Below are 128,388 nucleotides of genomic sequence, written 5' to 3' on the forward strand. Positions count from 1 at the left end.
AAGCATGTACACACACACACACACACACATCCCCCATTCACTTCAGCAAGATAGGCTGATACAAAAAGTCTAGTGCTGATTAAGATAATGCCCATTGAAAGACTTTGTGTAACAAACAAGCTATGTAATGTACTGAAAGTGAAAACCGTGTGCTAAAAGGAAGGAACTGACCTGGATACAGCCAAAACTGAACACTTGCTCTGTATCAATGGGCAGTCATGGGTGGTCTCTATACTCGACTCAGGGCTGGACTTATGATTTCCCACCATAGCAATCATACAGCGTTTCTGAAACATTATAACAACACTGTCTCAACATTAAGTGTTGAACGAGACGTGTTAGCTTGCTCTGTACGGGTTTGGCGACGGTGCCACAAACTTCCATGCGTTTCCCTCAGGCTTGGGGCCACTGTCACATACACAACTTGCTATAGAGCATTGGTATATACATACATACACAGCGGTACATACTGAAGAGGAATGGGATGATGGGCAGAGGGGGGACATAGATGAGGGTGGGGGATGGGATTTGTGCCACATTAGGCTAAAACAGGATCTGGCTGATTGCCTGAGAAACTGACCGATTGTTTGATAAATAGATCAATTGATTGGTGAGCTTTTGAAAGATGCACTCTTTATATTGATTGATTGGTGTATTGACAGACTCATTTATTGTGTGGGTGATTGATTGGTTGGTTGATTGACAGCTATAGTCTTTGCTGGTGGAGCGATTGATATATACAGTATATCCAATAAGTGTTTGATTGATTAATTGATTATTGATTGAGTGATGAAGAGAGGCAGAGGAGTGTACAGTGTTTGAGCAGCAGAAGGAGGAGTGTAGTCCGTGTTCGTGTCGTTGTGGTTAGTCGGTCCGGTCCTCACAGGCCGAAGTCAAAGGTCAGGTCAGACTTGCCCATCTTCTGTCTATACACAGTGTCAAACTTGTCATTCATAGACACGGTGAAGATGTCCTTCCACAGTCCAACGCGACCTGACAGAAGAAAGATTTACATGATCATATATCACTTATGTTTTAGTTATGAATGAGATGAATGGCCAAGAGGGATTGCCAGTAGTCAATATGAATGTTATTATTTTGAAACCTTCTTTATTGCATATTGATCAGCTCATACGCTATCTATGCTTCCTTATGACTCTCAACCATGTACAGTCAGGTCCATAATTGTTGGCACCCTTGATAAAATTGAGCAAAAAAGACTGTATAAAATAAATAATACAAATACTGAGCTATATTGTATGCTCAAAAAAAATTGGGAAATTGGGAAGTTATATTATTACAATTGCTCAGAGAAAGACAATCTGTTTAACAAGTCATATTTTGCAAAATAGCCCCATAACATCAAATATGTTTTACAGTAGGTAAGCAAATCAAATCTAAATTAAAATCAAAAATAATATTTAATTTGTCACATGCTTTGTAAACAACAGGTGTATACTAACAGTGAAATGCTTACTTACTGGCATTTCCCAACAACACAGAGAGAAAATAGAAACGTAATAGAAAGATAATAACACAAGGAATAAATACACAATGAATAACGATAACTTTGCTATATACACGGGGTACCAGTACCGGGTCGATGTGCAGGGGTAAGAAGTCTGGCCCTCCTGTAGCTCAGTTGGTAGAGCATGGTGCTTGTAACGCCAGGGTTGTGGGTTTGATTCCCACGGGGGGCCAGTATGAAAAATGTATGCACTCACTAACTGTAAGTCGCTCTGGATAAGAGTGTCTGCTAAATGACTAAACATTTTTTTAAAGTCATTGGCTAGAGTCTCTGACAATTTTTAGGGCCTTCCTCTGACACCGGTAGAGAGGTCCTGAATGGCAGGGCGCTCAGCCCCAGTGATGTACTGGGCCATAACGCACTACCCTCTTTAGCGCCTTGCGGAGGATCTGAGGGCCCATGCCAAATATTTTCAGCCTCCTGAGGTGGAAGAGGCATTGTCGTGCCTTCTTCACAACTGTGTTGGTGGTGTGGACCTTGTTAATTCCTTAGTGATGTGGACACCAAGGAACTTGAACCTCTCGAACCCGCTCCACTACAGCCCCTTCGATGTGGATAGGGTCGTGCTCGTCCCTCCATTTTGTGGAGTCCACGATCAGCTCCTTTGTCTTGCTGGCGCTGAGGGAAAGGTTGTTATCGTGGCACCACACTGCCAGGTCACTGACCTCCTCCCTATAGGCTGTCTCATCGTCATTGGTGATCAGGCCTACCACCGTCGTGTAATTAGTAAACTTAATGATGGTGTTGGAATCGTACGTGGCCACACAATCTTGGGTGAACAGAGAGTGCACCCCTGAGGGGCTCCCATGTTGAGGGTCAGCGTGGCAGAAGTGTTGTTGCCAACCCTCACCACCTGGGGGCAGCCCATCAGGCAGTCCAGGATCCAGTTGCAGAGGGAGGTGTTCAGTCCCAGGGTCCTGAGCTTAGTGATGAGCTTGGAGGGCACTATGGTGTTGAACTCTGAGCTGTAGTCAATGAACAACATTCTCACATAGGTGTTCCTCTTATCCAGGTGGGAGAGAGCAGTGTGGAGTGCAATAGAGATTGCGTCATCTGTGGATCTGTTGGGGCGTTATGCGAATGGGAGTGGGTCCAGGGTGTCAGGGATGATGGTGTTGATGTGAGCCATGACCAGCATTTCATTGCTACAGATGTGAGTGCTATGGGGCGATAGCCATTTAGACATGTTACCTTGGCGTTCTTGGGCACAAGGACTATGGTGGTCTGCATATAGGTATTACAGACAGGGTCAGGGAGAGGTTGAAAATGTCTAAAGACACTTGCCAGCTGATCAGCGCATGCTCCGAGTACGCGTCCTGGTAATCCATCTGGCCCCACGTCCTTGTGAATGTTAACCTGTTTAAAGGTCTTACTCACATCGGCAACGGAGTGCGACATCACACAGTCATCTGGAACAGCTGTTGCTCTCATGCATGGTTCAGTGTTGCTTGCCTTGAAGCGAGCACAGAAGGCATTTAGCTTGTTTGATATGCTTGCGTCACTAGGCAGCTTGTGGCTGGGTTTCCCTTTGTAATTGTGATAGTTTGCAAGCCCTGCCACATCCGAGCAGAGTCAGAGCCAGCGTAATAGGATTGGATCTTAGTCCTGTATTGACGCTTTTCCTGTTTGATAGCTCGTCGGTGGTCGTAGCGGGATTTCTTATAAGCGTCTGTATTTGTGTCCCGCTCCTTGAAAGCGGCAGCTCTAGCCTTTAGCTCAGTGCGGATGTTGCCTGTAATCCATGGCTTCTGGTTGGGATATGTACGTACGGTCACTGTGGGGGCGGCGTCATCAATGTACTTATTAATGAAGCCACTGATGTGGTAAACTCCTCAATGTTATCGCTATCCACTGCAGCGCCATCTCATACATCTAGGTATGGGGTTATTTTCTGCTTTGCATCCTTATTTCGGCGCCAAACCCACCATTGGCTCTATTTTCATGTCATCTGACCATAGCACCGGTTCCAATCCAAGTGCCAATGCAGTTTTAGCAAATTCCAGGAATTTACATTTGTTGGATAACATGAAACTAGAGCTCTTTAGCCACACACACCAGTGGTGGGATGGCGTCTAAATAAGTATGCAAAGCAGAAAATAACCCCATACCTAGATGTAAAATGTGGTGGTGGATCTTTGATGTTATGGGGATATTTTGCTTCCACTGGTCCTGGGGCCCTTGTTAATGTCAACGGCATCATGAACTTTAACCAGTACCAGGACATTTCTGCCAAAAACCTGGGTGCCTCTGCCAGGAGGCTGAAACTTGGCCGCAAGTGGATCTTCCAGCAAGACAATAACACCAAGGACACATCAAAATCCACATTGACCACAAAATCAACATTTTTCAATGGCCAAATCAGTCTCCGGATTTGAACCCCATTGAAAATCTGTGGCTTGGATTGAGGAGGGCAGTCCATAAACGCAGACAAAGTACATCAAGGATCTGGATAGATTCTGTATGGAGGAATGGTCTAAGATTACTCCCAATGTGTCCTCCAATCTCATAAAACATTTTAGAAAAAGGCTCAGTGCCGTTATCCTCGCAAGGTGAGGTATCGAAAGGTATTGAAAACAGGAGTGCCAATCATTTTGACCCATATCTTTTTGAGAGAAAAAAATATGACATGTTAAACAAAATCTCTTTCTCTGAGCAATTGTATTAACATAAAATAATATAATTTCCCCAATTTTTTAAGCATACAATATAGCTCAGTATTTGTATAATTGATTTTATACAGTCTTTTTTCCTCATCTATCAAGGGTGCCAATAATTTTGGGCCTGACTGTATGTTTATGTATGTATGCCTATGTCTAGAGATATGGACTCACCTGTCCTCCAGTATGTAGGATAGGAATGTATAGGAATGTGTGTTTATGGCCCTATTAGCTCGTAGCTGTGTGTTAGACCAGCACAGGTCAGAGACTAGGGTCCATGCACTAAAAGAAACAGAACATGGAGAAAACAAGACAAATCTGACAACAAATCATAAGAAAACATAACAAAAATCTCCAATGATCAACATGAAAAATGAAATCATAATGATATTAAAACAACATTCATAAATCATAATGCAAGAAAAAGTACAAATGTGAACGGATTTCAAAACTAAACAGTAAGGTGCAGCCCCTTGTGCCAGAAATCACTGAGCTGTATTTACTATGTTTAACCACAGGGAGGCATTGCAGAACAAAAATAGGAGTGAATGGAAATAGCCTTAATCAATGGTCCATAGTGAGATATTCCCTACTCCTTTGAAGGTTTATGTTTCTGCTGGGGTATGTACATCTGATTCAAGATCTGTGGTTTGCTTCTGGATAACTACTCTCTCACTCAGTCAATAGGCCTACAATAAAGCTCTTGTTACTCTCTGCCCCTAACAGATCAAGGATCAGCCTTCCACAACCCAGTGCTAACCTTCACCATTATGAGCCAAACAACTAAACTGGCCCTGGATCATTGCTTAAAGATATAGACTACACACAAACACATATTATATAATTGTTCTACATAGCCTACATACAAATCTGGTCTAAGTTGACTCATCCTCAGCCAGCCGAGACATACACTCCCCCAGGGTTAGCAGAGATATAAAGCCATATGAACATATTCTATATGCTTTGAAGATTGTGAGTGCGTCCGTGTGCATACACCAGTGTACACATTCCAGCCTACTGTATTTTGGTGTACGGCTGATGAGCACACATTCCATTCTGGGATCCTCTTTATTTGGCTCTCTCTGTCATTCTCTCACTCCCTCTCTGTCCCCCTCTTCTATCTGAGTATGCCATATCAAGCACTGCAAGCATGCTTGTGTCTTGGCTTGTGAGTGTCTAATAATAGCCTAAACAATGTATATGATACAAGCAGCAAAGCCATGAATGGGGCTAGTGGGAGTCTGGTCATATCAGATTAGTAAATACAGTACACCAAGTTTGTTTGTTTGTTTGTTTGTGTAAAGGTTGGAGTTGGCATACGTTAGGTTACGTTTGTTTGTTTGTTTGTTTGTTTGTTTGTTTGTTTGTTTGTGTAAAGGTTGGAGTTGGCATACGTTAGGTTACGTTTGTTTGTTTGTGTAAAGGTTGGAGTTGGCATACGTTTGTTTGTTTGTTTGTTTGTTTAAAGGTTGGAGTTGGCATACGTTAGGTTACGTTTGTTTGTTTGTTTGTTTGTTTGTTTGTGTAAAGGTTGGAGTTGGCATACGTTCGGTTTCGTTTGTTTGTTTGTTTGTTTGTTTGTGTAAAGGTTGGAGTTGGCATACGTTAGGTTACGTTTGTTTGTTTGTTTGTTTGTGTAAAGGTTGGAGTTGGCATACGTTAGGTTACGTTTGTTTGTTTGTTTGTTTGTGTAAAGGTTGGAGTTGGCATACATTTGTTTGTTTGTTTGTGTAAAGGTTGGAGTTGGCATACGTTAGGTTACGTTTGTTTGTTTGTTTGTTTGTGTAAAGGTTGGAGTTGGCATACATTTGTTTGTTTGTTTGTTTGTTTGTTTGTGTAAAGGTTGGAGTTGGCATACGTTTGTTTGTTTGTTTGTTTAAAGGTTGGAGTTGGCATACGTTAGGTTACTGTCCCTTTTCGCACACAGCCTTGACCCCTTCCATTTACTTTACGGCACAAAGCAATCAATGCTTCAGTAACCCTACAGATCTCTTTACTTATTCAACTCTGTCATCGGGAGATATTCAGAAATCTCTGTCTTCCTCCATAACTATCATTCCTTGGCTATCTTCTCTGTCTACCCCTCACTTCTGTCTCCATTCCTCCTTATCTTCCTTTCCTCTATCCCTCTCTTTCTCTTCCTCTCTCTCTACCTCTGTCCTTCCCTTTCCCTCCCTCCCTCCCTCCCTCCCTCCCTCCCTCCCTCCCCCATCCCTCCCCCCTCTCTCCGTCCTGCAGATGGAGAGGGCCTCACCCCTGCAGATGGAGAGGGCCTCTGAGTTGCTGCACTGCTCTATGAGCTGGTTGCAGCTCTCCACCATGGTCTCCAGCTGGACCTTGTCACACGAGACACCCAGGAACCTCGCCAGCTGCCCCACCAACGTCCCCAGGTCCTGGAGAGAGAGAGGGGGGGGGGGAGCAGGAGAGGAGAAGAGAAGAGAAGAGAAGAGAAGAGAAGAGAAGAGAAGAGAAGAGAAGAGAAGAGAGAGAGAGAGAGAGAGAGAGAGAGAGAGAGAGAGAGAGAGAGAGAGAGAGAGAGAGAGAGAGAGGAGAGGGAAATGAGTCAACAGAAATTCATATAAAAAAGTAATTATATTTAGTCACCTCCAAAATGATTGGCATTTTACATGCGTGTTACCACATTTTTACACCCCAGTGAAACAGGAAGCCATGGAAGGCCACAATACAGTTCCTTAAAGGGGCAATCAGCAGTTGCTACATCCATTTTTGGACTTCTGAATTCATAATATGTACCCATTGATAATTCAAGAATATAACTTATAAATGCCTCATGAGTTTAGTTCAACTGTCGTACCCCATCAGAAACCAATATATAAACTTGTTTTACTCCGTTTGTAAACAAAGAAAATGTATACAAACACTATATAGCTTCGAAACATGATTAAAACTATAATTTTGATATCATGGATGGTCAGTCCTTGCATCCATAGCTTTGTCTATGAATTTGAGAGTGGTTCCATTTCTCCAGCCCCATCCCTCAGCTTTTTACCAAAACTAGAGGCGGGGAAACCGCTTTGTTATTGTTTCTACTGTTGATTGCGCTTTAAGCTGAGACTACATTTAAAAAGTTGAATGTTAATGCAGATTTATAAAAAATATATATCTTTAGGGGTGCCAATAATTTTGACACATACGTATCTATTTGAGAAAACATATTATTACTTGTTAAACAGAATCTATTTCTCTGAGCAATATAAAATAATAAAAATGTTGTATAAAACATTTCAATATTTTTGGAGTATACAATATAGCTCAGTACTTGTATTATTTATTTTATACAGTCTTTTTTGCTCATCTTTATCAAGGGTGCCAATAATTTAGGAGGTGACTGTACCAAATGATCTCTTCTTATCACTCCCAAATGACCTATGAGCTAGAATCTGATAACGTCTTAATAATAGGGAGTATAGGGCGGGTTGCATTACTTTCTATTCTATACACAACCCAGGCACACCACTGTGACAAGTTAGTTGGGCTGTATTTATAGGGGGGAGTGGGGTAAGTTGAGCCAAAATATAACAAAAATATAAGGCATTATCGCTGGGATATGAGGTAACAGTGTTAAAAAAGTACAAAGTGTTTGTTAGGTGTTAAGCCTGTGTTAAAATATGCTTAAAATGACTAAAAGACAAAAGCGATTGTGTTGAATTTTGTTTGGGAAATAAAGATAGACATGCTTTTAAAAAGGAAGTGGTAATATTTCAATCAGGACAGACATTTGTAGGCGGCTTAACATATCCTCTCCCACCCCGGGTATTGTCACACCCTGGCTCTGGGACTCTATATGTTGAGCCAGGGTGTGTTCATTCGATGTGTTCTGTTTCTTTGTTTGGGTGTTCTAGGTTGTCTGTTTCTATGTTTGCCTGTGTGACTCCCAATCAGAGGCAACGAGTGTCAGCTGTCGGCTGGTTGTCTCTGATTGGGAGCCATATTTAATCTGTATGTTTTCCCTTGGGTGTTGTGGGTTATTGTTCCGTGTCGGTATTGTTAACCGTGGACTTCACGAGTCGTGTTTTGTTAGTACTTTAATTAAATAAAGTCATGTTTGTTTCACACGCTGCGCCTTGGTCTACTCACTCCTACGACGATCGTGACAGAAAAACCCACCAAACCAGGACCAAGCAGCGTGTCCAGGAACACACGCAGGAGGTAACGCTGGTGGATGTCCTCCTCGGCTGGGGGCAGATTACGAAGGAGGAGGCCGTCCGGTACCGGAGGGCGATGAAGGGGGAGACCCAGGCAGGAGAGGAGCAGCGGCGTCAGCAGTGCCATCGTCGGACGGACGAGAGGCACCCCCAAGAATTTTTTAGGGGGGGGCACACGGCATGGGCGACTGGGCAGCAGGAGGCTGCCACAGGGCGAAATAGGAGACGAGGAGAGAAGGCCACCGGGTTACGGGAGCCATTGGCGAGAGGAGGGAAGGAAGTTGTAGAGGCACGGCGAGAGGTACTGAGGTGTATTGCCAGTCCGGTCCGGCCCGTTCCTGATCCCCGTTTAAGGCCAGTGGTGTGTGTTCCCAGTACGGTCCGGCCTGTTCCTGCTCCACGCACCAAGCCTACGGTGTGCGTCGCCAGCCCTGTCCGGCCTGTCCCTGCTCCACGCACCAAGCCTACGGTGTGCGTCGCCAGCCCTGTCCGGCCTGTCCCTGCTCCACACACCAAGCCTACGGTGTGCGTCGCCAGCCCTGTCCGGCCTGTCCCTGCTCCACGCACCAAGCCTACGGTGTGCGTCGACAGCCCAGCCCGGCCTGTCCCTGCTCCACGCACCAAGCCTACGGTGTGCGTCGCCAGCCCTGTCCGGCCTGTCCCTGCTCCACGCACCAAGCCTACGGTGTGCGTCGCCAGCCCTGTCCGGCCTGTCCCTGCTCCACGCACCAAGCCTACGGTGTGCGTCGACAGCCCAGCCCGGCCTGTCCCTGCTCCACGCACCAAGCCTACGGTGTGCGTCGACAGCCCAGCCCGGCCTGTCCCTGCTCCACGCACCAAGCCTACGGTGTGCGTCGCCAGCCCTGTCCGGCCTGTTCCTGCTCCACGCACCAAGCCTACGGTGTGCGTCGCCAGCCCTGTCCGGCCTGTCCCTGCTCCACGCACCAAGCCTACGGTGTGCGTCGACAGCCCAGCCCGGCCTGTCCCTGCTCCACGCACCAAGCCTACGGTGTGCGTCGCCAGCCAGCCCGGCCTGTCCCTGCTCCACGCACCAAGCCTACGGTGTGCGTCGTCAGCCTGGTCCAGCCCGTTCCTGCCACTCGCACCAAGCCAGGGGTGCGAGTCGTCAGCCTGGTCCAGCCCGTTTCCTGCCACTCGCACCAAGCCAGGGGTGCGAGTCGTCAGCCTGGTCCAGCCTGTTCCTGCCACTCGCACCAAGCCAGGGGTGCGAGTCGTCAGCCTGGTTCAGCCCGTTCCTGCTACTCGCACCAAGCCCGGGGTACGAGTCGTCAGCCTGGTAAGGCCCGTCGCTGCTCCACGCACCAAGCCTAGGGTGCGAGTCGTCAGTCCGGCACAACCCGTGCCTGGGTCAACGGTGCCAATTCAGGTACCGCTCAACTGCTCCACTAAGGAGCTGAAGCCTACCGCCCCTGCTACGTCCAGTCCAGCTCCAGCCAGCGGGGCCAGACCGGACCAGGGGCGCTATGGGGGGTTTGTTGGAGGGTGGTGGTCAAGGCCGGAGGCAGAACCACCGCCGAGGAGGTATGCCTGCCCAGCCCTCCCCTGTTTTGCTTTAGTTGAGGGGGGGGTACTGTCACACCCTGGCTCTGGGACTCTATATGTTGAGCCAGGGTGTGTTCATTCGATGTGTTCTGTTTCTTTGTTTGGGTGTTCTAGGTTGTCTGTTTCTATGTTTGTCTGTGTGACTCCCAATCAGAGGCAACGAGTGTCAGCTGTCGGCTGGTTGTCTCTGATTGGGAGCCATATTTAATCTGTATGTTTTCCCTTGGGTGTTGTGGGTTTTTGTTCCGTGTCGGTATTGTTAACCGTGGACTTCACGAGTCGTGTTTTGTTAGTACTTTAATTAAATAAAGTCATGTTTGTTTCACACGCTGCGCCTTGGTCTACTCACTCCTACGACGATCGTGACAGGTATGAGGTAAGTTGAGCCAAGAGACTACTTTTTTTGGACAAGCTATGTTTTCAAAACTGTAATGTTTACATGTATTCTGATTTATATCCAGGGATACACAAAATCCTGAAATCTATGTAGAAATCTTTGTTAGAAAGAATACTATATTTCCCTTGACGGAGTGATGCTGAATGTAAAAAGTGGCTCAACTTACTCCACTCTCCCGTACATCTTAGACAGAGTGGGGGGTTGAACTCTGATTCAGAACATCTGATTATGTCATCTAAGACACGTGTACAGATCCTTCTATGCATTATCTAGCGGTTATACATTGGAGTTTCATTTCCTTGCAATAAAGAGGCTGAATTTATGTTTGCCTATGTGGAAGGGGATAAACTGACCACAGTTCCTTTTTCTTTCTATAGAAACAGATGTTGTCTGTCACTTATATAAGACACTTGCTCAGCAAATACCCTTGACATACATGTTACAGTTTTTCTCAATCGTGTACAAGTCATTTTTGGATCTGTGTTGAAACATATCGACAGCAGAACAGCAATGATCAAATGCTCAAATACATTTACAGAACTTCTGATCATTTTCTTGCCTTAGTACCTGACTTGCATATCTTAGACCAACTTTTGTCATCAGCGAATACAAAAGTCACTGTTAAGTGTTTTGTTCATAGAATATAACACATTGTTTTCGTTAGAAGCACACAATGTGCTTATTTATTTATTTTTTATCAGGAATAATATTTGTGTATGACATTGTTTGGTGTACTATGCATAAAAGGAGAGTAATAGCCCATCATTTTTCACCTTTGGATAGTTGTACTCCCAATTTTGATCATCATGATTTATTGACTGCAAAGAAAATGTATTGATCTAACTTGATTTTTAATAGACAGACTAACTTTCTGTTTTGTCTGCTTGGACTCAATAGATAAGTATGGTTGCGTTAATCATTTTGTAGGCAGTCGTGTTCTTTTGATCAATCTGAAATTTGTACAGTATAATATCGTTTTGATTAATGTATTTATGCTTTGAGAAGGCAACTACATTTTGAAAACCATTTACTGTTTTGCAAAAGGCCACAGAGTTCTCTCTCTTTTGAACTTTATTTTGGAAATCGACAACATTGTTCCAAAACAAATGCTTGTACGCGATTGAGAAAAACTGTAACCTGTTTACTTTCCAAGAAAGGTAGGCTTCATGAGCTACTTGCCCCCAACAGTGTCAATGCTGTAAATATGTTGTAACAGTGATATTCACTTTGAGTGATTGTGAATAAGATCACGTCTTGGAAGGCTTGCTAGTGTATATACTGTATAAATATTCATGTTTGCAAATGATCCCTAATAAGAACATGCTGTATGTCTGTGCGTGTGTTGTGTGTGTGTGTATGCGAGCATGAGAGAATGCATGTGAGTGTGTGTGTGTTTCTGTGCAATGCAGCCTTGAAGGGACCTTTGGAACAGCAAACAACACTATTGATTTGTCCTTCATTCTGCCCCAGTGAGAGTACAGTTACAGTTATGTTCCATAGACCGGAACTCTGGTTACCACGTAGCTCTGAGGGTGGTACGATTATCATAGGGGTTAGGTGGTATGGGTAAAGTTAGAGTGACATTGGTTTGGGATAGGATAGAGCAGGACCACCCAAAGTAGGGCCAAACTTGGCCTGCTAGAGGCTTCCAGAATTATCTTATGTATAATGGTGGGATTTTGCAACTCACTACTCACTGCACCATACCCACATTTTTGGGCACCTCTAGGATAGAGGGTGGAGGTTCTGGTAAGGTTTGGTGTTAGTTAGATCTATGGTAGATATTAGATATAGACGGGTGATGGAGGGAGAGAGAGAGAGGGAGGAAGGGAGGGAAAGCAGTTTTTTACCTTGTACATGTCTTCATATTTCAGGAAGAGGACGTTTGAGTCCATGCGATGCTCCCAGAACTCCTGCACATGCTCAAACCAGGAGCCATATCCCACTATGAGACAGAGAGAAAAAGGAGGGGGGAGAGAGAGAGAGGTGGAGAGAGTTTAGTGAGTTTCCCCAGGTGACTAGGCTTTCTCTTCCCTCTTCACGCAACCTGGCCTGATCAATTACTTATTGACTAAATACTGCCAGTTCTCCCTGTTAGCTACCCATTCCTCATAGTCCCAATTAAGAAAGGTAGTCCAGTGTTGACAGAGGACACATGTTGAATAGTGACACCCCCTGCACACCGGGGCGGGTGAACCCTGAACTCTGACACTCACGCTTGTCATTCATGAAGCGTCTGCAGAACTCCTGGAAGGTTCCGCGGTAGCTCATGGTCCTGAGGGAGCGGTGGAACTGGTAGTAAGACACCACAAGATCTTTAGGGTTCCTCGCCATGTAGATCACCTACAGGAGAACCACATAGAACCACATGGACAATTAGGATTGAATACATGGAAACATTATACAAACATTATACAAACTAATTGAAGTGTACTCTAACCTTGGACTCTCCATTATGCATGGCTGTAGGCAGGAAGCGGTAGGGCAGGTGGCTTTTGATCAGACGAGGAGACGTCAATTCCTGGGAAAACATAGAGGAAACGTCATCACAACATTGGGAACAGAGACGGTATAAAACAAGAAGCAGAAAAACACCTAATCCATGTGGTGGGCTGAGTGTTTTGGTTACCTTTACATGTCTGTTTTACAAGCAAGTATGTCAGGTTCAGGAAGTAGTAATACTCAGTGCTGTAGGCCTACCTGTATGATCTCTAGACCAGACTGAGGGTACTCCAGAACAGTAGTAATACTCTGTGCTGTAGGCCTACCTGTATGATCTCTAGACCTGACTGAGGGCACTCCAGAACAGTAGTAATACTCAGTGCTGTAGGCCTACCTGTATGATCTCTAGACCAGACTGAGGGTACTCCAGAACAGTAGTAATACTCTGTGCTGTAGGCCTACCTGTATGATCTCTAGACCTGACTGAGGGCACTCCAGAACAGTAGTAATACTCAGTGCTGTAGGCCTACCTGTATGATCTCTAGACCAGACTGAGGGTACTCCAGAACAGTAGTAATACTCTGTGCTGTAGGCCTACCTGTATGATCTCTAGGCCAGGCTGAGGGTACTCCAGAACAGTAGTAATAATCTGTGCTGTAGGCCTACCTGTATGATCTCTAGACCAGACTGAGGGTACTCCAGAACAGTAGTAATACTCAGTGCTGTAGGCCTACCTGTATGATCTCTAGACCAGACTGATGGTACACCAGAACAGTAGTAATACTCAGTGCTGTAGGCCTACCTGTATGAACTCTAGACCAGGCTGAGGGTACTCCAGAACAGTAGTAATACTCAGTCCTGTAGGCCTACCTATATGATCTCTAGGCCAGGCTGAGGGTACTCCAGAACAGTAGTAATACTCTGTGCTGTAGGCCTACCTGTATGATCTCTAGACCAGACTGAGGGTACTCCAGAACAGTAGTAATACTCTGTGCTGTAGGCCTACCTGTATGATCTCTAGACCAGGCTGAGGGTAATCCAGAACAGTAGTAATACTCAGTGCTGTAGGCCTGCTTGTATGATCTCTAGACCAAACTGAGGGTACTCCAGAACAGTAGTAATACTCAGTGCTGTAAGCCTACCTGTATGATCTCTAGGCCAGGCTGAGGGAACTCCAGAACAGTAGTAATACTCAGTGCTGTAGGCCTACCTGTATGATCTCTAGACCAGACTGAGGGTACTCCAGAACAGTAGTAATACTCAGTGCTGTAGGCCTACCTGTATGATCTCTAGACCAGACTGAGGGTACTCCAGAACAGTAGTAATACTCAGTGCTGTAGGCCTACCTGTATGATCTCTAGGCCAGGCTGAGGGTACTCCAGAACAGTAGTAATACTCAGTGCTGTAGGCCTACCTCTATGATCTCTAGGCCAGGCTGAGGGTACTCCAGAACAGTAGTAATACTCAGTGCTGTAGGCCTACCTGTATGATCTCTAGCCCAGGCTGAGGGTACTCCAGAACAGGAAGCTGCTCATCAATGTTCATCAGACCAATCTCATCTGGGTCCGCCCCCTGACTCACCAGATACACCACCTCCTGAAGGAGACTGGTACCTGGGAGAGGGAGAGAGAAAGGTAGAAAGGAGAAAGAGAGAATCAAGAGGAAAGTGTAAATGGGTAGTTGTTTGTTAAAATGTAAAATTACACCAATGAGGGACATAGTCACAGCCCAAACTACACCATTATACTGCTATGTTTAGCAAACATTTACCAACATCACACCCCAAATGATCTACACTGAACAAAAGGTTAGTGAGTAACAGTTCATAAAAGGAAATCTGTCAATTGAAATAAATAAATTAGACCCTACTCTATGGATTTCTCGACTGGGAATAAAGATATGCATCTGTTGCTCACAGATACCTTTAAAAAAAAAGTAGGGGCATGGATCAGAAAACCAGTCAGTATCTGGTGTGTGACCACCATTTGCCTCATGCAGCGCAACACATCTTCGCATAGAGTTGATCAGGCTGTTGATTGTGGCCTGTGGAATGTTGTCCCACTCCTCTTCCATGGCTGTGCGAAGTTGCTGGATATTGGCGGGAACTAGAACACGCTGTCGTACACGTCAATCTAGAGCATCCCAAACATGCTCAATGGGTAACATGTCTGGTGAGTATGCAGGCCATCGATGAACTGGGACATTTTCAGCTTCCAGGAATTGTGTACAGATCCTGCGATTGTGAGGCAGGTTTGACATACTGCCAAATTCTCTAAAACGACGTTGGAGGCAGTTTATGGTAGAGAAATTAACATTAAATTATCTGGCAACAGCTCTGGTGGACATTCCTGCAGTCAGCATGCCAATTGCACGCTCCCTCAAAACTTGAGACATCTGTGGCATTGTGTTGTGTGACAGAACTGCACATTTTAGAGTGGCCTTTTATTGGCCCCAGCACAAGGTGCACCTGTGTAATGATCATGCTGTTTACTCAGCTTCTTAATATGCCACCCCTGTCAGGTGGATGGATTATCTTGCCAAAGGAGAAATGCTCACTAACAGGGATGTAAATTTGTGCACAAAATGAGAGAAATAAGCTTTTTGTGCGTATGGAAAATGTTTTTATTTTTTCATACTAGCCCCCCGTGGGAATCGAACCCACAACCCTGGCGTTGCAAACGCCATGCTCTACCAACTGTGCTACATCCCTGCCGGCCATTCCCTCCCCTACCATGCCTTGTAGATGTATTATTGTTTATGATTATTCCAGTAATGTAAAGTACTTAAGTAAAAATACTTAAAAGTATACTTAAGTAGTTTTTTGGGTATCTGTACTTTACCTTACTATTTATATTTTTGACTACTTTATACTTTTATTTCACTATATTCCTAAAGAAAATTATGTACTTTTTACTCCATACATTTTCCCTGACACCCAAAAGTACTTTTTACATTTTGAATGCTTAGCAGGACAGGAAAATGGTCTAATTCACACACTTATCAAGAGAACATCCCTGGTCACCCCTACTGCCTGTGATCTGGCGGACTCACTAAACACATGCTTCGTTTGTAAATTATGTCTGAGGGTTGGCGCGTGCCCCTGGCTATCCGTAAATTGACAATGCAAATAGTCCGGATAGCCATGATTAGCTGTTCAGGATTCTTATGGCTTGGGGGTAGAAGCTGTTAAGAAGCCTTTTGGACCTAGACTTGGCGCTCCAGTACCGCTTGCTGTGCGGTAGCAGAGAGAACAGTCTATGACTAGGGTGGCTGGAGTCTTTGACAATTTTGAGGGCCTTCCTCTGACACCGCCTGGTATAGAGGTCCTGGATGGCATGAATATTGGCCCCAGTGATGTACTGGGCCGTACGCACTACCCTCTGTTGTGTCTTGTGGTCGGAGGCCGAGCAGTAGCCAAACCAGGCAGTGATGCAACCAGTCAGGATGCTCTCAATTGTGCAGCTGTATAACTTTTTGAGGATCTGAGGACCATTGCCAAATCTTTTCAGTCTCTTGAGGGGAAATAGGCTTTGTCGTGCCCTCTTCACGACTGTCTTGGTGTGTTTGGACCATGATAGTTTACATAAGTATTTTATATTTCATAAATGTGCAAACATTTCTATAAACCTGTTTTCGCTTTGTCATTATGGGGTATTGTGTGTAGATAGCTGAGGATTGTTTTTTATTTAATCAATTTTAGAATAAGGCTGTAACGTAACAAAATGTGGAAAAAGTCAAGGGGTCTGAATACTTTCCGAAGGCACTGTAAGTATATTTTAGCAATTACATTTACTTTTGATACTTAAGTATATTTAAAACCAAATACTTTTAGACTTTTACTCAAGTAGAATTTTACTGGGCGACTTTCACTTTTACTTGAGTCATTTTCTATTAAGGTATCTTTACTTTTACTCAAGTATGACAATTGGGTACTTTTTCCCACCTCTGGTTTAATCATATTTAGGTAATTGAAAGGCCCTTCTATTTTGGCAATAGAAAGTAAGAGAGTGTTTGTTGTCATATTTGTTGTAGGGGACTGAGCCACAAGTCAGGGACCAGTTGAGCACAGATGACAGAGACAGAGCCACAGAACAAATAGACGTTATCGACATCAGCACCAGCACAAAGCCAAATCAACCACATCCCAAGTTTATTGTAATCCAGAAGCGAGCTGACACTTGGGTTGGGTGGTTTCCAGATTTTTCATATCATCATACTGCCCTTCTCTCTATTCCAGGATTTACAGTATTACTAGTTTAGTACACAAACTAATCTTTTTTACACAAAAAAAACGTAAAAAATACCATTGGGCATCTGTTACCAGAATTCTAACAAAATTAGCACAAGTAAAAGCGAATTTCCATGGAGGCTGCTAGCTAAGTATGCTAATGAGCACAAACAAAAATAAACAAATTGCAAAGACAGGGAATCCAGCTCATAAAGTTATACATATATAGGTAGGAGATACCGAATGTCATTTTTGGTGAGTTTGGACATTTACAAGTGAATGTGAACGAGAGACATTGTGCAAATGAACAAAGTTTTGATGCATGCTTGTCTGCTCTGAAGCAGCATGTGTACAGGCTGTGTCTGTCTGGAATCGCTAGGGCAACGGGCCTGCCTGCTCTGCTCAGAGAAGATGGGGGAGGAGCAGACGCCGAGAACAGAGAAGAAAAAACGCAAGGAAATCAAAATAGCAGTGGCAGCTGTACAGATAACTCATCCAAAGGGCTTTGACTTAAAAATGCCAGAAAGCTTAAACAATATGATGCCCCATCACCTTATTAATTCAGTAACTTACTTAGATAACTAGCAAGTTAAATTTAGGGGTCGCATTAACACAGAATTCTTCATTTTTCACAGCAGGAAAAAAAGATACAACTCGTAATATCTTGCTGCGTTTTGTAAATGCAGATCTAAAATGCTTCTTATTGTAATTTCTGCTCGGCATTAGACTAATTTTGTGCTTCAGTTGCACTTCTCCACTCAGATGTGGTCCTCTGTAGCTCAGCTGGTAGAGCACGGCGCTTGTAACGCTAAGGTAGTGGGTTCGATCCCCGGGACCACCCATACACAAAAAAAAATGTATGCACGCATGACTGTAAGTCGCTTTGGATAAAAGCGTCTGCTAAATGGCATATTATTATTATAGATGAGAATTCAGGAACGGGCATTCTATCAGCAGACAGTGCGCTGACTGATGTGTAGCAACTTTTCTCTGTACTTTTCTCAGGTAAAATTCAACTCTTAGCAAAACTCTTAGCAAAACATTAGGAAATGTATATGGCTACATTATGTCTATGATAAACATTAGAAATGATGGCCGTGCATTGTTTTTGCAAAAAATACCTTGGTTTTCCATTGTAAGCCTTGATAAGTTCCTTTCCTGAGGATGGCTCACCCCTCACAGTTCTGGGGGACTTCAACCTCCCTACGTCTACCTTTGACTCATTTCTCTCTGCCTCCTTCTTTCCACTCCTCTCCTCTTTTGACCTCACCCTCTCACCATCCCCCCCTACTCACAAGGCAGGCAATACGCTTGACCTCATCTTTACTAGATGCTGTTCTTCTACTAATCTCACTGCAACTCCCCTCCATGTCTCCGACCACTACTTTGTATCCTTTTCTCTCTCGCTCTCCTCCAACACTACTCACTCTGCCCCTACACAGATGGTAATGCGCCGTCGCAACCTTCGCTCTCTCTCTCCCGCTACTCTCTCCTCTTCCATCCTATCATCTCTTCCCTCTGCTCAATCCTTCTCCCTCCAATCTCCTGATTCTGCCTCCTCAACCCTCCTCTCCTCCCTTTCTGCATCCTTTGACTCTCTATGTCCCCTATCCTCCCGGCCGGCTCGGTCCTCCCCTCCAGCTCCGTAGCTTGATGACTCATTGCGAGCTCACAGAACAGGGCTCCGGGCAGCAGAGCGGAAATGGAGGAAAACTAGACACCCTGCGGACCTGGCATCTTTTCACTCCCTCCTCTCTACATTTTCTTCATCTGTTTCTGCTGCTAAGGCCACTTTCTACCACTCTAAATTCCAAGCATCTGCCTCTAACCCTAGGAAGCTCTTTGCCACCTTCTCCTCCCTGCTGAATCCTCCTCCCCCCCTCCTCCCTCTATGTGGATGACTTCGTCAACCATTTTGAAAAGAAGGTTGACGACATCCGATCCTCGTTTGTTAAGTCAAATGACACTGCTGGTCCTGCTCACACTGCCCTACCCTATGCTTTGACTTCTTTCTCCCCTCTCTCTCCAGATACAATCTTGCGACTTGTGACGGCCGGCCGCCCAACAACCTGCCCGCTTGACCCTATCCCCTCCTCTCTTCTCCAGACCATCTCCGGTGACCTTCTCCTTTACCTCACCTCGCTGATCAACTCATCCTTGACCGCTGGCTATGTCCCTTCCGTCTTCAAGAGAGCGAGAGTTGCACCCCTTCTCAAAAAACCAACACTCGATCCCTCCGATGTCAACAACTACAGACCAGTATCCCTTCTTTCTTTTCTCTCCAAAACTATTGAGCGTGCCGTCTTTAGCCAACTCTCTTGCTATCTCTCTCAGAATGACCTTCTTGATCCAAACCAGTCAGGTTTCAAGACTGGTCATTCAACTGAGACTGCTCTTCTCTGTGTCACGGAGGCTCTCCGCACTGCTAAAGCTAACTCTCTCTCCTCTGCTCTTGTCCTTCTAGACCTGTCTGCTGCCTTTGATACTGTGAACCATCAGATCCTCCTCTCCACCCTCTCCGAGCTGGTCATCTCTGGCGCGGCTCACTCTTGGATTGCGTCCTACCTGACCGGTCGCTCCAACCAAGTGGCGTGGCGAGAAGCTGTCTCCGCACCACGCGCTCTCACCACTGGTGTCCCCCAGGGCTCAGTTCTAGGCCCTCTCCTATTCTCGCTATACACCAAGTCACTTGGCTCTGTCATATCCTCACATGGCCTCTCCTTTCATTGCTACGCAGACGACACACAACTAATCTTCTCCTTTCCCCCTTCTGATAACCAGGTGGCGAATCGCATCTCTGCATGTCTGGCAGACATATCAGTATGGATGACGGATCACCACCTCAAGCTGAACCTTGGCAAGACGGAGCTGCTCTTCCTCCCGGGGAAGGACTGCCCGTTCCATGATCTCGCCATCACGGTTGACAACTCCGTTGTGTCCTCCTCCCAGAGTGCGAAGAGCCTTGGCGTGACCCTGGACAACACCCTGTCGTTCTCCGCTAACATCAAGGCGGTGACCCAATCCTGTAGGTTCATGCTCTACAACATTCGGAGAGTACGACCCTGCCTTACGCAGGAAGCGGCACAGGTCCTAATCCAGGCACTTGTCATCTCCCGTCTGGATTACTGCAACTCGCTGTTGGCTGGGCTCCCTGCCTGTGCCATTAAACCGCTACAACTCATCCAGAATGCCGCAGCCCGTCTGGTGTTCAACCTTCCCAAGTTCTCTCACGTCACCCCGCTCCTCCGCACACTCCACTGGCTTCCAGTTGAAGCGCGCATCTGCTACAAGACCATGGTGCTTGCCTACGGAGCTGTGAGGGGAACGGCACCTCCGTACCTTCAGGCTCTGATCAGTCCCTACACCCAAACGAGGGCATTGCGTTCATCCACCTCTGGCCTGCTGGCTCCCCTACCTCTGCGGAAGCACAGTTCCCGCTCAGCCCAGTGAAAACTGTTCGCTGCTCTGGCACCCCAATGGTGGAACAAGCTCCCTCACGACGCCAGGACAGCGGAGTCACTGACCACCTTCCGGAGACATTTGAAACCCCACCTCTTTAAGGAATACCTGGGATAGGATAAAGTAATCCTTCTACCCCCCCTCCCTTACCCCCCCCCCAAAAAAATAAAAAAATAAATAATAATCTTTGTAAAGTGGTTATCCCACTGGCTATAAGGTGAATGCACCAATTTGTAAGTCGCTCTGGATAAGAGTGTCTGCTAAATGACGTAAATGTAAATGTAAATGTAAGCTCATTTACTTGTGTGGCTGCCAGCCAAATAGCGTTGCACTTCTGTTGTCATCTGATGAAAATGAAGCTATTTTCTGCTGAATGTGTTGCACTAATGTATTTTCTGTGAAGGAAAACTATAGTTGCACGTCCTTGATCACTCTGTTGAAGCAAAGAAACACTGTTGACCTTCAATATAAAACGCCACCCCTGTCAATACACAGCTGGACTCACTTGCTCCCACTTTCACCCATTGTGCTATTTACAAACAAACACGTGACTGACTCAACCATTCTGGGGAACTATGATAAAAAATATAAGCTTCATAATGTAAAATAATGTGACAGGTGAAATGAAGAACGTGATCTGCTTTATCTCCTAACGTATTGCACAAGTTGACTGCAGTTATTTACTTAAAAAGTACCTATAAATATAAACATTCATTGAAAAACTTCAAAGAAATAGTTTAGATGGTATTGACGGTATTGAAAAACCACCCAGTGGCTAATTCCAAATACCCCGGTATACGGCATATATACGGTATACTGCCTAAGCCTACTGTCCACTTGTGTACAATGTCTTTACCAACTGCATATTTTACCAGGACTTGGAAAATGTATCTGACATTTATTTTCACCAAAAGCTTTGTGGACATCGGGGAATTGCACATCACCCGCCATTCTCTTTGATGGGCCCGAACCTGTTGCAACATGGACATGATTGAGGAGGATTCGTGGCTAGGTGCGCTTGCACGTGGAAGGACTGTGCTCTCCTTGGTTTACCACATTGGGATGGAGATGCCTACTCTAAGAGGCAGAGCTTTCCCAGCTACTGTTTGTGTGAGTGACTTTGACCCTATGAAAGTGGAACAGAAGGAGGCCTTGGGGATACAGCAGCGACCGTGGGACTGCTGTGTGCATGCGGACCGCACATGGTACTGCGAGAACATCCTCTTGGACTTCGGTGGTTTGAAGAAACAGAAAATACTTTTGGAGTTAACATGAAAATAGAAATAATGAATGAATGTGAAAAGGTGGACTGAATGTTGCTTTTAAACATATTTGCATTGGAATGTTCTGTCAATGGCATTTTGTTATAGGAAGAAAATAAAAACGTGCATATTTGATAGACTCAGTTAACGTTAACTGTGTCCAGGATTTTTGTTTTGCATAAAATGTATCTCGGCAATATACTATTCAAGTATTGAATTCTATTATAAGTAGGCCCATAGTTACATACAGTGTATTTTATGTTAGAGAAACTTGGACGTTTCTTAGTGGGAGGGGACGTATGTAAGGATAGGATTGGATGTTCATCATTGATTAGTAATGCCTGACCTGTCTATAAATTCCTTTCTGTCACATGAACTGATTGAGATGGTGGTTGCTTCTGGAGAATAATGACACGTTTTACATAGCTCCTGTATGCTGCCTCTGTCTAGTCTTAACTTTCCTATAGTTGACGTTCCACTCTACAAACCCTGTAAATGGCGTGTTAGGGATGGATCAACATTTACATAATGGTTACCTGGAGGAAAATGGGGGAGGGTCATGCTTTTCCAATTTCAGTCAAGGGGAGGGTTTAGTCTTTTTTAAATCTAGTCCAGGGTAGGGTCACGTAATTTTTAATTGATGAAATTTCAATATTTCTGTGTTTTAGAATGAGTTGCTTATTAGGCTATATATCGATGTGTGCCCAATGCCGCCCTTCATCTCTGATTCTCTGCTGGGCGGGCAACATCAAGTGCTCCTATAGGCTATTTAGTGTGGTCTCAATCAAATGATCCATAGCCTATAGGCTACGAAGTGCATGCTCGGAGAAGCATAGAGCAAAGTTATATTTCTAAGATACACTATATATACAAAAGTATGTGGACACCCCTTCAAATTAGTGGATTTGGCTATTTCAACCACACCTGTTGCTGACATGTGTATAAAATCGAGCACAGTGCCATGCAATCTCCATAAACAAACATTGGCAGTAGAATGGCCTTACTGAAGAGCTCAGTGACTTTCAACGTGGCTCCCGTCATAGGATGCCACCTTTCCAACATGTTCTGACCTGCTAGAGCTGCCCCGGTCAACTGTAAGTGCTGTTATTGTGAAGTGGAAATGTCTAGGAGCAACAACGGCTCAGCCGCGAAGTGGTATGCCACACAAGCTCACAAAACAGGACCGCCGAGTGCTGAAGCGCGTAGCGCGTACAAATCGTCTGTCCTCGGTTACAACACTCACTACTGAGTTTCAAACTGCCTCTGGAAGCAACATCAGCACAAGAACTGTTCATCGGGAGCTTCATGAAATGGGTTTCCATGGCCGAGCAGCCACACACAAGCTTAAGATCACCATGCGCAATGCCAAGCGTCAGCTGGAGTGGTGTAAAGCTCGCCGCCATTGGACTCTGGAGGAGTGGAAACGCGTTCTCTGGAGTGATGAATCATGCTTCACCATCTGGCAGTCCAACTGACGAATCTGGGTTTGGCGGATGCTAAGAGAACGCTACCTGCCCGAATGCATAGTGCCAACTGTAAAGTTTGATGGAGAAGGAATAATGGTCTGGGGCAGTTTTTCATGGTTCGGGCTAGGCCCCTTAGTTCCAGTGAAGTGAAATCTTAATGCTACAGCATACAATGACATTCTAGACGAGTCTGTGCTTCCAACTTTGAGGCAACAGTTTGGGGAAGGCCCTTTCCTGTTTCAGCATGACAATGCCCTTGTGAACAAAGCGAGGTCCATACAGAAATAGTTTGTCGAGATTGGTGTGGAAGAACTTGACTGGCCTGCACAGAGCCCTGACCTCAACCCCATCGAACACCTTTGAGATTAATTGGAACGCCGACTGCGAGCCAGGCCTAATCGCCCAACATCAGTGCCCAACCTAACTAATGCTCTTGTGGCTGAATGGAAGCAAGTCCCCTCAGCAATGTTCCAACATCTAGTTGAAAGCCTTCCCAGAAGAGAGGAAGCTGTTATAGCAGCAAAGGGAGGACCAACTCCATATTAATGCCCATGATTTTGGAATGAGATGTTTGACAAGCAGGTGTCCACATACTTTTGGTCATGTAGTGTATATAATACACCACTGACCTGCCAAGGGAAATAGTCCTCGGGCTGATTAGCTACTAGGGTAGGGTAGACTGACAAATGGACAAGAATTGCATGACATTTTTATAAAAGGCTATTTTTTCTCGGACCTGCAAAAACAATGGTAGATTCACGCATTGCTTTTACTATAAAGGAGATCTTTCCACCCACGGTGGTCTGTGAACCCAAAACCTTCTGGCCCGCAGCTCTGTGCTCTATCAAAATTCCTGTGTTGCCATGTAATGCTTACAAGATGAAGAGCAATTACTAAAACTGCATATCTAAGACTCTGGTCTGTCCAAGAAGTGAGGGTAAACGGTAGACATGTTCTCTGCTATCCACTTCATTTTAATTATTATTTGGGTTTTTTCAAGCATTCAGGGAGGGTATAGGTAATATATTTAGCTTAAGGGAGGGCCAGCCATTTGCATTTCAGAGAGGACTGATTTTATCCATTCACTCCCTTACAGTAATAATATTGTAGGGAACAACAGCACTGATCACTGACTGCCAGCCTGCATCTGTTTCCAGGCCTAGAGAGCACAACAACCTATACTGCTCCCACCTCTCCTCTTCTCTCCTTCTCTCCTCTCACTCCTGCAATCATACTTTACTCGTGCAGATGCATATATAGGCACTGCTGGAATCCTGTGTGGACAGAGAGGAAGAGACATTAAAGGAATAATTGCTATATACAGTATGTCTCTGAAAGATTTGACTCCCACAATGAACTTGAGGGAAGATGGATATTTACGCCCACCGAGTCACGTGACCAGGAGGACCCACCCGTGCCGAGAGTTCTGCTCCAGCACAGGTTGTCAACACACAAGTGCGTCACGCGCAAGTACGGCGCGTCAGCCCGGTCCGCAGCAGCACAGCACTGCGCAAAGCAAGCTGGTTCTGACAGAAAGGGACGGATGTAAACATTAACCAGAGGCCTGACAATACAATACATTGTCTGTGTATCCGCCGAAAACAAATGTCAACAGCGAATGGATGCGAAGTGCGCAGGCGTTTAACGCAACTCGAAGGTTCCCATTTGATAAGTTATTCATTTCAGCAGCACATAACTCAGAATTAAAAGTCCTTCAATGAGCTGCCATGACTGCCACGAAATCAGACTGTTATCTATTTGTGAATGTTCCTGATACAGCCAGTATTTAGCCTGCTGCAGGCTATGTTTGGAGAGAGGTAAACATTGACGCCCTTCCTTATAGGCCAGTGCATCTCACAATGTTTAGATGCAACTCTGAACACAATGCAAGGATAAACTCATAAGGATTCAACTGGAGACGTTTGCGTTTATTACACACGACACGATAAGACGAAAGAAATGTAAAGCAACTATAGACCTACACCTAATAACGTGCATCCTCAAGCCTACAGCATGCTGCATCTCAGGGTACTGAACTAACGTATTGCATAGCAACAACACATGTCAATATTGTTTACCTGACTTGGGATACGTGACAATCCATATGTCGCTACTTCTGAGGGAGAAGTTCGCGATCTCCTCCATCTTTCCTCTGCAGAAGGGTGGAAGTCGCACTCCATCAAACTCGAAGTATTTGCTCTCAAACTCTATCGGGGTGCTTGGCGTGTCTGCTTCGCTCTCTGCCATCCTCGAAAATATATTTACAATCAATTAAAAGGTTATAACTAAATTTGTTTTGATAGCGATAATATGTCTCCTCTTGAGTCGGGATATTTGGCTTGGCTAGGACGTGATATCCGCGAGCGAAGTACGCCTTGACCTTCAGCCAATCACCTCGTAGCAAAGTGATGTAATGCGATGCGCTCATATGATGCGCGCGCCTTCTCCTCAGCATCAGCACCAGTTCGCTGTTGCGGGCCACGCGCGTGCTCACTAGTCTTTGTAGCCGGAAGACGAATGCTTTCAATCGTAGGCTGCATTAAGCATTGATGATGGTGCAGGTAGGCCTGTTGTTGTTCTTGGAATTTAAAATCAACAGATTACGTTTTCCAATTCTACGTGAATGGCATTCTTCAGTAGCCCATGGAATCGTTCTTGTTTGATCCGGGTGTTAGACTGCTGTGAAATGCCGCAAAACGCTGCCAAGCCATCCGCGCTTCAGTCGTCTCCTGAATTTTTCTGAGCGAATACACAACACTTTACGGTATCGCGAGTTTTCTGGTAGGAGAGCTGAGTCGGATGCACAGATAGAGACAAATCATACCAAGCAAACTTAGGGCATTGAAGCACACTTATTCAATCTTCCATAATAAAAATGATAACAAATCATTTATTTCATTTTCGGGCCTTATCAAAAAATGACTTTGATATCGCCCCGTGTAGCTCAGTTGGTAGAGCATTGCACTTGCAACGCCAGGGTTGTGGGTTCGATTCCCACGGGGGGCCAGTATGAAAAAATTAAAATAAATGTATGCACTCATTAACTGTAAGTCGCTCTGGATACGAGCGTCTGCTAAATGACTAAAATGTAAATATCACGAATAGAGCAATAGGCTGCAGTAGCCTACCTGGGGTGCTGTTTACCAAATGGTAAATTGTGAAAGCAAGATGTGTTTACAGCAATTATGTACTACAGTTAAAGTCGGAAGTTTACATACACTTTAGCCAAATACATTTAAACTCCGTTTTTCACAATTCCTGACATTTAATCCTAGTAAAAAAATCCCTGTCTTAGGTCAGTTAGGATCACCACTTTATTTTAAGGAAGGTAAATGTCAGAATGATAGTAGAGAGAATTATTTATTTCAGCTTTTAATTCTTTCATCACATTCCCAGTGGGTCAGAAGTTTACATACACTCAATTAGTATTTGGTAGCATTGCCTTTAAATTGTTTAACTTGGGTCAAACGTTTCGGGTAGCCTTCCACAAGCTTCCCACAATAAGTTGGGTGAATTTTGGCCCATTCCTCCTGACAGAGCTGGTGTAACTGAGTCAGGTTTGTAGGCCTCCTTGCTCACACACGCTTTTTCAGTTCTGCCCACACATTTTCTATAGGATTGAGGTCAGGGCTTTGTGATGGCCACTCCAATACCTTGACTTTGTTGTCCTTAAGCCATTTTGCCACAGCTTTGGAAGTATGCTTGGTGTCATTGTCCATATAGAAGACCCATTTGCGACCAAGCTTTAACTTCCTGTCTGATGTCTTGAGATGTTGCTTCAATATATCCACATAATTTTCCTTCCTCATGATGCCATCTATTTTGTGAAGTGCACCAGTCCCTCCTGCAGCAAAGCACCCCCACAGCATGATGCTGCCACCCCTGTGCTTCACAGTTGGGATGGTGTTCTTCAGTTTGCAAGGACCCCCTTTTTCCTCCAGACATAACGATGGTCATTATGGCCAAACAGTTCTATTTTTGTTTAATCAGACCAGAGGACATTTCTCCAAAAAGTACGATCTTTGTCCCCATGTGCAGTTGCAACCGTAGTCTGGATTTTTATGGAGGTTTTGGAGCAGTGGCTTCTTCCTTGCTGAGCGGCCTTTCAGGTTATGTCGATATAGGACTCGTTTTACTGTGGGTATAGATACTTTTGTACCTGTTTACTCCAGCATCTTCATAAGGTCCTTTGCTGTTGTTCTGGGATTGATTTGGACTTTTCGCATCAAAGTACGTTCATCTCTAGGAGACAGAATGCGTCTCCTTCCTGAGCGGTATGACGGCTGCATGGTCCCATGGTGTTTATACTTGCGTACTATTGTTTGTACAGATGAATGTGGTACCTTCAGGCGTTTGGAAATTGCTCCCAAGGATGAACCAGACTTGTGGAGGTCTACAATTTTTTTTCTGAGGTTTTGGCTGATTTCTTTTGATTTCCCCATGATGTCAAGCAAAGAGGCACTGAGTTTGAAGGTAGCCCTTGAAATACATCCACACAGGGGCGGTGTGTTCATTATGGCGATATGGGCGACGCACTGCCAAACGGGAAAAGGAAGGGATTTTTTTCTAATCAATTATATCACGGCAACAGTAGTTATCAGTGTTCTAATCTAGACGTCTGATCTGCCACTAAATGTCCAATCAGGCTAAAGTCGTGCTTCAAATGCCCCGCCCCCCTTTTGGGGCGATTTCAGTCAGGTTGAAAATCGCCCCAGAAGTCTCTCATAGACTCTCATGTAAAACTTTTTTTTTTCAAATATCAGAGCTTTCAATACAATCTCTATGGGTTTCTGAGGGCTTGCACTTACGCGCTTTCGTCATACGTAACATAACCATGAACGTAACTAAGAAAAGAGCGGGTAGCAGCGTCAATCAATTCACGTACTACTATCAAGATGGCTAACGTTCAGTGCAACTCGATTGTCTCTTTGAAAGAAGTTCACATCAAAGACCATTCAAAACGAGCTACTGGAGTGTATGCTAGCGGTCATGAGGGAACATATTGTGGAGGAGGTGAAGTCGGCGAACTTCGTAGCTATCCAAGCTGACGAGACCACGGACGTTTCTACACAGACACAGCTGGTGCTTGTGCTGAGGTACATAGATAGCAACCACAAAGTGCAGGAGCGCTTTTTTGAGTTCCTTCCCATCTCGGAATCAACCTCAGTCTCAATCGCCAGTGTGCTTTTGGAGAGACTGAACGGTATTTTTGCCGACGACGAGAAAGTCAAACTGTGGTGCACTGGCACTGTACCAGGTTCTCATGAGCTACAACCTCCAGGAGACGTTCTCTGAGACTGTGACTCTGTTGAACATCCTCATAACTACTCCAATGACAACAGCTGAAGCTGAGAGATGTTTCTCAACTTTGACACGAGTTAAGACATTCCTGCGAAATTCAATGGGCCAGGAACGTCTTAATGCACTGGCCATGCTTTCCATGGAGAGGGAACTAGTCCTCAGCATGCCTGATTTCAATGAGAAAGTCATTGACCGCTTTGCTGCATTGAAAGAGAGAAGAGAACAGTTTCAGTACAAGTAATGTAGCCTCTCTCTCTCTTTGTCCCTCCCTGTCTGTCTCTTTAACACACACACGCCCAAATCAGTTCACAGTTGATGTTGTTTAAAATAGTTATTTTTCATTTTTAAAAAAGTAAAAAAAATAAAAATAATCTGTTCATGTTCATTTTTACAAATCTATACAATTGGCCAGAATATGGTTGTTCATATTTACAAATCTATACAATTGGCCAGAATATGGTTGTTCATTTTTACAAAGCCATACAGATAGCTGTGTTTACCTTTTCTAGAAATTATTTTCAAATTCTGTTTTCAGGCAAAATGTCTATCACTGTTCATTTTCACAAATATATACAAGAGGGCAGAATATGGAAGTCTATAAAAATGTCTTATTACCAATAACTTGCATCAATGTTTTCAGTAGCCTCTATCAAAAGCTCCTGCTTGCTTGTTGTGAATTATGCTCAGGTGCACATATTTCCAATTCAACCATGAGGCAAAAAATGTGGTAAAAGCTCTTGTTGATCCTGCAATCTGAACAAATACCAAGATGCTGTATTTTCAGCTGATATTTCATTTGTTTATGGAAATGCATATTGTTTATGCAGTGTTGAGGAATGTGAAAGAACACCCTTGATTATTTTTACTGTGATAACTTATTTTGCTTTTGTAAGCCAACACTTTTGAGATCAGTCAATAAATGCTTCTGGCATTGACTTATATGCTGCCCCTGTCTTCATGTTGTTGCTGGACATATCTTTTTGAAAATGTGTGTAGGTCACCTAAATCATCAGAAAAATTGCCCCCCCTGAGAATTTTTTCAGGAGCCGCCACTGCATCCACAGGTACACCTAAAATTGACTCAAATGATGTCAAGTAGCCTAAAGCCATGATATCATTTTCTGGAGTTTTCCAAGCTGTTTAAAGGCACAGTTAACTTAGTGTATGTACACTTCTGACCCACTGGAATTGTGATACAGTGAATTATAAGTGAAATAATCTGTCTGTAAACAATTGTTGTAAAAATTACTTGTGTCATGCACAAAGTAGATGTCCTAAACGACTTGCCAAAACTATAGTTTGTTAACAATACATTTGTGGAGTGGTTGAAAAACGAGTTTTAATGACTCCAACCTAAGTGCATGTAAACTTCCGACTTCAACTGTATATAAACCCTGGATTGCTGATGCGATGTATTGGCCAACAAGAGGCTTTGAAGCCACCGGTCGGCTATGTTGGAACTCCCCAGAAGGAGCAGTCCTCATAGGAATGAATGGAATTCTACAGTTATTGAAATAAAATGTTTCAAGGAAAAAAATACATGTATTTAAGTTTTTTGTTGTTGTAGTGGGGACAGTAACATATGAACTTTCTAAACATTATACTTTAAGGAAACGTTTTGTATATATTCAGTGAGGAAAAAATTATTTGATCCCCTGCTGATTTTGTACGTTTGCCCACTGACAAAGAAATGATCAGTCTATAATTTTAATGGTAGGATTATTTGAACAGTGAGAGAAAGAATAACAACAACAAAATCCAGAAAAATGCATGTCAAAAATGTTATAAATTGATTTGCATTTTAATGAGGGAAATAAGTATTTGACCCCTCTGCAAAACATGACTTAGTACTTGGTGGCAAAACCCTTGTTGGCAATCACAGAGGTCAGACGTTTCTTGTAGTTGGCCACCAGGTTTGCACACATCTCAGGAGGGATTTTGTCCCACTCCTCTTTGCAGATCTTCTCCAAGTCATTACGTTTTCGAGGCTGATGTTTGGCAACTCGAACCTTCAGCTCCCTCCACAGATTTTCTATGGGATTAAGGTCTGGAAACTGGCTAGGCCACTCCAGACCTTAATGTGCCTCTTCTTGAGCCACTCCTTTGTTGCCTTGGCCGTGTGTTTTGGGTCATTGTCATGCTGGAATACCCATCCACAACCCATTTTCAATGCCCTGGCTGAGGGAAGGAGGTTCTCACCCAAGATTTGACGGTACATGGCCCCGTCCATCGTCCCTTTGATGCAGTGAAGTTGTCCTGTCCCCTTAGCAGAAAAACACCCCCAAAGCATAATGTTTCCACCTCCATGTTTGACGGTGGGGATGGTGTTCTTGGGTCATAGGCAGCATTCCTCCTCCTCCAAACACGGTGAGTTGAGTTGATGCCAAAGAGCTCCATTTTGGTCTCATCTGACCACAACACTTTCACCCAGTTCTCCTCTGAATCATTCAGATGTTCATTGGCAAACTTCAGACGGGCATGTATATGTGCTTTCTTGAGCAGGGGGACCTTGCGGGCGCTGCAGGATTTCAGTCCTTCACGGCGTAGTGTGTTACCAATTGTTTTCTTGGTGACTATGGTCCCAGCTGCCTTGAGATCATTGACAAGATCCTCCCCTGTAGTTCTGGGCTGATTCCTCACTGTTCTCATGAACATTACAACTCCACGAGGTGAGATTGCAACTCCAGGCCGAGGGAGATTGACAGTTATTTTGTGTTTCTTCCATTTGCGAATAATCGCACCAACTGTTGTCACCTTCTCACCAAGCTGCTTGGCAATGGTCTTGTAGCCCATTCCAGCCTTGTGTAGGTCTACAATTTTGTCCCTGACATCCTTGGAGAACTCTTTGGTCTTGGCCATGGTGGAGAGTTTGATTTGATTGATTGATTGCTTCTGTGGACAGGTGTCTTTTATACAGGTAATAAACTGAGATTAGGAGCTCCTAATCTCAGTTTGTTACCTGTATAAAAGACACCTGGGAGCCAGAAACCTTTCTGATTGAGAGGGGGTCAAATACTTATTTCCCTGATTAAAATGCAAATCAATTGATACCATTTTTGTACATGCGTTTTTCTGGATTTTTTTGTTGTTATTCTGTCTCTCACTGTTCAATTAAACCTACCATTAAAATTATAGACTGATCATTTCTTTGTCAGTGGGCAAACGTACAAAATCAGCAGGGGATCAAATACTTTTTTCCCTCACTGTATATATATATTGATAAACTGGGTCATTCGAGCCCTGAATGCTGATTGGCTGAAAGCCATTGTATATCAGACCATATACCATGGGTATGACCATTTTTTTTTTACTGTTCTAATTATGTTGGTAACCAGTTTATAATAGCAATAAGGCACCTCTGGGTTTGTGGTATATGGCCAATATACCACATCTAAGGACTGTTCTTACGCACGACGCAACACGGAGTGCCTGGATACAGCCGTTAGCCGTGGTATATTGGCCATATACAACAGGTGTGCCTTGTTAAAAGTCAATTTGTGAAATTTAGAAGATAGCCCTATTTGGTAAAAGACCAAGTCCATATTATGGCAAGAACAGCTAAAATAAGCAAAGAGAAACAATAGTTCATCATTACTTTAAGACATGAAGGTCAGTCAATACGGTCTCAAAAACCATTTAGCCCAGAGTTACCTCTGCTACAGAGGATAAATTCATTAGAGTTACCACCCTCAGCATTCTGCAGCGATACGCCATCCCATTTGGTTTGGGCTTAGTGGGACTATCATTTGTTTTTCAAGAGGACAATGACCCAACACACCTCCAGGCTGTGTAAGGGCTATTTTACCAAGAAGGAGAGTGATGGAGTGCTGCATCAGATGACCTGGCCTCCACAATCCCCCGACCTCAACCCAATTGAGATGGTTTGGGATGAGTCAGACGGCAGAGTGAAGGAAAATCAGCCAACAAGTGCTCAGCATATGTGGGAACTCCTTCAAGACTGTTGGAAAAGCATTGCAGGTGAAGCTGGTTGAGAGAATGACAAGAGTGTGCAAAGCTGTCATAAGAAGAATCACAAATATAAAATATGTTTTGATTTTTTAAACACTTTTTTGGTTACTACATGATTCCAAATATGTTATTTCATAGTGTCTACAATGTAGAAAATAGTACATATAAAGAAAAACCCTTGAATGAGTAGGTGTGTCCAAACTTTTGACTGGTTCTGTATATTTTGTGTGTTTAGCTCACATTATATAATTTAAAAGTATGCATTAAGGTGTCTGTAATAGGATAAATGTGGCAAATACATATGTAAATGTCTTTCTTATAATATGTTTATTTTATTTTCCCACACCAGATACAAACATACACATACGAACAACAACTTCCAGACGCACACAAACAACGACTACATCTCATCTGCCCAGACCTGCATGCTCACACCCCCATCCCTATTGGCTGTATTATTGTTTACCACAGGGCCTTATATTGTCCCAATTCGTTTTTCTCTGTTGCCCATGCTATTTAAATAATAAATCATTCGATTTCTCCATTGTGTTGATGATCGCGGATTGATTGATTTCCAAGTTTTTAGTATACGTTTTTCAAGATGAGTGATGAGAAGAGAATTGTCCAGCCCATTGGGTATCTCACTACACCCCATATGCCATGACTTGAAATATGCAGAGACAGACAAATTAAAAGTAAATTAATGTAATACGTCTGACAGCCAACTTTCTAACTCCGCCCATAACTTTTCGACTTTATAGCATTCCCAGAAAGCTATTGATCTACTAGTGGCACACATCTGACAAAATGTTTACCATTCATTTTTACTGTGTTAAAATTCAAATCTTTACTGTGTTTTACAGTGTTAAAATGTATTTAGAATCCCTCAAAGTTCACTGTAATATACAGTCGTGGTCAAAAGTTTTGAGAATGACACAAGTATTGGTCTTCACAAAGTTCGCTGCTTCAGTGTTATGAGATATTTTTTATTTCAAGCACCACCCTCCTTTTAAAGCTTCCAGTCTGTTATTCTAACTCAATCAGCATGACAGAGTGATCTCCAGCCTTGTCCTCGTCAACACTCTCACCTGTGTTAACGAGAGAATCACTGACATGATGGCAGCTGGTCCTTTTGTGGCAGGGCTGAAATGCAGTGGAAATGTTTTTGGGGGATTAAGTTCATTTTCATGGCAAAGAGGGACTTTGCAATTAATTGCAATTCATCTGATCACTCTTCATGACATTCCGGAGCCATTTTGCCTGTGGAAAACTTGAGTTATATGCAAAACTGCTACAGTAAGTGTAGGCCTATCTTTTTTTATTTGAAGGATTCTGTCTCGCTGATAAAAGATAAGGGCCATATGTTTCGAAAGCCGTATCACAAGCGATGATTATTGACGTTTCTAAACGTTAAAACACAGTGTCGGGATTGTAGTTCACATGAGGCAGTCATGGAGGAAGCTAATGGCTTTGAACTGTAGGGAGGAGGCAGAATGCTGCCTAGAGTTTTCGAGCTAGATACGGGAGTAGCCTAGTCTACAATAACTTTATTGGATATGCTGTTGTTATTTCACTGATAAATACAATTGTAAATGAAAATATCCATATTTGGTGATACAGCACAGAACTTTCCCCAACCCCAAGGCATTTTATTATTTTACTGTGTTGATGTTGAAAATATACACACTTGGTGAAACAGGGTTTATTTTATATTGAAATAGGCCTACATCATGAAAGGCTACGGCACAGAACATGAACATTGAATGCCTTGTATGCTACATTTTCACAGCACAGAACTTCCCCCAACCCTCTACCACTACAACAAGACAATAGCATAGGGCAGGCTATAACATTCTCCCGCTTCACACCTCCACTTTCACTGAGCCAAATGGGGAAGGGTAGTTCATTTAGTGAAAAGAAGTATGAATGTTGTTAATGAAGGATTTTCTGCTTTTGAAATGTGGCAATATTTTTACAATGTTGCCACATTGAATTGATTTTTCTTTTAGTCAAGAAGATAAGATGAGCCAGACCAACCAACCACCCCCACTGAGGTGGATCAGAGATGGCAACCTCCTCCTTACCAGGTGGATGGACACTACAGTACTACTCTGTACACCACAAGACTAAGAGATGGTACAGGACCCTGTTTTTCAATTTCATTGACATTGCTGTGACCAACTGCTACATCATGTACAAGGAACTCTGCCTATAAACAGTATATTAGTTGGGGCTTTCCCTGTGCAATACAAATGAAGGTCAGTAGATGGGAACCTAGTCCCACTAATGCGTGTGGAGTCACTGGGGTGACCCTCTGTGACATTAGGAAGGCTTTCACCTGTGGCAAAACATTTGAGGGACAGACATGACAATTCTATGTAATTGGGCTTTTTGTTCTGTTGAAAGACGGATGTGGACAGTAGTCCAAAAAATTTACACTGACCAAAAAAAAAAAATGCAACATGCAACAATTTCAAAGATTTTACTGAGTTACAGTTCATATAAGGAAATCAGTAAATTGAAATAAATTAATTAGGCCCTAATCTATGGATTTCACATGACTGGCAATACAGATATGCATCTGTTGGTCACAGATACAGTGAGGGAAAAAAGTATTTGATCCCCTGCTGATTTTGTACGTTTGCCCACTGACAAAGAAATGATCAGTCTATAATTTTAATGGTAGGTTTATTTGAATAGTGAGAGACAGAATAACAACAAAAAAATCCAGAAAAACGCATGTCAAAAATGTTATAAATTGATTTGCATTTCATTGAGGGAAATAAGTATTTGACCCCCTCTCAATCAGAAAGATTTCTGGCTCCCAGGTATCTTTTATACAGGTAATGAGCTGAGATTAGGAGCACACTCTTAAAGGGAGTGCTCCTAATCTCAGCTTGTTACCTGTATAAAAGACACATGTCCACAGAAGCAATCAATCAATCAGATTCCAAACTCTCCACCATGGCCAAGACCAAAGAGCTCTCCAAGGATGTAAGGGACAAGATTGTAGACCTACACAAGGCTGGAATGGGCTACAAGACCATCGCCAAGCAGCTTGGTGAGAAGGTGACAACAGTTGGTGCGACTATTCGCAAATGGAAGAAACACAAAAGAACTGTCAATCTCCCTCGGCCTGGGGCTCCATGCAAGATCTCACCTCGTGGAGTTGCAATGATCATGAGAATGGTGAGGAATCAGCCTAGAACTACACGGGAGGATCTTGTCAATGATCTCAAGGCAGCTAGGACCATAGTCACCAAGAAAACAATTGGTAACGCACTACGCCGTGAAGGACTGAAATCCTGCAGTGCCCGCAAGGTCCCCCTGCTCAAGAAAGCACATATACAGGCCCGTCTGAAGTTTTCCAATGAACATCTGAATGATTCAGAGGAGAACTGGGTGAAAGTGTTGTGGTCAGATGAGACCAAAATGGAGCTCTTTGGCATCAACTCAACTCGCCGTGTTTGGAGGAGGAGGAATGCTGCCTATGACCCCAAGAACACCATCCCCACCGTCAAACATGGAGGTGGAAACATTATGCTTTGGGGGTGTTTTTCTGCTAAGGGGACAGGACAACTTCACTGTATCAAAGGGATGATGGACGGGCCATGTACCATCAAATCTTGGGTGAGAACCTCCTTCCCTCAGCCAGGGCATTGAAAATGGGTCGTGGATGGGTATTCCAGCATGACAATGACCCAAAACACACGGCCAAGGCAACAAAGGAGTGGCTCAAGAAGAAGCACATTAAGGTCCTGGAGTGGCCTAGCCAGTCTCCAGACCTTAATCCCATAGAACATCTGTGGAGGGAGCTGAAAGTTCGAGTTGCCAAACGTCAGCCTCGAAACCTTAATGACTTGGAGAAGATCTGCAAAGAGGAGTGGAACAAAATCCCTCCTGAGATGTGTGCAAACCTGGTGGCCAACTACAAGAAACGTCTGACCTCTGTGATTGCCAACAAGGGTTTTGCCACCAAGTACTAAGTCATGTTTTGCAGAGGGGTCAAATACTTATTTCCCTCATTAAAATGCAAAACAATTTATAACATTTTTGACATGCGTTTTTCTGGATTTTTGTTGTTGTTATTCTGTCTCTCACTGTTCAAATAAACCTACCATTAAAATTATAGACTTATCATGTCTTTGTCAGTGGGCAAACATACAAAATCAGCAGGGGATCAAATACTTTTTTCCCTCACTGTATACACCTGTTCTGAAAGGCCCCAGAGTCTGCAACAAGGGGCACCACCAAGCATGTGGCACCGTGAAGACCAAGGAGCTCTCCAAACAGGTCAGGGACAAAGTTGTGTAGAAGTACAGATCAGGGTTGGATTCAAAAAAAATATCTGAAACTTTGAACATCCCACGGATCACCATTAAATTCATTATTAAAAAATGGAAAGAATATGGCACCACAACAAACCTGCCAAGAGATAGCCGCCCACCAAACCTCACGGACCAGGCAAGGAGGGCATTAATCAGAGAGGCAACAAAGAGACCAAAGATAACCCTGAAGGAGCTGCAAAGCTCCACAGCGGAGATTGGAGTATCTCTCCATAGGACCACTTTAAGCCGTACACTCCTTAGAGCTGGGCTTTATAGAAGAGTGGCCAGAAAAAAGCCATTGCTTACAGAAAAAAATAAGCAAACATGTTTGTTGTTCGCCAAAAGGCATGTGGGAGACTCCCCAAACATATGGAAGAAGGTACTCTGGTCAGATGAGACTAAAATTGAGCTTTTTGGCCGTCAAGTAAAACGCTCAGGAAGGAGACGCATTCTGTCTCCTAGAGATGAACGTACTTTGGTGCGAAAAGTGCAAATCAATCCCAGAACAACAGCAAAGGACCTTGTGAAGATGCTGGAGGAAACCATTACAGAAGTATCTATATCCACAGTAAAAAGAGTCCTATATCGACATAACCTGAAAGGCCGCTCAGCAAGGAAGAAGCCACTGCTCCAAAACCGCCATAAAAAAGCCAGACTACGGTTTGCAACTGCACATGGGGACAAAGATCGTACTTTTTGGAGAAATGTCCTCTGGTCTGAAGAAACAAAAATAGAACTGTTTGGCCATAATGACCATCGTTATGTTTGGAGGAAAAAGGGGGTCCTTGCAAACCGAAGAACACCATCCCAGCCGTGAAGCACGGGGGTGGCAGCATCATGCTGTGGGGGTGCTTTGCTGCAGGAGGGACTTGTGCATTTCACAAAATAGATGGCATCATGAGCAAGGAAAATTATGTGGATATATTGAAGCAACATCTCAAGACATCAGTCAGGAAGTTAAAGCTTGGTCGCAAATGGGTCTTCCAAATGGACAATGACCCCAAGCATACTTCCAAAGTTGTGGCAAAATGACTTAAGGACAACAAAGTCAAGGTATTGGAGTGGCCATCACAAAGCCCTGACCTCAATCCTATAGAAAATGTGTGGGCAGAACTGAAAAAGCGTGTGCGAGCAAGGAGGCCTACAAACCTGACTCAGTCACACCAGCTCTGTCAGGGGGAATGGGCCAAAATTCACCCAACTTCTTTTGGAAAGCTTGTGGAAGGCTACCCAAAACGTTTGACCCAAGTTAAACAATTTAAAGGCAATGCTACCAAATACTAATTGAGTGTATGTAAACTTCTGACCCACTGGGAATGTGATGAAATAAATAAAAGCTGAAATAAATAATTCTCTCTACTATCATTCTGACATTTCACATTCTTAAAATAAAGCGGTGATCCTAACTGACCTAAGACAGGGAATTTTTACTAGGATTAAATGTCAGGAATTGTGAAAAACTGAGTTTAAATGTATTTGGCTAAGGTGTATGTAAACTTCCGACTTCAACTGTACATCTTGCTTTCACAACTGAACATTTGCTCAACAGCACCCTCTGCAGCCACACTCTACCCATGATATCAAAGTAATTTTTGATAAGGCGTGAAAATGAAATTAACGATTTGTGTGCTTCAAACTGTTTGCTTGGAATGATTTGTAGCTATGGGCTCTATCTGTGCTAGAGAGCGCTTTCGACCAGAAAGGAAGAGGCGAAGCAAGAGGGATTTGCATTGAACCCCCTTTTGTTTAATTTCTTGCACTGGCTCTATGCACACTCACTGGACTCTACCCCCCCACACACATACTACACACATACATGTACACTACATACTCACACACACAAAACAAACACATTCATATTGACGCCACACACACACTCACACAGACACACGTTCACACTCTTTCCATACGCTGCTGCTACTCTGTTTATTATCTATCCCGATTGCTTAGTCACTTTTACCCCTACCTACATGTACATATTACCTCTTACCTCAACTACCTCGTACCCCTGCACATTGACTCGGTACCGGTTGGTACTCCTTGTATATAGCCTCATTGTTGTTATTTTATTGTGTTACTATTTCCTTTTTTTATTAACTAATTTTTCTTACTTTTTAACTCTGCATTATTGGGAAAGGGCTCGTAAGTAAGCGTTTCACGGTCAAGTATGTGCCTGTTTTATTCGGTGCGTGTGACAAATAACATTTGATTTGATAACTGGGCCCCAAATCTTTGTATGGATTTGTTTTTGATCCGCAAGCGAGGGGTTTTTGTATGGAGTTCATTGAGAGTGTCGAATTTGGTCAACAAAAAAATGAACAGCTTATTTGCTACGTGAGGCTTATTTGTAGTGATGGAAAACAGAGGCTTTTTTAAGGCTTTGGCGCTTTCACAAAATTGTGCCGGAAAACGGTACTCAGAGTTTCATTTTCTGTTCCCAATGCACATTAGTGACATCTGCTGGTCAGCAATAAATAGCAGCAAAAACAATTTTCTCCACTGTTTTAATCAAAACTCCGTGGTGCAGCAGTAAATCGTTGGCTTTAGTAGCCGATAGTCAGTTGGAATACCATATTTGATTCTTACATCATGCTTCCCTTTTTTGCCTTCAAGTTTACTATTTTTCCAAAACTGAATCTATGGCATTATTTAGGATGCTTAAGACAGAATCATATACTATACTAAATAAAACAAATTATTTGAACATTAGTGCAGAAAGTGTGGCTTCAATGAGATTAATGCTGTAGCGTTAAGATTTCCCTTCACTAGAACTAAGGGGCCTAGCCCGAACCATGAAAAACAGCCCCAGACCAATATTCCTCTTCCATCAAACTTTACAGTTGGCACTATGCATTCGGGCAGGTAGCGTTCTCCTGGCATCCGCCAAACCCAGATTCGTCCGTCGGACTGCTAGATGGTGAAGCATGATTCAACACCCCAGAGAACACGTTTCCACTGCTCCAGAGTCCAATGGCGGCTAGCTTTACACCACTCCAGCCGATGCTTGGTGTTGCACATGGTGAACTTAGGCTTGTGTGCTGCCGCTCCGCCATGGAAACCCATTTCATGAAGCTCCCGACTAACAGTTATTGTGCTGACGTTGCTTCCAGAGGCAGTTTGGAACTTGGTAGTGAGTGTTGCAATTGAGGACAGACGATTTTTAAGAGCTACTTGCTTCAGCACTCGGCGGTCCCGTTCTGTGAGCTTGTGTGGCCGACCACTTCGCGGCTGAGCCGTTGTTGCGCTTAGACTTTTCCACTTCACAATAACAGCACTTACAGTTGACCGGGGCAGCTCTAGTAGGGCAGAAATTTGACAAACTGACTTGTTGGAAAGGTGGCATCCTATGACGGTGCCATGTTGAAAGTCACTGAGCTCTTCAGTAAGGCCATTCTACTTCCAATGTTTGTCTATGGAGATTGCATGGCGGTGTGCTCGATTTTATACACCTGTCAGCTACGGGTGCAGCTGAAATAGCCGAATCCACTAATTTGAAGGGGTGTCCACATACTTTTGTATATATAGTGTACATTCATTTCCAATGGAAGCTGCATTTGCCTTGCAGCATTTCATTGCAGAGGCTGTTGCAGTGCGTTCTGTGTGGTGCATAAGTTGGATTTGTCAAAGGCATGCATCAAATTGTATGTGTAGATGGCTTGACAGAAGTGGTAGCAGAAGATGAATGTTGAACTTTTGTTGCACACATATCCCGATTGACACTGTAGTTGTGATCGAGGCGTAAGCAGCTTAATGATTTCGATGCATGCCTCGGAGCTCCGGTATCAAACGTAACACCCCTACTTATTTTATCGAATATAAGTTTAGCAATGAGTAGGTTGTTACGAGTATACTGATATAAGTAGGGCACGTGACATCCCGGCAACTTTGCGAAAGAATACTTTATATCGGAGTTGTGCCTGTTGTTCACACGCTTATCTCATTGGCTAGAATGGTCCGACCTGATCTTGCCGCGCTCAGTTCCTCAACCTGAAAACACGCGATACCGTAAAGTGTTGTGTATTCGCGCACCAAATTCAGGCGGAGCCTGAAGCGCGGCTGGCTTGACTGCGTTTTGCGAGTCTCCGCACACTTGACCGCAGTGAGTGATATAGGTTACTCAAATCGGTTAATAAGGTTCGACTTGTTACATTAACAGGCAGTTGAAACAAATATACAGATTAGAATATAATATACATGAAAAGAATGCATCTCTCTCTCATTTATTTCCAATGCAGAATGTGGGGCGTGGCTCCACCTAAAATAAGACTCTGCCTCGTTATGCCGATTGGCCAGACCTGCCCTGTTCTAGAACCGGGTAGTTCAGCGCTCCCGCGATTCTCGAAACTTGACTGTCAGTCTCTTCGTACATTGCACAGGAGAATTGGACTGACTAGTGTGTGCTATTTTGAGCCGTCCTCTATTCCTATATCTTTCGGAACTGTTGTTGTTGACATTCAACACTGAATTGAACTTGTAGGTCGTCGTTAAAGACTGTCCACCAGGGATGTTCGACCTAACGAAGGAATGGAATCTGTCGTTTGCCGGCTGCGGGTTCCTGGGGATCTATCACATCGGAGTGGCCAGCTGCCTGTTGGAACAAGCGCCTTACCTTATCAAAGGAGCAACCAAGATCTACGGGGCTTCGGCCGGTGCCCTCTCCGCCTCGATGCTCGCCAGCCAAGCATCCATAGGTAGGCTACAGTACCCTACGCTGGCCCTTGATTTCACCGGTCCCTGTCATCAACTGATTGCCTGGATGGGGACTTTTACGCACAAGGAGTACTCCTCTCTTTCATGTGTTTAGGCAACTTTAGATTAGCAGTCAAATTAACTTTCAAGAATAATAACTTGTGGTCTTGACACATGGGGTGAAATTAATTGTACAATGCTGGAAACGTTGCTCCTATGTAATAGATAGGTGATTGTACTGGTGTTATAGGTTGAATTTAGATTGTTAAAATAAGCTACATTTTTGTCATGTTATAAACTGCAAACTATTATGGTCAGAGCCAAAATATCTGCCTGTGTAGAAATATGGTAGCCTACCATTCATTGATCATACCACACTATTGATAGATGCCATGTGAGTCATTTATAGGACTATTGACCTATTGGTCCTCTGGATCAGAGGCCTCCCAATGTTACTGATTGATCTCGCTGACTAGGGGCACACACACAATCACGATTAAGAGCAAATATAACCCTGCATCACATAGAACTGATTTAGAGAGTAGCTCTTAGCTGAGTCTCTGTGTGATACCAGGCCTTTTCACTTTCTCTTAATTTTGAACCCAATAACCTTATAGTCAAGAGACGAAGGAGTAGCCTGCAAGGTTTCTTGGAATCAGTCCATACCTGTCCCAGTTGTATCATGTCTAAATGAGAGAGAGAGAGTTAAAGAGGGTGAGAGATTGAAAGAAAGAGTGAAAGAGGGAGACTTATAGAGTGATTAGTCAATATAGGGTCATGAACCTTTTACCGCGGTGGGCTAAAACGTGTCCACACAGAGCGTTTCTTGGTAGTCTTAAACAAATCTACTTTGAAACAAACGTATACACCTCACACATGGTTATGGACTTACATTGAAGAAGACACCTGTACCATATATGATATAGAGTTGAAATGTATTCAATTTGAGTTTGCATCCCAATATGACACTTTATATACAGTACATCACAGAAGACTGAAATATAACAAAACGCCTAGTTTGTTTATTGATCTGTACACTGAGGTGACTATTCAAAGATGCTCAGCTGGTCAATATCCCCCTCCAGTGATTCCCCAACATCTTGTCAACATGTGCCCTGAAAATCGCGCAGATATCTTCTACCAATCTGACTGTATGTGCTTTTATCCATACCAAGGCTTAGACATCTTTTAGGTGTCAAAAACCTCTCCAAAATGTCAAATTGTGTCAAATCTTTCTACAGCAATTTTATGGACAAAATTACCTTCTTTGATGTAGACAAAAATATATAATGTGTTCATGAGTGTTTGTGTTTAGGCCCGGTGGCCAAAAACCTCTCCAAATACATTTACGGTTTTAGACCTATTCTTCAAAATATCTTACAGATATCTTCCAGGCCCTTTCTCACCCTCGCTCATCATGTTACAAGCTGACAGGCACAGACCATAAAAGCCTCTAGCTCACTCAACTACACCTCCCCCTCTCCAGCATGGGGCAGATAAGGATGTGGCTCCACTGAACTGACCAATCAGCAGTGAGGAGACTTGATAGGCAGTGTACTCTTGTGACCCCTTCAACACCAACTTTTCTATCACCAACAAGTACATCACCCCATCTAATGGAGAGGTGTCAATGGCACAGGTCATGACAGTTCAGCTGTATTGAACATGTAGCTGTACCGAACACAGGCCCACAGCCCATTTGAACTGTTACTGCTTTACTCAATGTTGATGCTATACAGACACTACAAATACAGAGCAAGGGAAATACAGGTAGACTTCGTTCATGCCACAGTAAAGGGGATGTACAGATACCTATAGATGTTTATGTGCATGCAAAGGGGAGCTCTGGTCAGGGACACAGCTGCGGTGAGTAGTAATACTTATTTTTTTGTAATCCGGGGAGAGGTTGCATCACAGAGATTCCTGAAAGGTGAAAAACAATTGTGTAAATGTTTAGTATTTTTGGTCTCTGAATTTAAAAAGCCCTGCATAGCCTAAAGACACTATAAACAGGGGCCCTTGTTGGGACCACAATTGCTTGGCAGCATATTCAGGATTTCTTTCAAAAGCGAGTCAGTAGGCTATAACAATTGAATAAACTAGATATTCAAAATAGTGTTGTGCTTGCATAGGCTATAAAGCGCTAACTCAGCCAGCCAAAAGTACCTGTGGTAGGTGAGGATGGAGGAGAGTGACTGGTGTGGATCAATTGATTCATCCAGGAGAGAGGTTTCATATGAGCAGGGGTTTGAACATCATTCATATTCAATCTCTCCCTATCCCAATCTGCTGTCCCCACTTGCTTCAAGATGTCCATCATTGTTCATGTACCCAAGAAAGCAAAGGTAACTGAACTAAATGACTATCGCCCCATAGCACTGACTTCTGTCATCATGAAGTGCTTTGAGGCTAGTTAAGGATTTTATCACCTCCACCTTACCTGTCACCCTAGACCCACTTCAATTTGCATACCGCACCAACAGATCCACAGACGATGTAATCGCCATCGCACTGCACACTGCCCTATCCCATCTGGACAAGAGGAATACCTATGTAAGAATGCTCTTCATTGACTATAGCTCAGCCTTCAACACCATAGTACCCTCCAAGCGCATCATTAAGCTCGGGGCCCTGGGTCTGAACCCCGCCCTGTGCAACTGGGTCCTGGACTTCCTGACGGGCCGCCCCCCAGGTGGCGAAGGTAGGAAACAACACCTCCACTACGCTGATCCTCAACACATGGGTCCCACAAGGGTGCGTGCTCAGCCCCCTTCTGTACTCCCTGTTCACCCATGACTGCGTGGCCACTCATGCCTCCAACTCAATCATCAAGTTTGCAGATGACAACAGTAGTAGGCCTGATTACCAACAATGACGAGACAGCCTACAGGGAGGAGGTGAGGGCCCTGGCGGAGTGGTGCAGGAAAATAACCTCTCCCTCAACATCAACAAAATTAAGGAGCTGATCATGGACATCAGGAGACAGCAGAGGGAGCACGGCCCTATCCACATCGACGGAGCCGCAGTGGAGAAGGTGAAAAGCTTCAAGGTCCTCTCCATACACATCAGTGACAATCTGAAATGGTCCACCCACACAGACAGTGTAGTCAAGAAGGCGCAACAGTGCCTCTTCAACCTCAGGAGGCTGACGAAATTAGGCTTTTACAGATGCACAATTGAGAGCATCCTGTTGGGCTGTATCACTGTCTGGTACGGCAACTGCACTGCCCGCAACCGCAGGGCTCTCCAGAGCGTGGTGCGGTCTGCCCAACGCATCACTGGGGGCACACTGCCTGCCCTCCAGGACACCTACAGCACCCTATGTTACATGAAGGCCAAAAAGATCATCAAGGACATCAACCACCTGAGCCACGGCCTGTTCACCTCGCTATCATCCAGAAGGCGAGGTCAGTACAGGTGCATCAAAGCTGGGACAGAGAGACTGAAAAACAGCTTCTATCTCAAGGCCATCAGACTGTTAAATAGCCATCACTAGCCGGCTACCACCCGGATACTCAACACTGCACCTTAGAGGCTACTGCCCTATGTACATAGACATGGAATCACTTGTCACTTTAATAATTGAACACTAGTCACTTTAATAATGTTTACATACTGCTTTACTCATTTCATACATATATACTGTATTATACTGTATTATAGTCAATGCCACTCCGACATTGCTCGTCCTAATATTTCTAAATTCCATTATTTTACTTTTAGATTTCTGTGTATTTTTGTAAATTGTTAGATACTACTGCACTGTTGGAGCTAGGAACACAAGCATTTCGCTACACCCGCAATAACATCTGCTAAATATGTGTATGTGACCAATAACATTTGATTTGATTTGAATTATTAAAAAAGCAAAAAAAATGTGTATACGGTGTACACCTTGGTAACGTCCATGAATGTGTGGTAGCGTTAGCATGCCAACTAAGACAGATAACATTACATTTACATTTTAGTCATTTAGCAGACGCTCTTATCCAGAGCGACTTACAGTTAGTGAATACATATTTTTTTATACTGGCCCCCGGTGGGAATCGAACCCACAACCCTGGCGTTGCAAACGCCATGCTCTATCAACTGAGCTACATCCCTGCCGGCCATTCCCTCCCCTACCCTGGACAATGCTGGGCCAATTGTGCACCGCCCATGAGTCTCCCGGTCGCGGCCGGCTGCGACAGAGCCTGGATTCGAACCAGGATCTCTAGTGGCACAGTTAGCACTGCGATGCAGTGCCTTAGACCACTGCGCCACTCAGGAGCCCGACCGGGGCTTGTTGATTACCATCAACAACGTTTCCAATAAAAGATGCACTAAACTGGTTTTGCCATTGAAGAATCCACGTTGAACAGCTGTTGATTTATGACCGTCAGTGGAGGCTGCTGAGGGCAAGACGGCTCATAATAATGGCTGGAACAGAGCTACCATTCCACTGATTCTCTCCAGCCATTACCACGAGCCCATTCTCCCCAATTAAGGTGCCACCAACCTCCTGTGATGAAGAGCAGGTAGCTTAGTGGTTAAGAGCGTTGTGCCAGTAACCGAAAGGTCGCTGGTTCTCATCCCCGAGCCGACTAGGTGAAAAATATGTCGATGTGTCCTTGAGCAAGGCACTTAACCCTAATTGCTCCTGTAAGTCGCTCTGGATAAGAGCGTCTGCTAAATGACTAAAATGTAAATGACTTGGTGTCTGAGGGGAGAGAGGCTGATAAAGATCTCAACTGGTGATTTGGCTGGCTGAGGGCCTGTTTGACATAGAAACTCCAGATTTTAAGTGGGAGTTTTGAAATATGGTTGATGAATTATGAAAATATGAAGAATATTAATAAATAGACGCCAGGGGGCCACTAGAGGGTGCTAAAGCAGGATGAGACAAAATAAAGGACTGGATTGTTGTGAAAATTGGCAGATGAAACATCTAGGTTACCATTCATGATAACAGTTCGTATAGGGTCACTGGCGTAGCACAGATTATGTCACGTATAATTCACTGTATCACAATTCCAGTGGGTCAGATGTTTACATACACTAAGTTGACTGTGCCTTTAAACAGTTTGGAAAATTCCAGAAAATGATCTCATGGCTTTAGAAGCTTCTGATAGGCTAATTGACATCATTTGAGTCAATTGGAGGTGTACCTGTGGATATATTTCAAGGCCTACCTTCAAACTCAGTGCCTCTTTGCTTGGCATCATGGGAAAATCAAAAGAAATCAGCCCAAAAAAATTGGACACCTCCACAAGTCTGGTTCATCCTTGGGAGCAATTTCCAAACACCTGAAGGTACCACGTTCATCTGTACAAACAATAGTACACAAGTATAAACACCATGGGACCACGCAGCCGTCATACCGCTCAGGAAGGAGACGCGTTCTGTCTACCAGAGATTAAGGTACTTTGATGCGAAAAGTGCAAATCAATCCCAGAACAACAGCAAAGGACCTTGTGAAGATGCTGGAGGAAACAGGTACAAAGGTATCTATATCCACAGTAAAACAAGTCCTATATCGACATATAACCTGAAAGGCCGCCAAGCAAGGAAGAAGCCACTGCTCCAAAACCGCCATTAAAAAAGCCAGACTACGGTTTGCAACTGCACATGGGGACAAAGATTGTACTTTTTGGAGAAATGTCCTCTGGTCTGATGAAACAGAAATAGAACTGTTTGGCCATAATGACCATTGTTATGTTTGGAGGAAAAAGGGGGACGCTTGCAAGCCGAAGAACACCATCCCAACCGTGAAGCACGGGGGTGGCAGCATCATTTTGTGGGGGTACTTTGCTGCAGGAGGGACTGGTGCACTTCACAAAATAGATGGCATCATGAGGAAGGAAAATGATGTGGATATATTGAAGCAACATCTCAAGACATCAGTCAGGAAGTTAAAGCTTGGTCGCAAATGGGTCTTCCAAATGGACAATGACCCCCAAGCATACTTCCAAAGTTGTGGCAAAATGGCTTAAGGACATCAAAGTCAAGGAGTGGCCATCACAAAGCCCTGACCTCAATCCTATAGAAAATGTGTGGGCAGAACTGAAAAAGCATGTGCGAGCAAGGAGGCCTACAAACCTGACTCAGTTACACCAGCTCTGTCAGGAGGAATGGGCCAAAATTCACCCAACTTATTGTGGGAAGCTTGTGGAAGGCTACCCAAAACGTTTGACCCAAGTTAAACAATTTAAAGGCAATGCTACCAAATACTAATTGAGTGTATGTAAACTTCTGACCCACTGGGAATGTGATGAAATAAATAAAAGCTGAAATAAATAATTCTCTCTACTATCATTCTGACATTTCACATTCTTAAAATAAAGTGGTGATCCTAACTGACCTAAGACAGGGAATTTTTACTAGGATTAAATGTCAGGAATTGTGAAAAACTGAGTTTAAATGTATTTGGCTAAGGTGTATGTAAACTTCTGACTTCAACTGTATATGAATACGTTATAAGCCATTACATTTTTTTATTTATTACAGGAAATTAGCTTTAAAGCTGCAAAATTCTCTCTCTGCTCCCCATGCACCGAATACAACAAGTGTAGACTTTACTGTGAAGTGCTTACTTACGAGCCCTTTCCCAACAACTAGAGTTAAAAAGTAAGAACATTTGCACGCAAAAAAGGAAATAGGAACACAATAAAATAACGAGGCTATATAAAAGGAATACCTGTACCGAGTCAATGTGCAGGGGTACGAGGTAGGTGAGGTGATTTAGGTAATATGTACATGTAGGTAGGGGTAAAAGTGACTAGGCAATCAGGATAGAAAATAAACAGATAATAAACAGAGTAGCAGCAGCGTGGGAAAGTGTGTCTATGTGTGAGTGTGTGTGCGCATGAGCGTATGTAGTGTGTGTGAGCGTTTGTGTGTGTCTCTGTAGAATGTGTGAATGTGTGGGTGAGTCCAGTGAGTGTGCATAGCAGTGCAAGAGAGTCAGTGCAAAAAAAAGGGGGTCACTAAAATAGTCTGGGTAGCCATTTGATTAACTATTACACTACCTCAGTATTTTCTTATCACCAATATATTTTCTTTATAGGAACTCTGTGTGCATACCAGTCATTAGATCCATTCCATCAAAGTGTAGATAAGATGAACACACATAACTAGCTCAGTACAGGTGCAGAGCAGTAAATAAGTGAAATCAGTGGATAAATGTTTTTTGTGAGCTACGGATCACTGTTTAATTCCCTTGAGAATAAATTTTCCTTTGAACAAAACAATTATCCAATTCCTCCCAATGGAAGGCCCTAACATACTGTCTGTCCGTCCGTCCGTCCCCTCCTCTAGCTAGGTGCTGTGAGGATGTGATCGAGACGGTCAAGGAGGCCCGGAAGCGTAACCTGGGTCCCCTCCACCCCTCATTCAACCCGCTCAAGATCATCAGGTTGGGCCTGGAGCGCGACCTGCCCGCCGATGCACACACACTCGCCTCCGGGAGGCTGTGTGTGTCACTCACTCGCGTGTCTGATGGACAAAATGTCATCGTGTCCGAGTTCAAGTCCAAGGAGGAGCTCATCCAGGTGAGTGTGCCTCACTCAACCCACCTGGGCTGCTATTCACAAAACATAGGAGTACTGATCTTGGATCAGTTTGGGCTTTTAAATCATAATAGATAAGAGGTGGGACCTGATTGTAGATCAGCACTCCTACTATGAAACGCATTGTGAATATGGGCCCTGAACACCGCTGTGCACTTGAGAGTTTTTCCATATCCCATATTTATCCCATACATATCCCATACATATTTGTCCTTTCACCTACTAGCCTTGCCATTGACTGTTTACATAAGTTGTATTTAGTGTAAACTGGGTTGAACTGTGTAACATCTCTTTCTCTGGTGTGTCCACAGGCGCTGCTGTGCAGCTGTTTCATCCCCATATACTGTGGCCTGATCCCCCCATCCTTCCAAGGAGTGGTAAGTGCCCAAGGCCCTAATGCCTCAACTGCTTTCTTATGTTTCCTTGAACACTGTTTCCTTATTTTCTAAGAAGAAGCAGCAGATGTTGGACTTGGTTTATTATGATCTCATCTTTGATGCCTTTATTGCTCAGGTCATAGTCATAAGGACATGACCAAAAGTATGTGGACACCTGCTTGTCGAACATCTCATTCCAAAATCATGGGCTTTAATTTGGAGTTGACCCCCCCTTTGCTGCTATAACAGCCTCCACTCTTCTGGGAAGGCTTTCTACTAGATGTTGAAACATTGCTGAGGGGACTTGCTTCCATTCAGCCACAAGAGCATTAGTGAGGTTGGGCACTGATGTTGGCCGATTAGGCCTGGCTCGCAGTCGGCGTTCCAATTAATCCCAAAGGTGTTCGATGGGGTTGAGGTCAGGGCTCTGTGCAGGCCAGTCAAGTTCTTCTACACCGATCTCGACAAACCATTTCTGTATGGACCTCGCTTTGTGCATGGGGGCATTGTCATGCTGAAACAGGAAAGGGCCTTCCCCAAACTGTTGCCTAAAAGTTGGAAGCACAGAATCGTCTATAATGTCATTGAATGCTGTAGCATTTAGCCTAGCCCAAACCATGAAAAACAGCCTCATACCATTATTCCTCCTCCTTCAAACTTTACAGTTGGCACTATGCATTGGGGCAGGTACCATCTGCCAAACCCAGATTCATCCGTTGGACTGCCAGATGGTGAAGCGTGATTCATCACTCCAGAGAACGGGTTTCCACTGCTCCAGAGTCCAAAGGTGGTGAGCTTTACACCACTCCAGCCGACGCTTGGCATTGCGCATGGTGATCTTAGGCTTGTGTGCGGATGCTCGGCCATGGACGAACAGTTCTTGTGCTGACGTTGCTTCCAGAGGCAGTTTGGAACTCGGTAGTGAGTGTTGCAACCGAGGACAGACCATTTTTACGCACTACGCACTTCAGCACTCGGCGGTCCCGTTCTGTGAGCTTGTGTGGCCTACCACTTTGCGGCTGAGCCGGTGTTGCTCCTAGACGTTTCCACTTCACAATAACAGCATTTACAGTTGACCGGTCAGCTCTAGCAGGGCAGAAATGTGACGAACTGACTTGTTGGGAAGGTGGCGTCCTATGATGGTGCCACATTGAAAGTCACTGAGCTCTTCAGTAAGGCCATTCTAATTCCAATGTTTGTCTATGGAGATTGCATGGCGGTGTGCTCGATTTTATACACTTGTCAGCAACAGGTGTGGCTGAAATAACCAGGGAGTCCAGGGTGGCTCCATTCTAAACTGAGCACAGTTCTCCAAAACATAAACTACCATATAACACTGACCGATTTAGGTATTCTCTCGCTCTCTCTCTCGCTCTCGCTCTCTCTCGCTCTCGCTCTCGCTCTCGCTCTCGCTCGGTTTCATTTAAACTAGATTTCATCACTGGACTACATTCTCGTAACAGTTGGCTTTGACACTCTGAACAAGGAAATATACTACATTCTTTGCCCTCAGCCCTGAACTCTCTTTGCCAACCTCACTGCGAAATTGAGTCTTGATCATGCTTTGGAACTGGCACTGCTATCCTTTTTCCCCCTCAGATGTTCTAAGCGTTTTACACTAGAAAAATATGAATTCATTCACAAATCTGAACTTGAAATGGAGCAACATCGTGTAATTATATAAGACTGGCGTAAAAATTGATAAATTCTCCAAATAGTAATGTCAGATTGTTTGGTCATGAGTTAGCAGTGTGGAGAGGTTGGCTAAGGGGAAATATTGTACTGGCATGCCTAATATGCCCACAAGAGGGGAATGTTTCCTTGAATAAGTCGTATCATATTATATTTCAGTGATAACCGAGTTGGGTTATAAGTTACATGTTGTTTAGCAGAAGATAGGTGGAGGCAATCAACAACAAATATTTATAATATATTTTCCAAATACTATTATTTACTTACTTTCTCATCAAAATACCTATGGGTCTCTGTCAGTGCTTTAATGACCTATGTGGTATATCTATTTCTGTCTCAGGCACGGGGCTGTTGAAAGAGAGCGACCCGGCTCTACATATTTTACTGGTTTGTGACTCACTGACACGGCCCCCTGGTTAGAGGGGAATAAAGCAGCCCAAGCGTTAACACACACAGGAACTTTAAATCACACACAGGACAAGATGTACATGGGTATGGTTCTGTAATGGACAGAAATAGAGAGGTAATGCATATGCTATACAGGAGATAAATACACTGGCCTGAATATATATTTTCAGAGTACGATAGAATGGGATATGGGATAAAACAACAAGGACTGTATCTAATAATGACCTAATACGCATGTATTATATAGTAACACCAGATTAATGACTAGCATGGTGATAACACAGTAAGAATAATGGCAAGGATTGTATATTATACAAATAGTATGCTATTGCACAGCAACACACAAGAGCAAGGACTCATCATTGCATACAATATCAGAAGTAACATAATAACTTGAATGAGAACTACATGGAATGCTGCTACTCTAGCACATACTACAATGATAACAGCGATATCAACTTACTTTGTAGTCACGAATCGTATGCACATATGTTCACCCACACTCACAGACTGGAATAACACAGTTTAGGTATGGCAATATTTACTCCCTTGGCGAGCATGGGTCAGGCTGGCTAGCCAATCAGGGCCTGGAGAGACTGCATGGCTAGAGCTTGCACAGGGTTGAGACACATGGCTATTGTCTGATTGGCTGAAGCCATAAACTGGAGGAGATATCATCTCTCTGGTCGGGGGGTGAAAGGGTGAGGATGGGTGAGAGTCAGACAGCATGGCTCCAGAAAGCAAATAAACAAATGCTCACACAAAACAGTGATATAGCGCCCTTGGCAGGGGGATTCTGTAACAGCTGTATTGATGTGTCTTGCCCCTTAGAGTGAATGCCAGACAAATCTTCTCTAAGTTGATAGCCTTTATAAGCGATGTAGAACAGTCATCTCTGTCAGCCCTGAGACATCTTGACCACAGTATGCCTGGGGTCTTGCTCTGTGGAGAGGCTGTGGTCCTGATGTAAGTAAATAGTCAAACAGGCTTATTTATAATTGAGCATGGGTCCAAAAACACCCAAGTATTCTCACTTTCTCTCTCCCTCCTCCCTCTCTCCCCCCCTCTTCCCTCTCCAGCGTTATGTGGATGGGGGGATCAGTGACAACCTTCCACAGTCAGTGCTGAAGAACACCATCAGCATCTCGCCGTTCTCTGGCGAAAGCGACATCTGTCCCCGGGACACCTCCTTCAACTTCCACGAGCTTCGTCTCAACAACACCTCCATCCGGTTGAACCTGGGCAACATGTACCGCCTCAGCAAGGCCCTGTTCCCCCCAGAACCCAAGGTACACACTTAGCACCTTTTTTTCTATTTAGAACCTTAAAGGGTTCATCGGCTGTCCCCATAGGACTCTTTGAAGATCCATTTTTGGTTCCAAGTAGAACCCTTTTGGGTTCCATGTAGAACCATTTCCACAGAGAGCTGGAACCAATAAGGGTTCTCCTATGGGGAAAGCCGGAAAACCCTTTGCAACCCTTTTTTCTAAGTGCAGGACTCCCGCTATGACTGCTTACCAATGCGTTATTTATGGGTTATGAATGTGTTATGAAGTCCTTATGTAGGCCCTGTTCCCAAAGGTAGGATGGAGGATCAGGATGCTCCTTAGTCCCATTCATTAGATGGGTTGTTTATGACTGCTTGTAAATGCCTTATGTATGGTTATGAATGTGTTATGAAATGTTTGGGTTACGGTATGTAACCCCGGTTCTCTGAAGGAGATGAGGGGGACATCTCACTATGGGACACACCCTCTTCTGCGGGTCATTGGTTGAAACCTTATTCAAATAACGCCTAACAGGCCAATCAGAGCTTTGTTGGTGTATGCACCACGCGTCTATATAACACCCTGCACTGCTCTGGTTTCCTCATTCTAAGAATTACCTCTTACACGAGTCGTGCAAGAGGGGCAATCTGGTGAGATGTCTCCCTCATCTCCTACAGAGAACTGGGGTTACATACCGTAACCCAACGTTTTCTTTCAGTCGACTCCATACGGCTCCCTTGGCCAACAGAGACTGTATCTCGTCTCTGAGGACTCAGGCTGCTTCCCCCTGTGCAGTGGACTTCACTATTCCCATGAAACGCGGGGGGACCCCTGCGAATTGTAGTCTGTACCCCTGGTCTACGGTGCGTAGAACCAAGGGGAGACTGCACATGCACGCCACTGCTCTCTGTGAGGAGCAAGGGAACCCACCTGTCCCCTAGGGGGGCCGGGGAGCCCTGTGACAGTCGCCCCACTGGGGCAACTCTGCATGTGGCAACCTGTCCCGTGGAAGGGACGTGGGCCCTGCCAGGCCTGGTGGCTGGACAAGGACGCCCTTGAGAGGTTGATTGTTTTGCATGGGAACATTCTGAACCATCACCCTCGGCCCGTGGGCCTGGATGTGATGGTAACTCTTTATTTGAGAACTATACTTGGGGAAGAGTAGTGTTGACCCGCCCCAATGGGTCAACAGTTTTTACCCCTTTTTCTACCCAATTTCGTGATATCCAATTGGTAGTTACAGTCTTGTCCCATTGCTACAACTCCCGTACGGACTCGGGAGAGTCAAAGGTCGAGAGCCGTGCACACTGCTCGCTTAATCCAGAAGCCAGCCGCACCAATGTGTCGGAGGAAACACCGTACAACTGGCGACCGAAGTCAGCATGCATACACCCTGCCCACCACAAGGAGTCGTTAGAGCGTGATGGGACATGGATATCCCGGCCGGCCAAACCCTCCCTAACCTGGACGACGCTAGGCCAATTGTGTGCCGCCTCATGGGATCGAACTGTAGTGACGCCTCTAGCACTGCGATGCAGTGCCTTAGACCGCTGCACCACTCGGGAGGCCAGAATTTCCCTCTGTTTTATGTGGTTAAAAAACAACTGCTTATGTCATAGTTAATTATCAGCAATAACATGATTGCTAATCAGTCAATGATATAGTGACAGTTATAACAAAAGCCCTGTATCTTGTATGGTTATATATCTGTTGTTATATGATTAACAAAGTCTCTGTCTTATGGGTATCGTCTCTTTTATATAGGGGCAGTATATTTATTCAATATACCTCTTTCATATGATCCCCTACCTCAATATTTAAGTGTTTTCTTTGACAGGTCATGGCAGAGATATGTGAGAGTGGCTACAAGGACGCCCTTCGCTTTCTTGAGGAGAACCGTGAGTATTACTATGTTGCCTTTGACAGTAATAGTGGGCTGTACTAAGATCATAAGCTACTGTGACATAAATGCAGTGAGCATCAATAATGTCAATTGTATAGGGTTCAACAGGAAGTATGGAATAAACCAGCACTTATTTCCATTTACATTATGGTAAACCAACACTTATTTATGGTGTAATATTTGTAAAGACGGGTTGGCTGACAACATCACGAAAATGCACGCACATCCATGGTGTGGGAAGCCGTGCTTTATTATGATTCTGAGCGGTCAGATAGCTAGCAACAATGACAAGAAGCTGCCGTGTGGGGAATCGTAGGTGGCTCGTTTCAGCTCGTTTTATCTTGATACCATGTCTTGTTTTGAGGTGTTTTGACTGATTTCATGTCAATGCTAATATGGCTAGCTAGCTAACCAACAACTGTAACAATGTATTTGAGAGACAACAAATGCTCATTGTGCAAATGTATTTATGGTTTCAATAAACATTGAGACAAAATATAGTTTACATGTTGTCAACAATCTAAGCCAACCCCGTCTGTTTTGCCCCATAGTTGCCATGCGTCGGTTTTGTTGCTAAACAACCAACCCGTCTATGCTGTATTACAAAGATTATTAATGTATTGTTTATGATGTCAGATCTGCTGAAGCTGGAGTGTCCGACAGCCGGCCCCAACCCATCAGAAGCCACCTGCTGCTGCAAACCCATCGCCATGGAAACCACTAAGAACTGGATGTTCTGGCGGGTCAGCCTCCTGAGAAAGCAACACTGGTGGTTGGATGAGCAGAGTGTTGACAAACTGCCTACCGAAATCAAGAAAGGTAGATAGGAGGTCAACCTAGACCAGGGATGGGCAACTGGTGTCCCGCGCCCCTTTTGTAGGCCTGCAAATCAATTTCCACTTTTTTTTGTGTATATACAGTACCAGTCAAATGTTTGGACACACTTACTCATTCAAGGGTTTTTCTTTATTTTTTACTGTTTTCTACATTGTAGAATAATAGTGAAGACACTATGAAATAACACATATGGAATCATGTAGTAACCAAAAAAAAGTGTTAAACAAATCAAACTATATTTTATATTTGAGATTCTTCAAAGTAGCCACCCTTTGCATTGATGACAGCTTTGCACAGTCTTGGCATTCTCTCAACCAGCTTCATGAGGTAGTCACCTGGAATGCATTTCAATTAACAGGTGTGCCATGTTAAAAATGCATTTCAACATCAACTGTTCAGAGGAGACTGTGAATCAGGCCTTCATGGTCGAATTGCTGCAAAGAAACCACTACTAAAGGACACTAATAATAAGAAGATACTTGCTTGGGCCAAGAAACACAAGCAATGGACATTAGACCAGTGGAAATTTGTTCTTTGGTCTGATGAGTCCAAATGTGCGATTTTTGGTTCCAACCGCCGTGTCTTTGTGAGACACAGAGTAGGTGAATTGTTGATCTCCGCATGTGTGGTTCCCACCATGAAGCATGGAGGAGGAGGTGTGATGGTCTGGGGGTGCTTTGCTGGTGACACTGTCAGTGATTTATTTCGTATTCAAGGCACACTTAACCAGCATGGCTACCACAGCATTCTGCAACAATACACCATCCCATCTGGTTTGCACTTATTGGGACTATCATTGAAAAAGGTATTTGATCCCCTGCTGATTTTGTACGTTTGCCCACTGACAAAGACATGATCAGTCTATAATTTTAATGGTAGGTTTATTTGAACAGTGAGAGACAGAATAACAACAACAAAATCCAGAAAAACACATGTCAAAATTATTATAAATTGATTTGCATTTAAATGAGGGAAATAAGTATTTGACCCCTCTGCAAAACATGACTTAGTACTTGGTGGCAAAACCCTTGTTGGCAATCACAGAGGTCAGACTTTTCTTGTAGTTGGCCACAAGGTTTGCACACATCTCAGGAGGGATTTTGTCCCACTCCTCTTTGCAGATCTTCTCCAAGTCATTAAGGTTTTGAGTCTGACGTTTGGCAACTTGAACCTTCAGCTCCCTCCACAGATTTTCTATGGGATTAAGGTCTGGAGACTGGCTAGGCCACTCCAGGACCTTAATGTGCTTCTTCTTGAGCCACTCCTTTGTTGCCTTGGCCGTGTGTTTTGGGTCATTGTCATGCTGGAATACCCATCCACGACCCATTTTCAATGCCCTGGCTGATTTGACGGTACATGGCCCCATCCATCGTCCCTTTGATGCGGTGAAGTTGTCCTGTCCCCTTAGCAGAAAAACACCCCCAAAGCATAATGTTTCCACCTCCATGTTTGACGGTGGGGATGGTGTTCTTGGGGTCATAGGCAGCATTCCTCCTCCTCCAAACATGGCGAGTTGAGTTGATGCCAAAGAGCTCCATTTTGGTCTCATCTGACCACAACACTTTCACCCAGTTCTCCTCTGAATCATTCAGATGTTCATTGGAAAACTTCAGACGGGCCTGTATATGTGCTTTCTTGAGCAGGGGGACCTTGCAGGCGCTGCAGGATTTCAGTCCTTCACGGCGTAGTGTGTTACCAATTGTTTTCTTGGTGACTATGGTCCCAGCTGCCTTGAGATCATTGACAAGATCCTCCCGTGTAGTTCTGGGCTGATTCCTCACCATTCTCATGATCATTGCAACTCCACGAGGTGAGATCTTGCAAGGAGCCCCAGGCCGAGGGAGATTGACAGCTCTTTTGTGTTTCTTCCATTTGCGAATAATCGCACCAACCGTTGTCACCTTCTCACCAAGCTGCTTGGCGATGGTCTTGTAGCCCATTCCAGCCTTGTGTAGGTCTACAATCTTGTCCCTGACATTCTTGGAGAGCTCTTTGGTCTTGGCCATGGTGGAGAGTTTGGAATCTGATTGATTGCTTCTGTGGACAGGTGTCTTTTATACAGGTGACAAAATGAGATTAGGAGCACTCCCTTTAAGAGTGTGCTCCTAATCTCAGCTCGTTACCTGTATAAAAGACACCTGGGAGCCAGAAATCTTTCTGATTGAGAGGGGGTCAAATACTTATTTCCCTCATTAAAATGCAAATCAATTTATAACATTTTTGACATGCGTTTTTCTGGATTTTTGTTGTTGGTATTCTGTCTCTCACTGTTCAAATAAACCTACTATTAAATTATAGACTGATCATTTCTTTGTCAGTGGGCAAACGTACAAAATCAGCAGGGGATCAAATACTTTTTTCCCTCACTTTTTTCCCTATATACATACACACAAGTCGGGGTCTCGACTTACTCTCAAGAGTTCGTATAGTAGAATACAATAGGTGCATTTTCGAAATTTGGTTGTGCATCAGCAGTTTTTCTCTTATGTCAGTCACTAACCAGGTTTCTATCCACCCATTTCATGCGAATGAATTACCTGACACGTGAAAAAAAAAGTCACAACAAGGCTGATGTAAACATGAAATGCCGGTACAATTTTATAAATGCCGACTTGATGGGATCTTTTTGTGTCTGTAAAATTAATTATGCGAGAAATGGTGGTGGAAACGTCTTAATGCGCAAATATTTATATATTAACCATCACATTGAAGTAAACTTGGAGTCACGCAATGATACTGTATGTTGTGTGGTCCTCCCACTATGACTCGGGAGGTAGGCAATTTATTAGGCTGCAGATGAAATAAGTTATGATTAACTTCACAGGGTGGTGAATGTGCAAGGTGATGAGCTTGATACTCCTTTCCAATAAAGGGTCTTATTCTGGTGACAGGATGATCGATGCTTGGCTGCCGTTTGACAAATACAAATAATATCGCTCATCAATAATAATCTTGCAATGTAGGTAGCCTACCCACACTGTATCTGTTGGCTAAAGCGCATGTGCCAAGACCTATATAACGCAACAGTTCTTACATTTACATTTTAGTCATTTAGCAGACGCTCTTATCCAGAGCGACTTACAGGAGCATTTAGGGTTAAGTGCCTTGCTTAAGGGCACATCGACAGATTTTTCACCTAGCTCGGGGATTAGAACCAGCGACCTTTCGGTTACTGGCACAACGCTCTTACCCACTAAGCTACCTGCCGCCCTAGTTCTTGTAACAAAACCATCAGTAGAGTTGATAATGTGATGTAAACCCATTTAACTTGTCATCACCACCAGCCTTTGTCATCACCACCAGCCTTTTATCCGCAAAAAGTCTGTTTGATGGAAAAACATCTCTGGTGGGAAAATGTGCATATTGTTTTATGCAGATTTTAGAATATTCACATGAAAATCTGTCGCAAATTGGATGGAAACTTAGCTACTGACAGTCACTCAATTAGCCCATGTCAGCAATGTTTTGGGGGATTGGTACATTAGTTTAGCTAGCTATCTAAAATTGCAGTGATCGTGATCGAATTACCAATCGGGGACCCCCATTGATTTTGTTAGTCTCTCAGATATCATATTAAAAACGGCAAAATGTTCTCTACGCCCCATGGCAAAATGTATAGAATTGCAGGAAATTAACCTTTAAACTGCAAAAAAAAAGATCCACTTTCAAGAGGGGGGCTGCTTTAATGTTTTGCTTGCAAGGTGGGGGGCCCCCCCAACAAAATGTCACTTACGGCCCCCAAAAGGCTAGGGCCGGCTCTGACTGCATGTGTGGGTGTGGATGTGTGTATGCAGACCTGCAAGACACTGCGGCCCATCATGATGAGTTCAGATTTTTTGTGGGCCCCACCCCCATCAAAGTTGCTCATCCCTGACCTAGACTTTCCAATCTTTTCTGCTCAAAGCTGTTGTTATCTAGTTATAACATTGTGTTGTCACTGTGCTCTTGTCAGTGACGTGTGGTTGTTGTGTGTATCTGAATGTCCTCTGAGGCTGTATCTGAAAGTCCTCTGAGGCTGTGTGAAGTGTAACATATTGTGTGTCTATGACTGTAGTGTTCTGTGAGGCGTGCCAGCAGAAGCCTGGTCTGTATACTCAGGTGTCCGAGATGCTGCCGGTCAGAGTGGCCTCCTACATGCTCCTGCCCTGCACACTACCTGTGGTGTCAGCCTACACAGTGGGCAAGAGGTAAGACTACATCCTACACCACTAGCGCTACCTACCACAAACAAGCCCTCAATGAACTCAATGCGGTCACAGTAGCTCAAACAGCAACAAATGATGACAACAGTAATGCAAACAAATCAGCTTCTAAAAAGCCCTGAACTAGCCTTAAGCATAACTAGCCTTTAGCATACAGTAGCCAATACCTTCAAACTAGCCCTGACAGAAACCACTGACAACAAAGTAGTCATTAGCCCACCACAGCAACCAAATAACACTGTAAATGCAAACGAACTAGGAATGCAAACAGGTTTGGATTAGTAAAGAATAGCGCTGGAGGGAATAGCCGCCGTTTTACAGGCTCCTGACCTATTGTGCTATTTTGTGTACTTCTTGCACTGAACGCTACTTTTTTGATACATCATGTTTCCGCCATCGTTTCCTATGACAGAAAATAGCTTCTTGACATCAGAACTGCTATCACTAACCTCGATTTGGATGAGTACTTCTACTTCAATGAGTCGGAGGCGAAAGACATTGATTATCGCGGACCAGGTCCAAATCCCCGACACTCGATGAAGGAGAATACGGCGCTATAGAGGCCGGCATGCGGGATACCCGATGAGACTACGTTGGAGAGTGGATAAATCGCCTTTACCACTATCCTATCAACGTGATCTGAAGAACTGTAATATCCTATATTTCTCAGAGTTGTGGCCAAACAAGGACATGGTAAATATACATTTAGTTGAACAGAACGGTGTCGTCGGAGAAGCTCAGGGGAGGGGTGTGTCTCTTTGTAAACAACAGCTGGTGCGCGATCTCTAATATTAAGAAAGTCTCAAGGTTCTGCTCGCCAGAGCTAGAATACCTCATGATAAACTGTAGACCATACTATTTACCGACGCTGGCACTAAGACTGCACTCAACGAGCTGTATAGGGCCATAAGCAAATGAGAAAATGCTCACCAAGAGGCGGCGCCTAGTGTCCGGTGACGTTAATGCAGGAAAACTGAAATACGTTTTACCTCATTTCTACCAGCATGTCACCTGTGCAACTAGAGGCCAAAAAACTCTAGATCACCTTTACTCCACACACAGAGATGCATACAAAGTTCTCCCTCGCCCTCCATTTGGCAAATCTGACCATAACTCTATCCTCCTGATTCCTGCTTACAAGCAAAAACTCAAACAAGAAGTACCAGTGACGCACTAAATATGGAAGTGGTCCGATGAAGCGGATGCTAGCTACAGGACTGTTTCGCTAGCACATACTGGAATATGTTCCGGGATTCATCCGATGGCATTGAGGAGTTTACCACATCAGTCACCAGCTTCATTAATAAGTGTATCGACAATGCTGTCCCCACAGTGACCGTACGTACGTACGTATATACGTACATATCCCAACCAGAAGCCATGGATAATAGGCAACATCCGCACTGATCTAAAGGCTTGAGCTGCCACTTTCAAGGAGCGGGACACTAATCTGGACGCTTATAAGAAATCCCCCTACGCCCTCTGACAAACCATCAAACAGGCAAAGTGTCAATACAGGACCAAAATCGAATCCTACTACACCGGCTCTGACGCTCGTTGGATGTGGCAGGGCTTGCAAACTATCACGGATTACAAAGGGAAACCCAGCCGCAAGCTGTCCAGTGACGCGAGCATATCAGACAAGCTAAATACCTTCTATGCTCGCTTCGAGACTAGCAACACTGAACCATGCATGAGAGTACCAGCTGTTCCAGACGAATGTGTGACCACGCTCTTCGTTGCCGATGTGAGTAAGACCTTTAAACAGGTTAACTTTCACAAGGCCGCAAGGCCAGACGGATTACCAGGACATGTACTCAGAGCATGCGCTGACCAGCTGGCAAGTGTCATTTTCAACCTCTCCCTGACCCAGTCTGTAATGCCTACATGTTTCAAGCAGACCACCATAGTCCCTGTACCCAAGAACACCAAGGTAACCTGTCTAAATGACTATCGCCCCGTAGCACTCACATCTGTAGCCATGAAATGCTTTGAAAGTCATGGCTCACATAAACACCATCATCCCAGACAACCTGGACCCACTCCAATTCGCATACCGCCCCAAAAGATCCACAGATTATGCAATCTCTATTGCACTCCACACTGCCCTTTCCCATCTGGACAAAAGGAACACCTATGTGAGAATGCTGTTCATTGACTACAGCTCAGCATTCAACACCATAGTTCCCTCCAAGCTCCAACAACACATCTGCCTCGCTGACCCTCAACACGGGGGCCCCTGAGGGGTGCATGCTTAGTCCCCTCCTGTACTCTCTGTTCACCCATGACTGGCAGCGCACGACTTCAACACCATCATTACATTTCCTGACGATACGACAGAGGTAGGCCTGATCACCGATGACGATTAGACAGCCTATAAGCAGGAGGTCAGAGATCTGGCAGTGTGGTGCCAGGACAACAACCTCTCCCTCAACGTCAGCAAGACAAAGAAGCTGATCGTGGACTACAGGAAATGGAGGGCAGAGCACGTCCCCGAGCATGCCCCCATCCACATCGACAGGGCTGTAGTGTAGCAGGTCAAGAGCTTCAAGTTCCTCGGTGTCCAGATCACTAAGGAATTATCATGGTCCACATCACACCAACACAGTCGTGAAGAAGACAAAACAACAAAAATCCAGAAAATCACATTGTAGGATTTTTAATGAATTTATTTGCAAATTATGGTGGAAAATAAGTATTTGGTCACCTACAAATAAGCAAGATTTCTGGCTCTCACAGACCTGTAACTTCTTCTTTAAGAGGCTCCTCTGTCCTCCACTCGTTACCTGTATTAATGGCACCTGTTTGGACTTGTTATCAGTATAAAAGACACCTGTCCACAACCTCAAACAGTCACACTCCAAACTCCACTATGGCCAAGACCAAAGAGCTGTCAAAGGACACCAGAAACAAAATGGTAGACCTGCACCAGGCTGGGAAGACTGAATCTGCAATAGGTAAGCAGCTTGGTTTGAAGAAATCAACTGTGGGAGCAATTATTAGGAAATGGAAGACATACAAGACCACTGATAATCTCCCTCGATCTGGGGCTCCACGCAAGATCTCACCCCGTGGGGTCAAAATGATCACAAGAACGGTGAGCAAAAATCCCAGAACCACACGGGGGGACCTAGTGAATGACCTGCAGAGAGCTGGGACCAAAGTAACAAAGCCTACCATCAGTAACACACTACGCCGCCAGGGACTCAAATCCTGCAGTGCGAGACGTGTCCCCCTGCTTAAGCCAGTACATGTCCAGGCCCGTCTGAAGTTTGCTAGAGTGCATTTGGATGATCCAGAAGAGGATTGGGAGAATGTCATATGGTCAGATGAAACCAAAATAGAACTTTTTGGTAAAAACTCAACTTGTCGTGTTTGGAGGACAAAGAATGCTGAGTTGCATCCAAAGAACACCATACCTACTGTGAAGCATGGGGGTGGAAACATCATGCTTTGGGGCTGTTTTTCTGCAAAGGGACCAGGACGACTGATCCGTGTAAAGGAAAGAATGAATGGGGCCATGTATCGTGAGATTTTGAGTGAAAACCTCCTTCCATCAGCAAGGGCATTGAAGATGAAACGTGGCTGGGTCTTTCAGCATGACAATGATCCCAAACACACCGCCCGGGCAACGAAGGAGTGGCTTCGTAAGAAGCATTTCAAGGTCCTGGAGTGGCCTAGCCAGTCTCCAGATCTCAACCCCCATAGAAAATCTTTGGAGGGAGTTGAAAGTCTGTGTTGCCCAGCGACAGCCCCAAAACATCACTGCTCTAGAGGAGATCTGCATAGAGGAATGGGCCAAAATACCAGCAACAGTGTGTGAAAACCTTGTGAAGACTTACAGAAAACATTTGACCTGTGTCATTGCCAACAAAGGGTATATAACAAAGTATTGAGAAACTTTTGTTATTGACCAAATACTTATTTTCCACCATAATTTGCAAATAAATTCATTAAAAATCCTACAATGTGTCAGTAGCTGAGTGTAGATGCGGTGAGGAATCAAGCGCAGGAAACACGGGCGTTCGTCAACAGACTTTAGTCACAAAAATAACAGCAGCAAAACAGGCGAACAGCCAACCCAACCGGGAGGCAAAATACACAGTACGCACAAAACACACAGTGCGTAAAAAGGCGATAGCGCACACAGTGCGGACTCTCGGAACAAACAACAATCCTGAGAGTAAATATCACAGAGCAACAGCTTGACAAATAAACAATACCACATAACACCTGCCCCCACACACGAAAACTAAATAGGCAACCAAATCAAACACTAACAAGGGACAGGTGTACAAACAGACAAAACCAAACAAACATGAAACATCGAACGGTGGCAGCTAGTACTCCGGGGACGACGACCGCCGAAGCCTGCCCGAACAAGGAGGAGGAGCAGCCTCGGCGAAAACCGTGACAGTACCCCCCTTGACGCGCGGCTCCAGCCGTGCGCTGATCCCGGCCTCGGGGACGACCAGGACGACGCGGAGCAGGGCGCGTAGGATGACCCCGATGGAACTCGGTCAGCAGGGACAGGTCTAATATGTCCCTCCTCGGCACCCAGCACCGCTCCTCCGGGCCGTACCCCTCCCACTCCACGAGATATTGGAGACCCCCCATCCGGCGTCTCGAATCAAGGATGGACCTCACAGTGTACGCCGGAGCCCCCTCAATGTCCAACGGGGGCGGAGGAGTCTCTTCTATCTCATAGTCCTGGAGTGGACCAGCTACCACCGGCCTGAGGAGAGACACATGGAACGAGGGGTTAATATTCCTGTAATCAATAGGCAGTTCTAACCTGTAACACACCTCGTTCAACCTCCTCAGGACTTTGAATGGCCCCACAAACCGCCGACCCAGCTTCCGGCAGGGCAGGCGGAGGGGCAGGTTTCTGGTCGAGAGCCAGACTCGATCTCCAGGTGCGTATACAGGCCCCTCACTGCGGTGGAGATTGGTGCTCGTCTTATGCAGACGGATGGCCCGCTGCAGATGAACGTGGGCAGCGTTCCATGTCTCCTCCGAGCGCCGTACCCACTCATCCACCGCAGGGGCCTCGATCTGGCTCTCGTGCCAAGGTGCCAGAACCGGCTGGTACCCTAACACACACTGGAAAGGGGTTAGTTGGGTGGAGGAGTGGCGGAGAGAGTTCTGCGCCATCTCGGCCCACGGAACGTATCTCGCCCACTCCTCCGGCCGGCCCTGGCAATAAGACCTCAGAAACCTACCCACATCCTGGTTGACACGTTCAACCTGCCCATTACTCTCCGGGTGGTAACCCGAGGTAAGGCTCACCGAAACCCCCAACCGTTCCATAAAGGCTCTCCACACTCTGGAGGTGAACTGGGGGCCTCGATCAGACACTATATCCTCGGGTACCCCGTAATGCCGGAAGACATGGGTAAACAGAGCCTCAGCGGTCTGTAGGGCAGTAGGGAGACCCGGCATGGGAAGGAGACGACAGGCCTTCGAGAACCGATCCACAACGACCAGGATGGTAGTATTCCCCTGTGAGGGGGGAAGGTCTGTAACAAAGTCCACCGAGAGGTGGGACCAGGGTCGTTGCGGAACGGGCAGGGGTTGTAGCTACCCCTGGGCAAATGTCTGGGCGCCTTACACTGGGCACACACCGAACAGGAGGAGACATAAACCCTCACATCCCTGGCTAACGTTGGCCACCAGTACTTAGTGCTAAGGCAGTGAACTGTCCGGCCGATACCTGGATGGCCAGAGGAGGGGGGACGTATGAGCCCAATAAATGAGGCGATCGCGTACCTCGAGCGGAACGTACGTCCGACCCACTGGACACTGTGGAGGACTTGGGTCGGTGCGTAACGCCCGCTCGATCTCTGCATCGACCTCCCATACCACCGGTGCCACCAGACAAGACTTTGGTAGTATGGGAGTGGGCTCAACGGACCTCTCCTCCGTGTCATACTGCTGAGACAGGGCATCTGCCTTCCCGTTCTGGGACCCAGGGATGTAAGTGATTTTAAACACAAACCGGGCTAGAAACATAGTCCAGCGGGCCTGGCGAGGATTCAGTCTCCTAGCTGCCCGGATGTATTCCAGGTTACGGTGGTCCGTCAAAATGAGGAAAGGGTGTTGAGCCCCCTCAAGCCAATGCCTCCACACCTTTAGGGCCTGTACCACGGCTAACAGCTCCCTGTCCCCTACGTCATAATTCCGCTCCGCCGGACTGAGTTTCTTAGAATAAAAGGCACAGGGGCGGAGCTTAGGTGGTGTGCCAGACCGTTGTGAGAGGACGGCCCCAATACCGGCCTCGGACGCGTCTACCTCTACCTGGAATGGTAAAGCGGGATCCGGATGCGCCAACACCGGCGCCGAGGTAAACAGGTCCTTCAGTCTCCCAAAAGCCCTGTCCGCCTCAGCTGACCACCGCAAGCGCACCGGACCCCCCCTTCAACAGAGACGTTATGGGAGCTGCCACCTGACCAAAACCCTGGAGAAACCTCCGGTAATAATTCGCAAAACCCAAGAACTGTTGCACCTCTTTCACAGTGGTTGGGGTTTGCCAATTACGCACAGCTGACACCCGGTCAACCTCCATCTCCACCCCTGACGCAGACAACTGATAACCCAAAAAGGAGACCGACTTCTGAAAGAACAGACATTTCTCTGCCTTGACATATAGGTCATGCTCCAACAGCCTCCTCAACACTCGGCGCACCAGGGCTACATGCTCTGCTCGGGTAGAACTGTACACCAGAATATCGTCGATGTACACGACTACTCCCTGCCCCTGCATGTCCCGGAAAATCTCATCGACGAAGGATTGGAAGACTGAGGGAGCATTCATTAACCCATATGGCATGACGAGATACTCGTAATGACCGGAGGTCGTGCTAAACGCTGTCTTCCATTCATCGCCCTCTCTAATGCACACCAAGTTATATGCGCTCCTGAGATCCAATTTTGTGAAGAACTGAGCACCGTGTAATGATTCCGTCATCGTCGCAATCAGAGGAAGTGGATAGCTGTACTTCACCGTAATCTGATTGAGACCGCGGTAATCAATACACGGGCGCAGACCTCCATCCTTTTTCTTCACAAAAAGAAGCTCGAGGAAGCGGGTGAAGTGGAGGCCCGTATGTATCCCTGTCTCAGAGACTCGGCGATGTAAGTTTCCATCGCCTTCCTCTCTTCTTGAGACAAGGGATACACATGGCTCAGCGGGGAGGGCTGCTCCTACCTGGAGATCTATCGCACAATCCCCCGTCTATGAGGTGGCAGCTGCGCGCCCTAGTCTTACTAAACACTAGTGTCAAATCCTCATACTCGGGGGGAATGTGCAGTGCAGGCATTAGATTCGGACTTTCCACCGAGGTCGCCCCTATGGAAACCCCCAGACACAGCCCCTCACACTGAGCAGACCACCCTTTAAGAGCCTTCTCTCGCCACGAAATAGTAGGATCATGGGTAATCAACCAGGGAAGCCCCAGCACCACCGGATAAGCAGGAGAGTCAATCAGATAGAGCTGAATCGTCTCCTCATGACCCCCCTGCGTCTCCATCTTAAGGGGCGCTGTGACCTCCCTAATCAACCCAGATCCTAACGGACGGCTATCTAGGGCATGTACAGGGAAAGGCTTATCAACGGGAAGGAGGGGAATCCCTAATTCTACACAGAACTGGCGATCTATAAAGTTCCCAGCTGCGCCTGAATCGACTAGCGCCTTATGCTGGGAACGAGGTGCTACCTGTGGAAAACAAACAGGCAAGGTTATGTGAACGACAGAAAGCTCTGGGTAAGTAGGGCGCCTACTCACCTGGGAGGACTCCCCAATGCGTGGCCTGCCTTCACCTCCACCGGGGGACCTTCCCCAACACCTAGCCGCGGTGTGCCCTCCACGGCCACAGCTGGTGCAGGGGACGGCCCCCCTCGGGTTCCTACTCCTCCTTTCTCTAGCGCCAGCACCTCCGAGCTCCATAGGGCTCGGCTCGGAGGTGCTGGAGGGTGAAATGGCGACCCCATCCGGGACGCCCACGGGTGGCGAGCAGGGTGTCCAACCGAATGGCCATGTCGACTAGTTGGTCAAACGTCAACATGGTATCCCTGCACGCCAACTCTCTTTGGACGTCCTCCCGGAGGCTACAACGGAAGTGGTCTATGAGGGCCCGCTCATTCCACCCTGCATCTGCCGCTAGAGTCCGAACTCCAAGGCAAAATCCTGTGCGCTCCTCATCCCCTGTCGGAGGAAGAACAGACGCTCCCCCTCCGCCTTCCCCTTCTGGTGGATGGTCGAACACGGCCCGGAGCGGCGGGAGAACTCCGCATAAGTGATGGTCGCGGCGTCCATTCTCCTCCATTCGGCGTTGGCCCACTCCAACGCCTTGCCGGTGAGACAGGAGATGAGGGCGGAGACGCCTCGTGTCCCGAGGGCGCCGGGTGTACGGTGGCGAGGTAGAGCTCCACCTGTAGCAGGAACCCTTGACACCCGGCAGCGGAGCCGTCGTACGCCCTCGGGAGCGGGAGCCGAATCCCACTGGGTTCCGGAATGTGGACAGGAGGACTGACCGATGGGGATGGTCCGGTAGGTGAGGGCGTGGGTACCCGCTGCTTTCCCATCGGTGGAGAGTGTTCATCACCCGATCCAAGGCGTGCCCGATCTGGTTAATCCGGTCCTCCTGTCCACGAAGACGGTCCTCCAGGACCTCTGTCGGCGCGGGTGCTCCTGCTGACTCCATGGTGTGATGTGGTATTCTGTCAGTAGCTGAGTGTAGATGCGGTGAGGAATCAAGCGCAGGAAACACGGGCGTTCGTCAACAGACTTTAGTCACAAAAATAACAGCAGCAAAACAGGCGAACAGCCAACCCAACCGGGAGGCAAAATACACAGTACGCACAAAACACACAGTGCGTAAAAAGGCGATAGCGCACACAGTGCGGACTCTCAGAACAAACAACAATCCTGAGAGTAAATATCACAGAGCAACAGCTTGACAAATAAACAATACCACATAACACCTGCCCCCACACACGAAAACTAAATAGGCAACCAAATCAAACACTAACAAGGGACAGGTGTACAAACAGACAAAACCAAACAAACATGAAACATCGAACGGTGGCAGCTAGTACTCCGGGGACGACGACCGCCGAAGCCTGCCCGAACAAGGAGGAGGAGCAGCCTCGGCCGAAACCGTGACACAATGTGATTTTCTGGATTTTTTTTCCTCATTTTGTCTGTCATAGTTGACGTGTACCTATGATGAAAATTACAGGCCTCTCTCATCTTTTAAGTGGGAGAACTTGCACAATTGGTGGCTGACTAAATACTTTTTTCCCCCACTGTATCTACCTCAATTACCTCGTACCCCTGCACATCAACTCGGTACTGGTACCACGTGTATATATCCAAGTTATCGTTTCTCATACGTATTTATTCCTTGTGTTATTATTTGTATATATTTATATTATATTTTCTATCTCTGCATTGTTGGAAGCATGTGACAAATACAATTTAATTGATTGAGGTTTCCTACTAAACACAATCAATTTGAACGCACTGCACAGGACCGCCACCTAGTGGACATTGTAGCAAAATAGGCAAGTCAATCCACCAAGGGAATTGTTGAGAAATGCCCCCCCCCCCCTCCCCCCTAGTGGTACATCACAGTACATTGACTCTCTGTGTTGTCCCTCTCCTGTGCTCCAGGTTTGTGGAGTGGATCCCAGAGCTGCCTGCAGACATAAGTTGGCTAGCTGGGGTGGCTGGGGATGTGGCTGGGAGCGTGTACAGACAGGCCTGGAAAGGAGCACCAGCAGACATAACCAGGTGAGAGACATGGAGTTATTACTACTGGGTTATATTATGGATGGATGGAGTCTACTTGTAGATTTGTATGTCTGTCATACAGTATAAATAAAGTCTAATGGCCTTGTGTGTTTTTCTTTTTGCAGTGATGGTTCCCTGAGGAATTGCATGAGCCTGCCGCCACCCCTGGATAGTGACGGACAAAGGGAGAGAGACTGTAACCTCGCCGGGTTCGCTCTCTCTGCTCTCAACTTCCAAAGCCACTACTGGAACATCCTCAGCCCCCACACGCCCAGCCCTTCCCCACGACAGATCTGCTTCAGTGTTCATTTTGGCACACTTTTTTAGATTTATTCTAGTCTTAGTCATTTTGACTAAAATATCATTAAGTCTCATTTTTGTGATTTTAATAATGATTTAGTCATTGATAAAATGACAAAAACAGTGAGCCATTTTAGTCAACTAAATGCCCTTTCCTTTTAGTCATATTTTAGTCACATCACATTTGTATTGCCTCATTAGCCACGATTCCATCCACAGTTTTTATGGGAGTAAAGTCATATCAAAGATTTGTATAACTATCCCAAGATAGACCATAACTACAGAGATGGTAGGCTATTCAAGAAATAAGTTGTTTCATCTCACATGTCCAAGCAGGAATGCATGATTCCAGATACAATATTTTGATGTGCAACCTAATCCAGTGATTGTCATGAATTGAGTTGACAATAGGGTTTTGTTATAATTTTACTGTTAAAATAGGGCTCCTGAATTTTCTGATTTTATTTCAATAGAGAGGAATTTGCTTAATTCTGTATGTGCACTAATATCATAGGCTAATTTATTTGGGGGCTTATACACCACGAGGAAGTGAAAACTCAAAACACATTAGCCAGATCGCTAACACTAAATATAATACCCACTGCTAGTAACGTTAGTCATGTATTAATCTACAAGTAAATGTAATGTCCTACTTTTTTTTTGCTGTTGTAGCCCTGCTACCCTATGCACTCGCAATGGATCATGCACAATTGCGCATTTCGCGGGCTTCGTATCTTAAAGCCATATTAAATATCTTCATTGTAAAATAGTTGTTATCGAGCTCAATATTAAGAGATGACCAAAATAAAGTATACCCACAGAAATCTGAGAACAGTAGTTGCTTCTAAAGCTGTGTATCCCACAATTTGATTTTTAAATGTTATATTGAAATGTTATACAATCAAGAAGCCTTTTTTCTCTCTCCCGGAGTGCACATCAAGTGGCTTGCTCATCACAGCAGCAGGCCCCAGTGGAACAGGCCCAGGGGCTGGGCAGATACTTTCATTACAGGAATCATGAGGATAATAATGCACTTTACTGTTTGACCAAATCATGGTTTTAGCCACCTCAAAAATAGGACGTTTTGAAACTTTTGAGTGAGGTGACCATGTAATGAATGTTCAGCTTGCACACGACCAATTACAAATTTAACTCACACAGCCAAGTCAAAGGGTTGCAAAATGCCATTAAATGGTTGCAGTTTGGAGCAATGCCCCTTGACATACTGTAGCTATATTGTAATCAAAGTTGTGTCATAAGTAGTGGTCTGATACTGTAGGTTGCAGCAAACTACAAGCTAGCATTATCAATCGGTTATTAGCCTATCTGAGCGTCAGAGGAGACTGGTGGGAGGAGCTATAGGAGGATGGGCTCATTGTAATGGCTGGAATGGAATAAATGGAAAATATCAAACATATGGAAACCACATGTACCAGCTCAAGTTCCCTCCCACGGGGCCTGTTTATAGTGTATAGGAACTGAAAGGTGATTTAAGATGGGCAAAAGATGGTCATGTGATCGAATAGCTTTGGGATCCAAAACTGTTGCTATAGACACACTAATGACTCAATCATGTATTTTGATCACTCCACCAATCATATTTTATTCTATTGTACACATTGGAAAACAATGTACCAGCTCACCACCAAAGACCTCTGCAAGTGAATTCTTTTTGGAATTACCAGATAAGTTTTACCAGATAACATGTTGTCACTATCTACCTACCTACCTGTGTTCAGTCAAATGTAGCATTCATTCCTCATTCCAGACGGACTGTTGATATGACTTGACGTTGACTTCTTGACTATGAGCTGTGCAGTGTTATTTTGTTTGTATTAGACAGGACTGAACTATGAACTACTGTGATGAGCTGTGATGTCAAGAAATGTGAAATCGCAATATTCTTGAAAGTTCCTTTCAGAACTTCTCTCAATGTTGATCATTGTTTTTGCACAATAACTTTACGTGTATAGGATTCACAATTTTAATGGCATAATCAAATGTCAAATTTAAGTTATCAAACTGCCCCATTTATAGTAGGCTACATACTGTACTTATATTTGTAACGTGTGTAACACGGAAAACCTCTGCCTACCTGTGCCTAGGACGGCAGGTATCCTAGTGGTTAAAGTGTTGGGCCAGCAAACGAAAAGTTGCTGGTTCAAATACCTGAGCCGAGAAAGTGAAAAACCTGTTGAACTTAATCCTATTTTGCTCCAGGGGCTCCGTACTACTATGTCTAACCCTGTAAAACAACACATTTCACTGCACCTATACGGTGTATGTGACAATAAAACATTTTTTAAAATATACTTTACTGTTGTTATTTCACATTAAGGCCCTTATCTTAATAACATTAAACACAACAACGTTTTTATGATGTGACCTGTGTTTAAATATACTGTAACTGTTAAAATACTACTGAGGTGCCTCATCATTGGAAACTGTGCATAATAAGTAGGGGAGAGTGGGATAAGTTGAGCGAAAGCGGTAAACTGACCCTTGTTTCTAGGAAACCATACACAATATTAATTATTTGACAAAATATTTCAGAAGACGCCATCATTTCATGGAGTCTGAAGGAAGAATCCACATGGAAAGAGTGATAAGCAAGTTAAGTTAAAAAATATTTTCACCAAGTCAAATTAATTGGTGTTCGAGGTTTCATGATGCTTGTATCTAAACCAAAGTACGTAGATCATTTTAAGATTGTTCTATACATCAGTTGGGGTCTCAATAACCTTCAATATGAGATCCTAAACCTAGCATGAAAGTGCATCCTTGTAGCTGTGTGGGCTAATATAGTCAAGATGTTTGCCTTGGGGTAAGTTGAGCCAACGACCATGGGGTAAGTTGAGCCAATAGTTGAGCCAATGGCAAGTTGAGCAAATGTAAGCATTTTCTTCCCAGGCGTAATGCAAGGCATTATCTCTGGGATATGAGGCAACAACAGGGCCTGGCCTATGTTAAAAGTGTTTTAAAAAGTACAAGGTGTTTGTTAGGTGTTAAGGCTGTGTTAAAATGTTAAAGTCTATTGATTTTATTGAATTGTGTTTGAGAAATAAAGATAGACATGGTTTTATTGTTTTATTATACAAGTGGTAATATTTAATTCAGTACAGAAACGTGTAGGTGGCTTAACTTACCCAGGGTAGCCCAAAGTGTACTAAGTGTACTTCTACATGCTAAAATGACCCCACAGTTTACTAAGTGTAGCCTGATTGTAAGACATAATTTGAGATGTATTCTACACACTTACAATGTATTGGTAGTAGCGACACAGAGGGCTATTAGCAAATAGTATGAAGTACAGCAGAAGTTAATAATATGTCACTACACTCTTAGAAAAAAGGGTTTCAAAAGGGTTATTCAGCTGTCCCCATAGGATAACCCTTTTTGGTTCCAGGTAAAAACCACCGAATACAACTGGTGTAGACTTTACCATGAAATGCTTGCTTATGAGCCCTTCTCAATTATGCCGATTTCAAAAATAATAATACAAATAAAACTAAAAGTGCACTTGAAGTATGGTATACTCTTTCAGTAGGGAGGGACCTACCTGAATTTGTCCAATAGAAACTCTCGTTTTTGTTGCAAAATGATTTCCGTTTGGAGTAAATGGTTTTTGATGCAAAACAGAACAACAGAAAAGTTTTGCAACAGAATCGGCATAATGAATACACCCCAGTTGGTCCTGTCTCTCAGTGAATCCCAAACTACCGCCTCGCCCCTACCAACTCGCTCGGGGGCCCCTCTTTGTCATGTGTTGCTGACGAAACACCAAGGGTGACTTCCAGAGAGTCTTGAGGGGATCAATAAATCCATTAACTTCGGGACACACTCGTGACTTGAATAATGCAATTCATGTTCCACTTTGAAATAATAAAACAAGCATGAAATTCAAATGAACAAATACCCTCTGTCGTTTTACAACATATAAATCTCAGTAATAGTTCAACATTTAATTTGGGAGGTATTTCATCTTTTACATGTGTCAAGTTTCGACATCAGACATAAACAAATGCACAAGTCATATAATTTGGCACGACGCTCCATTCTTTAGTGTGAAATTGCGCAAACTCAAAAATAACGGGGTGTATGGAAATCCTCTTTGCCATGAAGCCGGCAGCGTTGCTGGCTCAGTCAAAGTGCCTACCGGAGACTCCAAGCATGGGTAACTGCATACTTGGAGTGTCTGAAAGTGGGCGTTGCAAACAAAAGTGGGTGGATTAACAGAGATGGGTGTAACATCCAGTGGCCATTTTAGCATGTAAATCTTGGAGGGGCAAACAAAACAAAAAAATGTTTAGATGCATGACAGCAAAGCAACTACACAACACAACACTAAACAATACATTAATTGCACTAAATAGGTGACAAAAGGTGCCCACAAACTGTTAGGGCCTACACAAAGCTGTCCCAACAGCAGAGCTTTCTTTTCAGCACCATTAAGTGAATCCTTATGTAATACCTTGCTAAAACCAAGTATAGAGTTTATTTGTTATAATTCATTGGTATTAGATTTAAAAGGTGATCGAATAGCTCCTGATTTGTAATGTCATTAATGCATTTCTTTTGAAGCAATGTTTTTAAAAAATGTACAAGTGAATAGGTTGGTTTACTTTTAAGTTTAAGTTTCCCACGTATCTCGTTAAAGTTTTGACCAATGAGGTGACTTGTTAAGTTGTGGCCAATGGGAGAGTGGACTGGTTGCTGGGAAAGAAAAGAGAGGGAAAGGTTGAAAGAAGGGAGAGGAGAGACGATAGTGGGGTTGGTGAAGGAAAAACGACCAAAGGAAACGATAAAGAGAGAACAAAACCATACCTACATAGTTTTTTTTAAGGGAAATCCTGATTTTATTTATATAAGAGAGTGTTTATTATTTCGTTAAGAAAGACCAAGTGGAGACTGAAGCTGCCGTCGCATTGTGGAGACATTCGACATCCTAGAGGTTAGCCTAGCATCGTGCAAGACTTGGAGAGAATTGCTTGTGACGATCAACGAGTTCGGGTTTCCAACGGATGTCTGTTGCTGCTACCGAGTACTGGCTGCATTGATAGCTGTGTTCGCTGTGGATCTTGTGAGGACACCTGCACGGAACTACTATATTTTGCTGAGGCATTATCTACAAGTAGTGAGTAACTACAAATGTGGGGTGGACTTCGGGACTTTATGTATGTCGTCATTTTTTTATGAGCTCCAACGCGCGCCCAGGGTTTAAGCAAGCTTGCAAATAATTTGGACATGGGTTGTGGAAAAATCATTGGGGTTTATTATTTGTATTTATTTTGATGTGATACATTGAAAATTTGATTAATATAGATCTTGAACCTTATGTCTGTTGTATTGGTGGAGTCATTTACTGTTTCATTTAATGCATGGGAAAGCATATCCTTATAATAATAACCAAGTCTATAATCATTATATCTGAAGTTAATACCCTATTTGTCATTCACCCTAGCAAGTTTACAATAGGGATTCTTATTGGAGATGTCCTTCTCACCTAATATCCCATTGCTGTTCAGATATTCTAAATAAGGTAATATTGTGAGAGTCAAATTCGAGCCTGGTGAGAGGGTTACACTTACCACCGGTACACCTGGCTATCAGCTGAGCCTTGTCTGGCAGAGAAACAGTTAATTCAGCCTCATTTACTGCCTTTTTTAAAACATAGCCGATATGGCTGACTTGCTTAAACAAATGTGGTTTCTACTTACAATTGAGATGTACAAACTATGGCATAAGGGAACGATGATCCAATAAGAGGCCGTAATCCGTAATTTTGTTTAAGACATTAATGAGCGAGCTAGGACGGATGTAGTCAATATAACTATTTGTTCAGCACTTTTGAAATGCACAGCGACAGAATTCAGAACATGGGCCATTCTTACAGTATTCTCCCTGTACACCAAGTCAGAACTTCAGGATAAATAAAGGGGGCATATAAGCAGACAATGAAAGCTCTTACAATATTAAATGATTACATTTCTCTAAAACAGCCTATAGGCTACATGTGCATCATCAAGTCAGAACAGTAAGTTACGAGAGGGAAAGGGACCAAATTATTAGGGTGAGGCACATGTGCTACTAACAGCTTACTACACAACATACACTTAGTATTACTTTCTTAGCTACAGGATACATATCTCCCTGGCAAATTACATAATTTATGCAGCACCATACAAGACATTTTTGGACTCACCTTGTTGTGCTGTGCTCACTTGAACAGGAAGGTGGTGTGGCGATCCTTCTTGTGGGCAAAATTTGTCATCAAACTTTGTCATCAAAGTCTAGCATTCTCTGGATTTATGGTGCTTTCAAGACAACTGGGAACTCTGAAAAGAACAAGGTTGAATCATGACGCCAGTGATCTTCTAGAAAGAGGCCCGAGTTCCTGACTTGGAATTCGGAGTTGGATGACCGTTCAAAACGTATTTTCCCAGTCGGAGCTAGTTTTTTTCAGAGTTCCCAGCTGTCTTGAGCTCACTGAAGTCTGAGATTTCCCAGTTCCGAGTTTCCAGTTGTTTTGAATGCGGCAGAAGTCATGCTGGATTGACAGCATGGCCAATGTATTAAACCTTTTCTGGCCCATGGTGTGTTGCGAGTGAATGTTTATCCTTTTATGCTTGGTAAAGAGACCCTTAAACCCAGACTTGGACCACACACCCTCTCCACTGAATAGCAGGCTAGTGATTGCTTTGCAAAGCTTGCAGTTAGCCACTGATTCCTCATTGTTGAATTTGCGATTTCCAACTTGTTGTGTAATGTTTATGTCCAATGGCCGTTGAGCACCGATACGTTTTATCTATAATTTATCTTCATATGACAAGGATTGAAAAAGATTTGCCAGTAGATTGTCGACTTGATTCATGATGATGACTGCTTGTCTAGCTTGCTAGCTAAGATTTTGAAAGTATAATTTTGACATGATCAGTCCAATCAAAGCTATGGTAGATATAACGTGATTTGACATCATGTTATCTGTGGCCAATAACCTTGAGCCTTCTTGGATGGGCACTTCTAATGTAAATCTGTGGCAGCACCCAAGGTGCTTGAATTTTCGAGCTCTCCTCGTATATTTTGCAATGAAGTAGTGTCCCCATGAGTGACAGAACATTGAGCCAATCACGGTGCAACTAGAGAACATTACCAACCCCTACGCTCCGTATTTTCCGCTGGCTGCCCCACCACCACAGAAAGCACTGAGCTAGGCTGAAACACCTGCATTTTGGAGCTGCCTTACTCAAGAAAGCAAAAAAGAGACCATGTTTGTATGCGGCTTTATTAACTCAAATAACTTTTTTTTTTTTTTTTTTTACATTGTTTGCAAACTGATATGTGACACGTATTAATGCCAAAATAACATGCAAAACAGGCAAAAAAATTAATAATACTTTTTTTTTGCTAAACAGGTGGGGCTCAAAACTCTGCCCCAAGTGCCCTGAATGACGGGTCGCCACTGGTAACATCAGTGGGTGGATCAACAGTGATGGGTGTAACATCAGCGCTCCATTATTGGTTAGACCGGCCATAATCAGGTGCACCGCAGGTCATCTTAAGGTTTACATAGCAGGTTAAAAGAACTAACGTAGCAGTTTAGGTTAATTAACGTAGCAGGTTAGGATAATTAACGTGGCAGGTTAGGAAAATGAGGTTAAGGTTAGGAAAAGGGTTTGCTAAAATGCTATAGTTGTCAACAATTTACTTGTTGTGCAGCCCAATCAGCCATGCAAAACATCTTGAGTGGCAACAAATCTGCCCTGTTAGCTGATTCCCTTTCCCTACACCCACTTCTGCTGATCTTCCCACTTCTGTTGACACGCACACTTTCAGACACACTCCATGTATGCAGTTACCCTTGACTCAAATGTGAGGGAAAATTATCAAGGATGTAGGGGCTAAAGAGCCCCTCCGGTGAGTCATGGGTAACTGCATACATGGAGTGTGTCTGAAAGTGGGCGTTCCAAAAGAAGTGGGTGGATCATTCAACAGCGATGGGCGTAACATCAGCGCTCCATTATTGGTTAGACCGGCCATAGTCAGGTGCACTGCGGGTCAGCTTAATATTTACATAGCAGGTTAAGAGAACTAATGTAGCAGGTTAGGATAATTAACATAGCAGGTTAGGATAATGAATGTAGCAGGTTAGGATAATTAAGGTAGCAGGTTAGGATAATTCATGTGGCAGGTTAGGAGAATGAGATTAAGGTTAGGAAAGGGGTTAGGGTTAGCTAAAATGCTACAGTTGTTAACAATCGACTCGATTAGCTGATTCGCTTTCAGATCCTCCCACTTCCGTTGACACGCCCACTTTCCGACACACTCCATGTATGCAGTTACCCATGAATCACCGGAGGGGCTCATTAGCCCCTGCCTACACCCTCGATAATTTTCATTCCCTCAGTTTTGGGAAATTTGTGCAAATGGCGAGGGGCGAGGTGAAGGGGGTGATTTGGGATTCAGCTTCTGTTCATTCCATAGAGATAGATAGAGGACTCTGGTGCCCAAAAGCCTGTTTCAGCATGGTCAGCGCCATTGAAGACTTTCCCCATTTGAAATAGGCAACTGGGTGGGATTGCCTTTGGGTTAAGGAATGATCACATAATTCCGTCCAGGTCACCAAGAGGGATCAGCCAATTAATTATATTTAAGGAAACATTCCATACCTGCAGGTGGCAGTAAATCGCCAACATTGGCTTTATACCTGTTCAAACAACACACTCTAGGTGGCAGTGTGCACCCTTTCAGTTTGTTTGCCAGCTTATAGAAGTAGTAGAAGAAGATATATTTTTAGTATTATTTTATTCCGATTTTTCAGGGTGGTGCTGCAGCACCCCTACTTCCCGCGGCTGTGTACCTCAGTGAATCAAACACAAACGTTATGAATGGCTAGGATGAACATTTCAGTACCATCCTCTCTTTGCACTCCAGTCCTCAAGAATCCCACCACAGTATTGGACGAGCTTGTACTATAAACGTATCAATGAGGTTGGTAGCCTTATGGCTATGGCTAGATAATATTTGCTACAGCTCAGTATCAGATCAAATGCCTCTCTGAATGGTTTGCATGCTTTACAGTTGGTTTAAGTTATCGTTCTGTGCATGCAGTTGTATTCAACTGGGTTTTATGGTCATGTTGTTCTTATTATCTGGCTAGCCTACCTTGATCTGCCCTTGCTTTTCGGATCTAGGTGTACGATGCAGGGGATGTGTTCGGCATCATTGCAGCTACAACAGGAAGATAAAGAAGGAGATCAAGAGAGAAAGCTAATCCTGGTGTAGAATTGTACAAAAAGTGATTGTGACAAGGGGGACTGGCTTGCAAGCCTTAGAGCCCACCAGGTGAGGGCGCTATAGTCATGATAAATAACCACCTGTTGGCTCTCATACAAGTCACCAAAGCACAGAATATGTTTTTATAAGTAAGCCTAGGTGTAAAACTATGGCAAGTGTTGTATGAAGTGGGTATACTTTTTTACACTTACAAATGTTCTTACACATCCAAGAGACATACTGGCATTTTACCTCTCTACATCTCTTCCATTCTTTGTCTGTACTGCCTCCTAATCACTTCCTCTTCTACTCCATGTCCTTTATCTCTTTTTACCTCATATCCTATAATTCCTCCATCCTCCAGTATCTTCCTGGTTGACCATGCATGGACGTACTGTGTGGAGAGCTCCAGGCAACAGCTGGAGCAGATCCCCGGCCTCCTGCCCAGGATCGATTCCCTCATGGGGGTTGACTTCCACGGAGAGGCCCCTGACCCAGACGTTGTGGAGCTGGTGCTGGAACGAATGTGGAAGTACAACCAGACCTACCAGCTGGCCCAGGGAGTACGAGTACATTCTCTCTCTCTCGCTCTTTCTCTCACACACAAATTATTGTTGTCTATCAACAATGACAAGCCACCGGGGTCTGATAACTTGAATGGAAAATGACTGAGGATAATAGCATACGATACTGCCACTCCTATTTGCTATAGCTTCAATTTAAGCCTACTAGAAAGTGTGTGCCCTCAGGCCTGGAGGATAGTAAAGCCCCCTTTACTGGCTCAAATAGCTGACCAATCAGCCTGTTACCAACCCTTAGTAAACTTTTGGAAAAAATTGTGTTTGACCAGATACAATGCTATTTTACATTAAACAAACTGACAAGACTTTCAGCACGCTTATAGGGAAGGACATTCAACAAGCACAGCACTTACACAAATGACTGATGATTGGCTGAGAGAAAATTATAATAAAAACATTGTGGGGGCTGTTTTGTTAGACTTCAGTGCGGCTTTTTACAATATGGATCTTAGTCTGCTGCTGGAGAAACGTACAGTTGAAGTCGGAAGTTTACATACACCTTAGCCAAATACATTTAAACTCAGTTTTTCGCAATTCCTGACATTTAATCCTAGTAAAAATTCCCTGTCTTATGTTAGTTAGGATCACCACTTTATTTTAAGAATGTGAAATGTCAGAATAATAGTAGAGAGAATTATTTATTTCAGCTTTTATTTCTTTCATCACATTCCCAGTGGGTCAGAAGTTTACATACACTCAATTAGTATTTGGTATCATTGCCTTTAAATTGTTTAACTTGGGTCAAACGTTTCAGGTAGCCTTCCACAAGCTTCCCACAATAAGTTGGGTGAATTTTGGCCCATTCCTCCTGACAGAGCTGGTGTAACTGAGTCAGGTTTGAAGGCCTCCTTGCTCGCACACGCCTTTTCAGTTCTGCCAACACATTTTCTATAGGATTGAGGTCAGGGCTTTGTGATGGCCACTCCAATAACTTTACTTTGTTGTCCTTAAGCCATTTTTCCACAACTTTGGAAGTATGCTTGGGGTCATTGTCCATTTGGAAGACCCATTTGCGACCAAGCTTTAACTTCCTGACTGATGTCTTGAGATGTTGCTTCAATATATCCACATAATTTTTCTTCCTCATGATGCCATCTATTTTGTGAAGTGCACAAGTCCCTCCTGCAGCAAAGCACCTCCACAGCATGATGCTGCCACCCCCGTGCTTCACGGTTGGGATGGGGCTCTTCGGCTTGCAAGCCTTACCCTTTTTCCTCCAAACATAACGATGGTCATTATGGCCAAACAGTTCTATTTTTGTTTCATCAGATCAGAGGACATTTCTCCAAAAAGTACGATCTTTGTCCCCATGTGCAGTTGCAAACCGTAGTCTGGCTTTTTTATGGCGGTTTTGGAGCAGTGGCTTTTTCATTGCTGAGCGGCCTTTCAGGTTATGTCGATATAGGACTTGTTTTACTGTGGATATAGATACTTTTGTACCTGTTTCCTCCAGCATCTTCACAAGGTCCTTTGCTGTTGTTCTGGGATTGATTTGCACTTTTCACACCAAAGTACATTCATCTCTAGAAGACAGAACGCGTCTCCTTCCTGAGCGGTATGACAGCTGCGTGGTCCCATGGTGTTTATACTTGCATACTATTGTTTGAACAGATGAACGTGGTACCTTCAGGCATTTGGAAATTGCTCCCAAGGATGAACCAGACCAGGCTGATTTCTTTTGATTTTCCCATCATGTCAAGCAAAGAGGCACTGAGTTTGAAGGTAGGCCTTGAAATACATCCACAGGTACACCTCCAATTGACTCAAATGATGTCAATTAGCCAATCAATCAGAAGCTTCTAAAGCCATGCCATCATTTTCTGGAATTTCCCAAGCTGTTTAAAGGCACAGTCAACTTAGTGTATGTAAACTTCTGACCCACTGGAATTGTGAAACAGGGAATTATAAGTGAAATAATTGGTCTGTAAACAATCGTTGGATAAAATACTTGTGTCATGCACAAAGTAGATGTCCTAACCGACTTGCCAAAACTATAGTTTGTTAACACGAAATTTGTGGAGTGGTTGAAAAACGAGTTTTAATGACTCCAACCTAAGTGTACGTAAACTTCCGACTTCAACTGTATGTGTTATGGCTTTACACCCCCTGCTATATTGTGGATAAATAGTGACCTGTCTAAGAGAACACAGGAGGTGTTCTCTCCAACATAATCCAGGTAGAATCAGGAATTCCCCAGAACAGCCTTACCTTTTTCAATCTTTACTAACGACATGCCACTGGCTTTGAGTAAAGCCAGTGTGTCTATGTATGCGGATGACTCAACACTATACAGTGAGGGAAAAAAGTATTTGATCCCCTGCTGATTTTGTACGTTTGCCCACTGACAAATAAATTATCAGTCTATAATTTTAATGGTAGGTTCATTTGAACAGTGAGAGACAGAATAACAACAACAAAAATCCAGAAAAACGCATGTCAAAAATGTTTTAAATTGATTTGCATTTTAATGAGGGAAATAAGTATTTGACCCCCTCTCAATCAGAAAGATTTCTGGCTCCCAGGTGTGTTTTATACAGGTAACAAGCTGAGATTAGGAGCTCCTAATCTCAGTTTATTACCTGTATAAAAGACACCTGTCCACAGAAGCAATCAATCAATCAGATTCCAAACTCTCCACCATGGCCAAGACCAAAGTGTTCTCCAAGGATGTCAGGGACAAGATTGTAGACCTACACAAGGCTGGAATGGGCTACAAGACCATTGCCAAGCAGCTTGGTGAGAAGGTGACAACAGTTGGTGCGATTATTCGCAAATGGAAGAAACACAAAATAACTGTCAATCTCCCTCGGCCTGGAGTTGCAATCTCACCTCGTGGAGTTGTAATGTTCATGAGAACAGTGAGGAATCAGCCCAGTACTACAGGGGAGGACCTTGTCAATGATCTCAAGGCAGCTGGGACCATAGTCACCAAGAAAACAATTGGTAACACACTACGCCGTGAAGGACTGAAATCCTGCAGCGCCCGCAAGGTCCCCCTGCTCAAGAAAGCACATATACATGCCCGTCTGAAGTTTGCCAATGAACATCTGAATGATTCAGAGGAGAACTGGGTGAAAGTGTTGTGGTCAGATGAGACCGAAATGGAGCTCTTCGGCATCAACTCAACTCACCGTGTTTGGAGGAGGACGAATGTTGCCTATGACCCAAGAACACCATCCCCACCGTCAAACATGGAGGTGGAAACATTATGCTTTGGGGGTGTTTTTCTGCTAAGGGGACAGGACAACTTCACCGCATCAAAGGGACGATGGACAGGGCCATGTACCGTCAAATCTTGGGTGAGAACCTCCTTCCCTCAGCCAGGGCATTGAAAATGGGTCGTGGATGGGTATTCCAGCATGACAATGACCCAAAACACACGGCCAAGGCAACAAAGGAGTGGCTCAAGAAGAGGCACATTAAGGTCCTGGAGTGGCCTAGCCAGTTTCCAGACCTTAATCCCATAGAAAATGAGCTGAAGGTTTGAGTTGCCAAACATCAGCCTCGAAACCTTAATGACTTGGAGAAGATCTGCAAAGAGGAGTGGGACAAAATCCCTCCTGAGATGTGTGCAAACCTGGTGGCCAACTACAAGAAACGTCTGACCTCTGTGATTGCCAACAAGGGTTTTGCCACCAAGTACTAAGTCATGTTTTGCAGAGGGGTCAAATACTTATTTCCCTCATTAAAATGCAAATCAATTTATAACATTTTCCAGTTTTTCTGGATTCTGTTGTTGTTATTCTGTCTCTCACTGTTCAAATAAACCTACCATTAAAATTATAGACTGATCATTTCTTTGTCAGTGGGCAAACGTACAAAATCAGCAGGGGATCAAATAATTTTTTCCCTCACTGTACATGTCAGCTACTACAGCGACTGAAATTACCTCAACACTTAACAAAGAGCTGCAGTTAGTTTCAGAATGGGTGGCTAGGAATAAGTTAGTCCTAAATATTTCAAAAACTAAAAGCATTGTATTTGGGACAAATCATTCACTAAACCCTAAACTAAATCTTGTAATGAATAATGTGGAAATTGAGCAAGTTGAGGTGACTAAACTGCTTGGAGTAACCCTGGATTGTAAACTGTCATGGTCAAAACATATTGATACAACAGTAGCTAAAATGGGGATAAATCAGTCCATAATAATAATAATTAATAATAATAATAATAATAATAAAGCAATGCTCTGCCTTCTTAACAACACTATCAACAAGGCAGGTCCTACAGGCACTCGTTTTGTCGCACCTGGACTACTGTTCAGTCGTATGGTCAGGTGCCACAAAGAGGGACTTAGGAAAATTACAATTGGCTCAGAGGAGGGCAGCACGGCTGGCCCTTAAATGTACACGGGGAGCTGACATTAAATGATATGCATGTCAATCTCACATGGCTCAAAGTGGAGGAGAGATTGATTTCATCACTACTTGTTTTTGTAAGAAGTGTTGACAAGCTGAATGCACCGAGCTGTTTGTTTAAACTACTAGCACACAGCTCAGACACCCATGCATACCCCACAAGACATGCCACCAGAGGTCTCTTCACAATCCCCAAGTCCAGAACAGACTATGGGAGGCGCACAGTACTACATAGAGCCATGACTACATGGAACTCTATTCCACATCAGGTAACTGATGCAAGCAGTAGAATCAGATTTGAAAAAACTGATAAAAATACATTTTATGGAACAGCGGGGACTGTGAAGAGACACACACACAGGTACAGACACAAACGCTAGCACACGCACTCAACACAAGTACATTGTAATATTGTTGTATGGTGGTATTATACATTTTGTATTGTAGATATGTAGTGGTGTAATAATGTTATATGATGTACTGTATCTTTTGTTTTATGTGTGATGTAAGTGCATTAATGTGTTTGGACGCCAGGAAGGGTAGCTGCTGCTTTGGCAACAGCTAATGGGGATCCCTAATAAATACACACTTTTTTCTCTCTCTCTCTAACCTCCCGTGTGTATGTCCAGTCAGCGAAGGAAGAAATGCCATCTGCTACATCATGGATGAGTTTGGCTCCCAGATGCAGCACTCTGACCAGCCTACCTGTTGCATGGCCCCCTTCTTCTACACACAGGGCCTACACTGTGCTCTGGCCTCTCACAGACCTGCAGGAGGGAGGTATAGACACTCATGAGCGTGTGCATATATATACACACACACATATTCAGAGTGTAGGGCTCTGAGTCTTGATGAATACTGAGAACAAAACGACAAACACTCCAATTCAAGATTTTATAAATGACCAGCCGTGAAGAGTTGTATACGAGTAGCATACAAGCTTTAACACACATGGATTTCAATCACCACTTGATATACATTAGAGAGAGGGGAGTCTCCTCAACCTATGGAATCCATGCAATAGTAATCATAATAAATCTCAATGACAGAAGGAAACTAAATGTGTTATGTACACCAGATAAAGATGTTCTAATGACTGATCATTAACCAGATGCTCTCTTGGACACGATGTTCTAATGACTGGTTATTAACCAGACGCTCTCTTGGACAAGATGTTCTAATGACTGAACATTAACCAGATGCTCTCTTGGACAAGATGTTCTAATGACTGATCATTAACCAGATGCTCTCTTGGACAAGATGTTCTAATGACTGATCATTAACCAGATGCTCTCTTGGACAAGATGTTCTAATGACTGATCATTAACTAGATGCTCTCTTGGACAAGATGTTCTAATGACTGGTCATTAACCAGATGCTCTCTTGGACAAGATGTTCTAATGACTGGTCATTAACCAGATGCTCTCTTGGACAAGATGTTCTAATGACTGATCATTAACTAGATGCTCTCTTGGACAAGATGTTCTAATGACTGAAGTATTTAACCAGACAATGACCTTCCCTCTATTCAATTTGGAACAGAGGGGGAAGCTGTTTCACCATTGCCACTCACGTTACAAACCAACAGGTATAGAAGTACAGATGGTGAAACATATACATCCACCAGACTATAGTGGTTAATACCCATCAACAGACACTGTCACATACACACAGTCGATCGGTCACATTCACACACGCACATGCATGAACATGACACACACACACACACACACAAAAGCTAACACACACACTCCTAGTCACATGCATTCATACAAACAAACTTGCGTACATACACACACACAGAGAGACACACAGACACACACACACAAACATACTCTAACAAACCTCAGCTAGTTAATCAGAAGAGATTCAGGACTAAGTATTTTAGCCCCTTGCAGCAACATCATGTGGCCTGTCCTTTTAGAAAAAATTATCAAAGTTAGTGTCTGGGTTTTATTGACCAGAGGCAATCACCACATGGAACTCCATATATAATAACTAAATGGGGGTTTTACTAGCTTTTTAATCAAACTTATCACCCAATTGGATGTGCATGGAGGAGACACTGGCCTGGTTGTGTGAATGACTGTTAGGTTTTGTTAGTTTTGGTCTTAAGCAAGGATTGTTTTGGCTGTTCGTGCGCACAATACTTTCTTTGAAAGAAACCCGAAGTTCGGTCATTGGTCAACAGTAGGGATTCTTCAATGAAGTGTTTGTTGTCATTCAACAATAGGCAACTCTTTCGTGCACATTTTTTTACTTGAGAAATACTGCACCAAACAGTTAATGTAAAATTGCGCAACTAAAATCTGCTCTGGTGAGGTGAACCGTGGCCTTAGACACTGTGGTGTCAGCCAAACGCAACAGACTCAGAGAGAGCACCATAAAGCCCATACACATCTAGTCAAAATATCACATTAGGACGTGAACACTATGGACACAGCAGTTAGATATAGCTTGATATAATAAGTACAGTGGGGGAAAAGTATTTAGTCAGCCACCAATTGTGCAAGTTCTCCCACTTACAGTTTTTTACAATCACTTTGGCACTAATTTCAGAACCTTGACGTCATTTTTCAAAACTCTAGACGCAAAACTCAAAACGGTCATCACTTGTAACACAGGCTGTCCAATGTTCAAAACATTGCATTGTGCATTCATATCTGTAAAGAAATCTTGCACTTGCACAATCATTGGTTCAAAAAACTAATGTATTGTGAAATACCAATGAAACGTTAATTTAGATCACCCACACACAAGCAACCGATAGTTTCACTGTGTCATTGTACGAACAATCATTAAATATTGTAGTACAAAATAGGTGATACATGTTTCATTATGGTACTACATGTAAATACATCCCTGTAAAAGTACTGCAGTAGTAGAGAGAATACTACAGACACAGTGGAATCATTGAACAAAATCTTAAATATATTGATGAAAAACAATACAGTACTGTAAAACATCAAATGAAGTGTTCCTCAACTTGCTTGCTTGTACTGTAAAAAGCAAAACATAGGAGTGATTACTGTACTTCTAGATTTTCATCAACTCTGTCTTGTGGATTTGGCCACAAGTTCTCATCTACATCACAATGGATGTTTTCATTAGCCAAACATCTTGGAAAAAACCTTCAGGCATGGCGAATCCTGACACTGGTCTGCCGTGATGTCATTGCATGCGTCATCCATGGCCTGGAGAAGAGTGACTTGTTCATGAGGGCGCCTATCATAAACCTTCCATCTCCATGTGGAGAAAAATTCCTCAATCGGGTTAAGGAAAGGGAGAGTATGGGGGGTAAATACAGGGTGGTAAATTGTGCATGGGCCTGAAACCATGCTTGCACCATATGAGCATGGTGGAACCTGACATTATCCCACACAATGACATAGGTCACGCCATCAGCTCTACAGACCTGATCGAGCTCATCAAGGAAGGTTACAAGGAGAGCTGCATTATATGATCCAATACGAGGTCTGCGTCCCACCACACCATCTTCTGATATAGCCACACACATGGTAATGTTGGCCCCACGTTGTCCAGGTACTTGGATGGTTGCCCGCTGGCCAATGAAATTCCAAACCTCTCCTCCTTGTCTGGGCCAGGTTAAAGCCTGCCTCATCCAAATATATGAATTTTTGATGGTTGTCATCAGCATCCAGCTCCATCACCCTCTAAAAATACATTTTGGAAAGAGATTTACTGATTACTGTACAATGTAGAATTATTAGGGAATTTTATTACAACAGCCATCTTGAAACTGAACATACCTGAACATACTCAGTCCTCATTTGTTTCACTCTGTCTGCATTTCTTTCAAAAGGCACACGGTATAGTTGTTTTAAAGACACCTGGTGCCTTTTCAGCATGCGTGCAATAGTCGGCAAACTTATGGATTCCACATTGTTAAACATGTCTTCATTGTCCAAGATATACTGGCGAAATTCTGTAAGGCGATTATCATTTCTGGCCCGAACCAAATCGACCACAGCCTGCTCTTGTTGGTCAGTCAGAATTTTGCCTCTGCCTCCCCTATTTGGCCTAGTCTCAATTCTACAGGGAACATTACAGTAAGAAGACACTTGGTCACATCACCTACTCTGTGATACACATTGGTATGCAGTCATTTGACAATTGAGAGTAGCATAATGTTTAGTGCATGCTGACGATTTACCGGTTCTCATTGCGGAAAGTTCTGATTATTGAGGCCACGGTTGACCTTCTGAGGTTTGGTTGTATCATTGTAGCCGCCTCAGTCATTGTCATGCCATGATTTATGACATGGTCTACAACTATTGCTCGGATTTCATTGGACACTCTTTGCTGTTGCTGCCGCTGTCTTGGTCCGTGGCCTTGTCCTCTACCACGTTCCCCACACCTCTCAAAGCGAGGCCCACGACCACCTCTCAGAAGGGGTGCTTGTCCCCTGCCATTCCTTTGACCAACACGTCTTCCTCGTCTTCCTCCCACCACTGCTTGACCTCTATTGTGACCTGGATCACCTGCCGGCTCCATGTTACAGTACGTATCGCTATGTTGTTGCAAGTGGATCCCAATCAAGTGTTGATATACTCGTTCCACAATGTGAAGTCAATCATCAGTAACGAGTTGGCAGAATTGGACAAGCAATTACAAGGGCCTGCATCCATACAGTGCAGTACTGTCAATACTGTAAATAGTCTGATAAGGTGGTACATGGGACCATAGAAACGGTGTCTGATAAAGAATGATGATGAAATATTACATCCATAGATAATGTAGTCTAATTGGTTCATGCTCCACGCTAATTGGTGACAATGAATCTCGTTATCTTGAAACTTTCATGATCTAAACATGGAATATTGTTTGTCTGTTTCCATACAACTATGCATTAAGAGTAATGCAACAGTTACTTATCATTTTGAGCAGTTGTATCAATTGATAGTTGGATAATTGTAATGAAATGAATAGACACTCATCTGAAATGTAATGTGTGAATTGCCTTTTGAAATAGTGGTACTATGATGTTAAGTTGTGTCATATTGAACAGGTGATTTTTGTTAAATGAACAAATGATCTTAGTTTTATGTGTATTGTATCCAAGCAATTGAAAAAAGTGTTAGAGTTTTGAAAAATGTGCATTTTGATCATTGGAAGAAGTTACAGGTCTGTGAGAGCCAGAAATCTTGCTTGTTTGTAGGTGACCAAATACTTATTTTCCACCATAATTTGCAAATAAATTCATTAAAAATCCTACATTGTGATTTTCTGGATTTATTTTTCTCATTTTGTTTATCATAGTTGGCGTGTACCTATGATGAAAATTACAGGCCTCTCTCATCTTTTTAAGTGGGAGAACTTGCACAATTGTTGGCTGACTAAATACTTTTTTTCCCCACTGTATTGTGTTGACTAGGACTATTGTTGAAAAGTGTGTGTGTGTATACGTGCATGCACATGTGTGTATTTATGCCTGTGTGTATGTGTGTCTCCCAGGTGGTGTGTAAGTACCTGGAGGATCTGATGCTGTTTGAGAGGGAGGAGGTGGGGATGGTGAAGTTTGATATACACACACACGCGCCTCCCCTCAACTGCTGCAGAAAGTGGAGTCGCCTGTAACGCTCGCTTTTCAGTCATGAAAAAATCTCAATCTCACCCGTTTGTTTGACTGTCTGAGGGAGCAAGAGGAGACACTCTACCAATGATAGACTACTTACTAACTCAGGTTTGATCACTAGGTTCTCCTTTCATCTGTGGTGCTGCTTTCCTGTGCTAGTCTACAAATGCTATGCTATATGTTGGCTGATATACTGATAGATTGTAAATAATTGCTTTACTGTGATTAAGTTTAAGTGGAGGAGGACGGGCTCATTGTAATGGCTGGAATGGAATTAATGGAACGGAGTCAAACATGTGGTTTCCATTTGTTTGATACCATTCCATTAATTCCATTCCAGACATTACAATGAGCCCATCCTCCTATAGCTCCTGCCACCAGCCTCCTCTGGTTAGGCTTTAAGCCTTTGGGATGTTTTGATGTATAAAGTCATAGTATGAGAAGAGAAAAGGGTGGCTGCATGTTAGTGAGCATGTTTGGGGAAGTGTACTCCTTGTGACCGGAGACCCACGATATGCTATCTGGCGCAACAGCAAGATGTCTATAAAAAATAAAATAAAAAAAGAATCCAACATGTTTATTACATAACAGTATTACATGTTGATTAAATAAAGTTGTTTACAGAGCAAAATTACTGTAGGTTTCAGATTACACATGACATTCTATGCTCTCGTGTTTGCCTACAGTGCTGCCTGCATATAATATTCTAATATTTATCTAATCATCTTCTACTGGCCCCTTCAGCCCAACTTTTCCCCAACATCAAAGTCTAGCATTGTTATTGTAATCTTGCGATTATTTTACTTGAGATAAATCCAAGCATTTGGCACTCTTTAAATACGTTCCTGTGAGAGTATCTACTTGATCACAGGATAAAACACAATAATTGTCTAATACACATTACCAAAATATTTTATGAACGTTAGAATACATTATTTTTTGCCATTGCTTACGGGGAGCTTAAGGAGACATATCATCAATTTTGTAGACATCTGGATGAAGGTGTTGAGGTTCAATGAAAAGGGGTTCATGACAAATCTTAGCCAGCTAGCATATTTCTAATATAATTAACTAATGTTTGTTACTGGTAATACATTACACATATTGTATAATACAACAAGGATCTTGCCGTCTTTGCTCCCTTGGGAAAAGGGGATGATTGTCATTTATTCTAGTCTGCTACTAAGGTTTTTTATTTTCTTTGAAAGATGTAACATATTTCTTTGAAAAAAGTAGCATAACAAGCTACAAGGTACTTATTACTACATGCAATACCAGGTAAAAACCAGCTGAAACAAGGCTGTAAAAAAAGGTATTTCTTATAAGTAGGCTGAATCAGCTCTACAGCATATGAGTGAATAAATCATTCAGGATCAGGAAGTAGTAATACTCAGTGCTGTAGGCATGTATGATCTCTAGACCAGACTGAGGGTACTCCAGAACAGTAGTAATACTCAGTGCTGTAGGCCTACCTGTATGATCTCTAGACGGGACTGAGGGTACTCCAGAACAGTAGTAATACTCAGTGTTGTAGGCTTACCTGTATGATCTCTAGACCAGACTGAGGGTACTCCAGAACAGTAGTAATACTCAGTGCTGTAGGCCTACCTGTATGATCTCTAGACCAGACTGAGGGTACTCCAGAACAGTAGTAATACTCAGTGCTGTAGGCCTACCTGTATGATCTCTAGACCAGACTGAGGGTACTCCAGAACAGTAGTAATACTCAGTGCTGTAGGCCTACCTGTATGATCTCTAGACCAGACTGAGGGTACTCCAGAACAGTAGTAATACTCTGTGCTGTAGGCCTACCTGTATGATCTCTAGCCCAGGCTGAGGGTACTCCAGAACAGGAAGCTTCTCATCAATGTTCATCAGACCAATCTCACCTGGGTCCGCCCCCTGACTCACCAGATACACCACCTCCTGAAGGAGACTGGTACCTGGGAGAGAGAGGGGGGAGGTGGGGGAGAGATGGTGAGAGGAGGGAGGGGGAGAGGAGGTAGAGAGAATCAAGAGGAAAGGGTAAATGGTTAGTCGTTAGTCAAAATGTAAAATGACACCAATGAGGGAAATATTCACATCCCAAACTAAATCAGTATACTGCTATGTTTAGGAAACATTTACCAAACTGTATATCCCTTTCCAAATCTTGTCTTTGTCAATGTGTGACATGTCAGCCTTTAGCATCTCCTACTGTCTGTGACAGAGACTTGCCCTACAGTAGCGTAGGACAAGAGATTTCACAGCTATGCCAACCTCACGCCCCAAATGATTTATGTGGCTTCCATGAACCCTCTCTTACAGGGAAACAAACACTGTTTCTGTGAAGTAGAGATCAGATACTAGACAGCCTGTACAATTGACTCAGACTCAATGATGGTTATTGTGCGTATAAGCTCCAGAGGCAATGATACACCACATCAAATTCCACAGAATCAGCAAGTCCCACAGAATCCATGTATCCCACACATTACAATTAACAATAATGTCTCTCAGTAGTCATGATGTCTTACTGGAAACCAAGTCTCAGAACAGAGCCCAGTGGCACTGACCACACTCAAAGAAAATAGGAATTTCAAGATAATCCAGCAGTTTGCTTCACTGGAATTGGCTTCATGTGATCGAGGCTTGTGAAGTAATGACAGGCCACATAATGTCCCACAAAATGAATGGCTGTCTGCCATAACCATGTCTAATACTGTCTTTAGGGACATCAGGTTTTGAGCTTGCACTGGGGACACGATGTACAAAGCTTACAATATAGAGTCTAATAAGATCATCTTTGGGTCCATGAAAAATGCTACATAAAACCCAAGTATTATTATTATTAGAGTGACGAGTTGTGTGTAGGGCTGGGCGATATAGCCAAAATGTATTTAATGTTTCTAGTGGTAGCCTAGCGGTTAAGAGCGTTGTGCCAGTAACCGAAAGGTCGCTGGTTTGAATCCCAGAGACAACTAGGTAAAAAATCTGTCCCTAATCGCTCTGGATAAAAGCGTCTGCTAAATGACTAAAATGTAATTGAGTAGTTGTTGTGAAGGGGTGCACTCCTACAGGACTCCAAATGTTCACGCTCCTTCCCTCCACTCCTGAATCCCCTCTCCTCTGCATTTTTCACTCCTGTTTCCCCATATAAGCAGCATATCAATCCTTTGTGCATGATATGATGATGTAAGTGCCTTTATATTATTATATAGTCTTGTAGATGTAAGTGTTAATCATGTTATATATCTATGCCCTCAATTTATGCTAATGTTATGCTAATGGTCTGTTCTAGTTATGTTTAGTCCTGGCAGCCTCCTAAATTTATAGATGTTATATGTCCATTTCCTTTAGTCACCTGACACTACTTTGACATGTCAAGCACCTTTATGTTAATGTGTTCCTAATGTTTCCCTTTTGTATCTCCCTTCCAGACCACCACATCCTTCTTACCCCCACACGGCTCTATTTCCATGTTACGGCTTGTTTACGGAAGAGGTGATGCTGGAGATGATGAAGTTTAAATTTTTTGAAATGTCTCTTTATAACAGTGTACAGTAAGTATATTTTGCATTTGTACAATTATTTTTGTTGTGTTATGAAAGTAGAAGGCTTTATGATTCTAGACCCTTATCGCAATTGAGAACCGATTCACGTTTAGTTGGAGTATTTGGCTGTTTTGGCTGCCAGAGCCAGTTTACCTCTGAACATAACATTTGAGGCTCAAGGTCCTTGGACGTTAAAGGAGTAGGCTAGCCTACACTCCTTAACAGGTAAAATTGGGTGACCCCAATCCCTTCTACCCTCAAAGGCCTTATACTGCATTCGTAACTAAGTGTGAAGTGGGAATTTAACACATATGGCTGGGAGAAAATCCACTTCAACGGCCCTCCAACTGGTAATTACTAGTGGGAAACTCGTCTATCACTTCTCCCACATCTTTACCTCTGATGTCACCTATTAAGGAAATGACCTCGATAACAGCATTTTCGGCAATTAACCATTAACACTTGTGGGAATTGGCCTATATGGAAGGGGATAAATTGAAATGTTTCTTATAGAAGAAATTTGAAAAGCATATGCATAACCATGGTAGCAATTGAAAGTGAACAGTTTGGAGATTATGTGAAAATTATTAGACTAATGTTGAGGAAACAACAGTTCACCTGACACAAAGGTGAATCCAAACTGTTGATTTTATGTGCATTTTACATTTACTGTACTTTACACCGCATTTGTTGATGATGAAATGTTATACTCTGTATACATTCAGTAACATGATAAGAATATTCCTGGGAAATGTGGGGTAGGTGGAACATAAGACAAAAACATGACAAGGGTTTGAGTGAGAAGACTAATTGGTGTCTCCAAGTGGCCACACACCTCTCCAAAGTGTGCATATTTCCTAAGTAATTTCAATGTGCTTTCATGACTCAAGTCTTAAACTATAAGGTACTTTTTTAGCTGTGCAGTCGAGGAACTAGAGCAAGCTCACTTGTAGTTGTTTTGTTTGGAACACAACCCTGCATCCCCACCGTCACACAATTACTGTTGTTGTTTACACAATCCAAAAACGGTCCATTATAAATCGCAATCTGGGTCAGCTTGTTCTATTGGCAACATTTATTTACATAAGTATTCAGACCCTTTGCTATGAGACTAAAAATTTAGCTCAGGTGCATCCTGTTTCCATTGATCATCCTTGAGATGTGTCTACAACATGATTGGAGTCCACCTGTGGTAAATTCAATTGATTGGACATGAATTGGAAAGGCACACACCTGTCTATATAAGGTCCCACAGTTGACAGTGCATGTCAGAGCAAAAACCCAAGCCATGAGGTCGAAGGAATTGTCCGTAGAGCTTGGAAACAGGATTGTGACGAGACACAGATCTGGGGAAGGGTATCAAAAAATGTCTGCAGCATTAAAGGTCCCCAAGAACACAGTGGCCTCCATCATTCTTAAATGGAAGAAGTTTGGAACCACCAAGACTCTTCCTAGAGCTGGCCGCCCGGCCAAACTAAGCAATTGGGGAAGAAGGGCCTTGGTCAGGGAGGTGAACAAGAACCCGATGGTCACTTTGACAGAGCTCCAGAGTTCCTCTGTGGAGATAAGAGAACATTCCAGAAGGACAACCATCTCTGCAGCACTCCACCAATCAGGCCTTTATGGTAGAGTGGCCAGACGCAAGCCACTCCTCAGTAAAAGGCACATGACAGCCGACTTGAAGTTTGCCAAAAGGCACCTAAAGGACTCTCAGACCATGAGAAACAAGATTCTCTGGTTTGATGAAACCAAGATTGAACTCTTTGGCCTGAATGCCAAGTGTCACTTCTGGAGGAAACCTGGCACCATCCCTACGGTGAAGCATGGTTGTGGCAGCATCATGCTGTGGGAATGTTTTTCAGCGGCAGGGACTGGGAGACTAGTTAGGATCGAGGGAAAGATGAACGGAGCAAAGTACAGAGTGATCCTTGATGAAAACCTGCTCCAGAGTGCTCAGGACCTCAGACTGGGGCGTAGGTTCACCTCCCAACAGGACAACGACCCTAAGCACACAGCCAAGACAACACTGTGGCTTCGGGACAAGTATCTGAATGTCCTTCAGTGGCCCAGCCAGAGCCCGGACTTGAACCCAATCGAACATCTCTGGAAAGACCTGAAAATAGCTGTGCAGCGACGCTCCCCATCCAACCTGACAGAGCTTGAGAGGATCTGCAGAGAAGAATGGTAGAAACTCCCCAAATACAGGCGTGCCAAGCTTGTAGCGTCATACCCAAGAAGACTCGAGGTTGTAATCGATGCCAAAGGTCCTTCAACAAAGTAAATGGTCTGAATATTTATGTAAATGTAATATTTATTTATCTATTTAACAAACCTCACTGAACAGTTACAATGTATTTTTTATGTTTGGGCAAAGATCGCTGGGAAATATGCAAAAACTGTCCAATGATAGGCTAGTAATTTTTGGCCACCTGTGTGAAGGTCATTCAAGTTCATCTTTTGTGTTGTATTTCAACATTTCATGTTAAGCTTGTACACTGCCCATTCTAAAGCCTTTCTATTGGTTGTCTTCAGGTAAAGATCAAAATAACATCAACCCAAGCAGCTGCCATGGGACATTGTCTTGCTAAAGCAACCAGGGGCGCAACTTTGGCTTTAGAAGTGGGGGGGGCATAACTTTGCAGGGGGGTCCTCCCATTTTTTGGGGCATCTAAAGCTCATTTCCTGCATTTCTACACAATCTAATATGACCCATGGCCCTTCTAGCTGTCTCTATTTAGAACAACAAAAAGTAAACAAAAATGCCCACAGTCATCAAGCTAGGTAAGAGATCATTATTAAATGTTTAAGTGATTGATAAGACTGAACTAGATCAATGATAATTCAATCATCAATATTGTGTTACACCTTTAACCAATAACCTAACAAATGAACAACTCTTACAAATAAAGTACAAATACTTTTGATTGTCTTTATTAAGACATCCTCTATCAAATTTCAGCCAGACCGCCCAGCCAGCCGAGCCACCTGCACGCCCGACACCCACCAGTCTAGTCAATTCCTCAACTCTCCCCACAATAACTTCCTTCCCATCTTTTTTAAAAATGTCTCAAGGGAACGGTTTGGAAAAGAAAAGTTTAATAAAAACACACATACACCTACACATTAACACACAGAAACAGTACACCCTCCATATAATTAATATCATATCATAGGCCTAATAGTACTGTAGAGCTCTTTTTACTTGCGCACAATATAGCTGGGTCACCCCATCCTGCCCCTAGGGGTCCACGGCCCTGCAGCACCCCAACACAACACACCCCAGTAAGCTTTAGGATTTTAGTGAAACATTCATTATTGGTTTCAGGTGTGTTAGGCCAAGGCCAGAGTGACAACCAACAGTACACAGACTCCCAGGGCCAGGACTGAGCAGCCCAGCAGCTAGGGATTGCCTAAATAGGTATCTCTCCTGACGTGGGCATGTTTTCAATACAGACTCCTTTTATCGTACAGTATTCCATATAAGACATTCAGACCTTATGAAAGTTGCACAGTATACCCTTAATCTTATAATAAATAAAATCTAATGATACATAACTTGACATTTCTTCCATCCATTGTGAGAGGATAACTAACCAACCTTCCAATTAAAGGCAATGCATTTCTTAGCCACTATTAATGCTAGGTTACATAGTTTCTTCTGATAAGTCTCCAGTATCAACATTTCCAAGCAAACAAAAACAGGGAGAAGGGAGAATCTGTAGACATGCTGAGATAAAATAACATAGTCTTTGCCAAAATTCAGCCAGCCTTCACAAGACCATAACATATGCAAATATGTTCCAATTTGTGTTTTACACCTCCAGCAGAAGAATTACATTTCTGAGAGCATGATATTCAGTTTCACTGGCATATAGTACGTTCTATGGATGGTCTTAAACTGCAGTAATTTATGTCTAAGATTATATGAACATGACTGGGCATTCTATCATATATGTATCCATTCATCATCATCAATAGTGTCTCCCAGGTCTTCCTCACATTTTTGTTTTACATGTTTTGTGTCGTTGGGAAAAGCCTCTATCAACCCTTGATACAGTTTGTAAATCAACTTTAGAGGTTTGTCAGACTGCCTGAAAATAGTTTCAATCTTTGAAGCTTCTTGCTTGTCCAGTGTTTGCTGCACAGAGAGAATAAAGTGTTGTATCTGCAAAAGTTAACCTCTGCGCCGTCACAGACTGTTCTTCCCTGTCTGCCTGACCCTGATGAGACCCCTGTCACCATCTGATCCTGCTCAGATAAGGCATGACAAAGAATTATCTTGGTGTACATTTATACATTATATTAGCCATGAACAGAATCAATGGTTCAATAATTGAAATGACCATTATACCCAGATCCCAGACTGTATTCTACCCATCAACTCAAGATGGAACTTTGTATCAATTCACTGATTGTTATAATATACTACAAAATTCACCTGAGCTCCATAGACTGGTCTTCCCTGGCTGTCTGACCCTGCAGGGACACCTGTCACCATCTGATCCTGCTAAGACATGATGAGCATAGTGTTGTGTGCTGACTGTGCACCATGACAGTGAAGCCTGTAGAGCTGTTTATACCATGTCAGTGTGAAAAGTAGGGAATTAGGTAGGGAAACTGACAGATAACGTTACATTGCTATACTGACTAATGAAACTCAAATTGCGCTGAACAAACATCAGAATATCGGTCTTCAATCGTTTGGGTGCTGGTTTCATCATTTGATTCAGGTCTAGTGTGATTGGGGCAAAAATAATAGCTAAAGTTAGTGAGCTAGCTAGCTCTAGCTAATGGTACATCATCAAATTTACTTCTGTTGAAACGGGACAAAACAAAGGCTACAGGACATTTCCATACACACAACAGCTGTTAGATACTGCTACCTGACAGATAGCTAGAGGCTAGCTAGAGCTGAAATGGCTGTAGTAGCTATTAGCTAGCTAACTAGCTGCTAGTAGTTCATTAACTTCAGTCCAGAGGGGATAAAACATTAGCTAACGTAACATGTCAGTTACACTACGAGCTCAGCACTGGGATTATTTATTTATTTATTCTGTCAAACAGCAGTTACGTTGCCAGCTAGATCAGTCAACTAAAGAGTAGCCAGTTTCTGCTCTGCTTACTTATGAAACTTGGAGAAAAGTGCAACACAGACAGCAGCTGCCTCTGTTAATCTCTCCCGTGCTGGTCCTACACGGCAGCCTTTCAAAAGCCTTCACACAGACTGTCTGCACGCTCTGCTCTGTGGTGTCAGTGTCTGCACGTTCTGCTCTGTGGTGTCCGTGTCTGCACGCTCTGCTCTGTGGTGTCCAGCCGGCTGAAACCATAAAACAGCCTACTGGACTGCTCTGAGGCGTCCGCACGGTCCTAAAGCACACCGTTGCCGTGTTTTGTATCACAGTGCAATGGTAAAACTGGGGGGGGTGGGGCAGAAATGCAATTTAAGAATGTGTGTGTGGGGGGGGGGTCATATCCCCCTGTCCCCAGTGAAAGTTGCGCCCCTGAAAGCAACTATAGACCTACACCAATGGCGGTCGGTGCTGTTTAAGATTAGGGAGGACGATTATTTTTATGGGCATGGACTTAGTTCTATTACAGCATGTTGGATGACAGTTATTCATATTCCATTCACCCAGCTCAATGTAACATCGATAGGTTTAGGCTACTATGTGACACTCTAATTGTCCCTATACCCATCACGAGGTTTCTACAGTGCACAACACAACAGCTGTCTGTGACCAGGCAAAAAAACTTTCCAAGCCAAAACTTCATACCATAACCGCTAACCGCTACACAAAGCCTACATCATTGTCACCATGTCACCATATTAGCTAACGTCATAGTCAACATAGCTACTAGAACTACCGTATTTGTAAACCCGCTACAATCACGCAGTACAGTGTACAGCATGCAGTTTAGCAGTTACACCGGCGGGACCCAATGCCAAGAAATTAATAAAACCGAAAGCTTACCTTGACTTGGAAGAGTTCCAGTGTTGGATGGCCTTAGCCAGCTAGCTAGCATAAATAGCTAGGCTAAATTAGCTAGCTGTATTAAGTGAAAGTGAAAAAATACAACGAAATATAGCTAGCTCTCTCTCTCTCTCTCTGCTGCTTCTGTTAAAAACAGAGGAGGATGGTGCTATCCCAGAGAGTACTGTTGATGCTACTGTAGACCGTTGCAAAACAGTGTTTTAATCAGTTATTTTGTGACTTGAATATATTTAGTATAGTTTTATCTAAAAATGATAACTTTTTCATGTTTCACTATTTTTATTTTTATGAAATTCACTGAGTGGTATGGTCCTCCTCTCCCTTCTCTGAGGAGCCTCCACTGATACACCTAAGAACTTGCATTCTCAAGGCTACAGCATGCTGCATATCGGGGTACTGAGGGTGCTGCACTAACATATTGCATAGCATCAACACATTCCAATATTGTTTACCTGATTTGGAATATGTGACAATCCCATATGTCGCTACTTCTGAGGGAGAAGGGTGGGAGCCGCACTCCATCAAACACGAAGTAGGCCTATTTGGTCTCAAACTCTATCTGGGTGCTTTGCGTGTCTGCCTTGCTCTCGGCCATCCTCAAAAAGGGCACCAAACGAAAAGATTTTCGCAATGCAAAGGTTATAATTGGATTTGTTTTGAGAGCGATAATATGTCTCCTCTTGAGTCGGGATATATGACTTGGCTAGGGCGTGATAGTCTGCGAGCGAAGTACCCTTGACCTTCAGGCTTCAGCCAATCCTCCTCAGCATCAGCACCAGTTTGCTGTGGCGGGGTATAATAATAATATATAATATGCCATTTAGCAGACGCCTTTATCCAAAGCGACTTACAGTCATGTGTGCATACATTTTTATGTATGGGTGGTCCAGGGGATCGAACCCACTACCCTGGCGTTACAAGCGCAATGCTCTACCAATTGAGCTACTGAGGACCACAGGGTACGTATGTGCTCACTAGTCTCTGTAGCGGGAAGAGGAATGCCTTCAAGCATACGTGAAGCATTCAAGATGATGCAGGTAGGCCTGTTCTTTTTGTAAGATAAAATCAACAGATAAGGTTTTTCAATCCTACGTGATTGGCATCATGAGCCTATGGATTTCTCCTTGTTTGATCTGGGTGTTAGCCTATAGGCTCAAAGCTGTTAATAAGGTTCGATTTGTCACAATAATAGCAGGCAGGTGAAACAAATATAGATTAGATTAGAATAGAATAGACATGAACAGTATGAAAAATGTATGCACTCACTAACTGTAAGTCGCTCTGGATAAGAGCATCTGCTAAAATGACTAAAATGTTTTAAAAAATGAACAGAATGCGTCGCTCTCATGTGTTAACGATGCAGAATGTAGGGGCGTGGCTCCTCCTTATGCCGATTGGCCAGACCTGCCCTGTTCTACAACCGGGAAGTTTATGGCAAATCAGCGCTCCGGCGATTATCAATACATAGGCTAACTGTCGTCTCTTTGTACGTTACTACGTTACTCAAGAGTAGACTGACTAGTGTGTGCTATTTTGAGCCGTCCTCTATTCCTATATCTTTCGGAACTGTTGTTGACATTCAGTAATGAAGGGAACTTGTCAAAAGCTCCATGGGTAAACATTTTGGAGTGATTATTACAAGCGCATTTACCCAAACTTCTAGGTCCTCGCCAAAGACTGTCCACCCGGGATGTTCGACCTAACGAAGGAATGGAATCTGTCGTTTGCCGGCTGCGGGTTCCTGGGGATCTATCACATCGGAGTGGCCAGCTGCCTGTTGGAACAAGCGCCCTACCTCATCAAAGGTGCCACCAAGATTTACGGGGCTTCGGCCGGTGCCCTAACCGCCTCGGTGCTCGCCAGCCAGGCATCCATAGGTAGGCATCCAATACCCTACACTGGCCCCTTGAGTTCACCGGTCCCTGTCATCAGTGGAATGCCTGGATGGGGACTTTTAAGGAAAAGGGTGCGCACAAGGAGTAGCCTAGTCCTGTCTTTCATGTGTTTAGGCAACTTTAGAGAAGCAACTAAATTAACTTTAAAGAATAATCACTTGTGGCCTTGATACATGGGGTAAAATTATTTAAACAATGCTTAAAACATTGCACGTATGTATAGGTGGTTATACTGGTGCTCCTTTGTAGCACAGTATAGAGCATGGCGCTTGTAACGCCAAGGTAGTGGGTTCGATTCCCGGGACCACCCATACATAAAATGTATTCACACATGACTGTAAGTCTCTTTGGATAAAAGTGTCTGCTAAATGGCATATATTATTTTCATGTTATAAACTACAAATTATTAATAATTACATAATTACATGGTCAGAGTCAAAATGCCTGTCTGTTTATAAATATTGTAGCCTACCATTGATAAATGCCATCTGAGTCAATTATAGGACTATTGACCTATTGGTCCTCTGGATCAGCGGCCTCCCAATGGTAATGATTGATCTCGCTGACTAGGGGAAAACACAATCACGATTAAGAGCAAACATGTCCCTGCATGACATAGAACGTGACATAGAAAGCTCTTAGCTAAGTCTCTGTGTGATACCAGGCCTCTTTCACTTTCTTTTAAACCCAATAACCTTATAGTGAAGAAACGAAGGACTAGCCTGAAAGGTTTCTTGGAATCAGTCCATACCTGGCACACTTAGTACGTGTCCCAGTTGTATCATGTCTAAATGAGAGAGAAAGAGAGACAGTTAAAGAGGGCGAGAGAGTGAAAGAGTAATAGAGGGAGACTTATTGAGTGAACAGTCAATATAGGGGTCATTAAGAGTCAAAAGAAAGTACTGGATTGTTGTGAAAATGGGCAGAAGAAAGATATAGGTTACCATTCATGACATCAGTTCTTATAGGGTTACGTTTTTGCCAGTTTCACTGTGTCAGTGTCTCACATGTGTTCCACTGATAGTATAAGTAACATCATTATTCCAGCCAGATAAGACTACCTCAGTATTTTTCTAATCACTTGATTTTCTTTACTAGAACTCTGTCTGTGTGCATAACAGTCTTTAGACCCATTCCGTCCAAGTGTAGATAAGATGAACACACATAACTAGCTCAGTACAGGTGCAGGGCAGTAAATAAGTTAAATCAGTGGATAATTTTTTTTTGTGAGCTACGGATCACTGTTTAGTTCCCTTGAGAATCAATCTTCCTTTGAATAAAAAACAGTATCCAATTCCTCCCAATGGAAGGCCCTAACACACTGTCTCTCTGTCCCTCCACCCTCTAGCTAAGTGCTGTGAGGATGTGATCGAGACAGCCAAGGAGGCTCGGAAGTGTAACCTGGGTCCCCTCCACCCCTCCTTCAACCTGGTCAAGGTCATCAGGTCGGGCCTGGAGCGCGACCTGCCCGCCGACGCTCACACACTCGCCTCCGGGAGGCTGTGTGTGTCACTTACTCGCGTGTCTGATGGACAAAACGTCATCGTGTCTGAGTTCAAGTCCAAGGAGGAGCTCATCCAGGTGAGTGTTCTCACTCAACCCACCTGGGCTGCTATTCACAAAACATATCCGAGTAGGAGTGCTGATCTAGGATTAGTTTGGCCTCTTAAATCATAACCTCCCGAGTGGCGCAGTGGTCTAAGGCACTGCACCGCAGTGCTAGCTGTGCCACTAGAGATCCTGGTTCGAATCCAGGCTCTGCTGTAGCCGGCCACAACCGGGAGACCAATGGGGCGGCGCACAATTGGCCCAGGGTAGGGGAGGGAATGGCCGGCAGGGAGGTAGCTCAGTTGGTAGAGCATGGCGTTTGCAATGCCAGGGTTGTGGGTTCGATTCCCATGGGGGGCCAGTATGAAAAAAATATAGAAAAATAATAATGTATGCACTAACTGTAAGTCGCTCTGGATAAGATTGTCTGCTAAATGACGAAAATGTAATAATGGATAAGGAGGTGGCACCTGATCCTTAATCAATATTCCTACTAAGAAACACATTTATCCCATACATATCCCAGAAATATTTGTCCTTTCACCTACATTGACTGTTTACATAAGTTGTATTTAGTGTAAACTGGGTTGAACTGTGTAACATCTCTTTCTCTGGTGTGTCCACAGGCGCTGCTGTGCAGCTGTTTCATCCCCATATACTGTGGCCTGATCCCCCCATCCTTCCAAGGAGTGGTACGTTTCCTTGAATACTGTTTTTTTATTTTCTAAGAAATAGCAGCAGATGTTGGACTTTGTTTATTATGATCTCATCTTTGATGCCTTTATTGCTCAGGTCATAGTCATAAGGAGGCTATAGACACTCTGGTACTTGTCCATTTGTCAGTCTACCCTACCCTAGTAGCTAATCAGCCCGAGGACCATTTCCCTTGGCAGGCCAGTGGTGTATTATATTCTTCCAGACTGGCTTCTGGCCTCAGCAGATTGGGACCAGAGTCCAGGGTGGCTCCATTCTAAACTGAGTCACTAGGACATAGGAGCACAGTCCTCCAAAACATCAACTACCATATTAGATTTTTCTCTAGTATATTTCACTGCTATCTGCTCTTGTTATTCTTGAAATATTCTTATTGTATTCTTATTTACACTGGAAAACTATTAATTCATTTGGAAATGATAGAGGGTCGCTCACATCTGAACTTGAAATGGAGCTACATCGTGTAATTATATAAGACTGGCGTAAAAATTGATTAATTCTCCAAATAGTAATGTCGTTCTGTTTGGTCATGAGTTGGCAGTGTGGAGAGGCTGGCTAAGGGTAAATATTGTACTGGCATGCCTAATATGCCCTCAAGAGGGGAATGTTTCCTTGAATATGTCGTATCATATTAGATTTCAGTGATAACCGAGTTGGGTTATAAGTGATATGTTTTTTAGCAGAAGATAGGTGGAGGAAGTCAACAACACATATTTATATGAGTCCAACAACACAATATTCTCACTTTCTTCACCCTCTTCTCGCTGCAGCGTTACGTGGATGGGGGGATCAGTGACAACCTTCCTCAGTCGGAGCTGAAGAACACCATCAGCATTTCTCCGTTCTCGGGCGAGAGCGACATCAGTCCCCGGGACACCTCCTTCAACTTCCACGAGCTGCGATTCACCAACACCTCCATCCAGATTAACCTGGGCAATATGTACCGCCTCAGCAATGCCCTGTTCCCCCCAGAACCCAAGGTAGGACGCCCGCTATGACTGCCTACCAATGCGTTATGCATAGTCGCAGGAAGATGTTAGGTGGTGGGCGCATTATTTAAAAAAATTGCCTGCGCTACAGACGGCTATAACCGTCCGCTAATACAGGAAGGAAAGGCCCCGTGCACTACTTCTGTGAAAATTAAAATTAAAAAAAATAAATTCAGGGGGTGCTGCAGCACGTTATATATGGGTTATGAATGTGTTATGAAGTCCTTATGTAGGCCCTGTTCCCAAAGGTAGGATGGAGGATCAGGATGCTCCTTAGTCCCATTCATTAGATGGGTTGTTTATGACTACTTGTAAATAAATGCCTTATGTATGGGTTATGAATGTGTTATGAAATCCTTATTTAGGTACCCTTGAAATAGTTGTTTTCCATGGTTCTAAACATTCTATACATTTCTGTGGGAGAGTGTAGTAGTCTGGTATGGGAGACTGGACACCTCATAGTTTGACCCCTGACCTCCCACTATCCTATTCCCTGATTATACAACCCCAACTCCCCCATTTCGCCCCCTACCCTGTCTCCTCTTTGGACTCTGCCTCCTACCCTTACCCCCCATACTTCCCATCTGAACTTTGCCCTCCCCTGTCCCTCCCTAACTCCATAGTGATCAATACTGGCAGGACATTATTGGCTTCTGTCCCTGTTGAATTACATTCCCTGTATTCCACATTCTTCTTCACTGTCTGGATAATAACATGGGAGTGAACTTTTAGCGTAAGACAAACTTTGCCCTCTTTGAGGTTGATCTGTGTCTCTTGGTAATAACACAGTTTTCGCTGTGTTATTATTGTTGCTGTAATCCAAGATTTGCCACCGTCTTTTCCCTTCACGTGTGCCTGGAATGTAGTGTTTTCTGGAATTTTGGGATGATGTCATCCCTGTGGTCACAAATCCCGCCAACAGAGCCATGTGCAGAGGCCCTACTTAGAATAAGTGAATAATGTGTTTTTCTTGACTCAGGAAACCTTTACATTTGACAGTGTTTACATATGACATGGACAGACACACACATAGAAAACTCCACCCTAACTTTTCCCTCACGTATAATAATTTAACCTACCCTGACTAACTTCACACATAGGTAGTGTCACTGTGAAGTTACCTGGCCAGATACCTCTCTCTGCCACGTTGACCTTTAACCCCTAGTCAAAGACTTCCTGGATTGTTGTCCATTCACAAATACAGGAGCCTGTTGCCCAGGAGGGTTCAGGCTGATATAAGTAATTCCCCTCTGTTTTATGTGGTTAAAAACAGCTGTACTTGTGTAATACAGTTGTTAACTGTCAGCAATAACATGATTGCTAATCAGTCAGTGGTAGTGATAACAAATGACAAAATTAATGTGAGATCATGTCACGCCCTGACTCTGGGGACTTTTATTTGTTGAGTCAGGGTGTGATTTTCTATGTGGTACTTTCTATGTTCTGATCTGGTAGGTGTATTTCTATGTTGGCCGGTGTGGTTCCCAATCAGAGGCAGCTGTAGCTCGTTGTCTCTGATTGGGGACCATACTTAGGCAGCCTATTGGCACTAGTGGGTTGTGGGATCTTGTTCCGTGTGAGGTATGTTGTTTGTCTACCTTGGACTTCACGTTTCGTTTCATTTGTTGTTTTGTCGTGGTGTTTATTCAGTATAAATAAACATGTATGCATATCACGCTGCGCCTTGGTCCGTCCCGTCTGTAAGCGAACGTGACAGATCATATATCTTGTGTGGGTATATCTGAGTCATAATGATCCTGTGATATGATTATGAGTGTCTTACATGGGTATCCTCTATCGCTTAAATATGAGCAGTATATTTATTCAATCTACCTCTTGCATATGATCCCCTACCTCAATAGGTATGATCTATGTGTTTTCTTTGGCAGGTCATGGCAGAGATATGTCAGAGTGGCTACAAGGACGCCCTTCGCTTTCTTGAGGAGAACCGTGAGTATTACTATGTTGCCTTTGACAGTAATAGTGGCAGTACTAAAATGATAAGCTACTGTGACATACATGCAGTGAGCATCAATGATGTCAATTGAACAGGGTTCAACATGAAGTGTGGAGTAAACCAGCACTTATTTATGGGGTAGTATTTTTATGCTGTGTTACAAAGATTATTAATGTATTGTTTATGATGTCAGATCTGCTGAAGCTGGAGTGTCCGACTGTCGGCCCCAACCCATCAGAAGCCATTCACACCTGCTGCTGCAAGCCCATCGCCACGGAAACCACTAAGGACTGGATGCTCCGGCGGCTCCGCCTCCTGAGGAAGCGGCACTGGTGGCTGGACGAGCAGATTGTTGACAACCTGCCTATCCAAATCAAAAAAGGTAGATAGGAGGTTAACCTAGACTTTCAGATATTTTCTGCTCAAAGCTGTTAGAAGCTGTTGTTATCTAGTTATAACATTGTGTTGTCACTGTGCTCTTGTCAATGACATGTGGTTGTTGTGTGTATCTGAAAGTCCTCTGAAGCTGTTCCCGTGTCAGCGAAGTGTAACATATTGTGTGTCTTTGACTGTAGTGTTCTGTGAGGCGTGCCAGCAGAAGCCTGGTCTGTATACTCAGGTATCCGAGATGCTGCCGGTCAGAGTGGCCTCCTACATGCTCCTGCCCTGCACACTACCTGTGGTGTCAGCCTACTCAGTGGGCAAGAGGTAAGACTACATACTACACCACTAGTGCTACCTACCACAAACAAGCCCTCAATGAACTCAATGCGGTCACAGTAGCTCAAACAGTAACCAATGATGACAACAGTAATGCAAACAAATCAGCTTCTAAAAAGCCCTGAACTAGCCTTTAGCATAACTAGCCTTTAGCATACATTAGCCAATACCTTCAAACTAGCCCTGACAGCAACCACTGACAACAAAGTAGTAATTAGCCCACCACAGCAACCAAATAACACTGGGAATGCAAACAAACTAGGAATACAAACAGGTTTCCTACTAAATGCAATCAATTTGAATGTGCTGCACAGGGACGCCACCTAGTGGGCAAGTCAATCCACCCAGGAATTGTTGAGAACTGGCCTCCCGTAGTGGTACATCACAGTACATTGACTCTCTGTGTTGTCCCTCTCCTGTGCTCCAGGTTTGTGGAGTGGATCCCAGAGGTGCCTGCAGACATGCGTTGGCTAGCTGGGGTGGCTGGGGATGTGGCTGGGAGCGTGTACAGACAGGCCTGGAGAGGAGCACCAGCAGACGTAACCAGGTGAGAGACATGGAGTTATTACTACTGGGTTATATTATGGATGGATGGAGTCTACTTGTAGATTTGTATGTCTGTCATACAGTATAAATAAAGTCTAATGGCCTTGTGTGTTTTTCTTTTTGCAGTGATGGTTCCCTGAGGAATTGCCTGAGTTTGCCTCCACCCCTGGATAGTGACAGACACAGGGAGAGAAACGGTCACCTCGCCGGGTTCGCTCTCTCTGCTCTCGACCTCCAAAGCCAATACTGGAACATCCCGACCCCACCCTCTTCCCACTGCCCCACCAGCCCCCTCATGCCCAGCCCCTCCCCACGACAGATCTGCTTCTTTGTTGGCTCGCAGGACGAGACTGACTGACAGTCCCACACACCAATGAGAGGACACTGTGACTTTGTATTAAAAGATGATAGGACAGTCCAGCTCAAGATACCTCCCACAGGACCTGTCTATAGGCTATAGGAACTGTGAAGGGTGGTTTGGGATGGACAAATGATGGTCATGTGATTGAATAGCTTTGGGATCCAGAACTGTTGCTATAGACACACTAATGACTCAATCATGTATTTTAATCACTCCACCAATCATATTTTATTATATTGTACACATTGGAAAACAATGTACCAGCTCACCACCAAAGACCTCTGCAAGTGAATTCCTTTTTGAAATTATACATTTTATAACTACAACTCTAACTACCTACCTACCTTCTTACTTACCTACCTACAGTACCTACCTACCAGAAGAAGCTGGTGGCAGGAGCTATAGGATGGCCGGCTCATTGTAATGGCTGAAATATAATAAATGGAATGGTATCAAACATATGGAAACCACATGTTTGACTCCGTTCCAAATCAACCATTCCAGCCATTACAATGAGCCCATCCTCCTATAGCTCCTCCCACCAGCCTCCTCTACTACCAACCTACCTGCAGTACACAGGAGGTTAGTAGCACCTTTATTGGGGAGGACAGGCTTGTGGTAATGGCTGGAGGCGGAATAAGTGGAATGGTATCAAATACATCAAACATGGTTTCCATGTGTTTGATGCCATTCCATTCGCTCTGTTCCAGCCATTATTATGAGCCGTCCTTCCCTCAGCAGCCACCTTTGCTACAGTACCTACCTACCTACCTGTGTTCAGTTAAATGTAGCATTCATACATCATTCCTAACGGACTGTTGACCTTACTTGACGTTGACTTCCTTGACTATGAGCTTTGTTTTTTCCTGACTACTATTAGACAGGACCCTTGCACTGAACTATGAACTACTGTGATGAGCTGTGATGTGAAGAAGTTTGAATCACAATATTCTTGAACATGCCTTTCAGAACTTCTCTCAATGTTGCTTTTGCACAATTATTTGAGTTGTATAGGATTCACAATTGTAATATGGCATCTTCAAATGGGTGATTTTCATGAAACCACTGTGAAAACCTCTGCCTACTTGTGCCTTTTATCCTTTTCTGTTGGCCCTTATCTTAATAACATAAAGCACAACAACGGTTTTTATGATGTGACATTCTGTGTTTAAATATACTGTAACCGTTAAAATCCTATTGTGGTGCCTCAACCATCAATATGCGCTAAGATGCCCCACACACTGATCTCAATTGCAACCACTATTGGCCACCATGTCCATGTATACTTGAAGTCCTGGTTGCTGCCAAAACATTTCAAGACTATTTAGCCCTCTGGTGAGTATTATCTTCGGTATAAATTAAACCTAATAATTGAGCAGACTAAGCACAGATTTAACTATTTGAAAATCATTCCGTACAACTGAAATTAGGTATTTCCTCGTTTACCACAGAGAATCTACTGTGGCAATTTACTCTACAGATTTTATGAATATAAAGCTTGTGTTGCTATACTTACTTTCATTTCCAATTAATGTAATCCATTAACAAAAACGTGTCTTAATACAGTATGGTCATTTAGTCAAATAGTATGAAATACAGCAGAAGTGTGTTAATAATGTCACTAGCATATTCCATGTACACTAAAAGTTCACTTGAACATTGGTGTACCCTTTCAGTACTTCAATACAGACTTTCATTAAACTTTGTTCTTTGTCTTTTATTTCAGTGCATTTCTATGGTGTTGAAGGACATTACATTGTAGTGTATTTGTTGTTATACTAAATCACATTTTATAGGGTATGAATAACATGTTTGTGACATTAACACACTTCTGTTGTACTTGAGAATAACTTTCAGGTACATTTTAATTGTGTATAAAGTACACCTCAAATAATGATTTACAAGTCCTGTTTAAACTCCCACTCCTCCCCCTACAACAATACACACAATACACACAAATCTAAAACCAGAAGAATGGAGTTAAGAAATATATAAATAATAGGACAAGCAATGTCGGAGTGGCATAGACTAAAATAGAATACAATACAATATATACATGTGAGATGAGTAAAGCAAAAATATGTAAACATTATTAAAGTGGCTCGTCAGAGGAGGATCATCCTTCTCATTGAATTTCATAAAAAATAGTGAAACATTAAAGTGATTATTTTTAGATAAAACTATACTATACTGAAAAAATATATAAATGCAGTATGCAACAATTTCATTGATTTTACTGAGTTACAGTTCATATTAGGATATCAGTCAATTGAAATAAATTAATTAGGCCCTAATCAATGGATTTCACATGACTGGGAATACAGATATGCATCTGTTGGTCACAGATACCTTTAAAAAAAATGGGCCTCACAATGGGCCTCAGGATCTCATCATGGTATTTTTGTGCATTCAAATTGCCATCGATAAAATGCAATTGTGTTCGTTGTCCGTAGCTTATGCCTGCCCATACCATAACCCTACCGCCACCACGGGGCACTCTGTTCACAATGTTGATATCAGCAAACCGGTAGCCCACATAACGCCATACACATGGTCTGCGGTTGTGAGACTTGTTGGACGTACTGTCAAATTCTCTGAAACGACGGTGGAGGCCACTTATGGTAGAGAAATGAACATTACATTATCTGGCAACAGCTCTGGTGGGCATTCCTGCAGTCAGCATGCCAATTTCACGCTCCCTCAAAACATGAGACATCTGTGGCATTGTGTTGTGACAAAACTGCACATTTTAGTGGCTATTTATTGTCCCCAGCACAAGGTGCACCTGTGTAATGATCATGCTGTTTAATCAGCTTCTTGATATGCCACACCTGCCAGGTGGATGGATTTTCTTGGCAAAGGAGAAATGCTCACTAACAGGGATGTAAACAAATTTGTGCACAAAATCAGAGAAATAAACTTTTTGTGCATATGGAACATTTCTGGGATATTTTATTTCAGCTCATGAGACATGGGACCAACACTTTACATGTTGCGTTTATATTTATTGTTCAGTGTAAATATATTAATGTCACCTTATAACTGATTAAAACACACGGTTTTGCAATGAAGGTCTACAGTATCCTCAACAGCACTCTCTAGGGTAGCACCATGGTGTAGCCAGCCAGAGGACAGCTATTTAAAGTCCTCCTCTGGATACATTGACTAAAATCCAAACCAAGGAGGCTCATTGTTCTCACCCCCTTCCATAGACTTGCACAGTAATTATGACGACTTCCGGAGGACGTCCTCCAACCTATCAGAGTTCTTGCAGCATGAACTGACATGTTGTCCATCCAATCAAAGGATCAGATAATGAATCTAGTACTAAAAGCATAAGGTACAGCTAGCTAGCACTGCAGTGCATAAAATGGGGTGAGTAGTTGACTCAAAGACAATAGTTGAACAGTTTTGAACAAATTAATTTCTTCAAAAATTAAGAAGCAGCAGAGAGCTATATTTCATTGTATTTTTTTCACTTTCACTCACTTAGCTAGCTAATGCATCTAATTCAACAACCTGCCTCAAAACGAGAGGAATGCTATTTATCTTAGCTAGCTGGCTAAGGCTATCCAACACTGCAACTCTTCCAAGTCAAGGAAAGCTTTCAGTTTTATTAATTTGTTGCCACCGGGGCCCACCAGTGTGAATGCTAAACTGCTTGCTGTACACTGTACTGCGAGTTTGTTTACATTTTACATTTTAGTCATTTAGCAGACGCTCTTCTCCAGAGCGACTTAGTTAGTGAGTGCATACTGTAATGACCCAGCTGGGTCATAAAGGAAAAGAAAGACGGGCACCAGGTGTACAGGGCAGAACACAGGTTTATTCCTAAATGGGCTATTGTTCAGGCCACAGCCCACGCCGCTAAATCCCGAACGTACACAAATATAACATGTCAGGTTAAGGGTCCCGAACAGAAGATAGAGAGATGAGACAGTTACCCCTATTTATGCATTTCAAAACCCTGCGGGATTACCCATCATACCCCCCCAACCTTTCCATCTGTCCTGGCATATTTAACCCCTGCTAGCACCCATGAGAACAGTAACACACCCACAAACACAGAACACAATACCGGGTCGTTACAATACATTTTCATACTGGCCCCCCGTGGGAAACGAACCCACAACCCTGGCGTTGCAAGCGCCATGCTCTACCAACTGAGCTACACGGGGCCCCATGGATTGGATTGTGGGTTTACTAACGTGTTAGTTCTGGTAGCTATGTTGAGAGAAGTTAGCTAATGTGGTGACAACGATGTAGGCTCTGTGTAGCGGTTAACTGTTATGGTATGAAAGTTTGGCTTGGAGAGGTTTTTTCGCCTGGTCACAGACAGCTATTGTGTTGTGCACTGAAGTCCACAAGTGAGAGGAAAAGGTGAGAGGAAGAGAGAGCGTAGATGCGAGAAGGGAATCATATAACAAGCAAAGTGATGATGCTGTTTGTATGTGGCTGCTATGAAATTGAACTCTCCTTGCGGGTGATCAGGGGTGTCTTCATTCCACTGATTCTGTTGAAAACGTTTCTTAAACAGAAGCAAAATGGAACGAAATGGAGATGGACCTACCTGACATTGTCCAATAGAAACTCTCGTTAGTGTTTGGACTAATGATTACACCTTAGATTAGCAAGATTCAGGCAAGAGTGTGCAAGGCAGTATTGAATTTGTCACTGTCTGTCACCTTGATTATTCCAATTTGCCTCTCGACCAGTGTACCTACAGTGCATTCGGAAATTATTCAGACCCCTTGATTTTTGCCACATTTTGTTACGTTACAGCCTTATTCTAGAATGGATTAAATAGTTTTCCCCCCTCATCAATCTACACAATACCCCATACTGACAAAGCAAAAAGTATTCAGACCCTTTACTCAGTACTTTGTTGAAGCACCTTTGGCAGCAATTACTGCCTCAAGTCTTATTGGGTATGACGCTACAAGCTCGGCACACATGTATTTGGGGAGTTTCTCCCATTCTTCTCTGCAGATCCTCTCAAGCTCTGTCTGGTTGGATGGGGAGCGTCGCTGCACAGCTATTTTCAGGTCTCTCCAGAGATGTTAGATCGGGTTCAAGTCCGGGCTCTGGTTGGGCCACTCAAGGACATTCAGAGACTTGTCCCGAAGCCACTCCTGTGTTGCCTTGGCTGTGTGCTTAGGGTCGTTGTCCTGTTGGAAGGTGAACCATCACCCCAGTGAGGTCCTAAGCACTCTGGAGCAGCTTTTCATCAAGGATCTCTCTGTACTTTGCGCCGTTCATCTTTCCCTCGATCCTGACTAGTCTCCCAGTCCCTGCCGCTGAAAAACATCCCCACAGCATGATGCTGCCACCACCATGCCAGGTTTCCTCCAGACGTGACGCTTGGCATTCAGGCCAAATAGTTCAATCTTGGTTTCATCAGACCAGAGAATCTTTAGGTGCCTTTTGGCAAACTCCAAGCGGGCTGTCATATGCATTTTACTGAGGAGTGGCTTCCGTCTGGCCACTCTACAGTAAAGGCCTGATTGGTGGTGCTGCAGAGATGGTTGACCTTCTGGAAGGTTCTCCCATCTCCACAGAGGAACTCTGGAGCTCTGTCAGTGTGACCATCAGGTTCTTGGTCACCTCCCTGACCAAGGCCCTTCTCCCCTGATTGCTCAGTTTGGCCGGGCGGCCAGCTCTAGGAAGAGTCTTGGTGGTTCCAAACTTCTTCCATTTAAGAATGATGGAGGCCACTGTGTTCTTGGGGACCTTCAATGCTGCACAAATGCTTTGGTACCCTTACCCAGATCTGTGCCTCGACACAATCCTGTCTCGGAGCTCTACGGACAATTCCTTTAACCTCATGGCTTGGTTTTTGCTCTGACATGCACTGTCAACTGTGGGACCTTATATAGACAGGTGTGTACCTTTTCAAATCATGTCCACTCAATTGAATTTACCACAGGTGGACTCCAATCAAGTTGTAGAAACATGTCAAGGATGATCAGTGGAAACAAGATGCACCTGAGCTCAATTTCAAGTCTCATAGCAAAGGGTCTGAATACTTATGTAAATTAGGTATTTTGTTTTTTATTTTTAATAGATTTGCAAATTTCTAACAACCTGTTTTTGCTTTATCATTAAGGGGTAGTGTGTGTAGATTGAGGACATTTTTCATTCAATACATTTTAGAATAAGGCTGTAACATAACAAAATGTGGAAAAAGTCAAGGGGTCTGAATACTTTCCGAATGCGCTGTACGTTATAAACTTTAATTTGTAGGCTAGGTTGTAGCAACCTCATCATGGGTATTGGAAAAATGTGAGTATCATGTAGTAGCCTAATCCTATTGATGTAACATTGAGCTGGCTGAATGGAATATGAATGACAGTAACTCAATATAATGTGATTAGAAATGCTCATACAATTTTTATAAAAATAATCCTCCCTAATCTTAAACGGCCCAACCTCCACTGGAGCTAGGCTAGATAATATTAGCTACGGCTCAGTATCAGATCCAATGCCGGTCTGATTTAATGGTTTGCATGTTTAACAGTTGATTTTAATGCAATTTCAAAGGTATTCTGTGCATGCAGTTGTATTTCATTGGGTTTTATAGTTATCAGGCTAGCCTACCTAAATCTGCCCTCGCTGTTCGGTTCTAGGTGTACGATACAGGAGAAGTGTTTGGCATCATGCAGGTACAACAGGATGATGAAGAAGGAGATGAAGAGAGGGAGAAGGCTTGTCCTAGTGTAGAGATTACTTATAAAGTGGTTGTGACTAGGGGGACTGGCATGCAAGCCTCAGACGCCACCAGGTGAGGGCGCTTTAGTCATAATAAATAACCACCTGTTGTTTACCATCTCATGCAAGTCACCCCCTCACTTTTTCATTGAGATATGCAGTTTATATTTTATGTTCTCAAGGTCAAGAGCACAGAATGTTTTTATAAGTAGGTGTAAAACTACGGCTAGTATTGTATAAAGTGGGTGTACTTATTTTTTAACACTTAGGCCTACCCATTTTTTTACACATCCCAGAGACATACTAGCAGTCCACCTCCCTCTACATCTCGTCCATTCTTCACCTGCCCTGCCTCCTAATCACTTCCTCTTCCATATCCCAATCCTTTACCTCTTCTCCTCTAATCCCTCCATCCTCCAGTATCTTCCTGTTTGACCATGCATGGACATACAGTGTGGAGAGCTCCAGGCAGCAGCTGGAGCAGATCCCTGGCCTTCTACCCAGGATGGCTTCCCTCATGGGGGTTGACTTCCACAGAGAGGCCCCTGACCCAAACGTTGTGGAACTGGTGTTGAAACAAATGTGAAAGTACAACCAGACGTACCAGCTGGCCCAGGGGGTATGAGTACTGTCGTATAAATATTTGACTCAAAAGTAGTCAACTCAAAAATATCTCTCAAGAGACTGGAGCCTGTGAATCCAAACATTAGACTTTTATTATCTAATAACAGAAGCCGAGCAGTTCCATGGAACGGCTGTCTTCCTTTGGCTTAGAGCTCCCTTTTATACACACACAAATGCATAATCATATTACATAGCATATACAGTCACTCCCCTTAGGGCAAATGATTAACTTATTTTAGTGCCACTCTACCCTTATCTTTCAACGTCCAGATGTCACATGTGGTTTACTCCAAAAGGCCATGGGCGCTTTTCCATATGAGGCCTCTTTCCCTAATCTCATTATATTGGTGGCAGACCCTTTCTTAAAAATAATACACATACATACATTAAGGCATGGTTACACACTGTATTGGCTATATTCCTTATTTAAACATGCATCTGGATTATAGAATGTCAATCATGTTTACTATATTTTACTTTTGACATTTCCCAACATTTGCCTTAATGATACATAAAATATTACCATAGTACTCTCTCTCTCTCTCTCTCTCTCTCTCTCTCTCTCTCTCTCTCTCTCTCTCTCTCTCTCTCTCTCTCTCTCACACACACGCACACTATTTATTTCTCGCTCTCTAAAACGACAAACACTTCAATTCAAGATTTTATAAATGACCAGCCGTGAAGAGTTGTATATGAGTAGCATACAAGCTTTAACACACATGGATCTCAATCACCACTTAATATACATGTGCATTAGAGGGGTGTCTCCTCAACCTATGGAGTCCATGCAATAGTAATCATAATAAATCTCAATGACAGAAGGAAACTATACTGAACAAAAATATAAACGCAACATGCAACAATTTCAAAGATTTGACTAAGTTACAGTTCATATAAGGAAATCAATCAATTGAAATACATTCATTAGGCCCTAATCTATGTATTTCACATGACTGGGAATACAGATATTCATCTGTTGGTCACAGATACCAGATTTTAAAAAATGTAGGGGCGTGGATCAGAAAACCAGTCAGTATCTGGTGTGACCACCATTTGCGTCATGCTCCTCTTCAATGGCTGTGCAAAGTTGCTGGATATTGGCGGGAACTGGAACATGCAGTCGTACAAGTCGATCCAGAGCATCCCAAACATGCTCAATGGGTGACATAAAAATAACATGGCTAGAAACATAGAAAATAACATGGCTATATATAGGGAGTACCAGTACTGAGTGGATGTGCAGTGGTACGAGGTACTTGAGCTAGCTATGTACTGTACATACAGTGGGGAGAACAAGTATTTGATACACTGCCGATTTTGCAGGTTTTCCTACTTACAGGGCATGTAGAGGTCTGTAATTTTTATCATAGGTACATTTCAACTGTGAGAGATGGAATCTAAAACAAAAATCCAGAAAATCGCATTGTATGATTTTTAAGTAATTAATTAGCATTTTATTGCATGACATAAGTATTTGATCACCTACCAACCAGTAAGAATTCCGTCTCTCACAGACCTGTTAGTTTTTCTTTAAGAAGCCCTCCTGTTCTCCACTCATTACCTGTATTAACTGCACCCGTTTGAACTTGTTACCTGTATAAAAGACACCTGTCCACACACTCAATCAAACAGACTCCAACCTCTCCAAAATGGCCAAGACCAGAGAGCTGTGTAAGGATATCAGGGATAAAATTGTAGACCTGCATAAGGCTGGGATGGGCTACAGGACAATAGGCAAGCAGCTTGGTGAGAAGGCAACAACTGTTGGTGCAATTATTAGAAAATGGAAGAAGTTCAAGATGACGGTCAGTCACCCTCGGTCTGGGGCTCCATGCAAGATCTCACCTTGTGGGGCATCAATGATCATGAGTAAGGTGAGGGATCAGCCCAGAACTACACGGCAGGACCTGGTCAATGACCTGAAGAGAGTTGGGACCACAGTCTCAAAGAAAACCATTAGTAACACACTACGCCGTCATGGATTAAAATCCTGCAGCACACGCAAGGTCCCCCTGCTCAAGCCAGCGCATGTCCAGGCCCATCTGAAGTTTGATGACCATCTGGATGATTCAGAGGAGGAATGGGAGAAGGTCATGTGGTCTGATGAGATAAAAATAGAGCTTTTTGGTCTAAACCACTCGCCGTGTTTGGAGGAAGAAGAAGGATGAGTACAACCCCAAGAACACCATCCCAATCGTGAAGCATGGAGGTGGAAATATCATTATTTGGGGATGCTTTTCTGCAAAGGGGACAGGACGACTGCACCGTATTGAGGGGAGGATGGATGGGGCCATGTATCGCGAGATCTTGGCCAACAACCTCCTTCCCTCAGTAAGAGCATTGAAGATGGGTTGTGGCTGGGTTTTCCAGCATGCCAGAAAATCACATTGTATGATTTTTAAATAATTAATTTGCATTTTATTGCATGACATAAGTATTTGAAACATCAGAAAAGCAGAACTTAATATTTGGTACAGAAACCTTTGTTTGCAATTACAGAGATCATACGTTTCCTGTAGGTCTTGACCAGGTTTGCACACACTGCAGCAGGGATTTTGGCCCACTCCATACAGACCTTCTCCAGATCCTTCAGGTTTCGGGGCTGTCGCTGGGCAATACGGACTTTCAGCTCCCTCCAAATATTTTCTATTGGGTTCAGGTCTGGAGACTGGCTAGGCCACTCCAGGACATTGAGATGCTTCTTACGGAGCCACTCCTTAGTTGTCCTGGCTGTGTGTTTCAGGTCGTTGTCATGCTGGAAGACCCAGCCACGACCCATCTTCAATGCTCTTACTGAGGGAAGGAGGTTGTTGGCCAAGATCTCGCAAAACATGGCCCCATCCATCCTCCCCTCAATACGGTGCAGTCGTCCTGTCCCCTTTGCAGAAAAGCATCCCCAAATAATGATATTTCCACCTCCATGCTTCACGATTGGGATGGTGTTCTTGGGGTTGTACTCATCCTTCTTCTTCCTCCAAACACGGCGAGTGGTTTAGACCAAAAAGCTCTATTTTTATCTCATCAGACCACATGACCTTCTCCCATTCCTCCTCTGAATCATCCAGATGGTCATCAAACTTCAGATGGGCCTGGACATGCGCTGGCTTGAGCAGGGGGACCTTGCGTGTGCTGCAGGATTTTAATCCATGACGGCGTAGTGTGTTACTAATGGTTTTCTTTGAGACTGTGGTCCCAACTCTCTTCAGGTCATTGACCAGGTCCTGCCGTGTAGTTCTGGGCTGATCCCTCACCTTACTCATGATCATTGATGCCCCACAAGGTGAGATCTTGCATGGAGCCCCAGACCGAGGGTGACTGACCGTCATCTTGAACTTCTTCCATTTTCTAATAATTGCACCAACAGTTGTTGCCTTCTCACCAAGCTGCTTGCCTATTGTCCTGTAGCCCATCCCAGCCTTGTGCAGGTCTACAATTTTATCCCTGGTGTCCTTACAAAGCTCTCTAGTCTTGGCCATTGTGGAGAGGTTGGAGTCTGTTTGATTGAGTGTGTGGACAGGTGTCTTTTATACAGGTAACGAGTTCAAACAGGTGCAGTTAATACAGATAATGAGTGGAGAACAGGAGGGCTTCTTAAAGAAAAACTAACAGGTCTGTGAGAGCTGGAATTCTTACTGGTTGGTAGGTGATCAAATACTTATGTCATGCAATAAAATGCAAATTAATTACTTAAAAATCATACAATGTGATTTTCTGGATTTTTGTTTTAAATTCCGTCTCTCACAGTTGAAGTGTACCTATGATAAAAATTACAGACCTCTACATGCTTTGTAAGTAGGAAAACCTGCAAAATCGGCAGTGTATCAAATACTTGTTCTCCCCACTGTAAGTTTCCCTCCTCTCTTCCAGAGGATGTGACACGAGACTATGCTTATGGCGAGAGCGACCCTCTGGTGAGGAGATGTCGATTGTTGCCGTGGATACCAGCTGACTTGGTAGGGGTCAGCACTCTGACCCCTGAACCCTCTGATCTCTACTATGGGTTAGGGAGACCGGAAACATGTTTCTAGTTTCAATACAGTCAGCCAATTAGTTACTCACTCAATGTCTTGAGGAAGTTCATAAGTAAAAAGTCTACACATGAAACCTGCAGAGGTCAAATGAATGACATTTTGAACTATGGTGAAAGATGTCCTCCAGTGATTTTTTATTTGTATTAGAATTTTTTTACTTCCTGATGAAAAGCGATATCCCAAGTATAAATACAGTACACACACTAAAGGGTGAAAAAAAAAATGTTTTGAACAAAATAGTGTTTTTTAGACACAACTGCGAACTGCAAGGAGTAGGGCATTCAAGGAGTTGATCTGATGGGAATCTGTTGCTTGAGGAGCAGTAGTGTCACAATAATTTTGTTATCTCAATGGTTGAAGTCAACTACTTCTTAAATCTTTGAATAATTCCCAGAGGTTGTAAATCTCTAGTTTAAATAAATTAAACAAAGACCCTTTTCGGCAATGGTTAACCTTTATTCATGAGAGCGCTCTGGCCCAAAAATGCGTGCTGTATTTTTCGACTGTACACATATCAATCTTTAACATGTTTCATAATCTTCTCCAAGCCTAACAGTTTCTCCCCTGTCTGAGTTGGGAGGCCTATTTCCTAATCTTGGTTTCACAGTTGTCTTAGGTTGTCTGTCGACAGTTCTCCTTCTCCTTTATTGTCTGACCTAACTCCTACTTATATTGCTTAATAGTAACACAATGTCATAATCTTAACTTGTCCTACGCACACACATTACTAGATAATAGTCTCATGATTCTAACACATTTCACAAAGTGGAGTGTAATAATTAGTCATTACCAAATTCTTCTATCAAGTAGAGAACAAAAGAGGAAAGTTATTACCAGTTATTGAGATGTGCCTTTTGTTAAGAAAATCCGGTGTTAAATGGGGTGAAAAACAGACTGGAGCGCCATTTTAAACTGCCAACACCTCTCCCCTCTTTTTCTCTCTCCCCCTGCATTTCTCTCCTCAGACCATTTCACAGGAGAACAAGGAGATTCTTCCTCTGGACATTTGGCCCCATACTGTCCCCAAAGACAAAGTGCTCAAGTCAGTCCAAGTCCATTTTTATTTCATTACCATTAATGAGATATGACATATAATCATGCTCACAAAACCCCTTTGTGTGCATGCCTTGCAGGGTATACACAGAGATGGGGCAAGTTATAAACAATCTCCATCACCCACGGTTCATGTTTCCAGAGACTGAAGAGGAGGCTGATATTCTTTGGACCTTCTCCCACATCAGAGACTACAGGTCAACACACGGACACACACTTTCAACAAGTACCCAAAACACTATTCCATAATTGAATTACACTGACTTCCTATGAGAATCTACCCAACATATCAAGCCATGTCAAACTGCATTCTTATTTCATAACTGATAGTTTTCACTTCTACAACTGTGGGGTTTTCACTAGATGTGGGCTTTTTGGTGTGCTCTCTGAGTCTGTTGCCTTTGGCTGACACCACAGTGTCGTCTTAGTAAGATCACGGCTCACTTCACCACAACCAATATCTTACGTCTACCCCTAGCTGTGACAACCACAGACAGCACAGATACAGTGGGGGGAAAAAGTATTTAGTCAGCCACCAATTGTGCAAGTTCTCCCACTTAAAAAGATGAGAGAGGCCTGTAATTTTCATCATAGGTACACGTCAATTATGATAGACAAATTGAGATTTTTTTTTCCAGAAAATCACATTGTAGGATTTTTAATGAATTTCTTTGCAAATTATGGTGGAAAATAAGTATTTGGTCACCTACAAACAAGAAAGATTTCTGCCTCTCACAGACCTGTAACTTCTTCTTTAAGAGGCTCCTCTGTCCTCCACTCGTTACCTGTATTAATGGCACCTGTTTGAACTTGTTATCAGTATAAAAGACACCTGTCCACAACCTCAAACAGTCACACTCCAAACTCCACTATGGCCAAGACCAAAGAGCTGTCAAAGGACACCAGAAACAAAATTGTAGACCTGCACCAGGCTGGGAACACTGAATCTGCAATAGGTAAGCAGCTTGGTTTGAAGAAATCAACTGTGGGAGCAATTATTAGGAAATGGAAGACATACAAGACCACTGATAATCTCCCTCGATCTGGGGCTCCACGCAGATCTCACCCTGTGGGGTCAAAATGATCACAAGAACGGTGAGCAAAAATCCCAGAACCACACGGGGGGACCTAGTGAATGACCTGCAGAGAGCTGGGACCAAAGTAACAAAGCCTACCATCAGTAACACACTACGCCGCCAGGGACTCAAATCCCGCAGTGCCAGACGTGTCCCCCTGCTAAAGCCAGTACATGTCCAGGCCCGTCTGAAGTTTGCTAGAGTGCATTTGGATGATCCAGAAGAGGATTGGGAGAATGTCATATGGTCAGATGAAACAAAAATATAACTTTTGGGTAAAAACTCAACTCGTCGTGTTTGGAGGACAAATAATGCTGAGTTGCATCCAAAGAACACCATACCTACTGTGAGGCATGGGGGTGGAAACATCATGCTTTGGGGCTGTTTTTCTGCAAAGGGACCAGGACGACTGATCCGTGTAAAGGAAAGAATGAATGGGGCCATGTATCGTGAGATTTTGAGTGAAAACCTCCTTCCATCAGCAAGGGCATTGAAGATGAAACGTGGCTGGGTCTTTCAGCATGACAATGATCCCAAACACACCGCCCGTGCAACTAAGGAGTGGCTTCGTAAGAAGCATTTCAAGGTCCTGGAGTGGCCTAGCCAGTCTCCAGATCTCAACCCCATAGAAAATCTTTGGAGGGAGTTGAAAGTCCGTGTTGCCCTAGCGACAGCCCCAAAACATCACTGCTCTAGAGGAGATCTGCGTGGAGGAATGGGCCAAAATACCAGCAACAGTGTGTGAAAACTTTGTGAAGACTTACAGAAAACGTTTGACCTGTGTCATTGCCAACAAAGGGTATATAACAAAGTATTGAGAAACTTTTGTTATTGACCAAATACTTATTTTCCACCATAATTTGCAAATAAATTCATAAAATATCCTACAATGTGATTTTTTTTTTCTCATTTTGTCTGTCATAGTTGACGTGTACATATGATGGAAATTACAGGCCTCTCTCATCTTTTTAAGTGGGAGAACTTGCATAATTGGTGGCTGACTAAATACTTTTTTCCCCACTGTAGATGGTAGGTCAGATTGTGATCCAGTAAACCCAGTGTTGGAGAATTGCATAAAATATACTTGATGTGACGAAAAGAGTGTTTCATTTCATCAGTCCACACAATATCCTCCGGAGCATCCTTCTTCGTTGCACTGCACAGCATCGAATCATACACTGCCAACCAAGGTCTGCAATAATTCACCTGTTCCAAAAAAGACAACATTCCAGTCTTATTTCTTGGCCTTTCAATGTCTTTGATCGCTTGCACCCTCTCCGGTGACAAAAATCTACATCCATTGCGTAGTATGTATCCCAGATAATTGACAGCCTCCTTACAAAACTGTAGCTTGGCGAGTGACGCTCTGTGATCCGCTTAGCCAGCTGCGTGAGTAGTGCTATTGAATCCTTCACACACTCTTCCTCGCATATAGAAGCAATCAGTATGTCATCAACGTACTGTAAAAGCATCGAATTGCATGGGAGAGACAATTGAGCCAAGTGCCTATTTACAGCTGAACTATAGACTGCTGCTGAATCAATAAATCCCATTGGTAGACGACGCCAAATATATTGTTCCCTTCGAAATGTAAAAGCAAACAAGGTCTGTGTGTTTCATGTACAGGAGAAATATGCCGAGCATAAATCAACAACAGTATACCATTTAGAATTAGCTGGTGTGGTGTCCAAGTCAACGTTGCTAATTATGCTGTGATGATAAGAAGTCCGCTTACACTGTTCTTTGATTATAAATATTTATTGTATCAAAGTTCACAGTATTAATTTACAGATGTCTGCAGTTATATCTGGAGAGAAACGGCCAATCTGTTGATCCAATATGTTGTCTCTCCCCCTCCCTTTGTTCAGAACCTGGTATTTATATCCTGTGTTACATAATATGGCGTGATTTTAATAAACCAATCCCCGGCTTTCACATATCTCCAAATGTCCTCTATTCCAATAAACCTATGTAGCAATGCTTTTCCAAATGCTTCAGCAAAGCAGAGTAAAGTTCATCTATTACACCATTTGCAAACATCAGCAAAATCAATAGACCTTCAGACACTACACAGGCAATGCCATTAATATTGAATTAACATCTGGCACAATCGGTGATATCGGTATTATGGCCTCCTTAATTTTCCTGAAATCCTGTGTAAATCGATATTTCTTACTGCCTGGTTTTAAAATTGGGTTTATATGGGTAATATTCTGTGACATGCCTTTGTAAACCACTCCTTGTTGTAGTAGACTTTCAATAATCGGACTAATGCCTTCTTCTTTTTCCTTAGATAAAGGATATTGTTTAATAAAGACTGGAAACTTATTTGGATTAATCTTTGCCTCATAAGGTGGAACATCAATTAACCCCACATGATTAGCAAGCAAGGCCCATAATGATGATGGTACTCCACTTAACACATATGGAGGACATACAATTATTTCATTTTCCTTGTCTATACAAATCAATGGTTTAATGTCAATCTGTAAATCCTTTACAAAAAAATGCTTTGGCTCCAAACCATGAGACCAGATAATACAGCTCTTGTTTCGCTCCTCCCCTGTCGGTGACAACGTTATATATTGATTAAAATAATGAATCAAAACATCAATATCATTAAAATCATTCCTCACTGCACATACAAAAGTCACAATATTATTAGAAGTATCTTTCATAATAATAAAAGTCAGTGTGGTGATATGAAAAGATTTTGTGGAATTTCCTGCATTGTGTCTACCTCAATTACTTTATCCGAAAAAGGCATATTTACAATTTTCATGTGAATTATCATTGCTGCAGCTGCGGCATGGCAAGACGCTAATCTTTTTATCCCATCCATAGTAAATCATTTTGCCGCTATCTCTGCCTTAAACAATGTAGTTTTCGCCCTGTATGTACGTTGATTGCCATTAGAAAACAATTGATATGCACAATTCGGCAGAATGTGTACCTCGATGCCATCTGGTGAACAAAAAATGGTCGCATTGAGTTTACTTAAAAGGTATCTTCCCATTAACGCCATAGGAGTTGTAGCGCTTACTATAAATGAATGTTGAAAATTAATATAGTCCCAATCAATTTGTAATGGGAGAGATATAGGATCAATTTGCGGAGTTCCACTAATTCAGATAGACTGGACCTTCTGATTACTTAAAGGTCACTTTAAATCTAGTTGCCTTAAACATGACATAGTTGCCCCTGTATCTATTAGAAATTGAATTATTTTACCAGATACACATAAACTTAACTCTGGTATTTCTAATGGGCTATCCGGAATATGCAATTGTGGTGCATTGATCATGTATTTAGGCTTCTCCCTGCCTATCGGTGTTGTATGTCATTGTCCCCAGAATAGATTACCCGGCGTCTCCTCTCTAGGTTTATTCTGGGAATTAGGGTGCGGTTTGGCAGGATTCCAATTCCCCCTCTCTCTATCTCCATATCGCGGTCTCTCCTCATCCTGTACTCTCACGTTACAATCTCGAACCCAATGTCCCCATTGTTTACAATAATTGCAAGTATCCATGTCTCTGTTAAACCTCCTTCTTCCTCCTCTGGAATTACCATTGGACCTGCCTCTCTGTCACGAGAATTTCTATCTCAATGGTTGAATTCAACTACTTCAATATCTCTGTCTGAGTCCTGAAGGTTGTAAAGCTCCAGTTCAAAGAATCAGATAGTCATTATCTGTCCATGCTGATAAATCACTAAGATATGGTTCCACATAGAAAAACCCTAATTTAATTAACATCCAGTCGCGCGGTGTCTGATTTTCGATACTTTTAAAACTGATATGTTTTAGATGCGGATTTGTCTGCAACAATTTCATCATTACCTTTCATTCCCTTCGAGGTAGCTCTGATTTATTCTTAATTGTCACGGTCTTGACAGAAACCGGTGTACTGAGTTGGCTCCACATGTTCTTGTAACCTCCTGAGTGCCGCAGTGGTCTAAGGCACTGCAGTGCTAACTGTGCCACTAGAGATCCTGGTTCGAATCCAGGCTCTGTCGCAGCCGGCCGCGACCCGGAGACTCATGGGCGGCGCACAATTGGCCCAGCGTCTTCCAGGGTAGGGTAGGGGACGGAATGGCCGGCAGGGATGTAGCTCAGTTGATAGAGCATGGCGTTTGCAACGCTAGGGTTGTGGGTTCGATTCCCACGGGGGGCCAGTATTAAAAAAATATGTGTTCATTAACTGTAAGTCGCTCTGGATAAGAGCTTCTGTGTAAATGTATTATTAGTTCATACAATATTAGTAATGAAATATTTGAATCACCCTGATTTTTTTTTCTATTTCGTTATTGATGCCATGATTCAAATAGCTTAATTGTATCTGCTCTGATTCTTTATGCAGTATGAGTTATTGTTCTTACTCTTTCCTGACCATTTTGAGTAATTTCACAAAGGACTAATTTTCTCATAGGGCTTTTACAAAGGACTCAAACCTTTACTCAAAACTAACACTTCATGAAGATTCTTACACACCAAAGGACTCAAACCTAACTTTATAACACTTTATGATGATTCAACACCAAAGGACTCAAACCTCACAACTCTCTATCTTTATAATCTTGTCTTGTTGAGGACTTGAACATCTTAACAACTTTATAATTATTTTTCACATTAAAGGACTCAAACCTCACAACTCTCTATCTTTATAATGTCATACAAAGATCCTACGTCCAATCTTGTTAAACCCACTTTTTTTTTTTTTTTTATGTACCGATTCCATGGCATAGTGTTTATGAACCGATACGCAAAACAACGGCGGATTCAAATTTTAGAATTTTTCAACTTAAATTATTATATACAATTCTTGATACCAATACAATGTTATTTGTATGGGGGTACAATCTTCTCAGCTCTGCAGATTTGGCTGTAAAGAGACAGAATCATTAGATAATTTGTTTTGGTACTGTCCATTTGTAGCTTGTTTCTGGACACAGGTCCAGGAATGGCTGAAGGATTGCAATATTTGCATGGAGCTAACCCTGCAGATAGCACTACTGGGTGATCTGAAAAGTCATAGTCAATCGATCAATAATATAATAATACTTTTAGCAAAGATGTTTATTTTCAATTCACAAACTGTAGAAACAATGAGAATAGAAAGGTTCAGAACTTTTGTAAAACATCACAGTACAGTTGAAAAATATATGGCAAATAGAAATCCAATATGGATGGTGTTAAGAGATAGATGGGAGGTGTTGAATGGAGCTGAAGGATGGGACTAATAACAACAACTAATAACAACAAGATAACTAATAATGTAAAGCATGCTGTGTCCATAATAAGTATATAGGTTATATATTGTGAGCTTTTGTGAAAGAGCACAGTTAGAAAGATATGGCATATAGAAGCATACCAGATGGACATCGTGAAAATGATCGGAGGAAGTTCAGGAGTAAAAACAAACAAAATATAATTAGTGACTGTGTCCATAAAATGTATATAGTATGTATAAGCATGAAGTAGAGGCCTAAGCATTGTTGTTCACTAGTTTACTCCAATTAGGGAGGGGATGGTGGGGTTGGAAAGTAATAAAGGGAAATATATATATTTTTAAAGGACATGTATGTTTGTATATATGTATGTATGTGTATATATATGTGCATGTATGTGTATATGTATATATGTAGGGAAAAAATTATTTGATCCCCTGCCTATTTTTGTACGTTTGCTCACTGACAAAGAAATGATCAGTCTATAATTTTAATGGTAGGTTTATTTGAACAGTGAGAGACAGAATAACAACAAAAAAATCCAGAAAAACGCATGTACAAAAATATTATAAATTGATTTGCATTTTAATGAGGGAAATAAGTATTTGACCCCCACTCAATCAGAAAGATGTCTGGCTCCCAGGTGTCTTTTATACAGGTAACAAGCTGAGATTAGGAGCACACTCTTAAAAGGAGTGCTCCTAATCTCAGTTTGTTACCTGAATAAAAGACACCTGTCCACAGAAGCAATCAATCAATCAGATTCTAAACTCTCCACCATGGCCAAGACCAAAGAGCTCTCCAAGTATGTCATGGACAAGATTGTAGACCTACACAAGGCTGGAATGGGTTACAAGACCATTGCCAAGCAGCTTGGTGAGAAGGTGACAACAGTTGGTGTGATTATTCGCAAATGGAAGAAACACAAAATAACTGTCAATCTCCCTCGGCCTGGGGCTCCATGCAAGATCTCACCTCGTGGAGTTGCAATGATCATGAGAACGGTGAGGAATCAGCCCAGTGTCACGGTCGTCTATGTCGTCCAAGTATGACCAAGGCGCAACGTGTCCAAGAAACATGACTTTATTTAGCAAAGTAACCAAAATCCAAAACAAAAGACGACTCAATGAAGTCCACGGTACACAGACCGAAAAAGGAACAAAAACCCACAAACACAAGGTGAAAACACACAGTTTAAATATGGCTCCCAATCAGAGATAACGAGCCGACAGCTGACACTCGTTACCTCCGATTGGGAGTCACATGACTAATCAAAACCAACAAAACCAAACACACCCAATAACACAACATAACCTACCCAAAACCCAACAAAACGAACACACCCTGACTCAAAATACAAGTCCCGGAGCCAGAGTGTGACACCCAGAACTACACGGGAGGATCTTGTCAATGATCTCAAGGCAGCTGGGACCATAGTCACCAAGAAAACAATTGGTAACACACTACGCCATGAAGGACTGAAATCCTGCAGCGCCCACAAGGTTCCCCTGCTCAAGAAAGCACATATACAGGGCCGTCTGAGGTTTGCCAATGAACATCTGAATGATTCAGAGGAAAACTGGGTGAAAGTGTTGTGGTCAGATGAGACCAAAATGGAGCTCTTTGGCATCAACTCAACTCGCCGTGTTTGGAGGAGGAGGAATGCTGCCTATGACCCCAAGAACACCACCCCCACCGTCAAAGGAGGTGGAAACATTATGCTTTGGGGGTGTTTTTCTACTAAGGGGACAGGACAACTTCACCGCATCAAAAGGGACGATGGACGGGGCCATGTACCGTCAAATCTTGGGTGAGAACCT

At 43.5% G+C, this 128,388-nt stretch overlaps 3 protein-coding genes and 1 non-coding gene across 4 annotated transcripts in view; 3 read left to right on the forward strand and 1 right to left on the reverse strand.

Annotated features, from left to right (window-relative positions):
* The window catches only part of LOC121542558 (sulfotransferase 4A1), a 26,008-nt gene extending 117 nt beyond the window's left edge, over window positions 1-25,891 (reverse strand). The window contains exons 1-7 of the mRNA XM_041851968.2: window positions 25,247-25,891; window positions 14,236-14,366; window positions 12,752-12,832; window positions 12,528-12,654; window positions 12,162-12,256; window positions 6,440-6,578; window positions 1-993 (exon numbers count right to left, since the gene is read on the reverse strand). The exon at window positions 1-993 is cut by the window's left edge and continues 117 nt beyond it. Coding sequence (XP_041707902.1) covers window positions 881-993; window positions 6,440-6,578; window positions 12,162-12,256; window positions 12,528-12,654; window positions 12,752-12,832; window positions 14,236-14,366; window positions 25,247-25,415 — 855 coding nt within the window. The 5' untranslated portion in view covers window positions 25,416-25,891 and the 3' untranslated portion in view covers window positions 1-880. The remainder of the gene's footprint in view (window positions 994-6,439; window positions 6,579-12,161; window positions 12,257-12,527; window positions 12,655-12,751; window positions 12,833-14,235; window positions 14,367-25,246) is intronic.
* Window positions 1,626-1,700, forward strand: trnat-ugu. The gene has a single exon. It is a non-coding gene; the product is annotated as a tRNA-Thr (tRNA).
* Window positions 25,892-41,076: 15,185 nt separating the features above from the next.
* Window positions 41,077-72,095, forward strand: LOC121542557 (patatin-like phospholipase domain-containing protein 2). Its single transcript, XM_041851966.2, has 9 exons — window positions 41,077-41,457; window positions 48,752-48,984; window positions 49,314-49,379; window positions 52,559-52,768; window positions 54,585-54,645; window positions 55,287-55,469; window positions 59,542-59,674; window positions 69,364-69,483; window positions 69,609-72,095. The coding sequence occupies exons 1-9, from the start codon at window positions 41,271-41,273 to the stop codon at window positions 69,808-69,810; spliced, it is 1,395 nt and encodes a 464-aa protein (XP_041707900.2). The 5' UTR covers window positions 41,077-41,270; the 3' UTR covers window positions 69,811-72,095.
* Window positions 72,096-100,577: 28,482 nt separating this feature from the next.
* On the forward strand, window positions 100,578-108,330 carry LOC121542556 (patatin-like phospholipase domain-containing protein 2). Its single transcript, XM_045208504.1, has 9 exons — window positions 100,578-100,997; window positions 102,364-102,596; window positions 103,190-103,255; window positions 104,048-104,257; window positions 106,156-106,216; window positions 106,417-106,605; window positions 106,799-106,931; window positions 107,371-107,490; window positions 107,616-108,330. Exons 1-9 carry the CDS (start codon window positions 100,811-100,813, stop codon window positions 107,845-107,847), a joined length of 1,431 nt encoding a protein of 476 aa, XP_045064439.1. The 5' UTR covers window positions 100,578-100,810; the 3' UTR covers window positions 107,848-108,330.
* The last annotated feature ends 20,058 nt before the right edge of the window (window positions 108,331-128,388 follow it).

The sequence above is a fragment of the Coregonus clupeaformis genome, chromosome 28 (genome assembly GCF_020615455.1).
Source record: "Coregonus clupeaformis isolate EN_2021a chromosome 28, ASM2061545v1, whole genome shotgun sequence".
In the NCBI taxonomy this organism is placed as follows: Eukaryota; Metazoa; Chordata; class Actinopteri; order Salmoniformes; family Salmonidae; genus Coregonus; species Coregonus clupeaformis.

Excerpts from the sequence above, each read along its gene's own strand:
- LOC121542557 (XM_041851966.2), top strand. The coding sequence starts at position 41,271 with ATGTTCGACCTAACGAAGGAATGGAATCTGTCGTTTGCCGGCTGCGGG. Across the intron at positions 41,458-48,751 it reads CGCCAGCCAAGCATCCATAG|CTAGGTGCTGTGAGGATGTG; the intron begins GTAGGCTACAGT and ends CCCCTCCTCTAG. Across the intron at positions 52,769-54,584 it reads TGTTCCCCCCAGAACCCAAG|GTCATGGCAGAGATATGTGA; the intron begins GTACACACTTAG and ends TTTCTTTGACAG.
- LOC121542556 (XM_045208504.1), top strand. The coding sequence starts at position 100,811 with ATGTTCGACCTAACGAAGGAATGGAATCTGTCGTTTGCCGGCTGCGGG. Across the intron at positions 103,256-104,047 it reads CCCCATCCTTCCAAGGAGTG|CGTTACGTGGATGGGGGGAT; the intron begins GTACGTTTCCTT and ends TTCTCGCTGCAG. Across the intron at positions 106,606-106,798 it reads GCCTATCCAAATCAAAAAAG|TGTTCTGTGAGGCGTGCCAG; the intron begins GTAGATAGGAGG and ends CTTTGACTGTAG.